The following is a 144,179-nucleotide window of genomic DNA, read 5'->3' on the forward strand; positions in this document are numbered from 1 at the left end:
GCATATTGGATTGAAGGAATATCCTCTGGGTGGGCCCCTGAGTTGACCCAATTGATGGTGGACTCCTTTCCTCCCTGTTCCTTTTTCCCAGATTTGGGCCTATGACTGGGCCACTAGTATTTGGATCAACACTTGGCCCACTCTCCTCCGAAATTGTCTTGTTAGGCCCTACATTCAATTTGTTATTTGGAATCTCCACGTGACCATTTACTGCCACATTAATTCCATCCCCATGCGCCACCTTTGTACCATCCCCATGCAACCTTCTGGGAACCTGAACATCACTATCTGACAATGACCCATGGACTTCCACTGGCTCCTGACTATCCAGAACCTGTTCGTTATCCACCGGAGGATTTTCCGGCCGGTCGACCATGTTGGCTTCATCATTCCGGTCTCCTGATCCGTTCCCATTTTGCCTAATCTCACCATCTTCCACTTCCTCCATATCCGTTAATTCATCTTCTGAGTCCGATTCCATCTCCGATTCCGACTCCTGGGAACCCAACATAGATGATGCGTCCACCTCCGGCACCCATTTTTGAACTACCTCCGTCACCCAAGCTACTATTGATTTATTATTCCACTTAACGACTACCGCCTCATCAATCTTGGACGGCACAGAGGTCACTACCGTCACTGAACCGTTAGAATTATCTTCTTCCTGCCATGAGAAATCCGAACCTTCTACAACTCTACCAAACAATCCACCAATGTTATCAAATAAAGAATTATCCCGGATAATAAAAGGAACTCCAGTAATGTTCAAATACGCCAGTCTGCTGTAAGGGACATCTTCGCCATTCCAGAGGTGAAACTTAGAGAAAACCGACTTGAAATAACCTTCATGCAGATCCATGCAGACCCTCGCGTACTCCTTATCTCTAAATGTCAACAGGAATGTTAAACCACCAATGAACGACAGACCAACTTCATTCATTCCCTCATCTTCAATAGATTGCCTCATTTTATTTATTGGCATAGCATTTCTGACCTCTCCTATCACAGACCTCCCGATACAATGGATAGGGTACATGGAACCTTTACCCTCAACAATGACAACCTTAGCTCCATTCTTGTTACCCCCTTCACCTCCTTTGAACAGGTCCGCGAACGACCTTCTGCCCTGAGAATCCACCCTGGATGACGGCCCCTGATTCGGAACTCGGTTCTTCGACGGATCATTACCGTTTCTCCCAATACCACCTCCTTGTTCCTCATTCTGTTGTTGTCTGTCTTTTGGTCTCCAAACGTTCCTACCCATCTTCTCTGGGGGATATATTATCTTCTTATGTTCCTTATCATATTTGGCTAAAGAAACCACAACTTTCATATTAAACATTATCACAGAATTCATTAAGGCTAACGTCTCTTTCATATTCTCCACACCGATAAATCGAACAAACCCAAAACACCTCCCCCTTGAATCTCTTTTTCTGGCAACATACGCATCCGAGACAAAACCAAACGGCTTAAAAGCCCTCCATAAAATACTCCTAGTTACCTTCTCCGAGATGTTTTGCACCAGGAAAGTCCATTCAATGCCATCCCCTCTGCCCTTGGAATTTTTCCGGTAGTTTACATCTTGCCACGGACCCCCGTTATCCGGCTCTCCTTCACCATCCATCGTTATAGTTCTTCCAGCGACCAACAGGAACTAGGCAGCGAATGTAAGTCCCCGGAACCCAGATGACACCAAGCTTCCACGAATATCAAGATATCCATATGCCCCTCCGAGAAAAACAAACGAAACAGCAGCCACCTGACCCTAAAGGTGTTAATGGGATTCGAATCAATCTAGCTGAACTATACTCAGATAGCCGCGATCAATATCAGACCCACTAAGCCCCGAAGGAATCAAGAAACCACTGCGGGAAAGGAGGGATGAAAGGGACGAGAAACCAGTCCACCGAAGAAGATGAACCGACCAAGAGAGGGAGCCGCAGGATCAAGATAGAAGGAGAGGTCAGACCGTTATTCCAGGAGAAGAACAGGACCTCTCGTGCTATTCCGACGTGGCAGGCTCCAGCAAGTCACTCCGGCGACGGTTCTATTAATTACTCTTCTAAGGATACTACTTCTTCTCAGAAGGTTGAGCCACGTAGCACTTTCACCTCACAGTGTTGTCTCCTTTTTCCGAATAAACTATTTCTACTTCATTAAAACACCTCCGACCTAACCGGGCAAAAGGCCAAACAAACAACAGCACCCCCGACCCAAACGGGCAAAGGGCAAACAAAAATTACAACATATACAAAGGGAATTTACACCACTCCGTCCATATGATATAATTACATGGATATCTACTTTTAAACCAAGCATAACCTCTAGATTTTATCTCCCCGAAGATATCATGCGGACTACCAACTTTCTGGTTAAACACCACCTCGTTCCTTTCTTTCCATATGCACCAGCAGGCGATAATAGCCAACCCATAAGTCACCATATCCGCCTTCTTACCGATCTTGATAAATTTGTTAATGTCTAGAATATCTTTGAACTCAAAAAAGAATAAAGGCGGGACGTTGCACCATACGCTGAACGCCGTCCATACTCGTAAAGCCACCGGGCAAGCCGTGAACAAATGCTCCACCGTTTCCTCAGAATCGCCGCATAATGGACACATGACCGAGGTAATGTCTACATTCCTTCTTCTTAAGTTGACTCTCGTAGGGAGTCTATCCATATTGCCTCTCCAAGCCATAATGTTGCACTTGATAGGCACCCATTTACACCAAGCAAAATTTGGAAGATGACTAGTACCTCTATCTGTAATCATAGCCTTTTTGACCGACTTCACCGAAAAAACCTTCTTACTATCAATAATCCAAAGCCAATCATCCTTGTCGTTGGAAAGTCTCACAGAGCTAAGAGTCTCGATACATTCCTTCCATTCCTTAATCTCCTCCTCAGACGCAGGCTGTCTAGACCACTGCCAAGATAAAATACTATTTCTTTGACCTGCAACTATTCTCTCTGCGACCCTGCACATTTTAAACATCTCCAAGCCAAATAGATGAGGCCATCTTTCCGAGAAAGGAAGATCACCCACCCAAGTGTCAATCCAAAAACGGATAACATTCCCATTGCCAACCTTACCCTTGATAATCCGGTTTAGCCCATTCCCATTTAATTTAAAATTGGAAATCAGTTTTACAATATTTTTCCAACACCCCACTGTGTTACCATTAAGCGGAAGGAAGTTCCTTTGATTGTTTTTACCATGACAGGCATCCACCACTTTACACCAAAGATTATGGTTTTCGGCCCTGTATCTCCAGCCCCATTTAATAAGAAGAGCCTCATTAACCTCTTTGAGTCTGTTAATACCCAACCCCCCTTGTGTCTTAGGCCAAGAGACCCCCTCCCAAGACACCCAGTTCATTTTAGAATTACTACTAGAACCCGCCCATAGGAATTTTCTCATTTTGGCTTCGAGATTCTTGATAACCCCTGTCGGAGCCTTATATAAAGAGAGATAGTAAATAGGCAGACTTTCTAAAACCGAGTTGATCAGCGTAAGCCTCCCCCCTATCGACAAAGTTTTAGCTTTCCAAACCGACAACCTTTTATCAAAAACCTCGATAATATGCGACCAGTTATTAATTCTGTTCATATTATTACCAACCGTAATCCCCAAGTAAGTAAGCGGGATAGAATCCGGATTACATCCAATCACTTTAGCCATATCGGACACGTCCCCACTATCGACCCCCAACCCGTAAATATTAGATTTTTTCATATTGATTTTTAAACCCGAACAGAGGTAAAATACTCTCAGACATCTCGCCACGTTTTTCAAATTATCCAAATCCCATTCCCCCAACAAAATAGCGTCATCCGCATAAAAAAGGTGTGAAATAACAGGACCGTTATTAGGAGTTTGGATACCTTTGAATAGCTCTTCATTCTTAGCTTTGCCTAGTAAGCAAGACAGGGCTTCCATGACCAGAAGGAACAAAAACGGAGATAAAGGATCTCCCTGTCTAACTCCTTTGGTGCATTTAAATTCAAAGGTGGGAGACCCATTAACAAGAACCGAAGACCTAGCCTAAACAAGGAACCCTTCGATCCATTTGCACCATAAATTTGGAAAACCCATTTGCCCCATGATATCCAAAAGAAAACTCCAACAAACGTTATCGTAAGCCTTTTCAAAATCGATTTTTAGGATAAAAGCCTTTTTATTATATTTTTTAATCCAAGCCAATAACTCATTTAACATTAACGGACTATCTAAAATGTACCTCCCTTTAAGAAACGCCGTTTGATTCTCCGATATTATGGACCCAATAACCTTTTTAAGACGATTAGCAAGAATCTTAGATATAGTTTTGCTAATGACACCAATCAGATTAATTGGTCTGTACTCTCTCAGTCCACCGGGTCTTTGTTCTTCGGGATAAGAGTAATGTATGATGAGTTGCATCCTACCGCAATAGATCCTTTGCTGTAAAAAGAAACCAACAAGTTATAGAAATCACTTTCGAATAAATTCCAATACCTTTTGATGAATTTGAAATTAAAACCATCCGGCCCGGGGGATTTGTCCGAACCACACTCGAACACCGCACTTTTGATCTCTTCTTTGCTAAACGGGACCGTCAGAGACGCCGCATCGACCTCTGACAAACGCTTCACGTTATGGCAACTAATTTTAGGTCTGTCTTTAATTTTCTCCTCAAAAGCCTTTTTGAAAAACCCCATTGTCTCTTTTTTGATCAAAGAAGGTTTTGTGGTCCAAACACCGTCAATTATGAGACCCGGAATATTGTTGAAGGCCCGCCTGCTTTTGATGTACCCATGAAAGAAAGCTGAGTTTTCATCACCTTCCAACTCCCATCTAAATCTAGCTCTTTGTTTGAGATCTTTAATTTTGAATCCTTCAAGCTCATTTAGATCTTTCAAACATTCCATTTTGGCCCACTTTTCCTCTTCAGATAACTCTCTTCCTTCTGATATCTCTTCCAGGGTTTCTAAGTCTTCCTTTAGAGTCATCTCCATTTCCCCTTCCTTAGATAAAACCTCTTTTTTCCACATTTTTATAGCCTCCCTGATCCCCTTTAATTTATGCATTAACGCCTCATCGGGCTCCCCATCCCCAAAAAACCTCGCAGCAGCCTTGTTGACCATCTCATCAAAATCCTTTCTCTCCAACCAAGAGTTGAAGAATCTAAATGGTTTTGGACCAAAGTTTTTATCCGCACAAGTTAAGACAAGAGGGCAATGGTCCTTTCTACTACTTATACCTTTCTAAATGATTTTTATGTTTAAATGATGGAAAATTCAACTTAAATCATTCAAACTTTACTTTTAGCAACACCCTTAGTTAGAATAACATATTGATTGTGAATTGGAGATATACTGAGTTGATAAGAAACATTTTGTCTCGATTACCCTAAACGTGTTTTAGACAGGGGCGGATGTACCTCTTAATAAGGGGTAACTTACTTTGTCCCTTGACGCTCCGATGGTAATGTAAATTTAGTGTAAAAATTAGAATTTAAAAAGATTTTACTTTCAACCACCCCAACCCTAGATCACGACATCTCTCGCCTAGATTCGTTGCTACAAAAGCCCGACATCCGTTGTCTAATTATTGTCGAAGACCACCTCTATCACTAAACATACATCGACCATGATTGCATATTCACAGTCAAAGTTCAAAAGTATTACCTATTGGTGAACGATAAGGACTCTTATTATAATTTTTTATTTTTTTGAAAAAGTTATAACAAAGACCGTAATATCACCTTATAAAAGGGGGCATTTATGTTACTTATTGTTTTAGATAAGATTGTTTTAATTTTTTTTTCATTAATTTAATAAGTTAAAAGCTTAAACCATATAAGAATAAAGTTCAACTACTTATTCAAATTCAAAGAAAGTTCGTAAAGCTCTTATCCTATCCGATTTAGTTAATAAAATAAAAGTAGCTTATAGGTCAAGATCATATAATATCCGATTGTTTTAACTAAAACACTTATACATAATTTTAAAATTTTGATGTCACTATAATAACTATCTTTAAAAAGCATATTAGAAAAAACCATAATATATATTATAGCCCACAATCCCATGTCTACCCTATAAAAGTAAGATGAGCTGGAGTCCTTTGTCTTTGTATTTTGAATTAGAATAAACTTATATATCCATACCCATATTAACAAAAATAAACTCCATAACTTATATGTATCTCAAATATAACATACACACCAATGTCAATAGATTTTTGAGACCAGACCTAATGGTTGATTATCATATACAAACTTTTCATAAAGTTAATCTTCTAAATGATTTTTTTAACGACCAACAAAGTCTGAACACCCTGATAAACACAATTGCAAAAGGTCACTCAAGCCCACAAACAAAGATATCGCTAGTGACCCGGTCCACCACTATTCCATAAGAAACCCATCTTGTTGTGGTAAAACTAGGGCTGTCCAAAAAGCTCGCGGCTCGGAGCTTGCTTGGATTTAACTCGGAAAAAGCTCGCTGGATATGGCTCGCTTGGTAGCTCGGCTCGACTTAGCTCGAATTATTTTACTTATAATATATTTTATTTTTATATAGATATAATATATTACAAAAAGTGATTATTATCTACATGTATTTAGACTTGTAGTTTGATATATATGACATTTTAAAGGTTGATTAACATGCTAATGAACAAATATTGTATTTACTTGAAATATAAAACTTATTTTGCGTTATTGAACGTGATTTTGATTGTAATGTATTAGATTGAACTTATTTTGAATATGTTCTTTTGAAGTATTAAATAATATTTTAGAATACTGAATTTTGAGAGCTATGCATTAATTTTTATTTTTAAAATCGAGCCAAACCAAGCCGAGCCCGAGCTTAGATTTTCAGCTCGGTTTCAAATCTGAGCCGAGCCGAGCCAGCTCGGTTTATAATCGAGCCGAGCCCGAGCTTGCCCTAGCTTGGTTCGACTCGGCTCATGAACAGCCCTAGGTAAAACCTCTAGCTCAACCTAGAGTATTTTGCTCAAGATGAACTCGAACCCATAACCTTTACTTTGAAAAAAAAAAAAGAACGCGATGGAGTCGTTTAGATATTTTTAAACTTTGGAATTAAAGGCAGGAAATTATTAGCATCCTATTGTCAATAATTAGTTAAATGATATTTTAGACATAAATATCGTATAGACAGTAGACAACACCATTGGATCTTGTTACTTGTATATTAAAATATCTTTTAATAATTAATTAATCATGTAACAACACCATTAAATAACGAAAAATTATGCAAAGCCAAAAGGGCCAAAAGAGACATAAGGTGGAAAGAATCTAGAAATCTGAATTGATAGGTGATACACACACACACACACGAGAGTGTGTACGTATAGGTTTCTCTCTCTATATCTAAAAATTCTTTGGTGGCCAAATGGCAAAGCAATTTATGATGGAATCAAAGCAATATATGTGCCTGGAGACCACAAGTTGACAAACCTAAACCTGTGACTTCATTTTATTTCATTTCTAGAGAGAGAAACAAACATAGGGATCTATATCTATCTATCTTATCTCAAATCACTCTCTCTCTCTCTCTCTATCTCTCTTTCTCGTATCTGTTGATCAGAAAAGTGGACCAGTAGATCGGAGATTTTCCTTTTTTTATTATTATATTTTATACCGATGATCCTTTAATTTCATAATTTGATTCAATTCAGTTATCGGATTTCTGTAATTCACTGGAGGTTATTTTGAAGAGGATTTGTGCGGTTTTGACGGTTAATTATCGGCATGAGGTAGATTTATTCGCTAATTTGTTGTTTATTACGTAATTAATCTGGATTTTGATGTTAATTTGAATCGATTTCTGTAATTCGTTTACGAAATTTGTAGTAAGTTGAGCTTAATTTGATGAGGATTATTGTGGTTTTAACGGAGAATTAACGGCGTGAAGTAGATTCTTCTGTAATTAGGCGTTTATTATGACTTTAATTAGTGTAGATTTTACTGTTAATTTGATTTGATTCGATTTAATTTTTCGATTTTGTAATTCGTTTACGAAATTTGTACTCGGTTGAGCTTAATTTGAAGAGGATTATTGTGTTTTTAACGGAGAATTATCAGCGTGAAGTAGATTTATTTGCTAATTTGTTGTTTATTAGTTTAATTAGTCTAGGTTTTGTTGTTAATTTGATTATCAGATTTCTGTAATTCGTTTACGAAATTTGTACTCAGTTGAGCTTAATTTGCAGAGGATTATCGGTGTGGAGTAGATTTGTTCGCTAATTTATTGTTTATTACTGTAATTAGTATAGATTTTGTTGTTAATTTGATTTAGGTTTTCGTTTGCAGGTAATCTCAATTTGTTTAAATGCTTGTTTTTGGAATTTTTATTTTGTGTCTGATGGTTATATGGTGCTAAATTATCTGTCAAAACTTACTGATTCTGTTCATGTTTGATTGATGATCGAACTTAGGTTAGCGATTAGATATCGATTCTTCTCTAATTTTATCGTTTATTACTTTAGTTACTCTAGATTTTGTTGTTAGAATTTAGGTTTTTGTTTAAGGCGATGCTTGTCATTAAAATTTCTATTTTATTGTGTGTTTGATGGTTATACGGTGCTAAATTATCTGTTGAAACTTACTGATTCTGCTCGTGTTAGATCGATGATAATCGGATTTAGGTTAATGATTGAATATCATTGTCTTCAATTCCATTTATGTGAAAATAGTTTGGTGGAGGAAGTGTGAAACCTGAAAAGCTACTTTATTATCTTCTATAAATGAGCGATTGTATCCTCATGTGATTGTTTGGTGAGATTTTATGATGTTTTGTTTTCACTGCTTTGTGGAGCAAGGTTGGTGGTTATGTATAACTTTCCAAACAAGTATCATTTATGTTTGATTAATATGCACCTCACATATTCAATATGTTGAAACCGTTAATGGCCAACTTTGAACCTTATGTAATTACTCTTTTTAACCGTCAGTAACTTTGAACCTTATGTAATTACTCTTTTTAACCGTCAGTCTGTTGATTTTAGTGCAGGAATGGCAGCCAAAGTACAAGCTAAGACATATTTTCACGGTTCCATGATGGATCTAAACAACGGTTTATGCAATGTTATGTGGGACCCATATCGTGATGACCGAAACCAGAGTTACAACTCCTTTTTGATGAGCCAAACCATGGATGGATACTCGGGATATCCGAAAGAACAAATGAGGCGAACTATTTTGAATCAAGAGTCAGTCTTCAAGCATCAGGTATATTTTACTTTGCAAATTGTGTCTTCTTTCAAAATATATTGTATAAATAATCGAGTTGTTTATACTTTGAGTAAAATGTCATTTTCGTCCCTAAGGTTTGCCCAGTTTTGCGACTTTCATCCAAAGGTTCGTTTTCCGCATTCGATCCAAAAGGTTTGAAATCTTGCCATTTCCATCCGGCTCATTAACTCCATCCATTTTTTTTCCGTTAAGTCAGAGGTATTTCCATCTTTTTTGCTAACTTAAAGGGCAATTCAGTCCTTTTCACTTTATGTAAAAAGACCGAATACCCCCGAAAAAGACCGAATTGCCCTTTAAGTTAACAAAAAAGACGGAAATACCCTTGATTCAACGGAAAAAATGGGATGGAGTTAATGAGCCAGATAAAAATGGCAAGATTTCAATCCTTTTGGATCCATATGCGGAAAAACAAACCTTTGGATGAAAGTCGCAAAACTACCCAAACCTCAGGGGCGAAAATGGCATTTTACTCTTATACTTTTGTTCGTTAAACTTTTCGTTTTACTGTTGTTTTTATTAATGTTCCAGCTTCAAGAACTTCATCGCCTGTATAAACGGCAAAGAGATTTGATGAATGAAGTTAGAATGAAAGACCATTACGGTTTTACAATACCAGCAAAAGCTCCAAATTCGGGTCATTTTTTAAGTCAAGTTTGTTCACAGAGAAGAGTGATTGATTTAGAACTGCCTGCTGATGTGGAAGAAGATAATCAAGGGGTGGAAAATGTTCATAATTTAATCACAAAAAAACCTTATAATTTGGCTGATCTTAACGAACCAATCCAGATGGAAGAAGCAAGAAACAGTGATTACGGTAGTACTGACAACATACAAAGGCAAGATTTATCTACAAATTCAAACTTTTGGTACTTGCAATCTGTACCGAAGCAATCTAATGACCATTTATCGAGGAAAAAAACGATATTTGGTGTTGAACTTTGTGAAAGCGGGCATAAGTCGCCTTTTGATTCTTCACAGTCTTCTTCACGAGATCAGAATACTTCATCGCTTAACCATAACCATTGGACCGAACGACATGAAGTTTTTAATGGGAAAAAGAATCTTGAAAAACAGCTGCCGCATTGGCTTATGAACACCAAAGGGAAAGAAACGATACTTTATCAGATGAACTTGGATTCTTTGCAGCAACATTCTCAGCAGTTTTTCAAGAAAGCCGAGAAACATCAAACCGAAAACGTCCATATTACAAAAATTCTAGGGGTCCCGATTCAAGATTCCGCCATCCATACTCAGGATACGAATGCGGAAACTGATAAAAATAACGGCATTTTGAAACCAAGGCATGGCATTGACTTGAATCTGTCATTTGACGAAGACGAGGATCTTTCTGCAACACCGCACGTTCCAGAAACCGTTGTCGGTATTGCTTCAACGGAGATCGACTTAGAGGCCCCTGCAACCGTTGAAGCTGAAACAGATGATCAGGAACTTGTTAAATCTGCAGCTGAGGCTATCATGTCCATTTCGTCATCTGACGCACCGCCAGATGATACTTTGCTGCAGTGGTTTGCAGAGGTGATTGCGTTGGAATGTGATGGTAACAAATCCGTAAATGTGAATAAAGATGAAGATTGTATTCCCGAAGGTATGGATTACTTCGAGTACATGACGTTAAAGCTGCAAGAAACTGAGGTAGATAACCGCTGCTATAAGGCAGCGACTGTGGTGGACGATAAAGAAGACGGCGGTTTATCGAGAAAAACGGTGACAAGAAAGGGACAAGGAAAGAGGGGTAGGCAGAAGAAAGATTTTCAGCGCGATGTTCTGCCGGGAATTGTTTCGTTATCAAGGCGAGAAGTGACGGAAGATCTTCAGACGTTTGAAGAGGCGTTTAACGGTATTGGTGTTTCGTGGCAGTCGAAGAGGAAAGCTGGCAGGGGCAGGCGGCAGTTGGCGGTTGTTAGTCCCACGCTGTCACCGCCTCCCGCTCCGCCACCAGAGATGGCGGTTGAGCAGAGTGTTTGTCGGGAGGTGGCGTTGGAGGAGAAAAGTCTTAGCGGGTGGGGAAAAAGGACGAGACGGTTGCCCAGACAGAGATGTCAAAATGGTGGTAATCATCAGTCTCTTGCTTTGAAGTGTTGAGTCAAAACGACGGTTGACTAGCGTCGGTGTTGTGACCATTGATGTAAATAGTTATACAGTAGAGTTCTTAAATCTGTCTCCTGCACAAGTGATGAAAGTTGCATTCAACAAAGTTAGTTACTTTGGTAAGAAGAACAACATTCTGGTTTATGAATTTGATAGGTTTTGGTTCAGTGCTTGCTTAATTAGTCATAATTACCATCTTTAACTGCTAACACTTGAGTGATTGGTCAGTTTTCATATGTATGAGACACCAAGTTGTTACTTATAGGATGAATCTTGATAAAATTCTGGGGCAATTATATATGAAGTATTTTGAATGTTTATATTATGTAATATCTTAAAGATTAATGCAAAGAGAAGGGTAAAATATCATAAACTTAAAGATAAGTATCTTAGATATTAATGCAAAGAGAAGAGTACGTTTGTTTGTAATAATACTAAATTATCTCTATAACTATTTTCAAGACTCAAATTTATCTTGATAAAATAGTTTTTAAAATAGTATCGACATAATTGATTCTTGACGCAAGAAGTTATTATCGGTTATATTAAAAATTATTCTGATATAGAGGTAAAGTTTGCCACCATCGCACTCTTCTCAGACCCTACGAATAACTTTTGGTATGAGTGAGATTCTACTGGGTACGTTTATTTGTTTTCTGAAAGAAATGTATGATTAAAATAAGTTCACAAATGGGAATTGGTTTAAGGCTATGATTTATAATTGTTTTTTATATAAATAATTAACTAATGTTGTTTTCTCCATCTTAGGTGCAGAAAGCATGAGCTCAGATTCATCATTTTTCGCAGAAAAATGGCTTTTTCAATGGAGAGGTGTTATATTGTTCATTCTTTGGAATAACTTCATGTTGGCGACCGATAAACTAATCGCTTTTGGGATGCAAGCTTCTAAGACCAAACCCAGTGCAATGTATTTGAAATGGATTTGTGATATGGATGATGAGTTGGAGGAAAGAAAGGGTATAAAAGTTCTTGACTAAGTAATTAGGTCTTAATAAAGAAAAAGGAAAGAGAGTGAATAGTGAAATGATGTGACAAAAAATTTTGCAAGAATTTTGAACTTGCATTAGTGATGGTCTAAATACTCTTGTATTTTATAGGAGGATGCCACTCATAATAAAACAAATACAACATACCCATGGCTTTATAGCCTAGTGGTATCTTGGTGGTGGGATAAGATTTTGGACTAATAGGTCTTGGGTTCGATTCCCACAAGGGGGGTTTTCCCATATTTATTGGGTTTCCTCCTGAATTGGTGTATATGCATTATGCCTAGTGGAGATGGATATGATCAGGTGGTTCCGCTGGTGGCACGATGATACTCCAGTGGTCCGTCAGTGATCCAAATTTGCCGTTCAAAAAAAAAAAAAAAACAAATATAAATAAACTAAATATAAATAAACTACTCTATTACACATGAAATAAGCAAAACAACGAAGAATAAAAGAGGAAGAGGGGTGGTTGAAGATTCATGTTAGATATGGGTCACTCAAAACATATTTTCCATCTTTTTTTAAGATTACATATTTGTTTCTTAGAGTATAACAATCGGAATTGTTTGTGATGCCCGAGATAAACACCTGATACTAAAATCACACATGAAACGTGTATGTTGTAGAATTCTTGACCTTTTTAGTATAAAAGTTAAATTGCATTAAACGTGTTTAATAACGATTAAAATAGTTTAATGAAGTATCATAAGTTGATTGAAATGATTTTGTCGTTATCAACAAACTTGGTAGTGGGTTACACTTTGTATAACAATAGACTTGTAACTTGTAAGGATAAAAAATGATGAAATAATTGATAGAAACAAATTCATATGGTATATGGCATTTGGAAAATAGCCAATAGAGATCTTCTTAACTCGACATATTTGATAAATGCATCTACTGAGCTCAAGCTATGCCTTTGACTAAAGAAAAGGTTAAATTTAAAAAAAAAGGAAAAAAGGTCCTACCGGAAGTCGAACCAGGTCAAGATGCCATACCAAAGTATAGATGATAAAGTTGTAGTAAGTTGTCGAGAAATAGAGTTGTCATTTTGACTAACAATTTCATTATTCTAGAATTCATAATTTTAATTTTATGGAATTCAGCATTTATAGTCATTTGTTGACTAAATTTTTTGATTAAAAGAACCATTTGTTTTCGATAGTGATTAATGGACCTTTTGTTTGTGTATGTTTAAAAAAAAAACAGATGTTTATAAAAATGCTTAAGGATAGAATATACCTTTCGCCTTTGACTAAAGAAAAGGTTAAATTGAAAAAAAAAAAAGAAAAGAGGTCCTACCGGGAGTCGAACCCAGGTCGCTGGATTCAAAGTCCAGAGTGCTAACCACTACACCATAGAACCTCATATGTCAACCAGCTTCAACTAAACCTATATAAACATGAAATGTTTGCGATCAATCTCGGAATTATAATACCGTATTCGCCTCAGACCTCTGGCTTTTGCTGTCGAAACTCTTCTAAATTCGCCACAACCATAAAATGAGCTTCCACATCTCACCAAATCCCCTCCTCGCAGCCGATACCTCTAACCCCATGGTAACCATCGTTACGTGTATCTATAACACGATGATTGTATCCCGAATATGACGTTTTCCTGAACCTTGTCAGTGGCATCTCTGAGAATTCATGTACCTTGTTCGAGCTCGAAAAAATGTGCCCTTATGCATTAACGATAAACAATGCAATTACGAAAATGACAAAACGTTTCAATACCCAGGATGATCAATTGCCGCCCAAGATTACAATTATTTTTTATTATTGTCAAGTGGTCTAAATTTTAAACCATAAGTTTATATTAAATTTTTACAAATTATTTTTGATGTGCTTTTAGTATACTCAATTTAAATTTTTAAAGTTCAATTACAATAATTGCAAATAGAGAGACAAGTACATGGAAGTGTGCTCAATAGTTGTAGTATGGGTAATGATAAGTTATACATGTTTGTCAACTAAAAAATGACGTAAAAGAATCATAATACTAAGTCAATGAAAACTAAGTCTTGTGATGTTTCTAACTCCTAAGGGCCATATGAATTAGATAATTTATTTACCCGTTAAACAATTAACACCAACCAACATGTCATCTATATGCAATAAAGATAAACTAAATTTAAAGCATCATTAAACCAAATACATGGAAGCATTGCCAAGATTAGAACATAATCGAATTAATACGAAAAATCTAAACTTTAAGCGAAAATGGTTATCCCTTGAAAGGGTTCATAACATCAAAGCAAGTACTCCACAATCTTGGGGTAGTACCAAGAAAGAAGTGAAATAGTAAGAATCTTGAGCATAGCATATATGTTATATGTTAGGGATTCGGAAACACAAACCAACTGCAAGAGAAAATGAAAACAAAGATGAACACACGATAATTATATGGTTCGGTCAATATGACCTACGTCCACACGCTACAACCAATATATTGTTTATTGTTTTCTGCTTTATTCGTGAGAAAATACAAGGACAACATATTATATTTATAATACAAGACTAGGGTTTACAACTTAATCCCCAACAAAACTAAGTATGGGCTAACTAAAACAAAACGGTTCGCTTCATTTCGGTTATGGAGGCTTAACCATAACCATAACAGATGGTCAGTTAAACATGGTTCGGTTAATTGTCGGTTATGGATTGGTATCGGTTATTTTTGGTTAATTTTCCACTGTTTTTTTTTTTTTTTTTTTTTGCTTTGTTCAAACTGAAAATGGTTCGATTATAGTGTTCTATGCTCAGTTAAGCATGAAAATATGTATGGTTCATGTCAAAAACATAATCAAAACATTTTGTTAAAAAATGAAGAACAAAGCTATGGATTTAAATAAATATGAAACGAACTACAAAACCCGGATGATCTCTATTTGTTTCTAGAAACACAAAATATAATTTATAGAAAACGCAATAGTAGTTAAGACTTCAAAACCTGATTAGCAAGTAACAACAGATATTTCAAGCTATTAAAAAATGAAAACATAATGTTTTCTAACGTGAACTTTATATTTTAAAAGTTCGATTCGGTTAATTTGCTTATAGAAGAATGCTTAACAATTATTGACTGATTTGATGATTGTTCGATTTTAGTTTTTTTTTTAAAGCTGGCTATTTCATTAAGAGAAAGCAATTTAAGCAAGCTGCTCAAACGTGGTGTTACAATCTAAGAAAAGAAAACAGTACCCTACACAATACAATATACCAGATCACACTAAATAAATATCAACTTAATTGGTAGAATCATAAAATAAATCATAGGGAATCTAGTTTCCATACACACTCATTCGGAGCAAACCCAATAGATCTGAAAAAACTTCTTTGTGAGAATCAAACCTGAAACCTAGTCGTCACTCAACCTTATCACACCTATCAACCTTATCACACCTGTAATGTGCCACTAAAAAGATATAAGGCCGTGAGGTATGGGGCGGGAGTTTGGGCGTGGGTTGGGGGAAAACGCCCAAGTCACCACCCCGGGTGGGCTTGGGTTGTGGCGTGACCCCTTGGGGCTTGGCTTTCAAGCCGGGCGTGGGGCGGTATGGCGAAGCGAGCTGGCTTATTCTCATTGGGTCACCCGCCACGTCAGGCCGCCACGTCAGGCCGCCACGTCAGGCGGTTGTTTTAAAATTTTGAAATTTAAAATTCAAACTGGTCCCCCCCCCATCCCCCCATCTTCTATAACCGTCACCCGGGTCCCCCAAAGGCCCTATATATATTGCAACCCCAACCCCACCGGTCCCCCATCCCACGAACCAAAAACCCCACCGGCTACACCCACTGTCTTGAACCCGCTACCCAGCTGGTCCCCCCATCCCACAAACCCAAGAAGAAATGGCATCCTAGACCCGTCAAGAAGAAATGGCACTCGTAACTAGCGTCGTCGACGCTATGAAGGGGCGGCCACCGAGCCAAACAAAATATTGCGCGGAAGCATTCGCGGCCTACCGACATAACGTCGGTAACGACCGCCATAACCTCAACGCGTGCCAACATAAATGGCGCGAGCTACGGCCCAAGCTCGAGCGTTTCAAGGCTTACTACGATGCGGTTCCCGGTGGCGAGTTAAGCCACGAGGACCGGGTGGCGGTGGCGAACATAGAGTTTCGAGGCAAGGAAAACAAGGCGTTCGACAAGATCGACCTTTTTGAAATTTTTTTTAACGCTCTAGGTTTTTTTATTTTGTGATTTTTAGAAATTATGTAATTTTTAGGATTATGTAATTTTTAAAATTTTAATGAAGTTGTAGGTTTTTTTATAAATGTTGTGTGATTTTTTATAAATTTTTTGTATTTTTTTTTTTAAATATTTATGCCACGCGGTGCACCCAACCCAAGCCCAACCCACGCCTCGTCATACCCCACAGACACGTAACCTGACAGTAGGCTGGCTCCGCGGACACGTGTCACCAAATGCCCAACCCAAGCCCTACCATACCCCACACTCTAATATTAAAAAGATATACATCTTTTTCTATGCCGCCGTTCCTAGAAAATAAATTCAAAAAACATCTCTTTTTTTTTTTTGTGTAAATTTTGGACGGTAACCTCGTCGAATCTGGAAAAGAAGTGACAAAGAATATCCATCCGGTCGTTAATATAATATTAATTTATTTAAACCAACCAAATAATATCCCTTCATTCTCCACTCCCCATTTAACACTAGCAGTGAAGACGGCAAATTACTCTCCATTTTCTCTCATACATACTCCGTAAGACCACCTGTAAGTAACTATCATCATCATCATCATCTTTTAGGCTTTATTACTATTGCTCTCTCTCTCTCTCTCTCTCTCTACACCTTTTACTAGGGTTTATGTTTCGCTGCAGTTACTGTTCATTCATATCAATCAAATGTTTGAGTTATAACATTTTTTTATAATAATCTTCATTTATTTAAAGATGATGATAGTAACATGCTATGCTTTCAACCTTTAGAAAGAAAGAAAGAAAGAAAGAAAGAAAGAAAGAAGACTTTAATTTTGACTTTGGATGGTCAGATTAGTGGTTTTAATTTTGACCTTTCGTTGCATATTTATGATAGAGTAAATTACTTTTTGAGTACTGGTTTTAACCATTTGACTCTAAAAATCAAAATGTTTAACGTTCTGTGTTCCTAAACACTTTTTTTTTTATAACATTTTGAGTCATTTTGAGTCCAAATTTTAAAAAAGTCCAATTTTTTTAATAAAACTGGTCTCAAAACGTTATAAAATGAACAAAATTGGACTCAAAACGTTATAAAATGAACCGTTAGGGACGCAGGACGTTAAAATTTTTGATTTTGGACTAAGGTGGTTAAAATCACTAAAACACGGGGACTCAAAAAGTAATTTACTCTATATCAGTTTTGAAGTTGAGAACCAATGTTTTAAAATCCGGTTTTTATACCGTATCAGATTTGGCTTAGAAACGGTTTAACCGGGTGTATCGAATGGTTCAACTGGGTGTATCAGGCGGTTTAACCGGTTCTACCCGAAGGTTCAACCGATACAACCGGCCGATTTGAACCGGTTTTTAAAACATTGTTGAGAACTACTTCTTTATTCGACATCCGAACTCTCATACTTAATGTTTCGGTTCCGTTCGGTTATTATCCTTAACCGAAACCAAAGTCATCCGTTAAATAGTTTTGTTAACCAAGCCGTTCGGTTTATTTGCTTAGTTTGTCGGTTTTCTATTCGGTTGATAGCCAAAACCAAACATGGGCTAAAATTTTTGCTTACAAATACATAAAAGGAAATGAAACGGAGGGATAAAAACTAGAAATATATGAAAATATGAATTGTTCAATTCGGTTCGGTTAATTTCGGTTTAACCGAGGGTAAAAAAAGATAACCGATTTTTAGTTAATTCAGTTTTCGGTTAATTTCGGTTTAACCGAGGGTATAGAAAAAAACGATAACCGATTTTTGGTTAATTCAATGTTCTGTTAATTTCGGTTCGGTTTCGTTAGTTTTCAGTTAACGGTTCGGTTATTGTTCGCCCCATTTGTTTATAATTATCTGACTGTAAGTTTTGTTTTCATTTTACACAGGATCATTCATATCTTAAAAACTGATATCCATATGTGGAATTTTGCATCCAAATGTCTAGCTGGCACATGTGGGCTACCATTTCGCAACCGCTTCAGAAAACTAACGCAAGGCGTTCAAGAATCATCAGACGACGAAACATCTTCCATAATCAGTAAAGACGACGGACTAGAGTGCCCTATATGTTGCGAATCCTTCAACATAGTCGAAAACGTACCTTACGTTTTATGGTGCGGCCACTCGCTATGCAAAAACTGCGTATTAGCTCTTCCCTGGGCCGTCGTCAAGGCCCATCCTGTACCCGTTCGGTTACCCCTTCTAATAACCTGCCCCTGGTGCAACCTTCTATCGCCCCGTGTTGTACTAAAAGGAACCTTAAAGTTTCCTAGAAAGAACTACTTTCTTTTGTGGATGGTTGAGAGAATGAGCAGTGGAACTGTTAAAGTGAATGATGCACCAAAGTTGACTTTAAGTGATGGTCAAACGGGTCGATCGTCTGGGCCCGTTGTGGGCTATAGTCGGGTTGTTGGGGTGCATTCGTCGATTCGGAAGGTGGTGTTTTTGTTGGTTGAAGTGAGCGCGAAGTTTCCGTTGGTGTTGGTGTTTTTGCTGATTGTGTTGTATGCAATTCCTGCAAGTGCAGTGATACTTGTTGTGTATGTGCTGCTAACTGTTTTGTTTGCTGTTCCTTCTTTTTTGGTTTTGTATTTTTCTTATCCTAGTTTGGATTGGTTGGTGAGGGAGATTGTGGGTTAGTTAAGTTGGCTGTTTTGTTCTTGGTTTTTGTGGTTGAATGAGTGAATTTGTGAAAATTGATTGTTTAAGAAATTAGAAATAGAAGAATTTCATCAAATTCTGTTTTTCTTTAAGGAATTCAATAATCCTTTCACCTACATATTTTATGCCCTGTTTGCGGTATGGGCATATAATGTATATATGTGTGGGTCATCGGGGGGTAAAAGTGAAAGCGCACTAATTTTAACGTTATTTTACTAATTTCGTGAAAATAACGTTAAAAGCCGAGGACGGTTAATCATGCATCATGTGGTGGTGTTGATAGCTGAAAGACAAAAGGGTACATGCACTAATCGGTCTGTCTCGATTGCTGAGTGTTATGTGTCGTTGGTCCAAGGCTTGATGCAAAACTACTATCGAGCCGGGGGTCTCACCGGAAGCAGTCTCTCTATTCCTACGGGGTAGAAGCAAGGCTGTCTACATCTTACCCTCCTCAGACCCTACCTTTGCTTTATTATTGGTGGAATTTACGGAGTATGGTGATGATGAGCAACATATGAAAAAGTTTTCAGTTCGGTGAAATGCTTGCCAAATTAATTAACTTTGTTTTCTAATATGAATTATCGAAACCTTCCATGAATAGTGTAGATGCTCCCCTGATTGGTTCAGGGACTGTACTAATAATATGTTTGCTTGGTGTGCCAATGAGGTCTAGCTCAATTGGGGAAATTGATGAAGCTAGAGCTGAGGAAGGGTGGAAATTGGGGGTTCGACTCTGGTTGAACGCATATTTACAATTTGTGGAGAGGTTTATCACATATGGGTTTGAACGGATTTGTTGGGCTTTGGCCTAGTCCCTAATAGGCCTGATAAATCGATGCCGTTCTAAAAAAATAATATGTTGATTGGTTATTAATAATTTGTTTAATTAATTTTATAATTATGTTGGGCTTTGTTGTTAATAATTTATTTAATAATTTTTTTCTTTATTTGACATGGAAACCTATACCGGCATTCTCTTTCAAAGGATTTTATATGTGTAAAACAGTTTTATCATTTTAATATTACAATAGATTATTATATTTATTTTTAACCGTATAAATATTTTTTTATTAGGCTTAGAAGCCTATACCAACATAGTTTTTCTATTTATGTAAAACATTTTTAATATTACAATAGATTATTATTATATTTACTTTAACTTTAGACGTCTTTTTTTTGGCTTTGCCTTCTACTGATTTCATTTTTCTTGCCCGTACCGAATAATATTACTTTAGTTATTCTTTTATATAAGACGGCGATTACCCTTTTCGTTTTCTATTATTATTACATAATGTTTTATAAAATTCTGTGAGAAAAGTTTCATTCAAACAGTTCATATATAGTTGATTTTATTATCGTCACAAGCTGAACACATATCGACCAAATATCGGTACCGATACCATATTCGTTTCCATAGTTTCCTCGACTTGGCGGTATAAAATTCTCTGAACATAGAATTATATTCTCATTAAAAGTCTTTTTTTTGTTATCGTAAGCTATATCGAATGTTTGTACCATAGTTGTCAAAGGCACAAGGCGCAAAGGGTGAGCCTTGGGCCTCAATGCAAGGCGATTATAAACTATCTTGTTAAAATCTTGAAACAAGCCAAGCTTAAATGACTGAGAGTCTAATTTAAAACTAGTGACGTGAATAAGCTCCGTAAGTCTATACAAGGTTGTGATTTTGATATACGAAACCTATATTATATTATGTTTGGATATTATATTATTGGGTAAATTACTTTTTGAGTCCATGTGTTTTAGGGGTTGTAACCACTTGAGTCCAAAATTAAAATGTTTAATGCCCCGAGTCCCTATAGCCACTTTTCTTAACCATTTGAGTTCAAATTTCTAACACAGTTAGAATTCTGTTGTTAAGTTTTGTTAAATGATCAAATTACCCCTATAATTAAAAAATAAAAAAAACTAACTTATTTAGATTTCTCTCTCCCCCCCCCCCTCTCGCTCTCTTATACATCTCCCTCTCCTTATCTCTATCTCTCTAAAATCATCAGATCTACATCAATGGCCACACTGCACAAATTCAAAATGTTAGCTACACAATGCGTGCATTCGAGAGAAATTCACGTCCATCCACAATTCCACACACAAAATCATTAACCAATTCAAGTTCTTCAACCAGTAAATGTGATCGATCGATTTTGTTAAGGTTAAAATTAAACTAGATCTGTAAAAATGGTTAACTAGGTTTATCAATGGAGGTTGGAGTGCATCATTCACCGGAGAACGTCTGTGTTGCGATGGAGTTTCCGGCGGGTGACGGTGAAGGTTTGTCGACGCTTCGCCGGAGACTCACGGGATCAAAGACGTCTCCGTCTAGTGTTAAAGAAATTGAATCTAAGCTTCGAGATGTAGATATTCGTCGTCAGGTTAGGGTTATTGGTTTGTTGTAGTTAGTTGCCCTAATTTCTTGATTAAGAACATGTATAACTGCCAGATTAGGGCTAGAATCTAAACCAAAACTTAATTAGTTCGAAATTATTGCTTAATAAACTATAGAGATGATAACTGCCAGATTAAGAACATGTATAAATTATTTCAGGCCATGAATTTGCGTTTTATTTGTTGTTGATGCCTGAGGGAATGGATGTATGTTGTTCAACCTCTTCATGAGATAGCCCTGCAACTTCTTTTTGTGTCAATTGAGTTAATATCTTTACTCACTCTTGGATCTGTTTTTTTGTAATAACCATATTCTGGATGGTGGTGTTGGGCTTTCAGTGGGATGGTGGTGTTGGCGGCAGTGGGATGGTGGTGGTGGGGATGATGCGGTGGTGGAGGTGGTGGTGGTGTGGTAGTAGAGGGTGGTGGTAGGATGTCTAGAGAGAGAGGGTGTGTGCAGTTTGTGAAATTGATTTTATATACTATTAAAATTATTATGCATCAAAGAGTTGTTCATTATACTCTTGTGCATATAAGAGTTGTACTTTGTGTCTAAATGACTAAATTGTCCTCGTAGTTAACAAATTTTTAGATGGAGTTAGAAATTTGAACTCAAATGATTAAGAAAAGTGGCTATGGGGACTCAGGGCGTTAAATATTTTGATTTTGGAGTCAAGTGATTAAAACCCCTAAAACACATGTACTCAAAAAATAATTTACCCTATATTATTATTATTTAATAAAAAAGTGTAACAATAATTTTATGATATCTTTAATGAATGAATTTATCGTACCCTACAAAAAAAAAAAAAAAAAAAAATTATTGTGGATAGTAGTTATACACTAGACAACTCTTCTCGTGTTCTCTTGAACCATCCTCTTCCTTCACCCCCTTGTTAATATAACTACTTTTCTCCATCTTCACTCAACATTTTCTTTTCTTTTCAGAAGCTACCAGAACAATTTCTAGAACCCTAACTTTTCCATATTCTCACTCCATCTCTCTCTACTTCAATCCTCTCTCTCTCTCTCTCTCTCTCTCTCTCTCTCTCTCTAGGTTTACACTTACACTTCTCCGGCATCCATGGCTACCACGGCGACCTTCTCCGGCGTCCGCATCTCATCCATCTGTACCAACAGATCATCATCAGCATCATTCGCTCAGCCGTCTGTTTCCGTCAATTCCTTCTCTAAACCTAGACGAATTGCTGTTCGCTCGCTGAAATTGAAGAGTAGGAGTAGTGAGGTTTTGTTGCGCAATCGCATTTCCGATAGATTTGGCGGTAAAAGTTCTAGTTCTCGGTCCTTTGTTGTTCGGTGTGATGCTTCGTCCAATGGAAGGGTGAGTTGTTCATGTGGTTATGTTGTTTTGATTAGTTGTGTGGTTATTGTTAGTTGTTATTTGGATTGATTATGATTGGAAGCATAAGGTGTGGTGGAGGTTTGATATAATTATGAGTTTTAAATTGGATCAGGAAGTAGTTAATTAGCTGTGGTTGAATGAATTACAGAAACTGAACATAGAAGGATTATGAGATTACTTGTGATTTTCGTTAGTTTACTGTGGTTATGTTAATCAATTGGATTGATTATGAGGAGTGATGCGTTGTTAGGGATGTGAATTTGAGAAAGATTGGATCAGGAACTGGTTAATTAGCTATGGTTGAATGAATTATAGAAACTTGACATATCAGGATTCTGAATTTGTCTTCCTTAGAATACAATGTGCTCACAGTCACAATCATATAGTTGCTATCGATTATGAGATTTAGATTGGATCAGGAACTGATTAATCATTTATGGTTGAATGAATTATAGAAACCGAACATATCAGTATCATGAATTTGACTTATGAGTACAATGTGTTTTGTAATGAGTAGATGGATAGATTATTTTTTAGCATGGTATTCATATAGACGATTTCGTTTTCAGATTACTCAACAAGAGTTCACAGAGATGGCATGGCAAGCAATTGTGTCGTCTCCCGAAGTTGCAAAGGAGAACAAGCATCAGATTGTGGAGACCGAGCATTTGATGAAAGCTTTGCTGGAGCAGAAAAACGGGCTGGCTCGCCGGATATTCTCCAAGGCTGGTGTGGACAATACTCGTCTTTTAGAAGCTACGGATAAGTTCATTCAACGCCAACCGAAGGTGACATAGTGTTCTAGATACGATGGACTTATACATGTAACTGTTAATTATGCGATGCTTATAACATTGCCTTTTCTCACTTGGTCCTTCTAAATGGCAGGTTATTAGTGAGTCAGCGGGTTCGATGTTGGGACGGGATTTGGAAAGCCTGATGCAGAGAGCTAGGGATTACAAGAAAGAGTATGGTGACTCATTTGTTTCTGTCGAACATCTGGTGCTTGGTTTTGTGCAAGATAATCGGTTTGGGAAACAATTGTTCAAGGAATTCCAAATTTCATTGAAAACCTTAAAGAGTGCAATAGAATCCATCAGAGGACGGCAAACAGTAATAGACCAGGGTATATACAGTTTAGTCATGTTAAGAGATCATGTTAAGAGGGAGAGATGATGAATTAACCCAAGTGGTCCTAATATGTTTTTTTCTCCTGTCTTTTTTGAACGTCAGATCCGGAAGGGAAGTACGAATCACTAGAGAAGTACGGTAAAGATTTGACTGCAATGGCCCGGGAAGGGAAGCTTGACCCTGTCATAGGAAGAGACGATGAAATACGCAGATGCATCCAGATTCTCTCTAGAAGAACCAAGAACAACCCTGTGCTCATCGGTGAACCAGGTGTTGGAAAGACTGCAATTTCCGAAGGGTAAGCTATAAACTAAGGTCTGTTAGTGCATATTTGTGTGTCCGTTACTGTGCAAATAGGCTAGATAGAGTGTGTGTTGTATATGTAGATGTTAACGCACGAGTCTTAGTCAGCGCATGAATGTTGCGTTTGACTTGTAGCCATACGTTGTGTGATGTATGAGCCATGCGTGTTAGTGTGCCAACGCATGAGTCATGCATGGAAGCTTCTAACGCGTGTCATACCCTATATATTGTGAGACATGTGTTGGACACCATAAGTTTTAGATTTTATTGAGATCGAACACACTTGTTCTAAACGATGTAAACTCTTTCGGTATGAAAGAATCTGTGTTGACTAAATGTTATGGTGCCAAAATTTCTACCGAATTTGTTTAATTATCTAAAACGTCCGTCTTGAACGTATTCTACACTAATAGTTAGGTTTATCGATCCGTTTTCACGTTTTTTCAAGGCCTTTTTGTATCCTACATATAATCTGAAATCGGATTTTATTTTCTATTGTTTACTGTCTTGAAATATCTTTATGTTGTATGCAATTTGATATTTTCTAATTTGCAGGCTTGCTCAGAGAATAGTGCAAGGTGACGTGCCTCAAGCGTTAATGAATCGAAAGGTGCATAATACTATACTCTAGACTTTTAACTTTCTAATCAATGTTGTTTGCATTGACTATTTGACTGACCTGTTATTTTCATCTCAGTTGATATCTCTTGACATGGGCGCGCTTATTGCTGGCGCAAAATATCGTGGAGAGTTCGAAGATCGACTCAAGGCAGTCTTGAAGGAGGTTACAGAATCAGACGGCCAGATTATTCTTTTCATTGATGAGATCCATACTGTCGTTGGAGCCGGTATATTAAAGTCCAGATAATCTTTTGTTATATGAAATATACTAAATATGATCTAAAGTCCGTATCTGTTTGTAGGGGCTACCAATGGTGCAATGGATGCTGGCAATCTGTTGAAGCCGATGCTTGGTCGTGGAGAGTTGAGATGCATCGGGGCAACAACATTAGACGAGTATCGTAAATATATCGAAAAAGATCCTGCACTGGAACGCCGTTTTCAACAAGTTTATGTTGACCAACCGACAGTTGAGGATACAGTTTCCATACTTCGTGGACTGCGTGAAAGATATGAACTGCATCATGGAGTACGTATTTCCGATAGTGCACTTGTTGAAGCTGCAATTCTCTCAGATCGTTACATCAGTGGACGCTTTTTACCAGATAAAGGTAATATAAATTTATATAAATCTAAAGATCAGCTGATTACCTCATGTTACATATATTAGCGTGATCGAACTTTATTGTGTGTATGTTGTGAATTGCAGCCATTGATCTGGTAGATGAAGCGGCTGCTAAATTGAAAATGGAGATTACGTCAAAACCTACTGCACTTGATGAGATCAATCGTGCGGTTTTGAAACTGGAGATGGAGAGGCTATCGCTCACTAGCGATACAGATAAAGCTTCAAAGGACCGGTTGAATCGGCTCGAGGCTGAGCTGGCGCTCTTGAAGGAAAGGCAAGCCGAGTTGACCGAACAATGGGAGCATGAAAAGAGCGTCATGACGAATATGCAATCCATTAAAGAAGAAGTGAGTCAACATCTGATTGATTTATTTATATAGTCTTAAAACAAAAGGTCGGTGGGGTTTCCCACCGACCATTCTAACCCCTGAACTTTTGACAAATGACAATTTAACCCTAGACTTCTAATTCATTTTAAAACTTCTGGTTTTTTCACTTCCCTAAACTTTTGACAAATGACAATTTCAACTCTAGAATCATATTAAAACTTTTGGTTTTTTCACTTCACATCCTTAAACTTTTGACATGAAACACTATTAACCCTCATCTTTAAGTAAGTTACACACTTGTAACTTTTGGTAATTGACAACTTTGACCCATCAACCTGTTAAACTTAATGACTTTTATGACTTTACACTGTAACGTGGGACCCATTATTATACTTTTTTATATCTATGCCTAACCATGTTAATGTCTAAATTACTTTTACGACCGCAATGATTGAGACATACTCTATTTTTTATCTATGTTTAATGACATTACAAAGTAAAAAACACATAATGTCACGCGCGGGCACCACACATTAATGTCATCATCGTACGCTGTAACCGCAATGCTTATATAGGTTACACTGAGTTAGATCGGATACGTCGAAACACACGTTTTCATATAGTTAACGCATCACATAATGTGCTGTCAGCTATAAACAACTAAGGCGTCGCCGCCACAACGCGCGGCTTGTGGCAGTAATCTAGTTTTACTTTTACTCCATTTTTCATGATAATATAACTAAACCGGCATAATTTTCAGATCGATCGGGTTAATCTGGAGATACAACAAGCAGAGCGTGAGTATGATCTGAACCGTGCAGCTGAGCTGAAATACGGGAGTCTGAACTCATTATTACGTCAACTTGAAACTGCTGAAAAGGAATTAGTCGAGTATATGAGTTCGGGAAAATCTATGCTTCGTGAAGAGGTTACCGGTGATGATATTGCTGAGATCGTGAGCAAATGGACCGGAATTCCGCTATCAAAGCTGAAACAATCCGAAAGGGAGAAACTCTTGTATTTGGAGGACGAGTTGCATAAACGGGTCGTGGGTCAGGATCCTGCGGTGACATCAGTAGCCGAAGCGATCCAACGGTCCAGAGCGGGCCTATCTGATCCTCATCGTCCAATAGCTAGCTTCATGTTCATGGGACCCACGGGAGTTGGAAAAACTGAGCTGGCAAAAGCACTTGCGTCTTACTTGTTCAACACTGAGGAGGCTCTCGTAAGGATCGACATGAGTGAATACATGGAGAAGCATGCAGTTTCTAGATTAATCGGGGCCCCACCCGGATACGTAGGGTACGAGGAAGGAGGACAGTTGACCGAGATAGTACGCAGGAGACCATATGCGGTCATCTTGTTTGACGAAATCGAAAAGGCTCATGCTGATGTGTTCAACGTGTTCCTCCAGATTTTGGATGACGGCAGGGTGACCGACTCGCAAGGTCGTACAGTCAGCTTCACCAACACCGTCATCATCATGACCTCAAACGTGGGCTCACAGTACATACTAGACACTGATGATGACTCTGCGCCAAAAGAACAAGCTTACGAGACCATAAAGCGGAGAGTAATGGATGCAGCCAGGTCAATCTTTCGACCTGAGTTCATGAACCGGGTTGATGAGTATATAGTGTTCCAACCCCTCGACCGCTCCCAAATCAACAGAATTGTTCGATTACAGGTAAGTTGCAGTGTTGCACAACATTTAGTACTTAAAAGTGTTTGATTTAATAAATTGTTATTAATGGGTTTTATACTTTTATGCTTGTGATCATCAGTTGGAAAGGGTACAGAAGAGGATAGCAGACCGGAAGCTAAAGATTGAGGTAAGTGAAGCTGCGGTTGAACTTCTCGGGAGTCTCGGGTATGATCCAAACTACGGTGCTCGACCTGTGAAACGGGTGATCCAACAGTATGTCGAAAACGAGCTTGCAAAGGGTATTTTAAGAGGAGAGTTTAAAGACGAGGACACCATATCCATTGACACAGAAGTCACGGCTTTCTCCAACGGTCAACTCCCCCAACAGAAGCTAGTCTTCAAGCGTGTTGACTCACCATCCGGTGATGCAGCCGAGGGTCAAGAAGCAGTGTCACAAAGTGTGTAGATTCCGAACCCAACCAACATGTAGATGATATATAAGATTGCAACGTTTACCATTAGCAATACATGTACAACTAGCATGCATAATAAACGCTTACGCTACGAGTCTTTTTGCTACTTTCGAAAATAAATCTACATTATAATACAGATTAGCTTCTTGGTAAAAATTGCAGCATCATTGCTCGTGTTTTATGATCAGACGAAAGCCCAAGTTCACGCATTTCCTGGTACAACTTGGTTGCCGACTCGGTCTTTTCTCTTAGACAAAAACCTTGAACCGCGGCGTTGTAAAGATGCGCATTCGGTGGAACCAGCTGCACATCGGTTCAAACCATAATAAACAGACTGAACAAAAAATTGCAAGTAATTTTAAACAGACTTACTTTGAGAATCTCATGCACTTCATCATAAAGAGAACCCCAGATGCAAGATCTAATCAATGACAACAGAGTTAATGTATCTGGAGTTTTCTTTTGATGAACCATATGTTGGTATACTTGCAACGCGACTTTCGGCTCGTTTCCAACTTCACAAGTTCCAATCACCCGACAGTACGATGTAACCGGAACCTCTAATCCCGAATCTTCCATTTCCCATAATATCTGCAAAGCTCTTCTCCACGCACCAACTTGCTTGCAAGCCGTTAACGCAGTGTTATACAAATGCAACCCGAGTGCAGACGGGGTCTCATGCTGGATCTTTTCGAAAAGCCGAAGCGCATCACCGTATTGCTCGGCTCTACACAATGCAACAAGCAGTGCATTCCATGTGTATGATGTGGGAACATGCCCTAAAGACTTCATGCAATCGAAGACTTTAAACGCGAGATTCACCTGACCGTTGTTCCCGAGCGAGTGAATCAATGCGTTGAATATGATAACGTTCGGATTCTCTTTTCTTTTCATCATACCGCGAAAAACAGTCAACGCGAAATCCCATCTTCCGTCTTTCGCAAACGCGATTATAACACTTTCCATGGTGCGCGAATCCGGTTCCACCCTGTGTTGAACCATTTCAAGATACGCTTCGATCGCTAATCCATACTGACTAGACGCAAGAAACGTGGTAACCAATAACCGATACGTCACTGCATTCCCAACACAGTGGTTATCCTTCATCTTTCTCCAAACAAACTCAGTTTTCGCCCAATCTTTATTACCCCTGCATAATGTCAGCATCATGTTAAACAAAACTTGATCAACCTTGTTCTTGTTAACTTCATCCGTTACGAGCACTTTAAACATTTCGAATGCAGCTTCAAAGCCTCTAGCTTTCACAACCCCTTGTAAGATCAAGTTGTAACTATGTGCGCTTGTCCGATCGTCTGATTTCATCGTTTCGAACACTTGTAACGCATCATCAAGCTCTCCATTCCTCAACAAACAAGATAGCAGGGCATTAAAGGCATGTGATTCAGGTCTCAGACCCATGAAATCCATTGAAGCGTAGAGCTCGATCGCGCTTCGAACCTTATCCGCCCTGCTAAGCTTTAACAGGCGCCTTGATAGATTCTTTTCATCTCTTTCCTCTAAAAACTGCAGCCTAACATCTTCATCCCCATCTTCCCACAAGGAATTTTCCTTAACAACTGAATCATATGCAATTGAAGCCTTGACTACAGATTTATCCGGTCTAGAAGCTCTGGAATTCCTGCAGGAACTTACTGTTTTTGGCTTTGCACACCAACTGTTCGATGAAATGTCTGAACGAAAAATTTCAGAAAATCTTGAATTGGGGAACTGGGTATTATAGTATTCAGAAAACCCAATATTTATTATATGAAATACAACCGGAGTAGTAAAAGACGTTGCCATAAATCGAGAGTAGAGTAGAGCTTGTTGGAACAGGTTTTGGGGACAATTTGACTACTATCTGAAAGAAAAAGAAATAACAATTTAAATATCCAAAAAATGTACAACCTTTTATGCACAACATACAAACCAAGATACATGTCATCGCGCCTAATTTTCCAAAACCCTTTTTCAGTTTTTGAGGCCCCCAATTTTCCAAAACCCTTTTCAGTTTTCTCTCAAGATTTTCGAGCAACGATTGAATGGAAGAAAAAGACGAGCTTACACAGATTGGTAAGTTTTGCTTTGTGTATGCAGTGGTTTTGTTCCAATCATACCAATCACCTTTAATTACAATTAGTTGTCTATTCTTGCATATATGACCTGTTCCGAAACGTTCATTACACCCAAAACACTCCCCTTTTGCTAGTTGATTTTAGGGCAGTAGGTTTGGGGGGGGGGGGTGGTAATTCAAAGTGGCTTACTTGGTTAGTTGAGCTACAATTACAAACCTACCCTCTATGAATATGGAAACTACAATTAAACCCCCTATCGTATCATGCCCGATTAGTTACAACTTTACGAACTTATGAATGTTTTGTCGTAATCCACAGATAAGGTTGAAGAGGATGAACAAGGTGTATGCGAAGCGGAAAACGTAACAACAGAGGGAGTGGAGGAGGAGCGGTCAAAGATGGAAGGAATGGCATCCATAGCATTGTTACCCGACGGGTCAATTTCGGGTCATTTTGTTCGTCTTCCTCATTCTGTTTGTTACGGCATTCATGGCACTGGTATCTTCTTATGTTGGTCTTGGTTAGAGTTGTATTCCCATTACCTTTGCAACCCCTTTGCGAGATCCTTATTGAAGATTTTTTTTTGAGTAAAATGCCATTTTCGTCTATGAGGTTTGGTCAGTTTTGCGACTTTCGGACAAAGGTTTGTTTTTCCGCATCTGCATCCAAAAGGTTTGAAATCTTGTCATTTTCATCCGACTCGTTAACTCCATCCATTTTTCTCTCTTAAGTCAGGGGTATTTTCATTTTTTTTCCGTTAAGGGTATTTTGAATACTTGTACATAGGGGTGCAAACGAGCCGAGCCCGAGCTCGTTTAACATATGAAAGCTCAAGCTCGAGATCGGCTCGATTCGAGATTTATTTCTAAAGCTCGAGCTCGGCTCGAAGGTAATTTTTCAAGCTCGAGCTCGGCTCGGGCTTGACTCGTTTAGTATTTATTAATTAATTTATATTAATTATAATTATTATTATACATATAATTAAGAGAAAAATGCCCGGATAGTCCCTGTGGTTTCACCTTTTTTCACCTATAGTCCCTATCTTTCTAAAACTACTTGAATAGTCCCCAAGGTTTCACGTTTTGTTCTCGGATAGTCCTTGGGTCTAACATCAGTTTGTTTTCTCTGTTAAAATGATGTGAAATGACAAAAATACCCTTTCCTTAAAAGGCCAAACCATAGGGACTATCCGGGCATCTTCTTCATTTTTATTTATAAAAACCCACCACCACACTTCATCTTCAACCTCCACCCACCATCACTCTCCTCCACCCGAATTCGACCCCAAACTAAGCATATCTCGAATCCGAAATCGCACCAAATCTGGAACTGAGCCACTCGTGTCTCCAAAACAAACCTGAACAAAGCTGAAGCCGTCATCACCATTATCTACTCGCAAATCAACACATCGTGAAACCCGTCGGACCAGCAGCCGTGCCGCCGCCGCCGTGAGCGGCGACGCCGCTCCGTCTCCGACTCTTCAGCTCTCTCTCTCGTCTCTCTGTTTCTGATCTCCGTCGTCGGCGATGAAGGAACCGAGGTGGTGTGGGTGCTGTCGTCTGGGAAGCAAGAAGGAAGCCGGTGAGGCTCCGGCTCCTCCATGAGTGTTCGCCGGAGAAGTGAATAGGAGGGAAAGAGGGTGTTGTCGGCTGGTAACACCATCGACAGCCGGCAGTTGACTGGCTCCGGTCGTCGTCGACCAGGAGCATCACGAGAGAGAGAGAGAGAGAGAGAGAGAGAGAGAGAGAGAGAGCACGGGGCAGAGGATCTTGTGAGTGAAATGTGTTTTGTGTGTGTTTGCAGTATATAGATCGAGAGAGGGAGAGTTGAAGATGAGGTCTTCATGTTTGTGTGTTAGGTTTTTAGTTGAAAGAGATGAAGGCATTGAAGGTTTTGAGAGGATAAGTTTGCAAACAAGAAATGAGAGGGAAAGATAGATGGATCACTGTGGCGGTGATGGATTCGGGTGGAGGAGAGTGATGGTGGGTGGAGGTTGAAGATGAAGTGTGGTGGTGGGGTTTTATAAATAAAAATGAAGAAGATGCCCGGATAGTCCCTATGGTTTGGCCTTTTAAGGAAAGGGTATTTTTGTCATTTCACATCATTTTAACAGAGAAAACAAACTGATGTTAGACCCAGGGACTATCCGAGAACAAAACGTGAAACCTTGGGGACTATTCAAGTAGTTTTAGAAAGATAGGGACTATAGGTGAAAAAAGGTGAAACCACAGGGACTATCCGAGCATTTTTCTCTATAATTAAGTTATTTTTTTTATATTTATATAAATGGTAATGATTATTATATAAATATATGTTTAATATATTAATAAAAAATATATAAACAGAAAGCTCGTTTAGGCTCGCGAGCCGGCTTGAGCTCGAAAAGCGAAGCTCAGGCTCAGGCTCGCTTACTAAACGAGCTTGTTTTTTAGGCTCGAGCTCGAGCTCGTTTAAGCTCGGCTCGTTCGAGCTTTTTTTCGAGCCGAGCTCGAGTAGCTTGACTCATTTGCACCCCTACTTGTACATTATGCTAAATGCTTGTACATAAAGTGAAAAAGACCGAACTGCCCTTTAAGTTAACAAAAAAGACGGAAATACCCTGAGTTAACAGAGAAAAATGGATGGAGACATGGAGTTAACAAGACGGATGAAAATGGCAAGATTTCAAACCTTTTGGATCCGGATGCGGAAAAACAAACCTTTGGACGAAAGTCGCAAAACTAGCCAAACCTCAGGGACGAAAATGGCAGTTCACTCTTTTTTTTTGCTGATGAATGTGTGCAATGAAAACAGAATTAGCATGTGAAAGGGAATGCAGCAGGGGTGAGGATTACCGGTTGGTCAAATTAACGATAATCGACTTCAACGTACGTCCTCCGATGTTTCTTTTTGACGTTTAGCTTTAAGAGTTGTTTCCGTTAAGTTCTTAAGTGTTGCAGTCTTGCAGAGCAAGAAAGAACAAGATGTAGTGGTTGAAAGACGCGGTCATGATGCAGCACGGTTATGTAACGTTGATCATGCTCATGGGTAACGAATCTTTCTAATTACGTGCATGATCTGATTTAGAATTTGAATATCTGAGGTTTTCGGTGTTCGTTTTTATAAAGATGGGAGAAGGATGTTGTCAATTTGGTTGACCAGAAGCACCAGAAGAACAAGATTGTGATTTCGTTCGAGTGTGAAACGCTTAAGGCAGATGAAGCAGCAGAAGAGCATGTTAGACGGTTTATGCCTAAATTAACCGGTCTGGATGCTGTCGGTGAGCATCTATTTTAACTGTTTAAAGTGAAATTTGCCGTTTTTTGGCTCTGAATCGGCATGTTAAATTTGCAGTTAATATTGGGAAGATGAGTATCACTGGCTTGGATTTCAACACAGTAGTGGGACCTACAGAGCAAAGTTCTTAAACTGAGGATCCAAATAACATTTTCAAGCTAACATCTGGTTGTAACTTTAATCATGTGAGATTGTTAATAAACTGAATTGCATGCTATTGGTTACTAGTGTCATGTCTTGGACTTGATGTGTTGGTTTGCTGTTCGTTTTGGAGCCGAGGGTCTCTTCTGGAAGCAGCCTCTCTATCCCTAGGGATAGAGGCAAGGTCTGTCTACATCCCACCCTCCCCAGACCCTATGAGTAGCTTTGCTATTTGTGGGATTTACTGGGTATGGTTGTTGGTGGTTGTTGGTTGGTTACTAGTGTCATGAATTTTTCACATATTGCAAATTCACCCTTTGAAGTTTGAACTATAATTGATGTACAAAAGTCAAAAACTTGTGAAAAGTGACTCATCTTGAAGAGAGGTGACTGTTTCAAAAGTAGTATTCTTATTATGTCCAGAGATCATTCAAATTACTAAACTAGGGGGTCCTAACCAAGGGGCTGTTTGGCAACTTCTGAATGGTTAAGTGCTGAACCAATAAGAGGTCTGAATCATTAAGTGCTTAACTAGTAAGAGGTCGGAACCATTGAGAGCCAGTATAATGCTTAACAGCTCGTCAGATGCAAATGTCTGACCAATTCAGAGTAGAGTTCTTAACCATTCAGACTCTGTATAATGCTTAACAGCTCAGAGGCAAATGTCTGAACAATTCAGACACCTGCTCCCGAAACAAACAGTCTGAACCATTAAGTGCTGAACCAGTAAGAGGTCTGAACCATTAAGAGCTAAACAAACAGCCTCCAAGACAGAAAGTATTGAGCATTGACCGTAGATTAATCATCTAACCTTCTGTAATTAGTGTGTTGAACATGATGATTGGAGGAAGAAGAAAAAGTTATGCAATTTGGCTGCCTTTTGATCCCATTGACATGAGAACATATCTTCGCGTTACGTGTTCTCTCATTCCCACTTAATTTGTTTGATAATTATCATTAACCTTCTTAACTTAATCACCAAGTGTTTGTAATTAACAATCACCAAGTGATTGTATTTGCAGAAACACATAATGATGATGTATAGTTAGTTAGCTGGCAATTAGAATAAGTAGAAAATAGCAGAAGTATCATAGAGCAATTTGAAATGTTGGTTGATCCCACATCGGGGGGAAGGTGTGAAAGGAAGTAGGGGTTGTGGTGTATAAATAAGGTGCTGGGGGTGAAGGTAAAAGCATCTTTGCGCTTGGGGCAATGACGCAGCTAATGAGGTAATAACCGAGGCGCGTCAATTGCTGGTTGAAAACTATTTCCAAACCCCCTCCTCGGCTTTGGGTCTCCCTTGGCCGTCGAGAATTTCTGGAAGGACTCCCTTTTAAGGGTAAAGTCCTACAATTTCTAGTCTTTATTTTTTTTTTTATTTTGCTTAATTACATGTGTATACATGTTTTTCTTTGTTTTTAAACATTTTGTTTTTATTTTGCTTAATTACATGTGTATACATGTTTTCCTTTGTTTTTAAACATTTTTTTTTATTTTGCTTAGTTACAAATGTATGTTTTCCTTTGTTTTTAAACATTTGGTGACATCTAAAAAGTTGATCATAATATAAACCATTTTACAAGGAAAACGGTTCGAGTACAAGTTTGCACACACTTGAACAACATGAACATGTATAGGCCATAAATCTCGTCTCAAGACACCATGATCGAAAACCATAATCCTCAATGCATAATCATATCCACTCAAGACACGAACGCAAGAAAACAAAGACCATCAGAGACTCAAACCGCGTAAAATTCACAAATACAATAAACAAAACACAAAACTAAAAAACAAACTAATTGTATAAATATGCCCCTGTAAATTGTATGGTATTTCCCTCCGTATTTATCCTTTATTTTCTTTGAGTTTTATTATTATTAATTCAAGATCTTCATTGTCCAGCCATTCATCAAATGCAGTATTATCACCAACAATCTTCATCTGCAATAAGTTAACAAAATATCTACTTTAATTCAAAATTCCAAAAAAAAAAAAAAGATTTCATAAGCCGTAATGACGGAATCAAAGACTAACCAACCTAAAAACATTTTGACCCGCGGTTGGTTATCGCTTCTCATAATATAACACACCCACATTTGTTTTGTTTCAGGTTATTCATCTCTTTATTTCCTGGTAAATAACCAAAAAACGTTGCGTGATGTCAGAATAAGAACATATTAAAAAAAAAAAAAAGAATAAACATTCCAAAAAAAAAAAAAAATTTAAGACACTATCATCAACTAACAATAGATTTGAAAATTTTAGTTGTACCTTTATCTTGGGGTGGTTGACTAACAACAACATGCATGGTTGTAATTCCATCGGGGACATCGCATAATCCATTCCTGCATTCTCCTACTGTTTTATTATTTTCCAGTATTTTTCCGGCACTAATTAATTTCAAATCTTTTATGTTCCTAGGAGCATTCGCCTTTTCTGTTACACAAACAAAAAAGACAACTTTCCAATTTAATAACAGAATCTTATAACGGTGTTAATAAAGCCACACCCCAAAATCTTATTTTCACACCCTATACGACCTGTATAGAATAATCTGACATGACTAGGGCTGCAAATGAACCAAACGAACGCAAACAAGACCTTGTTCGTGTTCGTTTGTTAAGAAATATATGTGTTCGTGAACCGTTCACGAACACTTATCGAACGAGATTTTATGTTCGTGTTTGTTTGTTAAGGAAATGAACTTGTTCGTGTTCGTTTGTGTTTGTTAATTTTAGGCGACGAACAAAATACGAACGTTGACGAACACAAACGAGCACAAACTAATGTTCATGAACATAAATAGAAACAAAAGAACACAAACAATCGTTTCATGAACAGAGTACATAATACCCTGACACTTATTAGATATTTAATTTGTCAGAATTTTGAATTATTTAAATAAATATAAAAACTAAAAACACTAATGAACTATCGAACACAAACGGACACGTTACCGAACGTTCACGAACATAAACGAACGAACACGACCTCTGTTCATGTTTGTTCATTTAACTAAACGAACGAAATTTCTTGTTTGTGTTCGTTTGTTTAATAAACGAACGAACACAAACAAACTTCCTGCCGAACGGTTCACGAACTGTTTGCCGAACGTTTGGTTCGTTTGCAGCCCTAGACATGACAAATATTGGGTCGTATAATGCTATACGGCTCGTATAAATGGAGAAAATATTAGGTCGTATAATATTCTATATGGGTCATATAACATATATGAGGTTTGGGTCGTCTAACATTATATGGGTCGTATAACATTCTATACGGGTCATATAACATTATACGGGTCGTATAACATATATGATGTTTGGGTCGTATAACATTATATGGGCCGTATAACATTCTATATGGACCGCATAATGTTATACAGTTCGTATACATGCAGACAAAAAACATTCTCCGACATTTTTTTTGTGCAACATACTCCTGTACGGCCCATATAACTCTATACGGGTCGTATAACATATATGAGGTCTGGGTCGTATAACATTATATGGGCCGTATAACATTCTATACGGATCGCATAAGGTTATACAGTTCATATACATGCAGACAAAAAAACATTCTTTGACATTTATTTTTGTGCAACATACTCCTGTACGGCCCATATAACTCTATACGGGTCGTATAGATGTAGGGGTGTGAAAATAAGATAATATGGGTGTGGGAATAGTGGGAGGCATCATATAATCGATACATCATATCTTATAATCCTATAAACATGAAGAACAATTAACAGACCTTTAGGCCATTGAGAAATGATGCTTTCTTTTAAGTTTGCAACACTTGCAGATGCCGGAAAGCTTTTCGGACCGATATCGGATCCGTCTATTAACCGGAATTTGATTTCTAGTGCATCTTGAACTCCAGACATCCTCCCTTTGCTCTAGAACAGAAACCCAGTATCCAAACACCCCTAATCTCAATTTTCTGGCTTTAATCCCAGAAAAATACAATCTTTATAAACTCAAATTAATAACCCTAGAAGCTGTTACAAATATGGTGTTAATTCTGGTCAACAACCATCAATTGTCATGCCCACTTTGCACCCTAAACAATCCCCTAACAAAAAAAAAAAAAAAAAAAAAAAATTAAACATGAATCAATCAAATCTACAATTAAAGAACCAAGATAATCAAATACCCACAAATTTTTATTATTATTATTATTTTTCTGATAAAAATTATTTCAAGAAATAAACAATACAAACACTAAACCTGCAACTAGATCAAGAAACTGATCCCAATAAAGTCTAAAACCACTAAAGAACATATGATCTACTCAAATCTTCAACTGGGTATCAATCAAAATCAATATTAAAATATGTTACACATGTATGATGATTGAAAGATTAAGAAAAATCCTTACTTTGCTCAAGAACTGACCTGGGTTGTGTTTGTTAACTTTAATCCACCAAATTAAAGAAGTAAAAATCTTGGTGGGATGCTTAATTAAACAATTGATGTGAAGAAATGAAGAAGAAAGAGGGGAAAATGGAAGAATAAAAATTGGGGTGTTTAATTGGTTCGGTGGGAGTTATCGAAATTCTTGAAATGTGTGGCCAAATATGCCGAATTTTCTTCATCTTTTCTCTTCGTTTACTCCTCCCAAAAGATCATAGGATGGTCAATTGGTCCTCCCAAAAGATCATAGGATGGTCAATTTGTCCATGGCTTAATTCTTTACGACCAATAGGTCGTGGGTTCGATTTCTACAAGAAGTTTTTTTTTTTTTTTTTATTTATTGAGTTTTCTTCTGAATTAGTGTATAGGCATTATGCCTAGTGGAGATAGATATGATCGGGTGGTTTCGCTGGTGGCACGATGATACTCCAGTGGTCCGTCGGTGATCCAAATTTGCAGTTCAAAAAAAAAAAAAAAAGCCAAGTAGACAACTAGTTGTTTGTACCCGGGCGTTGGGGTGGAACATGTATATTTTATGTGAAAGAAAACCCACAGGTTATGATGGCGATGCAATAGGATATCGGTCGTTATGGATTTGGTCAGTGGTGGATCTAAGAACATTTTTCATTTGGTAAAGAAAACCCGCAGGTTATGATGGCGATGCAATAGGATATCGGTCGTTATGGATTTGGTAAGTGGTGGATCTAAGAACATTTTTCATTGTGTTCCTTTTGGTAGATTTTCACTAATTATCACTATTTATTTTTCCAAATCATACAAGGTTATCACTAATTTTTTTCCGTTTTTCCAAACCGAATGGATTCCTGGGAATCCACAAAAGTGGCCTAGATCCGCTCTTGGATTTGGTATTGTGTTAAAAACTTGGGTACTATATTAAAAACTTTTGTGTTGTTTGTGTAATTTAATGGAACTTGAGGGTTACAGACTTATACTTATAGTGTAAAGTGTTGTGCCTTAATTGTGTAATTAAGGGAACTTAAGGGTTACAACATGTAAATCGGTGGTGAGTATGGTATTCAACGTGGTATTTTGCTGTGTAATATAATCTATGTGTTAATATCTCGGTATATCATCGACATATCAGCGATATATCGGTTTCATGTCGATGTATTGGTGCAAAAAATCAGTATCGATAATATCAGCAATATTGATCGATATTGAACCAATATTTGATCGGATATATCATCGATTTCCCGATATCAATACATTTCTTCATATTTCTATCATTTGGCTTTCCTCTTGTTGCTGCTATTAGTGTTTTAAGTCTTAGTTGTTAGTTGTTACTATTATATATTAGTGTTTAAGTCTTAGTGAGTTCCTACTTGCTACAATTGTTAGTGTTTTGCAAGTTGCAAAAGGTTAATTTATTTATGGTAGGAGAGTATACTGAATTGTTAGTGTTAAATTGCTATATATATAAATTTAGCATTATATTAAAATTACCGACATCCCACCACGATAACCAATATCTCAAATATCGGTCCTTGACTTATATTCAATATTTTACCGCATTAACTACTTATTGCATCCCGAACACGCCAAATTAGTTGTCATATCATATTTTCATTTATCCCCAAAACACAATCATTTGCTTTCAATGTTTCTTCAGTTTCGAACGCCTTTTTATATTAAAAAAAAAATACAATATACATATGTGTAAGAGAGTAGCCAATGAGCTAGTGGTGGAGTGGTAAGGGAGAGACCTTGTGTTCCAAGTGACTCAAGTTCAATTCCTGCCCATAGCATTTAGTTTCTGCGGCACCTGGTGATGATGGGAGACTAGGCGAGTAGGCGGCGATCGCTAGTTCGATCCTTGAACTGAGCGGGTTTTACCTCACCGCACTGTCGTGCCTTCGGGTGAGTGTTCACGGGCTTCGGCCCTAGGTGGGGGTTTTCCCCGGTTCGGAAGGCGAGTGTATCCCGATGTGGTGAATTTCGCCAGTAGCCCATTTGGAGGATTCGTTGGCCGTTCAAAAAAAAATATGTGTAAGAGAGTAATCTGTCTGTTGATGGTTTAAAGGGCATTAACCATTACCTATGGTCTAACGTTAACATTAATACAATGAACAAGATATGAATGGTTAAGTTATGTATAAATGTCAAATAGTTAAGATCTATTTAATGCACCAACCGTAAAGTCAATGGTTCAACAACTCTTAATTACATTGAATGTATTATAATTACAACTGCTAACTTTAAATCATGGGGTTAGTTTAATTTATTTATTATTATTTTTTTTAACAACAAATTTAGATCACTGACGGACCACTCGAGTATCATTGTGCCATCAATGGAACCACTCGATCATATCCATCTCCACCAGACAATAATAATAATGTCTATATACCAATTCAAGAGAAAACCCAATAAATCTGGGAAAAACCCCTTATGAGAATCGAACTCAAGACCTAATTATCCTTAAGCCTTATCTCACCCCTAAGATGTCACTAGGCTATAATGCCATGGAGTCTAGGACCTTAAATCGTTAACAACATATCAAGGAGTCTAGGACCTTAAATCGTTCACAACATATCAATCATCATAAATAAACAAGAATCAGAAATAAAAAGGCAAAGTAAGACGATAACCAAAGGGCTTGTAAATTAGCGGTATCTAAAGCTGTTATGTTTGAGCGAACAGCGAGAACTAAATATGTAATTTCTCAAACCTAGAGACCAAAACATACCAAGAGATCTACCCTTAACAGCTAAACTAAATTAATCCTGGATTTAAGAATTAAAAAAAAAAAAAAAAAAAAAAAAAAAAAAACCCTCTAAGAAGGAGTATATCAACAAGTAGATGAAATCTCGGATCAAAAAGAATTTACTGCACATTATAAATGTTTCCTCATGAATACAAATACTTGCCATATGTGATCTAAAAATAAAAATTCTCTACCCAAAGCACTTCCGACCTATCGTCGGACACAAATATGTAAAACTTTATAAAAAAATAAAAATAAAAAAAAGAAAACAAAATAATGATCTTTAATGACTTATCAAATTCAAAAACTGAAAGAATCATTGATTTCTTCACCTAATTAGGCTAAAGTTTGAACCTTTAAGGGGTAGCGGTAGCCACTTTCTTCTCTGGTGCATACTCGTTACATCCGACAGCTGGCATTCTTCAATCTTCATCCCCCGAATGATTCCTAATGTCTAAAAATATACTCACCCCCCCCCCCCCCCCGAAAAGCCGAAAATTGTCCAAATAAAGAAATTGTTATGTTACATACCAAAAGAATGAATCTTCATACACTTGTGCTGCCTGCCAATGACGCGTTAATCAGCAGATTAACCAATCAAAGAATCGTATTGAGATACCGGCTTCTTATATCATTGTCACTACTCCAAGATGTGGCAATTCTTGACAAACTCGTTGGAGTAGTTGACGTATTTTGACCAAAAAGGGCGGAGATGGTCGTAGCCTATTTGTAACCATGGTTTTGATTGGCCGTTGTAATGTATTACGGCAGCCTTTTGTACGCTCTCGATGCTTGTGTTTTTCTGGTACCCTAACCCTAGCATGTGCCATGATGGGTCAATCGGTTGAACATGGCCCCTAAATGCGATCAAAGCTGGTGGGAGAGTTCCAAGTTTCCATAGTGTCAAATTTGATTTCAAGTTCTGCAATAACATCCCATATGCACATTGTTAATTATAATTATTACTAATACTAATTAATAACTATAATTAAGGTTTAGTTGTGTTTAGCCCACGGGCCCAAGATTGGTTTATCTATGGTTTCTAGGGTTTATATGGATGGTTTTAAAAAAAAAACGCTTGAGGTGTGCGCCTCGAGGCGAACGGCCAAAAAACGAGTCTGAGGCGCGCCTCATGGGGTTTTTATTGTATATGCGCCTTAGAGGGGATGAGGCGCCTCAGGGGATTTTGATAGTTGTTTTTGACTTTTTGTGTCCATTTCATGCCTTTTTATGTGTGTTTTCGATGAATCTGATGATGAAATTAGTTAGTATTATTATTTTTAGAGTAAATTGCCAAAATTGTCTCCGAGGTTTGGGCATGTTTGCCATTTTCATCCAAAACAACTTTTTTGTACAATATAGTCCTTCACTTTTGGGATTTTTTTGCCATTTTCATCCAAACATCTAATTTGCTTTATTTTTTCTATCAAACATTTGGATGAAAATGGCAAAAACTCCCAAATCTCAGGGACGGTTTTGGCAAAAAAAAAAAGTAAGACGTTTGGATGAAAATGGCAAAAAATCCCAAAAGTGAAGGACTACATGGTACAAAAAAGTTGTTTTGGATGAAAATGGCAAACATGCCCAAGCCTCAGGGACAATTTTGGCAATTTGCTCTTATTTTTATACTATATAATTTTTATATTTATTTATAAATACCGCCTCGGCTTTAAGCCTCGTTTCGCCTTGAGGCTTCTTAGGCCTCGTGAGGCGGAGGGAAAACGCCTTGAAACTCGTTTCCGTTCTTTTAAACCTTGTTTATATGTTTCTCACTTGTATATTATGCAGTTAATATCGTTGATATATCCATGATATATCACCGATATATCGGTTATTGGTCCCCATGTAATATACCGGTGTCAAATATCGATCAAAATATCGGTACCAATCTTATCGGCAATATTGACCGACATATGACCGATATTTGACCAATATATCACCGATTTTCCCGATATCAGTACCTTTCTTCTTAGTTCTACCACTCGTCTTTCTTCTTATTGCCGCTATTAGTGTTTTAAGTCTTAATTATTAATCGTCGTAAATGTTCATGTTTCAAGTCTTAATCAGTTCCTACTTGCTACAATTGTTAGTGTTTAGCAAGTTGCAAAAGGTTAATTTGTTAATGGTAGGAGAGCACACTGAATTGTTAGTGTTATATTGTTGTATACATATATACTAGGTTAAAACCCCGTGTATTACACGAGTTGCATAATAAAAATAAACGTTTATATTCTTATCTATTTTCTGTTTAAAATTATTATTATTATTATTATTATTATTATTATTATTATTATTATTATTATTTAATATGATCATAATAAAAACAAATGTTTATCCTTATCTAAATATTTATTCTTATATAATATTTTTGTTTAAAATTATTATTATTATTATTTAATATGAAAGATAAATAGGAAATAAGGTGAGAAAGCATCAGAAAGTGACACGTGTCCAAAAAAAGATTTTTATTTATTAGTATAGGAAGATAAATTCTGCATGATATTAAAATTACCGATATCCCACCACGATAACCCATATATCAAATATCGGTCCTTGACCGATATCCGATTTTTAACCGCATTAATTGCATAAATGGCACCAACTACCAAGTATAAATAACGTAAAACAAACATGAACATAACATGGTTATTTTGTGTGTGTACCTCTTTGAACCACTCATGATATGTTTCTCTAATGTTGGTTTTTCTCCATGCACGCAAGTCGAAAACATTCATCCCATAAGCCCAAGCACACTCGTTAGGGTCCAAACTTTTAGCCACTAGTGGGTGAGAAAAGTTGAAGTAATTTCTGAACCGTTTAGACATGACCCACAAATCTTCCCCTTTACAAGTTTCAACCGCTCCGTTGACTTTTCCATTGAGGTCAATTTCCCAGAGGGGAGATAAATCACGTTGAATTACAATATCATCATCTAAGAAAACCACCTTATCAAGATTCGGAAAAAGCTGCGTACGATAAGCATCGAAGGTTAATACATCAGCAATGCATCATGTAAAATCACCAAAAGGAAGGAGATATATACATACATATACATATATATATATATATATATATATATAGGGTTAGGGATAAATGAAAACTCATATGAGTTGTGAGAACTTAGAAAACATGGCCAAAACGAAGGCTTTTTCAAAAGAAGTTTTTACCAAAAATCATAAAAAATCAACTTTTCCAAAAAAAAAAAAAATAGTTTTGTTGATTTACACCACCGTAAAAAACCCTTGCCGTGGGTGTAAATGCTAATGTCAGCAACTTTTTACAGTGCCGCTCGGAAAAAAAAATGTTTTTTACAACTTTTCATCTACGCGTGTGCAAAAAATGGTGGCAAAACTCGCACGGGAAGTCGGAGTTCTTACAACTCGCGCGGGGGGGGGGGGGGGGGGGGGGGGGTTTCTCTTGATCCGAAGCCTCTATATATATGTGTGTGTGTTATATATGTGTAATGTTACCTCTGGGAGATATATGCGGAGATGATTAAGCAACGATATGTACTTGGGGCTTCTCGCCTGCAATTTGGACGCGAATAATCTTGGAGTAGTACCGTCACCAAGGTTAGCCCCGGATACATGATTTCCATGATAATAATCTCGAATTCCGTTATGATTCTCCATAGCTTCAAGAACCGGAACATTGTCTCGGGTCAACCAGTCAAACTGATGAACACCTTTGACTTCAACAATGGCAGGGGAGATGGGATTCAAGGCAAACCATGAGTGCATGCCCGCGTAAGTTTTCTTATCGGTTATCACATGAAAGACGATTTTCTCCGGTTTTAGAGATGACCGGACTGCGGAAGTGACTACAACGGATGCCGCCAGAATATTGTCGGTTGCAAGGATAAAATGATAATATGAGTTGTCGGAAAGAAGCGGGAGTAGTTCCGGCGACGGCAACTGCCGCCGTGCATGAGCGTTAGATGAGTACTCATCGGTCAATCTTAAAGAGAGACAATGAATGCCTTTTGGGACCGAACTTGCGGCAAAGTGTTTGTTCATTAGTTCTTGGAGTTTCGATTCTCTAATCTCCTTCTCCGACCTCTCCATCTGTCAATTTTAGTAGCAAAAACATTAACCAACGAAATGAAAAGGTATTCTAGGTTCAAACATGTAGACAACGTAAATATTAGAGTAAAATGTCATTTGCGTCCCTAAGGTTTGGCCAGTTTTGCGACTTTCGTCTAAAGGTTTGTTTTTCCGCACCTGGATCCAAAAGGTTTGAAATCTTGCCATTTTCATCTGGCTCGTCAACTCCATCCATTTTTCTCCGCTAAGTCAAGGGTATTTCTGTCTTTTTTGTTAACTTAATAGGCAAGTTGGCCTTTTTCACTATATGTAAAAAGACCAAATACCCCTAAAAAGACCGAATTGCCCTTTAAGTTAACAAAAAGGACAAAAACCTTGACTTAACGAAGAAAAATGGATGGAGTTAACGAGCCGGATGAAAATGGCAGGATCTCAAACCTTTTGGATCCAGATGCGAAAAACAAACCTTTGGACGGAAGTCGCAAACTGGCCAAACCTTAGAGACTAAAATGGCACTTTACTCTAAATATTAGTGAACCGACGTACCATGCCTTTCAATACAATAGCGAAATCTTTGGCGCTGTATGTGTTGCTGTTGATTTCGGAGACGAGATGTGTGAAGTTATCGGGGATTTTTAGGTCGGCTGGAACTTGTTCGGTGTTTACTTGATTAAGGATGTTGTATAAGTCTTTAACAAGCCTCTGTTAGACCAAACGGCAAGGTTTAAGTTTCTTGAAATAAATGTAAAAAGTAAAAAAGTGAAAGTAACTATGCGGTGGTATTTTTTTTACCCCTGAATCATCACCCCTTCCAAGAAGCTTTGGACCCAAACGTCTGCCTAAACAATCTGAAGCATGGAAATATCAATTAATAAGCGTCTTACCACATGCAATACGAACATTATAAAAGGGTATAACCGTATAACTCGAACCGAAAAACCTAAAAAAGAAATGGATCACAAACAAATAAAGTATGATAGTAGGTACATGGAATTAATATTCACCAGCCGAAAAGGTACATAAGAACCAAGAGAAACATGTGTAGGATAGAAGACCGTAGATGCAAAGGTACAAAATAACCTTTTTAAGGGAAAACAAGGTTTCGTAATGGAGATTTGTGAGCGTAAACAATTACTGTGTTACCGATACGATACCTATGTTTTTTTTACCGACTAACTCACACACCGACACACGCTTCTAATCCTACTCCTAAATCTACACCTTTGTCCACCACCATGGGACTTGAACCCTCAACATCATGGGAAACAGGGACATCTTTCCTCCACACCTTGATACCAGTAGGTAGGGGTGTCAATCGTGTCAGGTTGGCGGGTTGAAACGTGCAACACGAACCCAACCCATATTATTATTCACGTCAGAAAAACTCAACCATAACCCGCACACACATAAATTCGGGTCAACCCGAACACGGCATGTTTAAACCATTTTTTTTAAATGAGTCTTATATGTTGACGAGTTATAAGCGGGTTGTTGGGTTGTAAAATGAGTAATATGAATAGTTTTTTTTTTTTTTTGAAAAAAAAATGATAATCTTGAAAATTGATTGGAAATTGCAAGTGTATCTTCGGAAAAATGGAAAATGGAATAAAAGAATTATAAAAGTATTTTTTTTAATACTTAAACAGGTTAACGGGTCAACCTGAACCTGACCCGTATAAAAAACAAGACGTGTTAACCGACCCAAAACCTGGTTTTTCGTGTCAATTCAGGTTGGGTTTCGGGTTGTGTCAGGAATTGCCGCCCCTAACTAAGCTACAAGCCTTTTCATACCTATACCTATGAACACTTTGCAATGTTGAAAAAACTGATTTTTCTAAACATTTAGGATCAATTCAACTACCAACGAGAAGGTGTATGAAGGTGTATTCTGAGAAAACTTGGATAATAAGAACCGAAAGATGAAAAGAGTTTTATATATTAAATAGGAAGATAACTTTATTTGGGATTGGAACTACAATAAGTCAGTGATCACACTTTAATCACCATTCTATCCAGACGGTGATCCAACAAATCAAAAACCTCAAGCATCCGTTAAGTTCATGGGCGAAGCTTTTAAGGGGCGGGAGGGGGCGGCCGACCCCCCGAACTTTTCGCACAGTAGTGGAGAGTATGTAGTTTTCGTATAGAAATTTTTGGGTATATACGTTTTCAACCCCCCGGTTTTATAGAAATTTTTAGGTCCAGTGACTTCCGCCCCCGGGTCGGAAATCTCAAGCTTCGCCACTGGTTAAGTTCATCAAAAGCAACAATGTTACAAGATTTACGATTCTATATACTCAAAACTAGAAAGATCAAAACCAAATCAAATTGCTTGTTAAACTAATAAACCGAAATACCACATAACAATCCTCATCAAGTCAACATTTGACTTAAAAAGAATCCAAAATCTAGCACTTGTTGCCAGAATTTTGACAATGTCAATAACCCAAATCAAGATCTAGAAACACCAAACTGATGAAATCAAGAAACAACCACCACAACTTTTCAAGATCTAGAAACCAATCCCAATATCACAATAATCACACACAATTTTAAAAAAAAAAAAAAAAAAAAAAAAAAAAAAAAAAAAAAAAAAACAGATCAAGACAACATACCTATAGATGAGCACTTGTTGACACCTTCAAGGGTAACCAAAGCAGTAAGAATAAACACAAACGGCAACAAGAAAGCAAGAAACAAAATAGTATGAAACAAAGTCCTGTAAGAAATATGACGAGCTGCAACCTTGATCTTCATCAAATCAATAAGCCCATTACTGCTCGATATCGTTACACTTCTCATGCTAGGTGAGAAGTGTAGCTGCATAATGAATCAACAATCCCCTAATTCCTCAACAACCATAAACAACAAACCCTAACCCTAATTCTAATTCTAACCAATCCCCCCAATTTCATCATACCCAGATCACAAGATCCGCCAAGATTCAGACTTTCCAACAATTCAACCACTTTAATCAACACCCAATTGCTCGATTTCAATCAATTGATCCGATTTCAAGAATGTTGAAAAATTAGGGTTTTGAAAACCCAATTGGGGATAATAACAGAATCAAAGGGGGTTGATGATTGATCGGTTGATTAACTGGATTTGTATACAAGGGGTGGATTTGGATTTATATAGTATGCTGATTTTGCGTAGGCTTGTTCGTGAAAATTGCTTCAAACGGTCCGGATCCAAAATTAATTGTTGTTTGCTTTTTTTTTTCTTTTTTTTTTGGGTATGGAAAAGTATAAATTAAATCATTATCATAAGTTTGTTTATTAGTCAAAATCGTGTTCACACCCATGAGGCGCCATCACTACAAAATACGTACGGCCTAAAAATCTTAGGAAGTAATCAGGAAAGTAACGTGTCTAATCGACGAAAGAAACGTAAGAAACGTATACGTTTGAAAGTATTGTTATAGACTTATAGTGTTAGATTTACTGGGCATGAACTTGTTAAACGTTTTTAAAAACAATGGGATTTGTGATTTTACGATGCAACGTTTTTAACTAATGAAATACAAAAGTTATTGTGTTAAAAAAATTAAAAAAACTAGATTTAAACTTTAAAATGTCTATATAACATTTATTTTATTGTTTAGTTTGACTTGATCAATTATTCAGATTATACTTTTCTTGAATTTTGGGTCTTTTATTTGATTTTCGCTCATGTATATATGCATGTGCTTTTACTTGTATATGCTATGTTTTGTTAAAGAAATTTACTTGAATGTCTACTTGAATGTCTAAAGTCAATAATAGATGGCATTAAAATTGAATTTTAACATATTAAATATAGAAACAGGAGTACTAATTTGCTAATGTTATTGAAATGGTATAATGAGATCTCCTTCTTTTTATATTGAATAATGTTTTACATAATTTCCTATTAATTCATTGTGTACGACCAACTTTAACTAACAAATTACGTTTGGATTCACTTTTGGAAAAGTTTTTATAAGATTTAATTAATTCACCAACTTTACGTCTTTAACTAACAAATTATGTTTGGATTCAATTTTGGAAAAGTTTTTATAAGGCTATAGAGTGTGGTCATTATCCTCATGACCACCATGACTTTTCACTTCACTGTCATTTTACTCACCTTTTATCCGCCATCCAAAACCAATACTATAAGGGTATGGTCATGACCCAAACCATTATCCTCTTATTTATTTTAATTTATCTTTGTGTAAAGAAAAAGGAAATGATTTCTTGAAAAATGGAAATGAGGACCATGGTTGTCATGGTTTAATCCATGCAAATCATGGTGGATCATGTAAGGGGGTGGCGTAGCCTTCCATTCATGTTCCTACGTGACGAATCATATCTCAACCATGACCTTCACACCCTTTAGCCTAAGATTTAATTAATTCACTAGTAAACATTAAACAGACATGCATTTTGTTTTAATACGATTTACACTATAAAAGGATATATTACATATTTTTTGCATTTTGTTTTGATACGATTTACACTATAAAAGGATATATCTATATATATATATATATAAATGAGATGGATTTGGGCTATGTGTCATTTGTCTTTGGCCATCTAGGCTGATGTGGCAATTTGGTTTAGGAGGGAAATCCCAATTTGCTTTGTATAATCACGATTCCAAGGAAAAAAGGCGGGATCCGAATTGAGTTGGGTCGGGTTTTTCGAATTCGGGTCATAGTATATATTTCCTTTTTTTTCTCATTCTTCTTGCACACACTTTACAAACCCTAAAAAACTAAGTTGCATCCTCTCTCCTATCACCACCACCAAGATCCTCAATTCTAAACCATAGCCAAATCTCTGCAACATCATCTTCTTCACACAAATCAATCCTATTAACCAATCAAAGGTATGTTTCTATGTTTTTGATTTTATTGTTTCTGATTTCTTTGTTTTACGATTGTAATCTACACAATCGATCCTAAATCTACTTTATTTATGTTATTCAATTCTATAGAAACTTGATTTTATAAAGATTGTGTCGAATGCTATTAACTTCTTCTTTGTCCTAAACTTTGTAGATCCGATCATAAAAATTGAAGGTATGTTGTTTTAATTTGTTGTTTATCTATTGTGTGTCTTTAATCTAGCGATTGAACATTTATCTTTCTGTTTTTTTTTTTTTTTTTGCAAACAAAATCAAGATCAGAGTTTTATTATCATCATCTACATATATCAAAGTTACTGATTTTTGTTGATTTTGTTTTTCATGTGGAACCCTAAATCTTGGATAAAATCGGACTCCGATCATTCGTGAAACAACAGAGGTTAGTTAAATGTTATAGTTGTTTTCTTTTTTTTAAGTTTGTGTAGGTTTGATTTTATCCTTTCTGTTCGGTATTTATTTTTTTTCGTTGTTTGTTGATGATGATTTTGCATTATCCGATTCCAATCATATGAAATGATATTTTGTTGATGTTTTGATTTTGTTCTCATGTTACTCATATTTTTATTTACAGTCTTTTAGTTTGTTGTTGATGATGATATGTTTTGATTGTGTCCGCTGTTTTTTGATTGTGTTGATGAAGATTTACAGTGGTCTGATATTTTTTCATCCGGTATAATGTTTTTGTCTTCGGAATATTGATTTTCGTTCTAAAAAATAAATATTTTTTATTTTTTTTAAACCGTTTCTTTTTATTTTTGAATTTGGAAGTTTCTCAATTGATTAAATTATCTTTTAAAGCTTATTGATTGTTGATTTAGGAATATTGATTGTTTTTCTATAAATACTTTACCGTTTTATTTTTTTAAAAACCTTCATATATATTTTTCAGATATACATCCCTTGCACAACAGTCCTTCATTTTTAAAGCTTATTGATGAAGATAACCCGATATTTTTGGTACGTTTATGTGTATTCTAATTACTAATCATATTTTAAGTAAACTGATATTTATCTTTTTTTATTTTGTTTTAAACTTATAGCAAATAAATGGTGATTTATATTTAGTATGATAATTTATGGCATTGGATGTTAGTGATATAATTTTCAGAATTCAAATTTTAAATTTTAAATTTTGAGGTTTCTAATTTAAATTTTAAATTTAAAATTTTGAGCAATTTTAAATTTCGTCAGTGATTTATTTTTAGTATGATAATTTTGCGGAATTAAGGTTTCTGTTTCTATAAATAAATGGTGTTACGTTTTTTGAAACCTCAAATTTAAAATTTTAAGGTTTCTATTTATATTTCCGGAATTTAAATTTTAAATTTAAAATTTTGATCAATTTTAAATTTCGTTAGTGAATTATTTTTAGTATGATTATTTTCCGGAATTAGGGTTTCTATTTCCGGAATTCAAATTTTAAATTTATATTTTTGAGCAATTTTAAATTTTGTTAATGATTTTTTTTTTTGAAACCTTAAATTTAAATTTTAGTGATTTATTTTTAGTATGATAATTTTTCCGGAATTAAGGTTTCTATTTAAATTTTAAATTTAAAAGTTTTCCATTAATGTGTTTCATTTTAAATTTCAAATATGTAAATTGAATTTAAATTTGAAAGGTTAGATTTTCCTAATAAGTTTGCTTGATTTACGGGATTGGATATTAGTGATTTGATTTTCAGATTTTAAATTTTATATTTTGAAGTCAATCATTATTTTAAATTTAAATTTTGAAGTAAACCATTATTGTGTTTGATTTTAAATTTTGTATGCTTTAAAATCTTGATGTTTTTTTATGAGATGCTTTGACTATATTATTTGTAATTTTAGGGATGCTTCGAGTCTTTGACTATTGTTTTTGTACTCGAGTTGCATATCTCACAAACTTTTTGTGTTTTGTAATTTTAGGTGAAGAGCTTCTTTCAGACTCTTTCCCCTACAAGGAACTATTGAATGGGTTCCTATGAGAAGTTGAAGAAAAGGTATATCTTGCACTGTTTTGTGAGTTATAATTTTTTGTATTTTAGTTATAATTTTTGTATTTAATTAGTTTTTAATTCTTTAAAGATGTCTTTAATTTCTTTTTAAATCTGTTTTTGTTTCTATAAATAGATTAGTGTTGTTAAAGATGATTTTTGTATTCGAAATTATGATTCGGTTTCTGTAAATAGACTTTGTTTCTATAAATAGATTACCGTTATATTTTTTTTAAACAATGGTTACTTCCTTTGCAGTTATGAATAATGAAAACAATGCTCCTTCGTTATTAAAGTCGATTGAGGACTATGATCCTATATTTTTCGAATTGTTCGTCGACCAAAAACAGGTTAGTTCAGTTTTGTTGGTGTTGTTTGTTTTTTGATATGTATAGTCTTTCTTTTTTATTTTTGTCTTTAGGTGTTAATTTGAAATTTTATGTGATTATCTTTTGAAGTTCTTATGGTTTGTTTTGTGAGTTATAATTTTTTGTATTTAGTTATGATTTTTGTACTTAGTTAATTGTTAATTCTTTAAAGATGCCTTTAATTTATTTTTAAAGTTGTTTTTGTTTCTATAAATAGATTAGTGTTGTTAAAGATGATTTTTGTATTCGAAATTATGATTCGGTTTATGTAAATAGACTTTGTTTCTATAAGTAGATTACCGTTATATTTTTTAAACAGTGGTTACTTCCATTGCAGTTATGGATCATGAAAACAACGCTCCTTCGTTGTTAAAGTTGATTGAGAACTATGATCCTATATTTTTGGTATGTTTCTTAAGTTTTCAGTTTTGTGCACACAATAAGTTATTGCAACTTATATGTTTTTTTTTGTTTCGATTGATAGGAAATACAATATGATTTTGCAACCTTATTGTGGGGAGAACAACTTCCATATGTCAATGTCTTAAAATTAGTGATGATGATTTATCGTGAGTCATTGAGTTATAATTTTTGTATTTAGTTAGTTGTTAATTCTTTAAAGATGCCTTTGATTTCAATTTTAAAGTTGTTTTTGTTTCTATGAACTAATTACTGTTGTTAAAGATTATTTTTGTATTCGGAATTATGATTCAGTTTCTGTAAATAGACTTTGTTTCTATAAATATATTACCATTATATATTTTTTAAAACAATGGTTACTTCCTTTGCAGTTATGGATCCTAAAAACAACTCTTATTCATTGTTAAAGTTGATTGAGGAATATGATCCTATATTTTTGGTATGTTTCCTTAGTGATTTGATTTTTAAATTTTAAATTTTGAAATCAATCATTATTTTAAATTTAAATTTGAAAGTTTTCCATTAATGTGTTTGATTTTAAATTTTGAATCTGTAAATTGAATTTAAATTTGAAAGGTTAGACTTTCCTAATAAGTTTGCTTGATTTACGGGATTGGATATTAGTGATTTGATTTTCAGATTTTAAATTTTAAATTTTGAAGTCAATCATTATTTTAAATTTAAATTTTGAAGTAAACCATTATTGTGTTTGATTTTAAATTTTGAATGCTTTGAAATCCTGATGTTTTTTATGAGATGATTTAACTATATTATTTGTAATTTTAGGGATGTGTTTTTATTTTGATTCATTAGGTGTTTATTTTGGATGGTCCGGAGTTTTTGGCTACAACTATGTTGGACAGAGATATGCTTGCTATTGCTGTAAATTGGTACCATGTCGGTTGGTTTTGCTTGGTAAGGTTAGACTTTCCTAATAAGTTCGCTTGATTTACGGGATTAGATATTAATGATTTGATTTTCAGATTTTAAATTTTAAATTTTGAAGTTAATCATTATTCTAAATTTAAATTTTGGAATAAACCATTATTGTGTTTGATTTTAAATTTTCAATTTCGAAGTCAATTATTATGTTAAATTTAAATTTTAAAGTTTGCCATTAATGTGTTTGATTTTAAATTTCGAATCTGTAAATTGAATTTAAATTTGAAAAGTTAGTCTTTCCTAATAAGTTTGCTTGATTTACGGGATTGGATATTAGTATACTTTGTTTATTGGGTTTTAACTAATAATTTGATTGACTCAGATTTGTGACGATGCGTCGGACAAACAACATTGGGAAAATATACAGCCTTGAGCCTTGGTAAGTTAACACATTAGTTAAGGTTATGATGTTTTTTCATGGCACCGACACATTATTGAGTAGTAGCGCATTAGGTTAGTGATATTAAAATTTGTGCCTTGGGAAAATATACAACCTTGAGCCTTGGTAAGTTAACACATTAGTTAAGGTTATGATGTTTTTTCATGGCACCGACACATTATTGAGTAGTAGCGCATTAGGTTAGTGATATTAAAATTTGTGCCTTGAGAAATTTTGTATATTGATTGATGTTTGAAATTGATTGTGAGGTCTTTGAATGTGCATTGTATTGCTGATTGATGTATGAGATTTTGTTGATTGGCATAAGGTATTATATAAGATGTGTTTGAAGTTGTGAAGATGAATAAGTGAGACATGTGTAGCAGATATTAGTGAGTGCACAACACATCAGTTAGGGTTTTGAATTATTGCTACAGGTTAGTGATGTTAGAGATTGTGTTATGAGAAATGTGTAGATTGAATTATGTCTGTGTTTGATTGTGACACCTTTGATTGTGCATGAAATTGTTGGTTATATGAGATTTTGTTGATTGTAGACAAATAAGTTTGAACAGAACTTATTAGATTTGAAAGTTTGCCATTAATGTGTTTGATTTTAAATTTCGAATCTGTATATTGAATTTAAATTTGAAAGGTTAGATTTTTCTAATAAGTTTGCTTGATTTACGGGATTGGATATTAGTGATTTGATTTTCAGATTTTAAATTTTAAATTTTGAATTCAATCATTATTTTAAATTTAAATTTTGAAGTAATGGAAATCTGAGTCTGATTTTTTTCGTGATTAATATCCGCTTGAGTAACCCAATCTGAGTCTGATTTTTTTCGTTAATGATTCTGGTAAACTTTCCCGATTTGGGTTTTCTGCAAGGCTAATCATCTAAATTAATTTGTTATTTTTATGGTTTACCATTGCATAAGTTAGTATAATTTGTTGACAAAGTTTTGTTTTGTGGGATAGTAGTCATAAATTGAGTAATATTCAAGGTTTATGTGTTTTTATTTTGATTCATTAAATAAGATGTGTTTGAGTAATATTCAAGGTTTATGTATATATGAGATTTTGTTGATAGGCATAAGGTGTTAGATAAGATGTGTTTGAAGTTGTGAAGATGAATAAGTGAGACATGTGTAGCAGATATTAGTGAGTGCACAACACATTAGTTAGGGTTTTGAATAATTGCTACAGGTTAGTGATGTTAGAGATTGTGTTTTGAGAAATGTGTAGATTGAATTATGTTTGTGTTTGATTGTGACACCTTTGATTGTGCATGAAATTGCTGGTTATATGAGATTTTGTTGATTGTAGACAAATAAGTTTGAACAATTAGATTTACATTTAAGTATAAAAAATGAGAGGTTGTTATAATTTGAATTATATTCTGAACGAAAAACTGAAAGGAAAAGGAAAAAAAGAATAATTTAATACAGAGAAAAGAGGATAGAGAGAGAGAGTTGCCACATTTTTAAAACCAAAAATATAAGGTAACCATGCTTCTAAAATCTAGTATACTTTCTAATAATATTTTTTGGAAAATGGACTATATTGGGTAGGTAGTCAAACATGGTTTTTAGGGTCAAAACGGCTGTGTTTGGTTGACTCGGGACACTTTTATGAAAAACTTGATGTTTCTGACCTTAATAAACCATTTTTGTAGATGACCAATGTATATCTCTATTTGAGGAATTCTCCAAAGATCCAGAGCCGATTGTTTCATAGAGCTGTGAAGTTGCGTTAAACATACTGGATTTTGAATGATCCGACAAACCATTCGAGGTACTTGGAAGATTAAGTCTCTTATCTGGGTGGTTGTTACAGGTTTAGGATGTTAAATGATTTTGGATGTACTCTGCGATGTCGATGATGCAGAGATGTTGGTGAAGCTCAGGTTAACAACTTCATGTGTATATTTTAATGAATAAAGTTTTTGTTGTTTATATTTTCTAATTTAAACTTTTAATTAACTTCTAAATTTAATTAAATGAGTTTGTTTTGCAGGTTCGAACAACTTCATGTGTATATTTTATTATAAAAAAGAAAAGTTTTTTTTTTGTTTCATGGGTCGTTCAGAGAGGCAAGTTTCTGCCTCCGGTTCTTGCCCGAAGTTTCTGACCTTACTCGCAACCCATTGACTACAACTTTCAATTCAAAACAATTATAAAAAAATTAAGTTTGAAAACATGTATTTTTATTTTATTTAATGACATAACTCGATTAATATAAAGTAAATTTTTCTACCCGCAAAGTTCGCGGGTGATAACCTAGTTACATATATATATATATATATATATATATATATATATATATATATATATATCTATACTACTTTATAAAGCATATAGGAAGGATAGAATGGTCTTTTGCCACTTTACAACTCTTTAAAGCCCATTGTACAAACCTCTTAAGCACAAGTGTTGAAAACTTGTTTTCAACACCTGATGATACCACGCGGATCTTAGCGGATCAACTTGACCCGGTTTTTGTTTGATGGATCCAATATATTCTTATTATCACAGATCTAAACCACAATTTCATCCGCCGCTTCACAATTCTTTCACTCTCTAAACCCTAGATCCTCCACCGCATAACTGAAGCACCTCCACCGCACCTCCATCGCACCTCCACCGCTCATCCATGGAACCTGTCTTTGCCATCACCGTCTTCTCCCCTTTCATCCATGGAACAGGTCATGTTTTTAACCCTATTTTGTACGTTTTTTTTTAATCTTTGTCAGATCTGTGATAATACTTTTAGATCTGTTTTAATACTTTTAGATCTGTGATAATACTTTTAGATCTGTGAATCTGTGATAATACTTTTAGATCTGTGATAATACTTTTAGATCTGTGTTGGTTTTGTGATTATTTTAATGTTCTGTGAATGGATCAACATTAGGGCTTTTTGTTTGATAATTAGGGCTTTGTCAGATCTGTGAATGGACCAATTTTAATTTCTTGCATTAGGGCTTTGTCAGATTTGTGATAATACTTTTAGATCTGTTTTAATACTTTTAGATCTGTGATAATACTTTTAGATCTGTGAATCTGTGATAATTCTTTTAGATCTGTGATAATACTTTTAGATCTGTGTTGGTTTTGTGATTATTTTAATGTTCTGTGAGATTTATAGAGAAAACGTAATTTCTGTTTCATAATTAGGGCTTTTTGTTTGATCTAATCGGTTACTGAATTATGGTTTTGTTTGTAAGGAGAATCCGATTGCAAGCTCACCGGCGAAGGAAGCATACAGGAATCGGCTGGCGGACAGCCTCAACATGGACAGAACTAACATTCTAGCTTTCAGGAATAAGCCTCCGACACCAACAGATGCGGTTCCAAACGAGTGGTTTTGCTTCACTACAAAGCAACAATTTTCAAATTCAAAGTAAAATACCTAATTATCTGTTCAAATTTTGCATGAAGAATATATGTACTTTACTCTGGTTGAAAAGGGCTAACCTCTGAATCTTTGTGGGTGTTTCTGTTATAGATTTGTGTGGCCACGTGACCTTTGTTATGTGCGGTATTGGCGCCGAAATGATGATGGGAGTTATGGTGAGTGCATGCACATACCAAATAGTCATCGCTTAATATGATTTAATTTTGAATCTCTCTAATTAAAAGTAGTTTTGCTGTTACTTTGTTTTTTTAGGATTGGTTTGATCCAATTGCTGATTCGACTACTAGCCATCTCGATCTGATTCCCCACATGGTTTAGGGGTAATTGATTTTGTTTTTGACGTTTAAAGGTTTTAAAAATCATTGAATTTTGTATTAAATGGGAATTTCGACATCATTTCAGGAGAAGTTTAAAACAACAGGACTATGGAAGGATATACGGTGCTACATTGACAGTCAAGTGAGACCCCATCTCTTTGTTTAAAGTTCAAACACATAATTTGTTTTCAGTTTTTAATTTTCAATGAATTATACTAATTGTGATACTCTTATTGTGCAGCTCTACGGTTTGTAGGTTGAAGTTTGCTTAACACGCTTCAACCGTCGAACTTGGTGCGGCTCAATTGAATAAGGAAAGCAGGGAGGTCATGGACCTTAAAGACTTGTGCAGACTAAAACTGTGATTGAGATATCTGCAGCAGTAGCTAGCAGCAGCTGAAGGGAATGTTGATCGAAAGATGTGAACAGAGGCAAGGTGGCAAGGTTTTAGTAATAGTTGTTATATGGTACATTTACATAACATGAACTTTTACTTCCAGTTGATTTCGACATAACTATAGTCTGTACAGTGTACATATTTCAGTATTAAAATCACAAGTTTACACATTCTTAGAGTGGTTTAATCCATGTCTTTGACCGGTATAATTATCGTTTGAAGCAAAGTTGGGTAATCGGAGATGATACCATAAATGAAACTGCATCTCCATAAGCTAATGAGGTGATGTTATTGGATCTTGGTTCATTGGCCGCCTTGGTTTTAAAATGCGCGCATAATGCGTGATGCGTCCGATGCGCTGATGAGAGCGCATCACTACAACTGATGCGTTGTGTTTACGTGATGCGAGTATATTGCGCGCATTTCGCATGATGCGCTCATCGCATAATGCGCTCTGATGCACGCAACATTGTTTCTTATGTTTTTGGCCCACAAGCACTGATTTGGTGAAGGTTGTTAATCAAGTGAGCAGCAACGCACGACAGATGGGGATTTTGGCGAGGAGACTAGGGTTCCGGTGAAACCTTTTCACTACATGTTGTCATCTCTGTCGACAATGGTAAGTAATCTGCCTGTATTTTTTTTTGGTCGTACACTTTCTTTATATCGTTTGGTTGCTATTTTTTGTGTTATAGAACAAATTGAAGACGTGCAGTGGTGAAAGTTCTTAGACCGGAAGGTTTGTATATGATTTACAGATCTATGTGGAATGCAGAAAATGGGAGTTGTCACCAGGTACGATCAGCATATGGGCCTTAGTCTATATAACCTTCATTTACTTATTTATTTATAATTTTGTAGGAGAGGATAAAAAAGTTCTATGGCTGATGCATTTGTGAGTTTTAAGGTGCTTATATAATCCAAAAGTTCCAAGGTGTGTGTGTTTTTTTTTGTTGCTAAAATTCAAACATTTACAATCCTATTAATTCAAACAGGTCCAATTTAAACACAAAAAAATGAACCATTGTGGATTCCATTAGAAGAACACCTTTTGCATCATCCTGTGAAGAGATGAGGAGCTCTGCTTCAGTGAAGGAAAGGGCAATCTACTTGTGAAGGTACCTGTGAAGGAAAGTATGTATGCCTTCCAAACCAAGGTATAGATTGTAAGGTAGATATTAAGTAGTTGTTGACATCAATTATTGAAAATTAATCAAATTTATCTAGCATGTAAAAAGCATTCATCTTATAAATGTTTGAGCACCACTGAATACACCAACTTGATTCCTTTTTTCACATGTCTTTCAGATGCAGGCTTGATGGGGATGAATTTCATGATTGGAAGAAAATAAACCTTTCCTATTTAATACCTTGGTCTCACAAGTTCTAAATAAATCATAATTTTTTTGGTATTCTCGTACGTGTGATGCCTTTTTGCTAAATGAAGACAGCTAGAGCATGGCGTGGAAGCTTAAAAGATATATAATGATGTCTGGTGTTCGACAACGACGAAATTTTAAAGGGCCAAACTGGGTTATTATATTAGTGTGCTTAGTCAGCATATTTTTAGTTGGATTATATATCTACCAGCCCAGGAATACTGCTGCCTGCTATATCTTTCTGTCCCGTGGCTGTTCCGATCTTGAAAACACTCCAGCAGTTCCTTCCAGAGAATTAACAGATGAAGAAAACACAGCTCGGGTGGTCATCACGGAAATTTTGAAATCATCTCCTGCTGCTCCAAAGAACGCGAAAGTCGCTTTCATGTTTTTGACTCCTGGCCCATTACCGTTTAAAATGCTATGGGACAAGTTCTTTCAAGTAAAAGAACCTGTTTTGATCCAAACAGACCTAACCCGTCATAAGACCCACACGTATTTCATTTTTCACACAAAGGTATTTCGGGTGCTTTTATTCGCCTGAGTAAACTGGTGACAATGAACGGGCGTCAGGTGCTTCTATTCGCCTCATAACTGATTAACTGACCATGTGAGATAAAAGAAGACGCCTTTGTTTGGATTAAGTATAGATCGAGTAAAGCTTCCCTTGAGTGGGATAGCTGGGTTTCGTTTAATGTTGGGGCTCTGTTGTAATTTGCTTTTCCTCCTTGTATTCCAGCCAGTGGCTGGTTGCTTTATATTTATATATAAAGTTTGTTGCAGTTCAAAAAAATATATATATAACATTCTTCTGTTGTTTTGAGACCGAAACACAATTAATAAGATTTTTTTTAAATGACAGATGCAGACATGGGATACTATTGCTGGAGGCGATTCAGAGGTACATTTTAGTTTTAAACTGGTTTCGTTTATACTTTATAGTGGTTATAATATGGAACATTTTAATAGAACCAGGTAACAAAATTTCTGCATAAGCGAGCACAACCCCAGCGAGCCCAACGCAACGGCGCAGTGAGCGCAGCCGCATCGACGTCTAATATCAATTTCTATTGGTTCAATTTAGTATCTCAATGAGTATATATCAATTTCTATGTCGTCTAATATCAGATGCTTTCAATTATTGTATATGAGATAAGTTTGTTTTTGGTCTATCACAGGACTACCAGAATGCCCAGGTCAATGAAAGATCTTTTAATGCCATCAAGTGATATAAGAGAGTTTTGTATATGTAATGCCCAAACGAGTTGAATTGGTCATTGTTGCGAGAGAAGCTACCTTGGGCTTGTTCAAAGATTGTAAAGGTAAATCTGTCACTTTTTTGTTTTTCTATCAAGCTAAGAGTGGCTAACACTGTATATTTATTTGACTATAAAATGACTACATAGAGTTGGATATACTAATGTCTATTGTAGGATTACATGTTTAGATGTGAAATCTATGACCTTATCCACTATAACGGATGGAATAGCGTGTAAATGAACTTGATATTTATAAATGAGTCTGAAGTTGATAGTTTTTTTATTTAAATTTGACATTAATACATGCGCTATTGTTATTGAGCCTGTAGTCATTAATATGTAATTTTAGATAAATAATGTTGTAGGAATAACGGAACAGGGTTCTGCTGAGCGTGACAAGCATCAAATGATGCAGCTGGGCTTCAATCAGCTACAGCATGGGCTCAAATGTTGTCTCAATAGGCGATTTTCAGCTTCAACATCAACTATAGCTTATGCAACCTACAAATCCCAGTTTGACAACTTAGCATAATCTCCAAGATTGCAGGTATCTAAATTTTAGATTTATAAACCCAGCTTGTTATATACTTATATGCCATTTACACATTTTAAGCATGTTTATGAGACTTTTTTTTTGTTTTTCATTAGTCTACATGGGCCGGTAGCATATCACAAACATCAGGCCCTTTGGTGATCTAACTGCAAAACAATGGATTCGCTTCCTATTGCTTCGGTTGCTCGAGTCATGCTTCCAAGTGGAGGTCCTGTGAAATGTAATTGGACAGGGCACATATGCATATGATACTGAACTAATGTTATTTCTCCCTTTCTTTTATTGTGGTAAAGTTTTTATGACATTTTATTTTCTATATGTACATACTATGCAACGGTTTTTGGGACTTGTATTTATCATCGTCTTTTTTCTTTGTAACTCAAGCCTTTTATCATTCAACTTTGGGTTAGATGAATTAATGTCAAATTATAATTATAACTACAGTTTAAAACGTAGCTTCCGATCTTAGATGCAACCCTAGAACATAGAACTAAACCAAAAAAATTACATGTGTAATAACTTGCACTGTATATTCCAAAAATGAAAAGTGAGCCGATGTTTTACACCGATGCTACAATTAAGAAAACTAAGAGACGTACAATGTAATATATCACAAAACGACTGATAAACTAACGGTAAACCAGTATCCTATTGTAAATCGCACTCCCGCCGCATCGCGCGGGTAAACGACTAGTATATATATATATATATGGTAATGCTAGACAGAAACCCTTATATTCTTAGGAAACTCTGGAAACTCAAAGCTCCCGACTTTTTTTTTTGAAAAAAATAACACATGTAATATACATGTTTTTAAGAGTTTTGGGCCAAAAAAAAAAAAACAAAAAAGCGCCGAGTACTTTTTTTTAAAAAAAATAAACAAGTTTCAAAAACTTCGTTGACTAACATGTGTTAGACAAAAAATGCTGAAAGTTGCTGAAATTTGTTTTTTTTAAAAAAAAAACCTTCGGCGCTTTTTTGATTTTTTTGGCCCAAAACTCTTAAAAACATGTATATTACATGTGTTATTTTTTTCAAAAAAAAAAAAAGTCGGGAGCTTTGAGTTTCCCGGGTTTCCTAAATATTTAGGGTTTTCCAATATAGCCCAACCCTATATATATATATATATTTTTTTTGGGGGGGGGGATAGTGCACGGTCCTTCCAACCGCCGGAGTGATCCCACTCCGAGAGCCGCTACCCGACCAAGCCAGCTCCGCTGTGAAATCCCTTTGTCGAGTTCTTACCCTGGGCGACATATGTCACTCCCAAGACTCGAACCTGGTACTTCTGGGAAGAGGTGGGTGTCGATGGCCAACTGGGCTACCCCAGTTTGTTATATTACATATTTTTTAAAAAGAACACAAGAATATTTGTTTTGCGTGTATACCATTAAGTAAACAATGTGTCTTAACCCTTTTTGCGGACGGGGGTGGATTGGTCGGATCAAGAACACACCATGTCTCCAGTTATGTTCGCATATCGCCTCCAAAGGTTGAATTATCTTGTTTATGTTTTTCGGTTGAAGCAACCGGTCGGGCTGGTTAAAAGAAAAAACCATATTTAATGCTTGGATGACTGTGTGTTAAAGTAGTGTTATATTAGAATAATTAAGAGTTAAATGTCATTTTATTTCTTGTGATTTGGGCAATTTTGTCAATTTAGTCTAAATGTTTCATTTTTTGCCTGTGGATCCAAAAATATTTCACCGTTGCCATTTTAGTCTACTGACTTTATCCATTTTTTATGTCAACGAGAAGGGCAATTCGGTCATTTTATATGACCGAATTCCCCTTCTACTTAATAGAATCTCATATAAAATGACCGAATTGTCCTTCTCATTAACAGAAAAAATGGATGGAGTTAACCTACTTGGACTAAAATGGCAACAGTGAAACCTTTTTGGACCCACAGGCGAAAAATAAAACCTTTTGACTAGAATGGAAAATGGCCCAAACCACAGGGACTAAAATGGCATTTAACTCAATAATTAATGTTTAGAATGTAGGTCCCTTTAATCCTATGAATCTTTCACAGAATCGTCTATCTAACCTAGAGTGCGGAATTCTCTAGATCAGATTGTTACAGAAAATAGTAGAAACAGAATTCACAATTAAACCGGTATTCTATTGATTATCCAACTTACAGTTTACAATCAACTCAATACCTCACAGCCTATCTCTGTGATCTTGCCTCTCTCACTCTCTACGAAATTCCTCCCTCTCTAGTCTTTTTGTTCAGTTTTCTCTAGTTGATTTAGTTGTTACAAACCCTAATCACAAAACATGTTTATATATCACATGTCTGTGAACTGGGCTTCTAACTGGGTTAGGTCGTTGATGAAACAATGGTAACCGGGCAGGGTTAACACACTGGTCTCGTCAAAAAGGGTTAATCCCTTCCTCTCGAGGATCGCTGGCTGGATCGCCTGTTGGTTGATCTCCTGCACAAGGAAACAAACCGTGACTCGTAACAAGGAGGATGGGGTGGGGGGGTGCTCCTTGTTACCACTCTCTGGTGTGAGAATCAGTAGTCTGCTTGGGAAGCAAAGTATGATAGTAGTAGCAGTGAGAGAGTTGTGAAGAAATACCTCAAACCTGGTTTGGGGTTGGTATTTATAGCCGAGGAGTGAAGGAGGAGGTGGATGGATAGACTGACGGCATGCTGCACCTTTGCAGGTGTGTCAGGCATGTCGGCCATGGAGGTGACGCCACGTCAGTCTATCGCTTACGTAGACCTGACAGGCGGCTGCCATTGGTGCTACTTGCTCTGTGGTGTCAGTCCCACTTGCTGAGTGCATAGGATGCGGTGCGGGCCGCATCACTGTTTGCGGTAACTGTAGACGTTCCGGCGTCTCACTCTTTGATCAAGAAATACACGAGATGCGGTACCAAGCCGCATCGTCGTCCGTGGTGACTGTTGCTGTTATCCAGCTCCCTTGTATTGATAGAACTGTTCACCGGATGCAGTGCTAGGCCGCATCGCTGTCAACGCTTCTGTTTTCATACACCAGATGCGGTGCCATGCCGCATCACTATACCGTTCTTCATATTCCAGGTGAGTCCTCCTCCATCATTGGGCAGATTGGATTCAACCACTATGTCGGCGCGTTCCCGCACGGACACAGGTAGGTTGTTAGCTAGTGGGGGTTTTGATAAGGGTAATGGTAACTCGCGGTCGATGCTGACGCGAGATCTGGGACCATACCCCTTCAAGTCCCCCCCAGTCTAGTGTTGCTGCCATATGCAAGTTGCATGTGGGAGGAGTACTGGACTATGGGGTCTAGAAGGTAGTTTGGAGTCTGGAGAAGATCCTAGGCCATGTAGATGGTCTTTTCTCTTTGTAAATCAAGCTGGAGATCTGGAAGGGTCATGTGATGCCTCTTCTGTACCGGTGAGAATGTTTCGTCTGATGCGAAATTCTCAGCCTCGGGTTGGGTGCAACCTGTTGGTGTGTCGAACCAACCTTGAGACCTTGCTAGGGGTGTGCACAAACTTCGAACCAACCTCTGAGATGGTGGTTGAAGATGTGCACAAACTTCGAACCAACCTTTGAGGTGGTGAATGAAGAAGAGAGTGGTCTTCAGTAGTGATTGGACATGTAATGATGATCCCTTTTGTGGGGTGTTCATGTTCTTCCAATTTAGCTCTCAAGTAACTGCACGTCCTTTGCGGTTACCTCGTTGCTTGACATTGTTGGCCACGGATGGCTGAGCAATGTTGGATACTTGCGTCATTGTTGGCCATCTTTGGTCGAACAATGTGAATCTGGATAATGGTCAAATAAACATGGTCATAGGCATGGTAATACCCACCATTGTTTATTCTATCCGTCTTACAAGTAGGGTAACAAAGTCATAAGCAGACTTGTTACCGCTGTTCGGCCGCTTGTTGTTCGACGAGATCTCTTATGATCATTGGGGATCTCGTCCGCATCTCTTCCTTAGCCACTCTCCTTCACGCTCCAATACCGAGGAGTTTTCCTTGAAGTAGCTTCGTTCATCTATGTGATGACTTAGTTGTGGCTCTTTCGTAGCAACCATTTGCGGAGCTATGGGTGTGTCCGCAGCGACTCATGAGTGTCTGCGGTTTTGTCACTCCATACTCGCTTGAAACGAGTGTGTTGCTGGATGCGGCTCTTGAAGGATCAGGAGTCAGGGTTGCTGATGTGCGTGCACGTACATTCCCCTCCTTCTTTTTGTTGAAGAAGTTGTTTATGCACCCTCTGTGGTTATGAACCGGACAGGAGGGATTTGAAGCTTGAAGAGAATGAAGGCAATGCGGTTTACCTGTTTCTGAGATGCGGTTCAGTCCAAAGAACAACGCTGGTTCTGAGTATCTGACACACCTGTACGGGCTCGTGTGTGTCATTTCCGCATATTCCACGTGTGCTCGTGGGTATGTGCGGACATGTTTATACCCCCTTAACCATGGAAGGATATAATTTTTAGCTATTTTGAGGGGTATGTAAAAAAACGACATGCGGTATGGGTTATGGTGCGGTATACCAGAGAAACCGCATGCCGCTTGTGTTTGGATAATGTTGTCGCTTTTTTTTGTATACGTGGCTGAGCGCACGTGTGAGTTGGTGGAAGTTGGTGAGATATCCTGGCATTTGCTGAAATGAAAGGACATTTGCACTGCCCGAGGTCATTAGATGCACTGTAGCAGGAGTGTAAACATCTCCTATGTCAGGCGCGTGTGCGGCCACGCGCGCGTGGTAACCGTCAGCGGAAGCGTCGCTTGACACGTGGTGCCACATAATTCGCTCTTTTTGAACGTGATGATTCAGTTTCTGTGTTGCATTAATTGTGATCAGTATATAAGGGGAAACCGTTCGTGGTTTCCCCTCACTTGTTCAAAATTTCAAAATTTCCGGTTTAGAGAAAAAGATTCCTCTGTCTTCTCCGATAAGGTTTTCTGAAATTCCGGTGAGGTTGTTTGAGTTGGAGTACTCAGTTCTTTTTCTTCTATATTTCTATGGCTGAACCATCAAGTCCACACAATGTGGAGGGTGAAAACCCTGAGCAACGGCCGGTGGCGGCGGCCGATGAAGATGAAGAGGATGATGGTGGAGCAATCGGAGGTGGTTTACCGGTATTGAAGTGGTCAAAAAGTTATTTTGACAACCTGATGACGAGCATTCAAATGCCCAAAGAGTATGGGGCTATCTATCCCCAAGAGGGAGATACTGGTGCCGATGCTCCAGCGGGATATATTACCCTGTGGGCGGAGTTTTTTTATGATGGCAATCTCCGACTGCCGTTGACGGTGTTTGTTGCCGAAATTCTGGAGTTCTATCAGATACACATCTCCCAGCTGCGTCCGTTTGGGATGTTCCGGATCAGGAATTTTGAATACACCTTCCGTGCTCATGGTTTAGAGGTGTCTGTTGAAAACTTTCGGCGGTTCTACCACCTGATGGTGAACACCGGTTTCTTTTCGTTTAATCAGCGACACGGAAGCAAGAAGCTGATGACCCCTCCCAAGGGTGTCACAAAGTGGAAGACGAAGTTTTTCTACATTAGGGCTGCTGCGGTAGCCGCAAAAATGACTTTGCGGAATGTGAATGCGGACCACCCTGTGGAGGATATTGTTGTAGCTACCGATAAGATAGTTGATTGATTTCCAAGGCTGAAACCTATTGAACTTAAAAGACTGGACAATAACCAGTTGTGGGTGCTGCGGATGATGCTGACCAGGCCTGATAGGAGGGCTAGGCCCGTTTTGCGGGAAAAGAGTGGTGGTAAGCATGTTCATTCTTTTGTGCTTTTCCTGCTTCCTTATACTCATGAATTTTCATGTGTTTTCACAGAGAATGCGGTCGGCTTGTGGAGGATGTTTGATCCAACCTTTGAAGGCAAGGTTGAGTTGCTTCAGTGCGGGGAACGTGAAGGCTTTAACCTGGAGATTGTTGGAAACTTCCGCGTGTCTGACCGCGCGGAACTGAGGGCACCACTGCCGCAAGGCAAAGGTATAATCGAAGACTTTTTTATGTCAAGTATACCATTGTAATTTGCTTGCTTGTTTATATGTAGGTGATCTTGGGGTCTTGGGGAAGTTTGAGGTAAAAACTATCCCTAAGAAGCATGCGGAGAAAAAGCATGCAGAGAAAACCGCGCGGGGGCGCGGTAAGAAAAATCCTGAGGGTTCTGTTGCCCCTCCTTTAGTGTCCCAAGCCGCAGGTACCTATCGTTCTTGTTACCGTAGATATACCGATTACGTGGTAGTATCTGATACCCTTGAGGGTTTGGGTGTTCCAGGTGGTGGTGCGGCTGTAGGTGGGACTGCTGCGGGTTCCACCCTTGCTGGTGAGAAGAGGAAACCGGAGCAGACAGCTGCTGGTGCCGGTGAAATGAAACGTCGGAAGTTGCAGTCCAAGAGGGCTGGTCCGACACAAAAGAAACATGCGGTTACTCCTGGTAAGTGTATAACTTTCGCAAGTGTTTTGTATGCACAACTTGTTTTCTGATAGTTGTTGCTTTATTTGCTTTGCAGAACCGCAAGGTAAAGATTTTTCTATCTTTGATGCTCCCTCGTCTCCCCTGCATACCACGGCTACGGATGCGAGTGTTACGAAGGAAACTGCGGCACCTTTTGCCAAGGTGGTGCCCGATCCGACCGTGCGGGCGGAGGAGACTGTGGAGAAGGTTGCGGCCCAGATCTTTGATACCGTTGATTCTTCTAACAACTTGATCTCTCCAAATGATGCTGATAATTTGGATCTACGGTTTTCTGATGCTGGGAAATAAAAATCTGGTGCTGAGCCGCAAAAATCTCATGCTGGTGAGAAGGTTACTGGTTCTTCTTCTGGTGGTGCGGGTTATGATGGGCCTCCGATTCAGCCTAGGGAGTCTGAACTGGAGTATTATTACCGCACTTACACACAGGATCGAAGTACAAGTTATCACCGACCCCCCCGGACTGTTATGCAGGGGATGATATTTCCAACGATCCTTCCGCTTGTAGGGAAATTTTGGGTGGCATGGGCACCCCGTTTGAACTTGATCGCGCTCGTGCCGCATCCCATGAACTTCGCATCAACCAACTTTCCACCATGCTTGTGGGAAGTTTCATAATGGCGAACGCCATTATGGAGGACTATAAGTTGTTGAGTCGGAGGGACGAAGAAGCTGCACGGATGCGGGCTGAGGCGGAGAAGTTGGTTAGAGCTGCTCGCGCAGGTGCGGAGCAGCTTGAAAAAGATAAGGCTGCTTTTGAGAAGCATAAGCAGACTGAGGAGTGGGCTGCAACCGCCGAGCTTAAACAGGTGCGTACCCTTGCCAAGTTACTTTCTGAGGAGTGTAAGAATTGGAAAGAAACACTTTCCAATGAGCGCAAGACATGGAAAGAATCTTGGGCTAAACAGAATGAAAATCTGTTTCGTGCTCGCCAGGAGTTGACCAATCTGAAGGCAGCAAACGCTGCTTTGGTCAAAGAGAAGGCTGCGGTCGAGGCAGCTGCAGGCAGGGCTAAGGAGGATGAGGCCCGGACCGCGAAGGCTCTTGAAGAGGCCAAGAAGGCGGGGGCTCGTTTTGCCAATGCCCTTGATGAAGCGAATGCTGACCGCACTTGCTTAAACCAGACCGTTGTGAGCCTCCAGGTATAGTTTGCTTTTCCTGTTTTATTCTTCCTTCTGCCTTTCGAGAATGTTTACTAATTTTGTGCAAACTGCTTCTTGCTTTTGAAAGGCTGGGGTTCAGACTCGCGAGGCCAAGCTTGCAGACATTACTGCCCGCGTGACTGTAGCGGAAGAGCGGGCTAACGAGGCTGTCGAGGCTAGGGACGCCCTGACCTCGTCGTTTAACCAGCTTGAGGCTGACTGTGAGTGGATGCGGTGTCACGGTATTGCACATGTAAGTATCTGGTGCCTTTGTATTTATTTGGATTAGCATGTGATAATCTTATCGTTCTTTTGTTGCAGATTGTTCAAGCTATCATGGATGCGCCTGAGACCGCAACTGGCATAGACTTGATCAAGCAGCGTGCCCGTGATGCTGGTTTTAAAGCTGGTTATAACCGCTGCATCGGCCATATAAACATTTTGTCTAAAGGCGGCTATACAGATGAACGGTCCGAGTTTCGTGATGTGGACACCGAAGCGCTTCTTAAGGCGGCCGTTGCATCCTTTTATGACATGTCTCTCTCTTCTGTGGAGAAGCTTGATGAATGTTTAGAGGCAGCGGATCATGTAGACCGGTTGCGGATGCTATATGCCGACGCGGAGGAGGAAAATACTGCTGGTGGCGGCCAAGATGGTGCGGGTACCAGTGGTACAAAATAGGACTAGGTTGGGCTGCGTGCCCTTTCTTGTTTTCCTCTTTGTACGTTAGAACTTTATGTAAATCCATTGTGCACCGCGTGGGTGCATGAATTTTTTGAATATAAAGTTTAACTGTTGCTCAATTTGTACAAGTGCTTTTACTTCTTGCATGTTTGAACGTGTGTATGTGGAACTCTACCCATTGTGAATGGGGTTGAGTATACTCTATACCTTTGTCGTATGAGTATGCGTCAATTCCATTGTTTGCCCTGTTAGGGTTTAGGAATTGTTGTCACACCCCGATTTCCACGTGTCTGACTGGTGGGCCCGGTGGGGGATTACCGTGACGTAGTTGGCAACAATATAGTCAAACCACACAATTATATGAATGCACAGCGGAAGCATAAAGATAAATATATTTCAACGTTAAATGTAATATCAAAGTATCACCATTGTTGAAATAAAATCCACTGGGGATCAATAATAATAATAAAGTATTGTTCAACAGACTTCAGGCATCTTAAGCTTGCGAGACTTCTAATGATGCTAAGGAGAAATCCCAGCCAATTACGCATAGTACCTGCATTTAGTCTTTTTGGGAAAATACGTCAGTTTACACTGGTAAATACATTCAACTGACACTTTTGTAAAATGTTTAATAAAATTGGTTTAAATGCACAAGGCACAAACTCTTTAAAACTTGGGATAATTTATAATTAAATCTTGTAAAGAATCACATGTTTGCTATGCGTTCGGTCGCCCGGGTCGTGCTGGGTTAAAGGTTAATAGACACGCCACAAAGCATAAAGCCGTGGCGGGAAAACCAACGGTTATACCTCTAATTAATATAGACACAATGGCGGGTGTACGCCTACACCCGGATGTCAAGGTAGTGGCCATTTCGTAAAATGATGCCAAGGATATCCGGGACATGATCATTAAGCTCCCAAAGGCGTAAAGCCAACAAAACAAGTTTTTAAACGGGTCACATTGATAATACCCAACTACTAATGAGTTGGGGTCAATTGTCCGACCAAGCGGTATTTTAGATACCGTAACCCAAGTCCGTATAACGGAAAATAAGTTAAAAGTATTTACCTTTGCAAGTATAATTCCTTAATTGAAATAAATTGCAGATAGCTTTTACTGGTCCCCTAATCTGGAACGAAGGTTTAAATTAACCTATTAGAATCCTAACGGGTCTTTAATCTAGCCGTAGCTTAGACCAGTCAGTTTCAAAGGATAAATACGGTTTAATCGCGTGAAAGGCGAAAACCGGGAATGGAATGTGATTTTGACCCAACAAGTTTGAAGACTTGTTTTATAGGGGTATAATAATCACACTCTGTATTTTGGGGTCAAAACAATATGGTTTGACCCGTTTCGGCTAGTTTATGTAAACTAGTTACATAAGCCGAACCGTGCGCGCAAAAGGCGTAACGGGTAACCGTAAGAGTCCTACACTGGTTTCCTAAGTCAATATGCTTTAAAGAGGTTGTGGTATCAGTAGGATACCTTCCATAATGCCCGTAACGAGTTTAAGTTCATATTATGCCCCGTAGGGGTATTTTGGTCTTTTTAAAGATTATAAAAGAGGTTTCTGAGTTCTACAGGAAATCTGAGTTTCCCGAACAGTTTATAAAGTCTAAAATACTCTATTTATCATTTAAAATCAGTAGCAACTGGAATCGGGTCAAAAGACCTTGTAGAACTCAAGTTATGGCCGAACAGGGTATATTCGATATTTACCGAACCGTTGCCATAACCGCAGGTTATGAGCAGGTTAAAATTAATTAAAAATCTTTAAAAATCCCAAAATATTATTTTACATCAGTGTGTAAAAGGTTTGGTGTCGAAATCTGGGTTAGATAGGCGTTATGCTAATCGCGCTATTAAATTACTAAAGTTTCCGTAATTTGCGCTATTTAGCATAACTCCTACTCTGGACCTCGGATTGACGTGAAATTTTAGGGACATGCTTAGAAATCAGTAACTAAGGTTATGGTTCTTTCACATGTCCGAAATTCTCGTTTTAAATTAAAAAGGGCGTTACGGTCAACTTTTAAGCATTTAACGGAAATGTGTAAAAGACTCGGACAAACAACGAACCGGTCACAGAGGGTTATACCATCATGTAACCTGGTCCTAAGAGAGTCCTAAGGCATATCTATGTCGAACTTTAATGGGTCAGAACTGAAGTCAAAGCAAAAGCAAAAGTCAAAGCTTTTGCGACTTTCGGCTCCGAACCGGGTCAAAACAGTAAATGGTCGGATCAAACAAGCTTAGACTAGCTAATATACTTATTATCATGTTTTATGAGTGTTCAAACAGGTCACATATCATCTACATTACAGATTATGCATGAAATCGCAAAATAGCACTTCTGTTGACTTTTTCTAAGCATGTTTGACTCGACATTTGGACTAGTTAGAGTGAGAATCAGAGGGAGCCCTTTTAGGGGTTTAAAGCCCACATGATTACCATCATATAACTATCTTTGATTCGAAAAACCACTGGACCATTTGTGATTTATCGCAAAGTCAATCGTTAATTACGACGGATTGACTTTTAAGCTAAACTAAGCAAAAACAAAGCCACCAAAGGGTAGACACACTTACAGAAGCTTGGTGCACGACTAAGGATGATAGAAGAGTGCTTTAGAGCTCCAGAGATGGACTAGAATGCAGATTTGAGGTGTGTTTTATTTGTGCACAATGCCTTGCCTTTTATAGTGAAAAATTTGGCATAGGATCATTACAACTCAACCTACAAGGGATCATGGATGTTCAGCAGGTGGCCCTGGGTGCTAGGGGGCATGTAGAGGGTGCCCATGCTTCAATTAATGCTCACAAGTTCGTTTACAAGCTTAATCATTGAATCTGTCCAAAGTTTCTGCATCTGGGACTCGTACGCGGCCCGCATTAGGATCATGCAACATGGACGCGGGCCGCCTGGATCTTCATGTCAGTAAACGAATCAACAGGTGGCTTGCGGCCCGCATTAACTTGCTTGTTTCACTCAGGCGGGCCGCCTGAGGCCTGAATTTCAAGATTTTCAAATCTTTTGTAATGATTACTTGACCTTTCGGTTTCGAAGGGGTAACTTTGCGATTTGGCCCTCGATTATTTACCATTAAGGGCCTCGTGACCTTTACCCGCATTGTTAAGTCCCCGGTTAGTTTAATTACTATCCGAAAAGCCTTAACTTTTATTGTTGACGCTTTTAACCCCTCTCGTACGAATTTGATCATAACTTTCTCGTTTTAAATCGAAACTTCGCGAAATTTATATAGTATATTCTAGTGAGTGTATTTTACTGTTACAAAGCCTCGGGTTCGTCAAAGGGTCACTCAGAGGTATAAATTAAACATGTTGACACAATTAACCCCTGTAGCTTGTAATCTCTCACTTTCTCCCGCACGTACGATCCATGATTTATTCGCTTGAAGGTACGAGCATCATTTAGGGTTACTATACAGTATATTTACCCTTCGTTGACATTTATAACCCTCGAATTTACATACTTTCAAGGTTTGTCAACTTTAGTCCTTTATTTAATATTTTATGCCACGTGTAAACTCATGACACGTGTTAACACATTATTGGACACAAAATTTCGAGGTGTTACATCCTCACCCCCTTAAAATAAATCTCGACCCGAGATTTATGGAAATAAATAAGGGTATTTCTCTTTCATGGTGGATTCAACCTCCCACGTGAATTCGGGACCTCTACGGGCATCCCATTTGACCTTAACGATAGGTACATGCTTCCTTCGAAGCTTCTTTACCTGTCGATCTTCAATCGACAAAGGTTTCTCCACAAATTTCAAGCTCTCATCTATATGCACATCTGTATGGGGTATTACCAGTGATTCGTCAGTGAAGCACTTTTTCAGATTGCAGATGTGGAACACATTGTGAATTCCATTGAGCTCCTCCGGTAAGTTTAATTTATAGGCAACTGACCCGACACGTTCGATAACCTCGAAAGGTCCTATGTATCTCGGGCTTAGTTTGCCTTTCTTACCGAAGTGCATCACCCCCTTCCAGGGTGATACTTTAAGTAACACTTTTTCACCTACTTCGAAGTGAAAATCTTTACGCTTCGGATCCGCGTAACTCTTCTGCCTATCTCGGGCAGCTTTGAGACGGTCTCGAATCTGGACAATCTTGTCCGTCGTCTCGAAGACTATCTCTGGTCCTGATAATTGGACATCTCCAACTTCCGCCCAACAAACAGGCGATCTACACTTTCTACCGTATAATGCCTCGAAAGGCGCAACCTTAATGCTGGTATGGTAGCTATTGTTGTAGGAGAATTCGATTAGTGGTAGGTTCTTATCCCAACTACCACCCAAGTCGATAGCACATGCACGTAGCATGTCTTCCAACGTTTGGATAGTACGCTCACTCTGACCGTCTGTCTGAGGATGGTAAGCCGTACTAAAATTCAAACGTGTGCCCAAAGATTGCTGGAAGCTTTTCCAGAAATGAGACGTGTATCTAGTATCTCTGTCGGAGATAATAGACACAGGTATGCCATGTAAGGCTACAATCTTATCAACGTATAACTGGGCTAACATGTCGGAGCTATAAGTCTCCTTGATGGGTAAGAAATGAGCTGACTTAGTCAGTCTATCGACTATAACCCATATTGTGTCATTTCCTTTCCTTGTCTTGGGTAACTTGGTAATAAAATCCATATTTACACATTCCCACTTCCATTCAGGAAGTTCAGGCTGTTGTAGCAGGCCTGATGGCTTTTGATGCTCAGCTTTGACTTGCGCACAAGTCAAGCATTTGGCTACATAAGCGGCTACAGACTTTTTCAAGCCTATCCACCAATAATTTGCCTTTAGATCCTGATACATCTTATCTGCTCCAGGATGGACGGAGTTGTAACACCTCGAATTTTTGTGTCCAATTATGTGTTAACACGTGTCATTTGATTACACGTGGCATTGATATTAAATAAAGGACTAATTTTGACAAACCTTGAATGTATGTAAATTCGAGGGTTATAGATGTCAAGCAAGGGTAAATATACTGTATGGTAACCCTAAATGGTGCTTGTACCTTCAAACGAATGAATCATGGATCGTACGGAAGCGAAACGCGGAAGAAAGTGAGAGATTACAAGCTACAGGGGTTAACCGTGTCAACATGTTTAATTATACCTCTGAGTGACCCTTTAACGCTCCCGAGGCTTTGTAACAATATTATACGCTCACTAGAATATACTGTATAAATTCCGCGAAGCTCCGTTTTAAAACGAGAAAGTTATGATCGAATTCGTATGAGAAGGGTTAAAAGCGTCAACAGTGAAAGTTAAGGCTTTCTGAATAATTAATAAACTAACCGGGGACTTAACAACGCGGGTAAATAACACGAGGTCCTTAGTTGTAATTAACCGAGGGCCAAACCGCAAAGTTACCCCTTCAAACCCGAAAGGTCAGGTTAATAATTACGAAAGATTTCGTTATTAATTACCAGATTCTGTTCATCATTTCAAAAGATTTTAAAAACCTGAAAAACAGGCCTCTCGCGACCCGCATTAGAGTTTGGGTTAAGTGAAAGCGGGCCGCGAGCCACCTAATATACGCGCCTGAAGTTTGAGTCTCAGGCGGCCCGCATTAAAACATGCATGGATCCCCCATGCGGGCCGCATTGGACGCCCAGATGCAGAAAGTTTGTAATTGCATGCCTTTTGAGCTTGTGAACGATCAAACATCAATAAATGAGGCATGGGCACCCTATACTCGACCCATAGCTCTATGGGACACCTGCCCATCATCCATGATCAGTATAGACCAATGTGGAATGATCTTGGAGCTCATTTTTCACTATAAATAGCCATGTTGTGTTCATAACAATCACACAACTCAAAACACACTTCACTGATCATTCTAAGAGCTTTCAAGCATTCTTCTCTGCTCTCTAAGCAAGACACAACTTCTGTAAGTCGTTCACATCCATTGTGGTCTTGTATTTCCATAAATTTAGCTTATAAACCCAACCGTCGTAACTAACGGTAGTCATAGCGATAATTCACAAATGGTCCAGTGAATTGTCGGATCAAAAGTAGTTATGAGTTGGTATTTATGTGGGTAATAAACCCCTAAAAGGGTTCCCTCTGATCACCGCTCTAACTATGTCAAATGTCGAGTCAAACGTGCACTTAAAAAGTCAACAGAAAGCTATTTTGCCGTTTTATACATAATCTGTAATGTATATGCTATGAAATCTGTTTTGACACTCATAAAACATGATATTAAGTATATAAACTTGTTTACGCTCATTTGAATCGACCATTTGCTATATTGACCCGGTTCGGAGCCGAATGTCGCAAAAGTTTGACTTTTGCTTTGACTTCAGTTCTGACCCGTTTTAGTGAGGTATAGATATGCCTTAGGACTCTCTTAGGACCAGGTTACATGATGGTATAGACCTCTGTGATCGGTTCATGAATTGTCCGAGTCTTTTACGCATTTCCGTTAATCGCCTAAAAGTTGACCGTAACGGCCTTTTTAAAATAAAACGAGTATTTCGGACACGTGAATGGACCATAAGCTTGCTTACTAAATTATAAGCATGTCCTTAAAGTTTCACGTCAATCCGAGGTCTAGAATAAGAGTTATGCTAAATAGCGCATTTATAAGAAACTTTTGTAATAAACGGCGCAACTAGCATAACGCCTATCTAAACCAAGATTTCGTCACCAAAACATTTACCCACTGTTATAAAATAATATTTTTGGAATTTTAAAGATTTTTAATAATTTTTACCTTGCTCATAACCTGCGGTTATGGCTACGGTTCGGTAAATACCGAATATGCCCTTTTCGGCCAAAACGTGAGTTCTACAAGGTCTTTTGACCCGATTCCAGTTGCCACTGATTTTAAATAATAAATAAAGTATTTTAGACTTTATAAACTGTTCGGGAAACTCAGATTTCCTGTAGAACTCGAAAAGCTCTTTAAAAGTCTTTAAAATGACCGAAAAGCCCCTACGGGGCGTAATATTAACTTAAACTCGTTACGGGCATCACGGAAGGTATCCTACTGATACCACAACCTCTTTAAGGCATATTGACTTAGGAAATAAACGTAAGACTCTCATGGTTAACCGTTTCGCCTATTGAGCGCACGGTTCGGCTTATGAAACTAGTTTTCATAAATTAGCCGATACGAGTCAAATTATATTATTTGGACCCCAAAATACAGAGTGTGAACATTGAACCCATATAAAACAAGTCTCTGAACTTGTTTGGGGCGGAATCACATTCCATTCTCGGTTTTCGCCTTTCACGCGATTAAACCATATTTATATTCCGGAACCAACCGGTCTAGGCTACGGCCAATATAAAGACCCGTTAGGATTCTAAGAGGTTAATTAAAACCTTCGTTCCAGATTAGGAGCCCAGTAAAAGCTATCGGTGATTTAATCAAATTAAGGAATAATACTTGCAAAGGTAAATACTTTTAACTTATTTCCCCTATATGGGCTTGGGATACGGTATAATATTTACCGCTTGATTGAGCATCATATCTTCCATCGCTTAGGTGGTTAATTAAATATTATGATCGGCTCATTTAAACAGTTTTGTTTCTTAAAAGCCTTTGGGGGGTTAATGACCGTTGTCCCGGATATCCTTGGCATCATTTTACTAAATGGCCACGACCTCGACATCCCAGTGTAGGCGTACACCCGGTATATATTGTCGACATTTAATTAAAAGACGTAGCCGTTGGTTTCTATACTACGGTTTTACGCAATGTGGTGTGTCTATTAATCTTTAACCCGGCACGATCCGGGCTACTGAATGCATAAAAGAACATGTAATACGTTCACAAGATTTTAATAATTTTCCCAAGTTATAAAAGAGTTTGTGCCTTGTGCATTCAAATCAATTTTAATAAACATTTTCAAATGTGTCAGTTGAACGTATTTACCAGTGTAAACTGACGTATTTTTCCCCAAAAGATTAAGTGCAGGTACTATACGAAATTAGCTGGTAATAGCTTCCTAAGCATCACGAATAGTCTCGCAAACTCGATGCCGTATCTGATTGAACAATATTTTATTATTATTTTGATCCGCTGTGGATACATTCGACTTCTGTAATACATTTGATATTACAACCAGAGGTTGAAGTATATATTTATCTTTAAGCTTCCGCTGTGCATTTATATAATTGTGTGGTTTGACTATATTGTTGCCAACTACGTCACGGTAATCCCCCACCGGGCCCACCGGTGATACACGTGGAAATCGGGGTGTGACAGGTTGGTATCAGAGCCAACATTGAGTGAATTAAACACTATCCTATTGTGTTTAATCTCAATGACACAATTGCACATACTTGACTCTAGACAAGAACTGAGGACAAATTCGAATTGTTATTCCAATTTTGTCTTTTTCTTTTATTATTGGTATTTAAAGTTTAATAAAGCAGGAAAAATGCCGCCAGTGATATTCCGAGGAAGAGGAAGGGGAAGAAGAGGCAGAGGAGAGATCGTTACTCATCACGATCACGAAGCCGGACCTTCTGGTACAAGACCTCCTTCAATGACAAGGAGCGAAGAACCACAACGACGAAGAGACCTTTACGAACCTGCGAGGCATTCCACCTCGCACAGCTCGACGCCGTCATACCGGCACTCATTTGGGCCAAACTCAGAGAATGATCCCAACAACCCACAACCTTCCTTCATACCTCTACAACGTTCGGTATCGCACCGAAATTACGACGACCCTACTCCATACTTCATAGGTCAGTTTAATCCAGCTGACTACATACAGGAACCTTTAGGCTTTGTTCCATTAGGGCCACAAGATCACTTCTCCGAAGACCATATGGATGAAGATACTGATCCAACAGAACCTGCTCGTGGTACGCCCACGCATCCGATAGAAGTCTCTGATGGGTCATCCTTCCATGGCACACCCTATCAGGGACCAGATAGTTTCCAAGCGTTGTTCGACCGACATGAGTGGTACTACACACCACCTCAACAGACATCACAACAACCGCGACATCCACAGGATCCCTCTGAGGATTCACGCCTTGTGGCAGTTACGCCACCACCTCCGCCACCGGCGCAACCAGTAATGCCTGATCCGCCAAGGCGTAGGAGGACAAATGCTCGTATGTCCACACGAGGAGGAGGGGGTATCCACTTCAGCACCCCTCGACACTCTAGTAGTAGCCACTATCCGCCACTACAAGAAGAAGGACCTTCAAGTCCTATACAGGAGGCGAACTCCGCACCAGCTGCACCAAATTCGCCACCATTTGGGTACGACCAACCCATACCTGCTTACACGGGTCCAACGGCTTACAACCCGTTCGAACCGTCGCAAGCACATTACAACTACAATTATGAGCGCGACCCATATGTGGTGTCGGCTAGATATAATGCACGCTACCCTGACGGAGCTCATGGGAACATGGGAGCTCCGGACTACTCAGCTCATGGGTATCCAATACCTCCCAGACCTCCAGTTCCGCAACAAGCGCCACAACCACGTTTCTCTCCTCCTGAACAGGAAGAGATACTCCATCGACTAGATCGTGTGGAGAGAGAGTTCGAGGAAGAGAAAAAGAGCCACCGAGGATTTCTCAAAGGCTTGGCGAACCTACTAAAGGGCAAAAAGAAGAAACGTGACCACTAGCCCTTAATAGTTGTACTAATTTCTATTTTGAAATAAGTCCCTGCGTGGACACTTATCGTACTTCAGTCCCTACGTGGACTTATCTTTTAGTCCTTACATGGACACTTATTTTATGTTAGTCCCTGCGTGGACTTGTCACTTATTTTAAACCTCTATGGAGGTATGTACTATTTAAAAGACCCATTTAGGGCAATATGTGATTGTATTTAAGATGAAGGAATTTTGTTTTAATATGTATGAAATAAATCAAAACCATTCCTTTTAAATTGATCCGCCTAAATAAAGAATCTTACGAGTGAAACCTAGCCTGGTGTCTTTTAAGATCCGGCCAAGATGGTACGACCAAATTAAAAGATTCAGATTCCCTGTTAACCTCTGCAAGCATGTTGACATTCATGGCAGATGTGATTCGTTAAAATCACACACGTCATTCTTATACGATAATCCTTTAAAGGATTTTAAAAAGACCCAACTAAATGATGTATAAATCATGGGTTAAATCATCAATAGAGATGATCACTGATTAAAACATCCATTAGTGATGTAGTGCCTACGGGCCAATCTTTTTAAAACATCCATTTGTGATGTAGTGCCTACGGGCCAACCTTATTAAAACATCCATTAGTGATGTAGTGCCTACGGGCCAACCTTATTAAAACATCCATTAGTGATGTAGTGCCTACGGGCCAACTTTATTTAAACATCCATTTGTGATGTAGTGCCTACGGGCCAACCTTATTAAAACATCCATTAGTGATGTAGTGCCTACGGGCCAACCTTATTAAAACATCCATTAGTGGTGTAGTGCCTATGGGCCGTAATAATCGTCTTATAAAGACAAAAGACAGTGGTGGTCTATGACTCCCTGTCAGAAAGAGATAAAAGAACTACGGTTCAAATCTCTATGCCTTTAATTCTCTGAAATCTCGGCTAATAGTATAAAACATCCTCGTGATTAGGCTTTATGCCGCCAATATTATTGATATAGCTAAAATAGGATATATTCAAATCCTAAGATTTAATGACTAATAAGTTAACCAAATATGGTCTCTGTTACCATGGTTGACAAATTGTCATGAAAGACAATTATATGATAATCTCCTGAATAAAATTTTGTTATCTTCTGTAACAGATTCAAGTTACAATGGCGGATCCCAATAGAGAGAATAGCCATACAAATGAAGATGACTACGACAATGCGCCAGTGCATTTGACAGGCGCACAGTTAAAGGCTCTGATTGACAACGCTGTTCAGGCAGCTCTGGATCGTCAATATACTGAGTCCCAAGGCAGAACCGTATCAAAACCACCCTCCAAACCAAAGTCACAATCCAAACCACTCTCCAAACCCAAGAAAGATGACGATAATCACCCGTCCGCTGAGAATAGTATTCGTCGTGAACGAGAATATACTGATGCGTCCGGTGCCAAGGGTTGCACCTACAAGTATTTTGTATCCTGTAAGCCCCGGGAATTTACAGGGGAGAAGGGTGCTGTTGACTGCATCACCTGGCTGGATGAGGATGGACACTATTGTGGACATCAGTGGGTGCGCAGAGAAGGATGTGGTGAAGTTTGTGTCCCAGTCATTTAAGGGCGAGGCCCTGGCATGGTGGAGAGCGTTGGTGCAGGCATCAGGAAAGTCTGCTTTATACAAAATGACATGGGAGGAATTTATTGCTCTCATTAAGGAAAACTACTGTCCTCAGCATGAGGTAGAGAAGATCGAGTCTGACTTTGTGTCACTGGTGATGACGAACCTGGACTGCCAGGCATATTTGACGAGCTTCAATACGATGTCTCGCCTGGTCCCATACCTTGTGACACCAGAGTCTAGAAGAATCGCCCGTTTCATTGGGGGCTTGGAGCCTGCGATAAAGGCTAGCGTGAAGGCCTCTCGGCCGACGACCTTCAGGTCAGTTACTGACTTCTCCTTGTCTCTCACTTTAGATGCTGTCCGTCTGAGGACGCTAAGGAGCAAGGAGGCTGAGAAGAGGAAACGTGAGGATGATGCCTCACGAAGGTCAGGAAAGAAGCACCGTGGAAACGGTGATGGCAAAAGAGGGTCGGAGACGAAGAAAGATGGGCAAACTGGTGAAAGACCCAATTGCAAAATCTGCAAGAAACCCCACTCTGGGAAATGTAGGTTTGGGTCGAATTCACAGTCTCAGCCAAAGACTTTTTCCTGTGGACTATGCAAGTCCAAGGATCATAAGACCGTAGATTGTAAGAAAATCAAGGACGCAACCTGCTACGGTTGCAATGAAAAGGGGCATATCAAGAGCAACTGCCCTAAGAATGCCAGGAAGGCGGAGGAGACCAAGAAGACAAATGCTAGAGTCTTCCGCATGGACGCAAAGGAGGCTGTGCTGAACGACAATGTGCTTACAGGTACTTTTCTCGTAAATAATATATTTGCAAGAGTACTTTTCGATTCAGGCGCCGATAAATCCTTTGTAGACCAAAAATTTTGCCAACTATTAAATATGCCTATCAAAACCCTAGATGTGAAATGCGAGGTAGAGTTAGCAGACGGCACGATAGAAACCGTCTCCACTGTTCTAGAGGGATGTGAAATGTCCATTAAGAACCATTCTTTTCCTCTATCTCTACTTCCCTTCAATCTAGCGGGTTTCGACGTAGTCCTAGGCATGGACTGGTTATCCCGTAATCAGGCCCAAATCATTTGCGGCAAAAGGCATATAGTATTAAAGACTCCGAGTGGTGAATCGCTTACCATTCGAGGAGATACGCAGTACGGATTGCCCGAGGACGTATCTATGCTCAAAGCTTCTAGGTGTTTGAACAGAGGCTGTGTCATTTACATGGCTCAGGTGATAATTGAAGAGTCTAAGCCGAAGATAGAGGATCTTCCTGTCATTTCTGAATATCCTGAGGTTTTCCCCAAAGAACTACCTGGTTTACCACCAGATAGACAAGTGGAATTTAGAATAGATATCATTCCTGGAGCAGCTCCTATAGCTAGAGCGCCCTACAGGCTAGCTCCGACGGAAATGAAGGAATTAAGGACCCAGTTGGATGAACTATTGGCAAAAGGTTTTATCAGACCTAGTTCGTCTCCCTGGGGAGCACCTGTCCTGTTTGTAAAAAAGAAGGACGGATCGATGCGTTTGTGCATCGATTACCGAGAGCTAAACAAAGTTACCATAAAGAATAGATATCCTTTGCCAAGGATCGACGATCTGTTCGATCAGCTGCAAGGAGCAAGCTATTTCTCGAAGATCGACTTGAGGTCGGGCTATCATCAGCTAAGGGTCAGAGATGAAGATGTACATAAGACAGCATTTAGGACTCGCTATGGTCATTACGAGTTCCTAGTGATGCCTTTTGGGCTCACAAATGCACCGGCTGCGTTCATGGATCTCATGAATCGCGTCTGCAAGCCGTACTTGGACAAATTTGTCATCGTCTTCATCGACGATATTCTTATATATTCCAAAAGCCAAGCTGACCACGAGAAGCACCTCCGTTGCATTCTCGAATTACTACAGCGTGAGAAACTCTACGCCAAATTCTCGAAATGTGAATTCTAGCTACGAGAGGTTCAGTTTTTAGGTCACGTTGTAAGTGAGCGTGGTATCCAAGTGGATCCCGCTAAGGTAGAGGCAGTCATGAACTGGCAAGAGCCGAAGACTCCTACCGAAATTCGTAGCTTCCTGGGATTAGCAGGATACTACAGGAGATTTATTGAGAATTTTTTAAGGATTGCTGCGCCCCTGACTTCCTTAACCAAGAACAAAGAAAAATTTATTTGGGGCCCAAAGCAGCAAGAGTCCTTCGAAGTTCTGAAGCAGAAGCTAAGCAACGCACCTGTGTTGACACTACCTGAAGGTACAGATGAATTCGTAGTTTACTGCGATGCATCACACACAGGCATGGGGTGTGTGCTTATGCAGAAGGGCAAGGTGATTGCCTATGCTTCAAGGCAATTAAAGGTGCACGAAAAGAATTACACCACCCATGACTTGGAGTTGGGTGCCGTTGTATTTGCACTAAAATTGTGGAGGCATTATCTTTATGGTATTAAATTTGTGATTTATTCTGATCACAAAAGCCTCCAGCACCTGTTCAATCAGAAAGAGTTGAACATGAGGCAACGCCGTTGGATGGAGACCTTGAATGATTATGATTGTGAGATCAGGTACCATCCCGGCAAAGCGAATGTAGTCGCTGATGCCTTGAGCAGGAAAGAAAGGGTAAAACCTATTCGAATCAATGCCAAGAGCATTGAAGTCAAGAACAATTTGATTGAGAGGATATTAGCTGCACAGCGAGAGGCTGTGTTGGAAACTAATTATCCTAAGGAAAAGTTAGGAGTAACTGAAGAACAGTTGACTCTTAGCAAGGATGGAATCCTTAGATTAAACGGACGAATATGGGTTCCGATTTATGGAGGACTACGAGATGTTATCCTCCAGGAAGCCCATAGTTCCAAATATTCTGTCCATCCTGGTGCAGACAAGATGTATCAAGATTTAAAGGCAAACTATTGGTGGATAGGCTTGAAAAAGTCTGTGGCCGCCCATGTAGCAAGGTGCTTGACTTGTGCTCAAGTCAAAGCCGAGCACCAAAAGCCGTCTGGCTTGCTACAACAGCCTGAGCTTCCCGAGTGGAAGTGGGAATGTGTAACTATGGATTTTATTACCAAGTTACCAAAAACCAGGAAGGGAAACGACACGATATGGGTCATAGTCGATAGGCTGACTAAATCAGCTCACTTCTTACCCATTAAGGAGACGTATAGCTCCGATATGTTAGCCCAACTTTATGTTGATAAGATTGTAGCCTTACACGGCATACCTGTGTCTATTATCTCCGACAGGGATACTAGATACACGTCACATTTCTGGAAGAGTTTCCAGCAATCTTTGGGCACGCGTTTGAACTTCAGTACGGCTTACCATCCACAGACGGACGGTCAGAGTGAGCGTACTATCCAAACGCTAGAAGACATGCTTCGTGCATGTGCGATCGATTTAGGTGGTAACTGGGATAAGAATCTACCCCTAATCGAATTCTCCTACAATAATAGCTACCATACCTGTAACACCTCGAATTTTTGTGTCCAATGATGTGTTAACACGTGTCATTTGTTTACACGTGGCATCTATAATAAATAAAGGACTAATTTTGACAAACCTTGAAAGTATATAAATTCGAGGGTTATAAAATGTCAACAAGGGTAAATATACTGTATAGTATCCCTAAATAATGCTTAAACCTTCAAACGAATAAATTTTAGATCGTACAAAAACAAAACGCGAAAGAAAGTGAGAGATTACAAACTACAGGGGTTAACTGTGTCAACATGTTTAATAATACCTCTGAGTGACCCTTTAACGTTCCAAAGACTTTGTAACGGTATTATACCCTCACTAAAATAATATATATGAATTTCGCGAAGTTTCGATATGAAACGAGAAAGTTACGATCGAATTCGTAGAAGAAGGGTTAAAAGCGTCAACAGTGAAAGTTAAGGCTTTCCAATATAATTAATAAATAAACCGGGGACTTAATAATGCGGGTAAATAACACGAGGCCCTATCGGTAAATAACCGAGGGCCAAACCGCAAAGTTACCCCTTCAAAACCGAAAGGTCAGGTAAATCATTACGAAAGATTTCGTTATTAATTACCGGATTCTGATAATCATGACAAAAGATTTTAAAAATCTGAAAAACAGACTTCTCGCGACCCGCGTGAAGGTTAGGCTTAAGTGTAAGCGGGCCGCGAGCCTCCTAAATAACACGCCTAATATTTAAACTTTAGGCGACCCGCGTTAAAGTGCATGGGAACTCCCATGCGGGTCGCGTAAAGTGCCCAGATGCAGAATTGTTGTAACTACTTGGCTTTTGGAGCTTTTGAACGATCATGAGCCAATAAATGAGGCATGGGCACCCTACATTTGACCCATACACCTAAGGGGACATATGCCCATCATCCATGATCAGTATAGGCTGAGTTGTGATGATCTTGGACCTTAACATTGGCTATAAATAGCAAGGTTGTGAACATAAGTTCATCACACTCAAAACTCACCCATCTGATCATTCCAAGAGCTCTAAAGCATTCCCCTGTGTTCTTAAGTCTTCTCTTAAGCTTCTGTAAGTAATTCAACCTTTGTGGTTCCACATTTGCTTAGTATTTAGCTAAAAACCAAACCGTCGTAACTACGGTTTGACTTTACAATAAATCAGTAATGGTTCAGTCTTATGACGAATCAAAAGTGGTTATGAGTTGGTATTTATGTGGGTAATAAACCTCTAAAATGGTTCCCCCTGATCACCACTCTAACTATGTCAAATGTCGAGTCAAACGTGCGGTTAAAAAGTCAACAGAAAGCTATTTTAGCGATTTATGCATAATCTGTAATGTATATGTTATGGAACATGTTTTGATAATCATAAAACATGATAATAAGTATATAAACATGTTTGCGCTCGTTTGAATCGATCATTTGCTATATTGAACCGGTTCGGAGCCGAAAGTCGCAAAAGTTTGACTTTTGCTTTGACTTCAGTTCTGACCCGTTTTAGTGAGGTATAAATATACCTTAGGACTCTCTTGGACCAGGTCACATGTTGGTATAAACCTCTGTGGTCGGTTCATGAGTTACCCGAGTCTTTTGCGCAATTCCGTCATTCGCCTAAAAGTTGACCGTAACGGCCTTTTAAAATTAAAACGAGTATTTCGGACACGTGAACGGACCAAAACCTTGCTTGTTAAATTATAAGCATGTCCTTAAAGTTTCACGTCAATCCGAGGCCTAGAATGAGAGTTATGCTAAAAGGCGCACTTTTAAGAAAGTTTTGTAATTAACGGCGCAATTAGCATAACGCCCATCTAACCCAAGTTTTCGTCACCAAAACTTTTACCCACTGTGGTAAAATAATATTTTGGGAATTTTAAAGATTTTTAATAATTTTTACCTTGCTCATAACCTGCGGTTATGGCTACGGTTCGGTAAATACCGAATATGCCCTTTTTGGCCAAAACGGGAGTTCTACAAGGTCTTTTGACCCGATTCCAGTTGCCACTGGTTTTAAATAATAAATAAAGTATTTTAAGATTTATAAGCTGTTCGGGAAACTCAGATTTCCTATAGAACTCGAAAAGCCCTTTTTAAAGTCTTTAAAATGACCGAAAAGCCCCTACGGGGCATAATATTAACTTAAACTCGTTACGGGCATTACGGAAGGTATCCTACTGATACCAAAATACTTTTAAGGCATATTGACTTAGGAAATAAGCGTACAACTCTCATAGTTAACCGTTTCGCCTATTTTGCGCACGCGGTACGGCTCATGGAACTAGTTTTCGTGCAATAGCCGATATGGGTCAAATTATATTATTTGAACCCCAAAATCCAGAGTATAAACTATAAACCCATATAAAACAAGTCACTGAACTTGTTGGGTCCAAATCATACTCCATTCTCGGTTTTCGCCTTTTCGTGCGAATTAACCATATCTATATATCGGAATCAACCGGTTTAAGCTACGGCTAATACAAGGACCGTTAGGATTCTAAGAGGTTAATTAAAACCTTCGTTCCAGATTAGGAGCCCCAGTAAAAGCTATCGGTGACTTGATCTAAATTAAGGATTTATACTTGCAAAGGTAAATACTTTAACTTATTTCCCCTATATGGGCTTGGGTTACGGTATATTAATACCGCTTGATTGAGCATTATATAATTCCATCGCTTAGGTGGTTAATTGATTAAATATGATCAGCTCATTTACACAGTTTTGTTGCTTATAAGCCTTTGGGGGGTTTAATGACCGTTGTCCCGGATATCCTTGGCATCATTTTACGAAATGGCCACGACCATCGACATCCCGGTGTAGGCGTATACCCGGTATAAAGTGTCGACATTAAAATTAAAAGACGTAGCCGTTGGTTTTTATACTACGGTTTTACGCAAACGTGGTGTGTCTATAAATCTTTAACCCGGCACGACCCGAGCTACTGAACGCATAAAAGAACATGTAAAACGTTCACAAGATCATTATGAATTTTCCCAAGTTATAAAAGAGTTTGTGCCTTGTGCATTCAAATCAATTTTAATAAACATTTTCAAATGTGTCAGTTGAATGTATTTACCAGTGTAAACTGACGTATTTTCCCAAAAAGATTAAGTGCAGGTACCTAAACATAATTGGCTGGTATTAGCTCCCTAGCGTCGGGATAAGTCTCGCAAGCTTGATTGCAGTATCTGATGGAACAATACTTTATATCTATTTACGATCCACTGTGGATATATCCAACCCCTGTAATACATTTTGATATTACGATCAGAGGTTGAAATTTATATATTTATCTTATGCTTCCGCTGTGCATTATATAATTGTGTGGTTTGACTATATTGTTGCCAACATCGTCACGGTAATCCCCCACCGGGCCCACCGGTGAGACACGTGGAAATCGGGGTGTGACAATACCAGCATAAAGGCTGCGCCTTTCGAGGCATTATACGGTAGGAAATGTAGATCGCCTGTTTGTTGGGCGGAAGTAGGAGAGGTCCAATTATCAGGACCAGAGATTGTTTTCCAGACAACGGACAAGATTGTCCAGATTCGGGAACGTCTCAAGGCTGCCAGAGATAGGCAGAAAAGTTACGCTGATCCAAAGCGTAAGGATTTTCACTTCGAAGTAGGTGAAAAAGTGTTGCTTAAAGTATCACCCTGGAAGGGGGTGATGCGCTTCGGCAAGAAAGGCAAACTGAGCCCGAGATACATAGGACCTTTTGAGGTCATTGAACGTGTCGGGTCAGTTGCCTATAAATTGAACTTGCCTGAAGAGCTCAATGGAATTCACAATGTGTTCCACATCTGCAATCTCAAAAAGTGCTTCGCCGACGAATCATTGGTGATTCCACACACAGATGTGCATATAGATGAGAGCTTAAAGTTTGTAGAAAAACCTTTGTCGATTGAAGATCGACATGTGAAGAAGCTTCGAAGAAAGCACGTACCGATTGTAAAGGTTAAATGGGATGCTCGTAGAGGTCCCGAATATACGTGGGAAGTCGAAGCCACAATGAAAGAAAAGTACCCCTATTTATTTGAGTAAATCTCGGGTCGAGATTTATTTTAAGGGGGTGAGGATGTAACACCTCGAATTTTTGTGTCCAATTATGTGTTAACACGTGTCATTTGATTACACGTGGCATTGATATTAAATAAAGGACTAATTTTGACAAACCTTGAATGTATGTAAATTCGAGGGTTATAGATGTCAAGCAAGGGTAAATATACTGTATGGTAACCCTAAATGGTGCTTGTACCTTCAAACGAATGAATCATGGATCGTACGGAAGCGAAACGCGGAAGAAAGTGAGAGATTACAAGCTACAGGGGTTAACCGTGTCAACATGTTTAATTATACCTCTGAGTGACCCTTTAACGCTCCCGAGGCTTTGTAACAATATTATACGCTCACTAGAATATACTGTATAAATTCCGCGAAGCTCCGTTTTAAAACGAGAAAGTTATGATCGAATTCGTATGAGAAGGGTTAAAAGCGTCAACAGTGAAAGTTAAGGCTTTCTGAATAATTAATAAACTAACCGGGGACTTAACAACGCGGGTAAATAACACGAGGTCCTTAGTTGTAATTAACCGAGGGCCAAACCGCAAAGTTACCCCTTCAAACCCGAAAGGTCAGGTTAATAATTACGAAAGATTTCGTTATTAATTACCAGATTCTGTTCATCATTTCAAAAGATTTTAAAAACCTGAAAAACAGGCCTCTCGCGACCCGCATTAGAGTTTGGGTTAAGTGAAAGCGGGCCGCGAGCCACCTAATACACGCGCCTGAAGTTTGAGTCTCAGGCGGCCCGCATTAAAACATGCATGGATCCCCCATGCGGGCCGCATTGGACGCCCAGATGCAGAAAGTTTGTAATTGCATGCCTTTTGAGCTTGTGAACGATCAAACATCAATAAATGAGGCATGGGCACCCTATACTCGACCCATAGCTCTATGGGACACCTGCCCATCATCCATGATCAGTATAGACCAATGTGGAATGATCTTGGAGCTCATTTTTCACTATAAATAGCCATGTTGTGTTCATAACAATCACACAACTCAAAACACACTTCACTGATCATTCTAAGAGCTTTCAAGCATTCTTCTCTGCTCTCTAAGCAAGACACAACTTCTGTAAGTCGTTCACATCCACTGTGGTCTTGTATTTCCATAGATTTAGCTTATAAACCCAACCGTCGTAACTAACGGTAGTCATAGCAATAATTCACAAATGGTCCAGTGAATTGTCGGATCAAAAGTAGTTATGAGTTGGTATTTATGTGGGTAATAAACCCCTAAAAGGGTTCCCTCTGATCACCGCTCTAACTATGTCAAATGTCGAGTCAAACGTGCACTTAAAAAGTCAACAGAAAGCTATTTTGCCGTTTTATACATAATCTGTAATGTATATGCTATGAAATCTATTTTAAAACTCATAAAACATGATATTAAGTATATAAACTTGTTTACGCTCATTTGAATCGACCATTTGCTATATTGACCCGGTTCGGAGCCGAATGTCGCAAAAGTTTGACTTTTGCTTTGACTTCAGTTCTGACCCGTTTTAGTGAGGTATAGATATGCCTTAGGACTCTCTTAAGACTAGGTTACATGATGGTATAGACCTCTGTGATCGGTTCATGAATTGTCCGAGTCTTTTACGCATTTCCGTTAATCGCCTAAAAGTTGACCGTAACGGCCTTTTTAAAATAAAACGAGTATTTCGGACACGTGAATGGACCATAACCTTGCTTACTAAATTATAAGCATGTCCTTAAAGTTCCACGTCAATCCGAGGTCTAGAATAAGAGTTATGCTAAATAGCGCATTTATAAGAAACTTTTGTAATAAACGGCGCAACTAGCATAACGCCTATCTAAACCAAGATTTCGTCACCAAAACTTTTACCCACTGTTATAAAATAATATTTTTGGAATTTAAAAGATTTTTAATAATTTTTACCTTGCTCATAACCTGCGGTTATGGCTACGGTTCGGTAAATACCGAATATGCCCTTTTCGGCCAAAACGTGAGTTCTACAAGGTCTTTTGACCCGATTCCAGTTGCCACTGATTTTAAATAATAAATAAAGTATTTTAGACTTTATAAACTATTTGGGAAACTCAGATTTTCTGTAGAACTCGAAGAGCTCTTTAAAAGTCTTTAAAATGACCGAAAAGCCCCTACGGGGCGTAATATTAACTTAAACTCGTTACGGGCATCACGGAAGGTATCCTACTGATACCACAACCTCTTTAAGGCATATTGACTTAGGAAATAAACGTAAGACTCTCATGGTTAACCGTTTCGCCTATTGAGCGCACGGTTCGGCTTATGAAATTAGTTTTCATAAATTAGCCGATACGGGTCAAATTATATTATTTGGACCCCAAAATACAGAGTGTGAACATTGAACCCATATAAAACAAGTCTCTGAACTTGTTTGGGGCAGAATCACATTCCATTCTCGGTTTTCGCCTTTCACGCGATTAAACCATATTTATATTCCGGAACCAACCGGTCTAGGCTACGGCCAATATAAAGACCCGTTAGGATTCTAAGAGGTTAATTAAAACCTTCGTTCCAGATTAGGAGCCCAGTAAAAGCTATCGGTGATTTAATCAAATTAAGGAATAATACTTGCAAAGGTAAATACTTTTAACTTATTTCCCCTATATGGACTTGGGATACGGTATAATATTTACCGCTTGATTGAGCATCATATCTTCCATCGCTTAGGTGGTTAATTAAATATTATGATCGGCTCATTTAAACAGTTTTGTTTCTTAAAAGCCTTTGGGGGGTTAATGACCGTTGTCCCGGATATCATTGGCATCATTTTACGAAATGGCCACGACCTCGACATCCCGGTGTAGGCGTACACCCGGTATATATTGTCGACATTTAATTAAAAGACGTAGCCGTTGGTTTCTATACTACGGTTTTACGCAATGTGGTGTGTCTATTAATCTTTAACCCGGCACGATCCGGGCTACTGAACGCATAAAAGAACATGTAATACGTTCACAAGATTTTAATAATTTTCCAAAGTTATAAAAGAGTTTGTGCCTTGTGCATTCAAATCAATTTTAATAAACATTTTCAAATGTGTCAGTTGAACGTATTTACCAGTGTAAACTGACGTATTTTTCCCCAAAAGATTAAGTGCAGGTACTATACGAAATTGGCTGGTAATAGCTTCCTAAGCATCACGAATAGTCTCGCAAACTCGATGCCGTATCTGATTGAACAATATTTTATTATTATTTTGATCCGCTGTGGATACATTCGACTTCTGTAATACATTTGATATTACAACCAGAGGTTGAAGTATATATTTATCTTTAAGCTTCCGCTGTGCATTTATATAATTGTGTGGTTTGACTATAGTGTTGCCAACTACGTCACGGTAATCCCCCACCGGGCCCACCGGTGATACACGTGGAAATCGGGGTGTGACAGGAGTATTTAGAACTATGGGCTTCCTGGAGAATGACATCTCTAAGTCCTCCGTAAATCGGAACCCATATTCGTCCATTTAATCGTAAAATTCCGTCTTTTCTAAGAGTTAACTGCTCCTCAGTTACTCCTAACTTTTCTTTAGGATAGTTAGTTTCCAACACAGCTTCTCGCTGTGCAGCTAACAACCTTTCAATCAAATTATTCTTCACTTCAATGCTCTTGGCATTGATTCGGATGGGTTTCACCCTTTCCTTTCTACTTAAGGCATCAGCAACTACATTCGCCTTGCCGGGATGATATCTGATTTCGCAATCATAATCATTTAAAGTCTCCATCCAACGGCGTTGCCTCATGTTCAATTCCTTCTGATTAAATAGATGTTGAAGGCTCTTATGATCAGAATAGATCACAAACTTGATACCATACAGATAATGCCTCAATAGTTTTAGTGCGAACACAACGGCACCCAGCTCCAAGTCATGGGTGGTGTAATTCTTCTTGTGCACCTTTAACTGTCTTGAAGCATAGGCAATAACCTTGCCTTTCTGCATGAGCACACATCCCATGCCAGTGTGTGATGCGTCGCAGTAAACTACGAACTCTTCTGTACCTTCAGGTAATGTCAGCACAGGAGCGTTGCTCAACCTTTGCTTCAGAATATCAAAGGACTCTTGCTGCTTAGGGCCCCAAACGAACTTTACTTTCTTCTTGGTCAAGGAAGTTAAAGGCGCAACAATCCTTGAAAAATTTTCAATGAAACGCCTGTAATATCCTGCTAACCCCAGGAAACTACGAATCTCTGTAGGCGTCTTTGGCTCTTGCCAATTCATTACGGCTTCTACTTTAGCGGGATCCACCTGGATACCACGCTTGCTGACAACGTGTCCTAGAAATTGGACTTCTCGTAGCCAGAATTCGCACTTGGAGAATTTGGCATAGAGTTTCTCATGATGTAGGAGTTTGAGAATACAGTGAAGGTGTTTCTCATGGTCAGCTCGGTTCTTAGAGTAGATAAGAATGTCGTCGATGAAAACGATGACGAATTTGTCTAAGTACGGCTTGCAGACGCGATTCATGAGATCCATGAATGCAGCCGGTGCATTAGTGAGCCCAAAAGGCATCACTAGGAACTCGTAGTGACCGTATCGAGTCCTAAATGCGGTTTTATGTACGTCTTCATCTCTGACTTTCAGTTGATGGTAGCCTGACCTCAAATCAATCTTCGAGAAATAACTTGCCCCTTGTAACTGATCGAACAAATCGTCGATCCTCGGCAAGGGATATCTATTCTTTATCGTGACTTTATTAAGCTCGTGATAATTGATGCACAGACGCATCGATCCTTCCTTCTTCTTTACAAACAGGACAGGTGCTCCCCAGGGAGACGAACTAGGTTTGATGAAACCTTTAGCTAGCAGTTCATCCAGTTGGGTCCTCAACTCCTTCATTTCGGTTGGTGCTAGCCTGTAAGGTGCTCTAGCAATAGGTGCTGCTCCAGGGATGATATCAATCCTGAATTCCACTTGCCTATCTGGTGGCAGACCAGGTAGATCTTCAGGAAAAACTTCTGGATATTCCGAAATGACGGGAATGTCTTCTATCTTCGGTTTAGGCTCTTCAATAATCACCTGTGCCATGTAGATGACACAACCCTTCTTTAGACATTTTGAAGCCTTGAGCATAGTCACTTGCTCACGCAATCCGTACTGGGTACCTCCCCGAATGGTAAGCGATTCACCAGACGGAGTTTTTATCACTACTTGTTTTCTGTTGCAGACGATTTGGGCCTGGTTGTGAGATAACCAGTCCATACCCAATACTAGGTCAAAACCGGCCAATTTAAAGGGAAGTAGAGATAGAGGAAAAGAGTGGTTCTTAATGGATATCACACATCCATCTAACACAGTGGAGACGGTTTCTATGGTGCCATATGCTAGCTCTACCTCGTAGTTCACATTTAAGGTTTTGACAGACATATTTAGCAATTTGCAAAATTTATGATCTACGAAAGACTTATCAGCGCCCGAATCAAAAAGTACTCTTGCAAAGATATCATTTACGAGAAAAGTACATGTGATCACGTTATCATCTAGCACTGCTTCTTTTGCCTCCATCCTGAAGACTCTTGCATTAGTCTTCTTGGCCTCTTCAGGCTTCTTGGCATATTTAGGGCAGTTGGTTTCAATGTGCCCCTTCTCGTTGCAGTTATAGCAAGTTGCATCTTTTATCTTTTTGCAATCCACGGTCTTGTGATCCTTGGACTTGCATAACCCGCAAGCAGATGACTTCGATTGAGTCTGCGAGTTTGATTCGAGTCTGCACTTCCCATAGTGGTGTCTCTTGCAATTCTTGCACTTGGGTTTCTCACCAGACTGTTGCCCATCCTTCCTTGACTCAGACCCTCTCTTGTTATCACCGTTTCCACGGTGCTTCTTGCCCGACCTCCGTGAAGTATCATCTTCACGCTTTCTCTTCTCAGCTTCTTTGTTCCTCAGCGATCTTTGTCGGACCGCATCCAGAGTGAGGGACAAAGAAATGTCAGCTACAGATCTAAAGGTCGCTGGCCGAGAGGCCTTCACGCTTGCCTTTATTTCGGGGGCTAAACCACCGATAAAAAGAGCGATTCTTTTTGGCTCCGGGGTTACCAGATACGGAACCAACCGGGACATCGTGTTGAAGCTCGTGAGGTAAGCTTGACAGTCAAGGTTCGTCATAACCAACGATAGAAAGTCGGTCTCGATCTTTTCAACCTCATGTTGAGGGCAGTAATTCTCCTTGATGAGAGAAATGAATTCCTCCCACGTCATGCTGTATAGAACAGCCTTTCCCGAGGCCTGAACCAAAGACCTCCACCAAGCCAGGGCCTCGCCCTTGAATGATTGTGAAACAAACTTTACCACATCTTTCTCTGCGCATCCACTGATGTCCACCACGGTGTCCATCTCATCTAGCCACGTCATACAATCAACCGCGCCCTTCTCCCCGGTGAAATCTCGGGGTTTACAAGATACAAAATACTTGTAGGTACAGCCCCTGGTGCGAGACGCATCAGTATACACTCTCTCTTGACGGACACTGTTTTCATTGGACGAGTGATTATCATCGTCCTTTTTAGGCTTGGACAGTGGTTTGCTGTGAGATTTCGAATGGGTTTTCGGCTTTGAGTGTGGCTTAGATATGGTTCTGCTCCGGGATTCCGTATATTCCTCGTATTGTCGATCCAGGGCTGCCTTAACAACATTGTCGACAAGAGCTTTCAATTCTGCGCCCGTCAGATAGACCTGGGCGTTATCGTATTCGTCTTCTTTCGAATGACTATTCTCCCCACTAGGATCAGCCATGGTAACTTGAATCTGTTACAGAAGATAATGAAAAAATTTTATTTAGGAGTTTATTATGGAATTGTCTTTTATGGCAATTCATTAACCATGGTAAACAGAGACCATATCTGGTTAATTTGTTACTCACTTTTATTTAGGATTTGAACATACTTATCCTAATTACAACAATATTGTTATTGGCATGAAAGCCTTGTCACGAGGACATTTTTATAATATTAGCCGGGATTACAGAGAATCAAGGCATGAAGGTTTGAACCGTAGTCCTTTTACCTTTTCTGACAGGGAGTCATAGACTACCACTGCCTTTTGTCTTATATGACAATAATTATGGCCCGTAGGCACGACATCACTAATGGATGTTTTATAATTTGGCCCGTAGGCACTACATCACTAATGGATGTTTAATAACTTTGGCCCATAGGCATTACACCACTAATGGATGTTTAATAAGTGATCATCTTTATTGATGATTTAACCCATGATTTATAAATCATTAATTTGGGCTTTGGAATTCTTAGAAGGATTTTTAAAAGAATGACGCGTGCGATTTTTAACGAATCACATCTGCCATGAATGTTAACATGATTACAGAGGTTAACAGGGAATCTGAATCTTTTAATCAGGTCTTACCATCTTAGCCGGGTCTTATAAAGACACCTGGCTAGGTTTCACTCTTAAGATTCTTTATTTAGGCAGATTTAAATTTAAAAGGAACGATTTTTGATTTAATTCATATATAATAATAACAAAAAATGAAATTTATAACATAACATTCCATAAACTTCAAATATGATTACATGCTGCCCTAAACGGGACTTTTTAAATAAACAAGTACCTACGCAGAGGTTTACACAAGATAGATAGGTGTCCACACAGGGACTAAAAAGATAAGTCCACGCAGGGACTGAAATGCCATTGTCCACGCAGGGACCAAATACAAGATAGATGTCCGCGCAGGGACTAAAAGATAAGTCCACGTAGGGACTGAAATACGATAAATGTCCACGCAGGGACTAAATTGTAATAGTAATACAACAATACATAAGGAGACTAATGATCTCGTTTCTTCCTCCCTTTTAGCAGGTTTGCTAGGCCCTTGAGAAATCCACGATTACTCTTTCGTTCTTGTTCGAAGTCTCGTTCCACACGGTTTAAATGGTGGAGTATTTCTTCTTGCTCCGGTGGAGAAAAACGTGGCTGCTGCGACGGTTGCTGAACCGGAGGTCTAGGAGGTATTGGATACCCATGAGCTGAGTAATCTGGTCTCCAAGAGGTTCCATGGAGGGCATTGTAATTAGCCGCTACCACATATGGATCGGCATCATAGTTATAGTTGTAGTGCGTGTGAGTCGGCTGCTCAAACGGATTGTACGCCGTGGAAGCGCCGTACGCTGGTATCGGATTGTCATATCCGAATGGTGGCGGAGGTGGTGCAACTGGTGCAGAATTCACCTCTGCAGGGTGACCAGAAGGTTCCCCTAATTGTGGTTCTTCTTCAGGCACTGACGGAAAGTGACTAGCACTCGAGTGGCGAGGAGTGCTGAAATGGAATTCCCCTCCTCGAATAGACATCCGTGCGCCTGATCTTCTACGCCTTGGTGGATCTGGAATTACTGGTTGAACCGGTGGCGGTGGTGGTGGCGTAACGGCCACAAACCGCGAATCCTCAGAAGGATCATGTTGTTGCTGTTGGTCGTGAGGCGAGAAATGATGTGAAGGTGTAAAGTACCAATTACATTGGTCAAACCTCGCCTGGTAGCTGTCGGGACCTTGATAGGGCGTTCCATGGAAGGATGACCCATCCGAGATCTCGATTGGATGATTGGGAGTACCCCGTGCAGGCTCGACGGGATCTGTATCCTCGTCCATATCCACTGCATTGTCTTCAGAAAAGTGATCCTCTGGTCCTAAAGGGTTATACCCTATCGGCTCCTGGACATAATCCGCCGGGTTAAATTGTCCTATGAAGAAAGGTGAAGGATCGCCATAAGAGCGGTGCGAAGCAGATCGCTGGAGAGGTATAAAGGATGGTTGAGGGTTGTTGGGATTATTTTCCGAATCTGGTCCAAACGAATGACGGTATGAGGGTGTTGAGCTATGCGAGGTAGAATGTCTCGCAGGTTCAAAGAGGTTTCTTCTTCGTCTCTGTGGTTCTTCACTCCTTGTACTGGAAGGAGCTCGCATGTTCGAAGGTCCAGCCTCGTGATCATTGTGAGTAATGATCGTTCCTCTGCCTCTTCCTCCTCTTCCTCGTCTGATTGCAGGTGGCATATTCCTGCTTTCAAAACTTTAAATAACAATAAAACAATAAAAAGACAAACTGGAATAACAATTCGAATTTGTCCTATGTTCTTGTCTAGACTCAAGTATGTGCAATTGTGTCATTGAGATTAAACACTTAAGGATAGTGTTTAATTCACTCAACGTTGGCTCTGATACCAACCTGTCACACCCCGCTTTCCACGTGTCTCACCGGTGGGCCCGGTGGGGGATTACCGTGACGTAGTTGGCAACAATATAGTCAAACCACACAATTATATGAATGCACAGCGGAAGCATAAAGATAAATATATTTCAACGTTAAATGTAATATCAAAGTATCACCATTGTTGAAATAAAATCCACAGGGGATCAATAATAATAATAATAAAGTATTTGTAACACCTCGGAAATTTACGTCCAATAATGCGTTGACACGTGGCATAGGCTTTGGATATGTGTAAACATACTTTAGAGGGACTAAAGTTGACAAACAGTGAAACTATGGAAATATAAGGGTCCAAAGTGTCAACAATGGAAAGATAGGCTCTACAATAACCCTACTTGATGTTTATAATCTCAAACGGATAAATCATGGATCATACGAAGCGGAAAATGTAAGAAAGTGAGGAATTACAAACTACAGGGGCTAAACGTGTCGACATGTTGAATCTATACCTCTGAGTGATCTTTTGGCAAACCCGAAGCTTTGTAATGATAAGATATACTCACTAGAATATGTTGTAAAAATTTCATGAAGTTTCGTTATCGTATGAGAAAGTTATGATCAAAACCGTGCACGATGGGTTAAATGCGTCAACGTTGAATTTCGTGACTTTTCGGGTGAGCGCAAAGTTAACCGAGGACTTTACCATGTTTGTAAATGTCCCAAGGTCCTTAAAAATCATATTTGAAGGGCTAATGTGCAAGATAAATAGCCAAAACCACGTAACAAAGGACCAAGGACCAAAACGCAAACATTAAAAAGGTTTTTGGTGGATCAGAAGGCCCAGGCGGCCCGCCTGGCACCCTTAAGCGGGCCGCATGACCTGCCCAGCGACAGAAAACTCACAGCTGCCAGTTTCAGGTCTGAATTCGGGTGGTAACCAGCTGTATCCGACTCTAGAGCCTCACTAATGGTATTACATGCATTTAGGGACACTTGGACACTTCTTACAACACCCCTAGACTTTTGTGGCATTCTTTAATGAGATCAAATTCTGCATATAAGGGTCTTGTAGTTGTAAACATTCATCTCTTACATTTTCATAACCCACAAGAACCACTCCTGGAGCTCTCTGGACATCAAGGCATCTTCCTAGTGATCTCTAAGCTTATTTAGGACTATTGTAAGTGTTCATAACTCTTTCAAATTCGTTCTAGCTTAGTTTATTAACCGAAAGTCAATCCGTCGTAAATTTAGTTTGACTTTATGATTAAACGAAAATGGCTCAGTCATTTCTCAAATTGAAAGTACCTACAAGTTGGTATTTATGTGGGAAACAAACCCTCAAAAGGGTATTTTCAGATTCCCACTCTAAGCATGATGATTGTCGAGTCAAAGCTTTTCTTAAAAAGTCAACAGAAGGTGTTTTTACAAAAATTAGCATAATTAGCAATGTAGGTCACATGCAACCTGTTTGATCATCAAAATAACTTTGTAACTTTGTAAGAACATGTTTCATCATGATCAATTCGACAATTTTCAGTTTAAACCCGGATCGGAACCGAAAGTCTCATAAAATGACTTTTTCTTTGACTCTCAATTCGGATCCGTGCATGCATGTTTGAGATCTGCCTTAGAGCTTATTTTGGACCATTTTTATGTATGTACAACTCTCTGAGATTTTACAAACTTGGTTCAACACTTATCCGATTCATATGCATGTTACCGGTTTATGCTTAAATAGGACTATTTTGCCCTTTTTACTATAAAACGTGATTTTTGAAAAAGTGAAAGAGTAGAAACGTTTGTTACTGATTTATAAGCATGCACTTAAAATTTGACATCAGTTTGAGGTCTAGATTAAGAGTTATGCTCAATATCGTAATTTGAAAGCTTTATGTTAAGTAAACGGCGTAATTAGCGTATAGCCTATTTAAACCCACTTTTTGATATGAAACTTTTTACCCACTGATGTAATATAATATTTTGGGATTTTTGATGATTTTTATTTAATTTTTGGCTGAGCATAACATAGGTCTCTAAGTTTAATTCGGTTAATACCGAATTTACCCTTTTAAGCCATAAAATGAGTTTTATAAATCTTTTTGACCCCAAACCTTTTTCCACTGATTTCATTTGTTAAATAAATTATTTTGAGCATTCTGGAAATATAAAAATATCAGCTTTCTTTTGAAAATCCGGAAACGGCTCTAAATCGCCTATTTAAGCGTTTTTAACGCCTAGTATGCACTATAACCATATTGAATATATAAGGTTGATACCTACTGATATTCTTAGTATATTTTTATAAAATAACAGTAAGTATAAGTTTTTGAACTCAGGTTTCCAGTTTTGACACTTTTAGCCCTTGTGAAATTACCAAAATACCCCTAAGGTGCATAGTTTGATTTTAAATGATAAGTTTCATATATGGTTCATACCCTACTGTTATAATATGTTAAATTAAGTATTTTTACTGTATGAATCAGACCTACAACTCAGATTACAAATGTAACTCTTTTATAATCTTTTAAATGACCAAAATGCCCTTATAAGGCATAAGTTGAGTTTAAATTCATTCGGGGCATAATAGAACATAACTTACTGATATTATGACATATTTAGAGCATATTATCTCAGGGAACTTGCATATGACTCTTATGGTTACCCGTAACGCTCTTTTAGCGTTCGGTTCGGTTTATGTAACTAGTTTGCATAAATTGACCGAAACGGGTCAAACATTATCATTTTTGTCTCAAAATCCAGAATGTATTTAGCATACCCATATTATAAAAGTATCCAAACTTGTCGGGTCTAAATCACGTTCTATCCGGTCTTCGCTTAATCGTGCGTCTGAACCGTATCGTCCTTTAAACTAACCGGTCTAAGCTTAGGCTTAAATAAAGATCCGTTAGGAATCTAATAGGTTATATAAACCTTTGTTCCAGAATAGAAGAACCAGTAAAAGCTACCTTCACTTGCTAGTTGTGATTTATACTTATCAAGGTAAATATTTTTAACTTATTTTCCCTATACGGGCTTGGGTTACGGTATATAGAATACCGCTTGATCGAGCATCAAATCTTACATCCTTGGGTGGTTAATTGAATAATTTGATCGGCTCGTTTAAACAGTCTTGTTTACTTTAAGCCTTTGGGGGATTAATGACCATGTCCCGGATATCCTTGGCATCATCTTACGAGATGGCCACGACCAGAGCACGAGGTGTAGGCGTACACCTGTCAGTGAATAACTCATTATTGTGGTGTGTCTATTGATCTTTAACCCGGACAAGATCCGGGCTACTGAACGCACAAGTAACATGTAATTCGTTCACAAGATTATAATAAATAATTATCCCAAGTTATAAAAATGTTTTGTGCCTTGAGCATTCAAATCAATTTTCAACCTTTTCAAAATGAGTCAGTTAAATTGTATTTACCAGTGTAAACTGACGTATTTTCCCAAAAGGTTAAGTGCAGGTACTACACGTAATAGGCTGGCTGTCTTCTAGAGCGTCCACAATAAGTCTCGCAAGCTTGGATGACAATAATTCTGTTGAACAATATCTTATTTTTATTTTGATCCGCCTGTCGATCCATTTCAACTATTAGTGATATTTGATACTACACTTTATTAAAGTTGAAATGAATCTATCTTTGCTTCCGCTGTGCATTTATGTATTGTGTTGTTTGTCTATGATGATGCCAACTACGTCACTATACTCCCCACCGGGCCCACCGGTGACACGTGGAAATTAGGGGTGTGACAGGTTTGTATCAGAGCCAACGCTGAGTGAATTAAACACTAGCCTTTTGTGTTTAATCTCAGTTACACAATTGCACATTCCTCGATTCTCGAGTCTAGACAAAGAACTTAGGAAATATCCAAAATTTGTTTTATTTTCTAACTTTGTCTTATATATATTTTGTTGTGTCACTTGTTTGATCTTTGACAGGTTCACAAAATGCCGCCACGTATGAGAGGAAGAGGAAGGGGACAAGGAGCATATGCAGCCCCAAATGACCATGAAGCCGGACCTTCGCACAGGCGAACACCTTCAGGCTCCCATAACACAGATACTCAAAATCTGTGGAGGTCTTTTACTGAACCCGCAAGGCACTCGGTTTCACTGAGTACCTCACCTTCTATCCCACACTCCTTTGGGCCTCAATCAGAAAATGAGCCTCACAACTCTCACCAGTCCTATATTCCTCTCCAAGGACACCAATCACCCTTTGACCACCCATCACCTGTTTTCCAAGGCCTGTACAACCCTGCTGACTACCTTGATGTGCCTATGGGTTTTAACCCACTCGGACCAGAAGACCATTTTTCTGGTGACAATGCGATGGACGTCGATGAAGATACCGACCCCTCAATGCCACCATCTGGAACTCCGAACCACCCTATCGAGATTTCTGATGGGTCACCTTTTGTGGGATCACCATACAATGGTCCCGACAGCTTTGAGGAGAGATTCAAGCAGCATGACTGGGTATTTACCCCTAGTTACCATAACTCTCCTCTGCACCAGCCACAACACAGCTCTCCCTTGCACCTCCAGCAGCAGCAACAGCAGCAGCAGAATCCTTCTGAGGATTCCCGACTTGTCGCGGTCACTCCACCGCCGCCACCACCTCCGGTTTTGCCTCCTCCGCCTCCAAGGTGAAGACGAACGAATGCACGGATCTCCACACGAGGGGGAGTACGCATCAGCACACCTCCACATTCAGGTGGCAGCCGGTACTCGCCACTTCACGAAGAACCAGAGATGGGAGAATCTTCACATCCCGTCTCAGAAGTAACTTCTGCACCAATCGCGCCACCACCACCACAGGACTTCGGGAACCCAATCCCTGCTTATACTAGCGCGGCAGCATATAATCCCTTCGAGCAGACATTTCCCCCAGGTTATAACTTTATAGAGGATCCCTACCGGGTAGCTGCGAACTACAACTTTCTCAATCTGGAAGGTACCTTTGGAGGTCCCTGGGCTACGGGACAGTCGACCTATGGATACCCATCATATGGATATCAGCAGCCGCAGCCTCCTCAACCACCGCCTTATCCGCTACCACCGCCGGCACCGATGATGTCGCCGCCACAAGTTCAAGAAATCCTTCAAGGGATAAATGATGTGCGACGAGAGATGCGGCATGAATTACGGGAAGATCGTCGGCACAATCGTGGGATGTTTAAGAAGATGGTGGATTTAATCAAGGGAAAAAGCAAGAAGGACTACTAAATCCTTTGTTTGCTAGTTTATTTAATCATGTCCCTGCGAGGACATTTATTTCTGTACTCTGCCCCTGCGTGGGCATATTTTTCCTTTCTGTTCTACCCCTGCGTGGGTTTGTTGTTTCTGTTTGACCCCTGCGTGGGTTTGTTTGTTAGTTTAGCCCCTGCGTGGGTATGTTATTTGTGTAAAAGTCCCGTTTAGGGCAAACTCGTGTTAGTTAAATTTTATTTGAAATGGTTAATTTAAGTTCTCATTTTTAAATTATATGCATAAATATAATACACGAATAAATGAAAAATAGCAATTATTATTTTACCATTTTAATAATAAGAATCTTAAAAAGGTAAAACCTAGCTTGAATGTCATATTAAAGACCTGGCCAATATGGTAGAACCTGTTTAAAAAGATTCAAATCTCTGTTAACATCTGTAAACATGTTAACGTTCTTGGCTAGTGTGATCCGCAAAATCACACATGTCACCCTTTTAATAAATTATCCCAAATTATATTCTATATACATATATATCTGATTGTGACATAATGCCTAAGGGTTATAACTAATGTCATATAAAACAAAAAGACAGCCGTGGTTTATAGACCCCCTGCCAAGAAAAGGATGGATTGTTTTAATTATTCAAATTTTAATCCTATAGAATCTAAATTCAAATTTAGAAATTTGTCCAAGTGACTAGGCCTATTGTGCCAATATATGTTTTTCATTCTCAGGTAAAGTAGCTAATAAAAAGTCCTGAATGAAACTAATTAACTAATATGGCTCTTATTTACCATGGTTAATAAATCGTCAAGAACGATAATACTGTTTAGGCTTCTAAATAGACCTTGTCCTTACTTTTATGTAGCACCTAAAGCTACATGGCTAAGTCCGAGGAAATAAACAGTCATCCAGAGGAAGGCCCAGATAACACTAAAATACATATAACTGGTGCGGAGCTGCAAGCATTAGTGGAGAATGCTGTTACCAAAGCCATTGAAAGGCAATATAGTGAATCAAATAGGACCCGAAGTAGGACCCGGTCCGCGCCACATTCCAAGACCAAGGTTCATTCGGAGGCTCATAGCAAACCGCCCTCTAAGAAAGATGTATCTAAGAAAGATGAGCTCAAGAAGGATGATGAGCGACATTCATCCAACCAAAACAGTATCCCGTCAAGGAAGGTCGAGCATAAGCCAGAACCACGTGATAAGTCATGTACATACAAATACTTCGTCTCATGTAAACCCCGGGACTTTACTGGGGAGAAGGGAGCGGTTGACTGCATGACCTGGTTGGACGAAATGGATACAGTGGTAGATATCAGCGGGTGTGCTGATCGGGATGTAGTGAAGTACGTATCCCAATCGTTCAAATGGGACGCACTAGCGTGGTGGAAATCTCTCCTACAAGCTGCCGGAAAGGCCACACTTTACAGTATGTCATGGGATCAGTTCGTAACCCTTATTAAAGAGAATTTTTGCCCACAACATGAAGTTGAAAGGATCGAGTCAGACTTCGTATCTTTGGTGATGAAAAATCTAGACTGCCAGGCATACCTCACCACTTTCAATACTCTATCTCGATTGGTTCCATACTTGGTAACCCCAGAGCCGAGAAGGATTGCCCGTTTCATTGGGGGTTTGGCCCCTGAGATTAAGGCAAGTGTTAAGGCATCGAGGCCTACAACTTTCAGATCAGTAGCTGATCTATCCCTCTCTCTCACCCAGGACGTAGTCAGGTTGAGAGCTCTTAGGAACTCAGAAGAAAGTAAGAGAAAGCGTGCGGACGATACCTCACGAAGATCAGAGAAGAGACACCGAGGAAATGACGACCACAAGAAAGGGTCGGGATCTAAAAAGGATAGGCAACAATCGGGGGATAAGCCCAAATGTAAAACTTGCAAGAAGAACCATTTTGGGAAGTGTCGATTTGAGTCGAAATCTCAGTCTCACGCGAGACCCTGTGGAATCTGCAAATCCACAGATCATAAGACCTTGGAATGTAAGAAGATGAAGGATGCAACATGTTATGGTTGCAATGAGAAGGGGCACATTAAGTCTAATTGCCCAAAGAACACCAAGAAAACCGAAGAAGGGAAAAAGACCAACGCAAGGGTCTTCAAGATGGACGCTAAGGAAGCTGTTCAAGATGACAACGTGATTACAGGTACCTTTCTTGTAAACGATATTTTTGCTGGAGCAGATAAGTCTTTTGTAGATAATAAGTTCTGTGAGTTGTTAAAATTACCTGTAAAAGCCTTAAGTGTGAAGTATGAGGTGGAATTAGCTGATGGAACCATAGAAACCGCCTCAACTGTTTTAGATGGATGTGTTATATCCATTAGGAATCACTCTTTTCCATTATCCTTACTTCCCTTTAAGCTAGCCGGTTTTGATATAGTGATAGGTATGGATTGGTTATCGCATAACCAAGCCCAGATTCTATGCAACAGAAAGCAAGTGGTAGTTAAAACTCCGTCTGGTGAGTCACTCACTATCCAAGGAGATACCCAGCATGGATTGCCTGAGCATTTCGGAATACCCTGAAGTGTTTCCGGAAGAACTACCTGGGTTACCACCGGATAGGCAAGTGGAGTTTCGAATTGACATCATTCCGGGTGCGACGCCAGTAGCGAGAGCACCATATAGGTTGGCACCAACGGAGATGAAGGAGTTAAGGACGCAGTTAGATGATCTATTAGCTAAAGGTTTTATTAGACCTAGCTCGTCTCCTTGGGGAGCGCCAATTTTGTTTGTCAAAAAGAAGGATGGATCGATGCGTCTGTGCATCGATTACCGCGAGCTTAATAAAGTCACCATCAAGAATAGGTATCCTTTGCCTAGGATCGACGATCTGTTCGATCAGTTACAAGGGGCAAGCTACTTTTCCAAGATCGACTTGAGGTCAGGCTATCACCAGTTGAAGGTCAAGGATGAAGATGTACACAAGACAGCGTTTAGGACTCGTTATGGACATTACGAGTTCCTAGTGATGCCTTTTGGGCTCACTAACGCACCAGCCGCATTCATGGATCTCATGAATCGCGTCTGCAAGCCTTATCTGGATAAATTCGTCATCGTCTTTATTGACGACATCCTTATCTACTCAAAGAACCAAGCTGACCACGAGAAACACCTTCGTTGTATTCTCAAACTTCTACATCATGAGAAACTCTATGCCAAATTTTCAAAGTGCGAATTTTGTCTTCGACAAGTCCAATTCCTTGGACATGTGGTAAGTGAGCGTGGTATCCAAGTAGATCCCGCTAAGGTAGAAGCAGTTATGAATTGGCAAGAGCCAAAGACACCTACCGAGATTCGCAGTTTTCTAGGATTAGCAGGATACTATAGGCGATTCATCGAAAATTTTTCAAGGATTGCTGCGCCCCTAACTTCGTTGATACGTAAGAAGATCAAGTTTGATTGGGGCCCTAAGCAGTAGGAATCCTTTGACATTCTGAAGAAGAAGTTGAGCAATGCACCAGTGTTAACATTGCCCGATGGTATAGAAGATTTCGTGGTGTATTGCGATGCGTCACACACTGGTATGGGCTGTGTACTCATGCAGAGAGGCAAGGTCATTGCCTACGCTTCACGACAACTAAAGGTGCACGAGAAAAACTACACCACCCACGACTTGGAACTGGGTGCCGTTGTATTTGCACTGAAACTTTGGAGACACTACTTGTATGGAACAAAGTGTGTAATCTATTCGGATCACAAGAGCCTTCAACATTTATTCAATCAGAAGGAATTGAATATGCGACAAAGACGATGGATGGAAACTTTAAATGATTACGACTGTGAGATAAGATACCATCCAGGCAAGGCAAATGTAGTTGCTGACGCCTTAAGCAGAAAAGAAAGAGTGAAGCCGATAAGAATCAATGCCAAGCGCATAGAAATAAGGAATAATTTGAACGAAAGGGTGTTAGCTGCACAGAAGGAAGTTGTGTTGGAAGCTAACTATCCTGAAGAAAAACTAGGAGTAACTGAGGAGCAGTTATCCTATGACAAGGATGGAATGCTAAGACTGAATGGGCGAATATGGGTTCCAGTTTATGGAGGACTTCGAGATGTTATCCTCCAGGAAGCCCACAGCTCCAAATATTCCGTTCATCCTGGTGCTGATAAGATGTACCAGGATCTAAAGGCAAACTACTGGTGGATTGGTTTGAAAAAGTCTGTAGCTGCGTATGTAGCTAAATGTCTGACTTGTGCGCAAGTCAAAGCTGAGCACCAGAAGCCGTCAGGTTTGCTTCAACAACCTGAAATTCCCACGTGGAAGTGGGAGATGGTGACAATGGATTTCATCACCAAGTTACCCAAGACAAGGAAGGGAAACGATACTATATGGGTTATAGCAGATAGGCTAACCAAGTCAGCACATTTTCTTCCCATTAAGGAAACTTACAGCTCTGACATGTTAGCTCAATTGTATGTGGATAAGATCGTAGCTCTACATGGTGTACCAGTGTCGATTATCTCTGACCGAGATACGAGATACACCTCTCATTTTTGGAAGAGTTTCCAACAGTCTTTGGGTACGCGCTTAAACTTTAGTACGGCTTACCATCCGCAGACAGACGGACAGAGTGAGCGTACCATCCAAACATTGGAAGACATGCTTCGAGCATGTGTGATTGATTTAGGTGGCAGTTGGGATAACCACCTACCATTGATAGAGTTCTCCTATAGCAATAGCTACCATACTAGTATTAAGGCTGCGCCTTTCGGGGCATTATATGGTAGAAAATGCAGAACACCCACCTGTTGGGCAGAAGTAGGAGAGGTTCAATTGTCAGGACCAGATTTGGTTTTTGAAACAACGGACAAGATCGTCCAGATTCGCGATCGCTTGAAAGCTGCCCAAGATAGGCAGAAAAGCTACGCTGATCCAAAGCGTAAGCCTTTTCACTTCGAAGTAGGTGACAAAGTATTACTTAAGGTATCACCCTGGAAGGGGGTGATGCGATTTGGTAAGAAAGGTAAGCTGAGCCCGAGATACATAGGACCTTTTGAGGTTATCGAACGCGTCGGATCAGTTGCCTATAAGCTAAACTTACCTGAAGAACTTAGTAGTATACATAATGTGTTCAACATCTGTAATCTAAAGAAGTGTTTCGCTGACGAATCACTGGTCATACCGCATACAGATATACACATTGATGAAAGCTTGAAGTTTGTGGAAAAACCATTGTCGATTGAGGATCGACAGGTGAAGAAGCCCCGAAGGAAGTATATACCTATAGTTAAGGTCAAGTGGGATGCCCGTAGAGGTCCCGAATACACATGGGAGGTAGAATCCACGATGAAAGAAAAATACCCTCATTTGTTCCAGTAAATCTCGAGGTCGAGATTTCTTTTAAGGGGGTGAGGATGTAACACCTCGGAAATTTACGTCCAATAATGCGTTGACACATGGCATAGGCTTTGGATATGTGAAAACATACTTTAGAGGGACTAAAGTTGACAAACAGTGAAACTATGGAAATATAAGGGTCCAAAGTGTCAACAATGGAAAGATAGGCTCTACAATAACCCTACTTGATGTTTATAATCTCAAACGGATAAATCATGGATCATACGAAGCGGAAAATGTAAGAAAGTGAGGAATTACAAACTACAGGGGCTAAACGTGTCGACATGTTGAATCTATACCTCTGAGTGATATTTTGGCAAACCCAAAGCTTCGTAATGATAAGATATACTCACTAGAATATGTGGTAAAAATTTCATGAAGTTTCGTTATCGTATGAGAAAGTTATGATCAAAACCGTGCACGATGGGTTAAATGCGTCAACGTTGAATTTCGTGACTTTTCGGGTGAGCGCAAAGTTAACCGAGGACTTTACCATGTTTGTAAATGTCCCAAGGTCCTTAAAAATCATATTTGAAGGGCTAATGTGCAAGATAAATAGCCAAAACCACGTAACAAAGGACCAAGGACCAAAACGCAAACATTAAAAAGGTTTTTGGTGGATCAGAAGGCCCAGGCGGCCCGCCTGGCACCCTTAAGCGGGCCGCATGACCTGCCCAGCGACAGAAAACTCACAGCTGCCAGTTTCAGGTCTGAATTCGGGTGGTAACCAGCTGTATCCGACTCTAGAGCCTCACCAATGGTATTACATGCATTTAGGGACACTTGGACACTTCTTACAACACCCATAGACTTTTGTGGCATCCTTTAATGAGATCAAATTCTGCATATAAGGGTCTTGTAGTTGTAAACATTCATCTCTTACATTTTCATAACCCACAAGAACCACTCCTGGAGCTCTCTGGACATCAAGGCATCTTCCTAGTGATCTCTAAGCTTATTTAGGACTATTGTAAGTGTTCATAACTCTTTCAAATTCGTTCTAGCTTAGTTTATTAACCGAAAGTCAATCCGTCGTAAATTTAGTTTGACTTTATGATTAAACGAAAATGGTCAGTCATTTCTCAAATTGAAAGTACCTACAAGTTGGTATTTATGTGGGAAACAAACCCTCAAAAGGGTATTTTCAGATTCCCACTCTAAGCATGATGATTGTCGAGTCAAAGCTTTTCTTAAAAAGTCAACAGAAGGTGTTTTTACAAAAATTAGCATAATTAGCAATGTAGGTCACATGAAACCTGTTTGATCATCAAAATAACTTTGTAACTTTGTAAGAACATGTTTCATCATGATCAACTCGACAATTTTCAGTTTAAACCCGGATCGGAACCGAAAGTCTCATAAAATGACTTTTTCTTTGACTCTCAATTCGGATCCGTGCATGAATGTTTGAGATCTGCCTTAGAGCTTATTTTGGACCATTTTTATATATGTACAACTCTCTGAGATTTTACAAACTTGGTTCAACACTTATCCGATTCATATGCATGTTACCGGTTTATGCTTAAATAGGACTATTTTGCCCTTTTTACTATAAAACGTGATTTTTGAAAAAGTGAAAGAGTAGAAACGTTTGTTACTGATTTATAAGCATGCACTTAAAATTTGACATCAGTTTGAGGTCTAGATTAAGAGTTATGCTCAATATCGTAATTTGAAAGCTTTATGTCAAGTAAACGGCGTAATTAGCGTATAGCCTATTTAAACCCACTTTTTGATATGAAACTTTTTACCCACTGATGTAATATAATATTTTGGGATTTTTGATGATTTTTATTTAATTTTTGGCTGAGCATAACATAGGTCTCTAAGTTTAATTCGGTTAATACCGAATTTACCCTTTTAAGCCATAAAATGAGTTTTATAAATCTTTTTGACCCCAAACCTTTTTCCACTGATTTCATTTGTTAAATAAATTATTTTGAGCATTCTGGAAATATAAAAATATCAGCTTTCTTTTGAAAATCCGGAAACGGCTCTAAATCGCCTATTTAAGCGTTTTTAACGCCTAGTATGCACTATAACCATATTGAATATATAAGGTTGATACCTACTGATATTCTTAGTATATTTTTATAAAATAACAGTAAGTATTAGTTTTTGAACTCAGGTTTCCAGTTTTGACACTTTTAGCCCTTGTGAAATTACCAAAATACCCCTAAGGTGCATAGTTTGATTTTAAATGATAAGTTTCATATATGGGTCATACCCTACTGTTATAATATGTTAAATTAAGTATTTTTACTGTATGAATCAGACCTACAACTCAGATTACAAATGTAACTCTTTTATAATCTTTTAAATGACCAAAATGCCCTTATAAGGCATAAGTTGAGTTTAAATTCATTCGGGGCATAATAGAACATAACTTACTGATATTATGACATATTTAGAGCATATTATCTCAGGGAACTTGCATATGACTCTTATGGTTACCCGTAACGCTCTTTTAGCGTTCGGTTTATGTAACTAGTTTGCATAAATTGACCGAAACGGGTCAAACATTATCATTTTTGTCTCAAAATCCAGAATGTATTTAGCATACCCATATTATACAAGTATCCAAACTTGTCGGGTCTAAATCACGTTCTATCCGGTCTTCGCTTAATCATGCGTCTGAACCGTATCGTCCTTTAAACTAACCGGTCTAAGCTTAGGCTTAAATAAAGATACGTTTGGAATCTAATAGGTTATATAAACCTTTGTTCCAGAATAGAAGAACCATTAAAAGCTACCTTCACTTTCTAGTTGTGATTTATACTTACCAAGGTAAATACTTTTAACTTATTTTCCCTATACGGGCTTGGGTTACGGTATATAGAATACCGCTTGATCGAGCATCAAATCTTACATCCTTGGGTGGTTAATTGAATAATTTGATCGGCTCGTTTAAACAGTCTTGTTTACTTTAAGCCTTTGGGGGTTAATGACCATGTTGTAACAACTCGAATTTCCAAGACTTCTGTTACGCATTTATTGCACGTTCATTATTGTTTAGTTGTTTATTTGCACAATTAGTTGCTATGGAATTGTATACGCTTTGATGCAATGAATTGTATTGTGTGATTGTGCATGATTGTTTGTTAAGTATTGAAAGACTTGACAAATATACAAACTTGGTGGTGAAACTGTGAAATTATTATGAGATGGTGTGCATGTGTAAAGTATGATACTTAGGGAGGTAGAGGGTAATTAGTGAAATTCTAGAGATACTTAACCCTAATCCCTTTCACTAATCATTTTCACAAGAAACAAAAGCACGTAGTTCACATTCTATTCTCTGGCAATCATCACCAAATCATTGGCACAAGACATTCATCACTTTTGATTCCTCTCTTTCTCTAGAATCATTCAAGGTAATTGTTTAATACTTGTAAACCCTAATTGATAGTCTGATTGCATCAATTCTTGATTATTGCGAGACTTGTAAACCCTAGCGTTCATATGATGGATTTGTGCTTTGATTGATGCTTGATTATTGTGTTATGATGATAATTGGCCGTGAAATAGTCTGTTTGCATGATGATGTTGATAGTTGAATATATTTCTGACATGTAGTATGCGAACTAGGGTTTCCAGATCGTATGAGTTATAAGACGTAACTGATGAAGGTGTTAAGTGTAACCGATACAATCACGTCGAACTTGAATGATCGTATGTATTACTGATAGTTTGTCTGAGTTTTAAGCATGCTATAGTCCGATTTTCTTTGAATGTTTAGTATATGTCCGACTTTTATAAATAATCAAGGGGTCCGACCTTTAATGTTAAGGGAGGTCCGAGTTTCTTGACCCTCCCCCGTGTCCGAGTTTCATTATGAAGAAGCTAGGTCCGAGTTTTGTGAGCTTTCCCTTGAGTCCGACTTTGTGTAAGGAATTCCCCCAGGTCCGAGCTTTTAACTAGGGCAGCCCCCTCTCTTGTCCGACCTTTAAAGGTCCGAATTTCATGCCCACCTTACCTGGTCCGAGTTTTTGCATGTTTGTTAGAGTCCGAGGTTTTAATGAATAAGTGGTCCGAATGTTTAGTGATGCATATTAAAGGTCCACTTAAAATCCCCTCAACATTCGATCTGCATATAAAGTTTCAAAAGGGTATTGGCATTTAATTCCCAAGGTATGATCACATAAGTGTGGTCCAATAGAAATTAAGTAAGCTATGATTAATAGCCAACAGTCATCGATCTAATACAATTGTTTCATTCAAGCTTGCATGTGATGGTGCATGTTGTTATGATGGTTGTTGACTCTCTTGGCTGCCGTGATGATGATAATATTGTTGATTGTTGCAAATTACATGTGGTATATCATAATTGTGGCATAATTATTAGAGAACGTTATGGAATTAAACGATAAATACTAAGGTTGCACGATGGTTTGGAATATACAATATTTGTTGGCCATACAATATCTGTTTGCAACGGTTAATGAATGAGTTCATGTGAAATAGGAATCGGTGATGTAAATGTGTATACAACATGAATACCAGTTATGCGATAACAATAAATAACCAATATACATGGGAAATTGTTACGACTAGTCATATGTTATGTGTTTTTGGTACACCACTGGATGGATGGTGTATGTAATACTTGTGTGCTACATGTGTAATATGTATAAGGAATTTGTGATTAAGTGTTACGAAACTGACAGTTATGAGTAACTATGCTAGGATTTGGTTGACAACTGTAAACGTAAACAAGTAACTAATCTATACCGAGCAAACCAAGGTGAGTTCACACCCTTACTAAGGCATGGGATTCCCGGGGCTTGGGAATGGGTTTTAAAGGAATAAGGTTGAATAGATTCGTACTGACACTATTACTAGACTACCATACCATCGTCCTCGGTTGTGCAGGACACATACGTGCAATCTACGTACACATATACTTACTACTATCCTCGGTTGTGAAGGATACTTTTACATACTACTATCCTCGGTTGTGAAGGATACTTATACATATTACTATCCTCGGTTGTGAAGGATACTTATACACACTACTATCCTCGGTTGTGAAGGATACTTATACATATTACTATCCTCGGTTGTGAAGGATACTTATACACACTACTATCCTCGGTTGTGAAGGATACTTATACATATTACTATCCTCGGTTGTGAAGGATACTTATACACACTACTATCCTCGGTTGTGAAGGATACTTATACATATTACTATCCTCGGTTGTGAAGGATACTTATACTTAATTACTATCCTCGGATGTGAAGGATACTCACGTAAGACCTACGTGAATTTATACTTACTACTGTTCTCGGATTGTGAAGAACACATATGGTTACGAATAGTCTAGTGGATATACAACATGGGAAGCCCCCACCAATAGAACGTACTATCGGCCCAGTAGAGCCACATGTTACAAACGAACTTACTATTACGCATTTACTTTCTGTGAACTCGCTCAACTAGTTGTTGATCCTCTGTTACATGCCTTGCAGGTCGTTAGATACATGGAGCTTGCACATGGAGGAGCTGGTCGTTGTGGGCTTGGATCGTGATTACCTTATTAAACACTTATGACATTTCGTACTTAATTATGTTGGGTTTTTATTATACGCTTCCACTAAACAATGATAACTTGCTTATGATTTGGAACACCTTTCATATGGATTTGGTTTGGTTTAAATGACAATTACTTTTACTATATGTATCGTTCTATATGATTGGTGGCTTGATCCTGGTCAGTCACGCTCCCAAGCGGTGATACTCCGCAGGTGGATTTTGGGGGTGTGACAGATTGGTATCAGAGCCATTGGTTATAGAGAACTTGGTTTTAATATGGGGAAAACGTTTTTATTAAAACCAGACTATAACCAGAACAGTGCTCTCAACGATCCACAACGACGCTTCGCTCCACGTGCAAGACTCAACATCCTAGGTAATAAGGTTTATGTTTATTGCCTACCTGCTAGAATTGCGTAGAACTTTGCTCGTAGTATGCTTAGATTTCATTGCTCACTATTTGTTATTGCTTGAGAACACCTGTGTGCTTACACTCTTCTGTCATTGCACTACTCGCGAACCATTCATACTTATGCTACCTTTACTGCTCGATCATATCTGGACGTGTTAACATGACTCAAGCCCAGTTGACGGCTCTCATTAACGAACAAGTTGCTGCGGCGTTTGCAGCCGCACAAGCAGGAGGTATAGCCTGCTATTTCAGACCTATCCTAGGATGTTAGATCCTACTCTCGTGACCCAACTCTCGCGCTTAACCTTGACCTATTTTTCTCGCGCAACGGGTCAGAACGCACAGCAACCTGTCTGCACATTCAAGAACTTCATGGACTGTCGTCCAAGCACATTCAGTGGCACAGAAGGAGCAGTGGGACTACTCCATTGATTTGGGAAGCTCGAGTCAGTATTCAAGATGTGTGAATGCCCTGAGGCTCGCAGGGTCAAGTCCGCCACTAGTACTTTGGAAGGAATCGCGCTAACCTGGTGGAACGCGCAGGTACAGATACTAGGGTTGGCAGCTGCTAACGCCACCCCTGAAACGAATTCAAAGAACGCATTAAAAGGGAATACTGCACGCGGATGACATCCATAAGTTGGAAGTGGAGCTTTACCATTTGAAAATGACGGGGTCAGAAATTGAAGCTCATACGAATCGGTCGTACAAACTGGCCATTATGTGTCCAACCATGGTGGACTCTCCAAGCAAGCGTATCGAATTGTACCTCAAAGGTCTAGCCTCAGAGATTCAGAGCCATGCTGCATCGGCTAACCTCGACAATAACCAAGACATTCAGCGTCTTGCTCATCGCCTCACGGATCAGGCAGTGGAACAGAACAGGTTGCCTAGTTGTATCAGCGCTATTACTACCGCTATCACTTCTGCTACTCTCGCTACTCCTAGTGACAACAAGCGGAAATGGGATGGGTATTCCAGCAAGGGTTCCGCTACCGTTCAGTCTCAAGCACAGCAGCAGCGCAAGAATAATGATCACCGGAGCCGAGTCAGCCAACTTCTGGTGGTCAGGGGCAGGGTGGATATCGGGGAATTCACCCAATGTGTAACTAATGCAACAGACACCACGGTGGTTAGTGCAACGAGGGACGTTGCCAGAGGTGTCTCAAGATGGGCCATGAAGCTAAGGATTCAGGAGCCCACGGCCTGCAAATCAGAATCGCCAGCAACAACAGCAAGCAGAAATCCTATGCAAAGAAAAGGTTGTTCGCATTTCTCGTTCTGGCCAAGAACCTCTCGAAGTCAAGGCGACAAGAGTGGTGCTGTGGTTGGCATCACCTCTTTCTTGAAGGCTCAGGAATGTTTGCGGAAGGGTCACACCGCAATTTTGGCTCTCGTTATTGACGCATCAACGAAAGAAAAGAAGTTGGAAGACCATCCAGTTGTACGCGACTTTCCTCAGGTGTTTTCTGAAGATTTACCTGGTCTACCGCCTCATCGTCAAGTCGAGTTTTAAGTCGAGCTAGCTCCAGGAGCAGCACCTATAGCCCGCGCACCGTATCGTTTAGCTCCAACTGAACTGGAGGAACTGTCTAAGCAACTACAAGAGCTCTTGGATAAGGGTTTCATTCGTCCAAGCTCTTCGCCTTGAGGAGCTCCAGTACTATTTGTGAAGAAGAAAGATGGAACTTCCAGGATGTGCATTGATTACCGCGAACTGAACAAGGTCACAGTGAAGAACCGCTATCCTCTTCCTCGTATAGACGACTTATTCGACCAGTTGCAAGGGTCGAGTTACTATTCCAAGATTGATCTAAGGTCAGGGTATCATCAGCTGAGAGTCCGGGATGAGGACGTGTCCAAGACAACATTCAGAACCCGCTACGGCCATTACGAGTTTCTAGTCATGCCTTTCGGGCTTACGAACGCGCCTGCAGTTTTCATGGATCTTATGAACAGGGTGTGCAAACCCTATCTAGACAAGTTCGTCATCGTTTTCATCGACGACATTCTGATCTACTCCAAGAGTCAGGAGGAACACGAGCAGCACTTACGTCTTATCTTGGAACTTCTTCGAAAGGAGCAACTGTACGCCAAGTTTTCTAAATGCGACTCCTGGCTTCGTGAAGTCCACTTCTTAGGCCATGTGGTGATCAGGGATGGGATTCATGTCGATCCATCCAAGGTAGATTCGATCAGAAACTGGCCTGCACCGCGTACACCAACGAAAATACGCCAATTCTTGGGTTTGGCGGGGTATTACAGGCGATTCATTAAAGACTTCTCCAAGATCGCACAGCCGCTTACTATGTTGACACAGAAAGGTGTTACCTATCGTTGGGGTAATACACAAGAAACGGCTTTTCAGTACCTGAAGGACAGACTATGCAGCGCACCTATCCTCTCATTGCCAGAGGACATAGATGATTTTGTGGTCTATTGTGACGCATCGATATAGGGGCTTGGTTGTGTATTGATGCAGCGGGATAAAGTTATTGCCTACGCCTCTCGTCAACTCAAGGTTCATGAACGGAACTACACGACGCACGATTTAGAGCTGGGAGCTGTTGTTTTCGCACTTAAGATATGGCGACACTACCTGTACGGTACCAAGTGCACTATTTACACCGATCACAGGAGTCTCGAGCATATCTTCAGGCAGAAGGAATTGAATATGCGTCAACGACGATGGGTCGAGTTACTTAATGATTACGAATGCGCCATCAAGTACCATCCAGGCAAGGCCAATGTTGTGGCTGACGCTCTCAGCCGGAAAGACACTCTACCTAGACGCGTACGAGCCTTGCAGCTCACTATTCAGTCCAGTCTTCCCGCACAGATACGAACTGCTCAGATGGAAGCATTAAAGCCTGAAAACGTCAAACCTGAAGCCTTACGCGGTTCAAGGCAACGAATGGAACAAAAGGAAGACGGCGTCTACTATGTAACGGGGCGTATTTGGGTCCCACTGTATGGCGGTTTACGAGAACTTGTGATGGATGAAGCTCATAAGTCTCGCTATTCGGTACATCCAGGTTCGGATAAGATGTACCACGATCTCAAAACAACATATTGGTGGCCTAGCATGAAGGCCCACATCGCTACTTACGTTGGCAAGTGCTTGACCTGTGCGAGAGTCAAGGTGGAATACCAGAAACCAGCGGGCCTACTTCAGCAACCCACGATACCGCAATGGAAATGGGAAGAAATTTCCATGGATTTCGTTACAGGCCTACCTAGATCTCAGCGTGGAAATGATACCATATGGGTGATCGTGGATCGACTCACCAAGTCTGCACACTTCCTGGCTATAAAGGAAACGGATAAGTTCTCCACTCTCGCAGACGTTTATCTTAAAGAAGTTGTTTCGAGGCACGGGGTGCCCACCTCCATCATTTCGGATCGGGATGCACGATTCACGTCAGAGCTATGGCAAGCGATGCTCAAAGCGTTTGGCTCTCGTTTAGACATGAGCACAGCTTATCACCCTCAGACGGATGGGCAGTCTGAGCGCACGATTCAAACTCTAGAAGACATGCTTCGAGCGTGTGTTATCGATTTCGGCAACGGCTGGGAAAAGCATCTCCCTTTAGTGGAGTTTTCATACAATAACAGTTACCACACCAGCATCCAAGCCGCTCCATTCGAGGCATTGTACGGACGTAAATGCCGGTCACCTCTCTGTTGGGCAGAGGTGGGGGATAGTCAGATTACAGGACCAGAAATGGTAGTTGACGCTACGAAAAAGATTGCACAGATATGACAACGCATGGCTGCGGCTCGTGACCGTCAGAAAGCTTACGCAAACAAACGCAGAAAACCGCTCGAATTCCAAGTTGGGGATCGAGTGCTACTCAAAGTCTCACCCTGGAAGGGTGTGGTTCGTTTTGGTAAACGAGGCAAGCTCAATCCACGGTATGTTGGACCGTTTGAAATCACTGAAAGAATAGGCAAAGTAGCCTACAGACTAAACCTACCAGTCGAACTCGGTGCAGTTCACAATGTATTTCACGTGTCGAATCTGAAGAAGTGCCTGTCAGATGAGACCCTCATAGTTCCTTTTAAGGAACTCACTATCGACGAGCGGTTGCAGTTCGTCGAGGAGCCAGTTGAAATCACGGACCAGGATGTTAAGGTCCTCAAAAGCAAGAGAATCCCTCTTGTTCGAGTTCGTTGGAACTCCCGACGTGGCCCAGAGTACACCTGGGAACGCGAAGACCAAATGAAAGAAAAGTACCCCCAGTTATTCGGAACCAATGCATCCACTACTGAGACTGAAGCTACTACTGCGGAATTTCGGGACGAAATTCCAAATCAACGGGGGGATGATGTGACACCCCAGGAAAACCAGTGAACAATACAGCTTACCTAGCTTCCTCAGTGAGTGCGTACCAAATTTCGGGACGAAATTTCTTTCAAGTTGGGGATAATGTAACAACTCGAATTTCCAAGTCTTCTGTTACGCATTTATTGCACGTTCATTATTGTTTAGTTGTTTATTTGCACAATTAGTTGCTATGGAATTGTATACGCTTTGATGCAATGAATTGTATTGTGTGATTGTGCATGATTGTTTGTTAAGTATTGAAAGACTTGACAAATATACAAACTTGGTGGTGAAACTGTGAAATTATTATGAGATGGTGTGCATGTGTAAAGTATGATACTTAGGGAGGTAGAGGGTAATTAGTGAAATTCTAGAGATACTTAACCCTAATCCCTTTCACTAATCATTTTCACAAGAAACAAAAGCACGTAGTTCACATTCTATTCTCTGGCAATCATCACCAAATCATTGGCACAAGACATTCATCACTTTTGATTCCTCTCTTTCTCTAGAATCATTCAAGGTAATTGTTTAATACTTGTAAACCCTAATTGATAGTCTGATTGCATCAATTCTTGATTATTGCGAGACTTGTAAACCCTAGCGTTCATATGATGGATTTGTGCTTTGATTGATGCTTGATTATTGTGTTATGATGATAATTGGCCGTGAAATAGTCTGTTTGCATGATGATGTTGATAGTTGAATAGATTTCTGACATGTAGTATGCGAACTAGGGTTTCCAGATCGTATGAGTTATAAGACGTAACTGATGAAGGTGTTAAGTGTAACCGATACAATCACGTCGAACTTGAATGATCGTATGTATTACTGATAGTTTGTCTGAGTTTTAAGCATGCTATAGTCCGATTTTCTTTGAATGTTTAGTATATGTCCGACTTTTATAAATAATCAAGGGGTCCGACCTTTAATGTTAAGGGAGGTCCGAGTTTCTTGACCCTCCCCCGTGTCCGAGTTTCATTATGAAGAAGCTAGGTCCGAGTTTTGTGAGCTTTCCCTTGAGTCCGACTTTGTGTAAGGAATTCCCCCAGGTCCGAGCTTTTAACTAGGGCAGCCCCCTCTCTTGTCCGACCTTTAAAGGTCCGAATTTCATGCCCACCTTACCTGGTCCGAGTTTTTGCATGTTTGTTAGAGTCCGAGGTTTTAATGAATAAGTGGTCCGAATGTTTAGTGATGCATATTAAAGGTCCACTTAAAATCCCCTCAACATTCGATCTGCATATAAAGTTTCAAAAGGGTATTGGCATTTAATTCCCAAGGTATGATCACATAAGTGTGGTCCAATAGAAATTAAGTAAGCTATGATTAATAGCCAACAGTCATCGATCTAATACAATTGTTTCATTCAAGCTTGCATGTGATGGTGCATGTTGTTATGATGGTTGTTGACTCTCTTGGCTGCCGTGATGATGATAATATTGTTGATTGTTGCAAATTACATGTGGTATATCATAATTGTGGCATAATTATTAGAGAACGTTATGGAATTAAACGATAAATACTAAGGTTGCACGATGGTTTGGAATATACAATATTTGTTGGCCATACAATATCTGTTTGCAACGGTTAATGAATGAGTTCATATGAAATAGGAATCGGTGATGTAAATGTGTATACAACATGAATACCAGTTATGCGATAACAATAAATAACCAATATACATGGGAAATTGTTACGACTAGTCATATGTTATGTGTTTTTGGTACACCACTGGATGGATGGTGTATGTAATACTTGTGTGCTACATGTGTAATATGTATAAGGAATTTGTGATTAAGTGTTACGAAACTGACAGTTATGAGTAACTATGCTAGGATTTGGTTGACAACTGTAAACGTAAACAAGTAACTAATCTATACCGAGCAAACCAAGGTGAGTTCACACCCTTACTAAGGCATGGGATTCCCGGGGCTTGGGAATGGGTTTTAAAGGAATAAGGTTGAATAGATTCGTACTGACACTATTACTAGACTACCATACCATCGTCCTCGGTTGTGCAGGACACATACGTGCAATCTACGTACACATATACTTACTACTATCCTCGGTTGTGAAGGATACTTTTACATACTACTATCCTCGGTTGTGAAGGATACTTATACATATTACTATCCTCGGTTGTGAAGGATACTTATACACACTACTATCCTCGGTTGTGAAGGATACTTATACATATTACTATCCTCGGTTATGAAGGATACTTATACACACTACTATCCTCGGTTGTGAAGGATACTTATACATATTACTATCCTCGGTTGTGAAGGATACTTATACACACTACTATCCTCGGTTGTGAAGGATACTTATACATATTACTATCCTCGGTTGTGAAGGATACTTATACTTAATTACTATCCTCGGATGTGAAGGATACTCACGTAAGACCTACGTGAATTTATACTTACTACTGTTCTCGGATTGTGAAGAACACATATGGTTACGAATAGTCTAGTGGATATACAACATGGGAAGCCCCCACCAATAGAACGTACTATCGGCCCAGTAGAGCCACATGTTACAAACGAACTTACTATTACGCATTTACTTTCTGTGAACTCGCTCAACTAGTTGTTGATCCTCTGTTACATGCCTTGCAGGTCGTTAGATACATGGAGCTTGCACATGGAGGAGCTGGTCGTTGTGGGCTTGGATCGTGATTACCTTATTAAACACTTATGACATTTCGTACTTAATTATGTTGGGTTTTTATTATACGCTTCCACTAAACAATGATAACTTGCTTATGATTTGGAACACCTTTCATATGGATTTGGTTTGGTTTAAATGACAATTACTTTTACTATATGTATCGTTCTATATGATTGGTGGCTTGATCCTGGTCAGTCACGCTCCCAAGCGGTGATACTCCGCAGGTGGATTTTGGGGGTGTGACAGATTGGTATCAGAGCCATTGGTTATAGAGAACTTGGTTTTAATATGGGGAAAACGTTTTTATTAAAACCAGACTATAACCAGAACAGTGCTCTCAACGATCCACAACGACGCTTCGCTCCACGTGCAAGACTCAACATCCTAGGTAATAAGGTTTATGTTTATTGCCTACCTGCTAGAATTGCGTAGAACTTTGCTCGTAGTATGCTTAGATTTCATTGCTCACTATTTGTTATTGCTTGAGAACACCTGTGTGCTTACACTCTTCTGTCATCGCACTACTCGCGAACCATTCATACTTATGCTACCTTTACTGCTCGATCATATCTGGACGTGTTAACATGACTCAAGCCCAGTTGACGGCTCTCATTAACGAACAAGTTGCTGCGGCGTTTGCAGCCGCACAAGCAGGAGGTATAGCCTGCTATTTCAGACCTATCCTAGGATGTTAGATCCTACTCTCGTGACCCAACTCTCGCGCTTAACCTTGACCTATTTTTCTCGCGCAACGGGTCAGAACGCACAGCAACCTGTCTGCACATTCAAGAACTTCATGGACTGTCGTCCAAGCACATTCAGTGGCACAGAAGGAGCAGTGGGACTACTCCATTGGTTTGGGAAGCTCGAGTCAGTATTCGAGATGTGTGAATGCCCTGAGGCTCGCAGGGTCAAGTCCGCCACTGGTACTTTGGAAGGAATCGTGCTAACCTGGTGGAACGCGCAGGTACAGATACTAGGGTTGGCAGTTGCTAACGCCACCCCTGAAACGAATTCAAAGAACGCATTAAAAGGGAATACTGCACGCGGGATGACATCCATAAGTTGGAAGTGGAGCTTTACCATTTGAAAATGACGGGGTCAGAAATTGAAGCTCATACGAATCGGTCGTACGAACTGGCCATTATGTGTCCAACCATGGTGGACTCTCCAAGCAAGCGTATCGAATTGTACCTCAAAGGTCTAGCCTCAGAGATTCAGAGCCATGCTGCATCGGCTAACCTCGACAATAACCAAGACATTCAGCGTCTTGCTCATCGCCTCACGGATCAGGCAGTGGAACAGAACAGGCTGCCTAGTTGTATCAGCGCTATTACTACCGCTATCACTTCTGCTACTCTCGCTACTCCTAGTGACAACAAGCAGAAATAGGATGGGTATTCCAGCAAGGGTTCCGCTACCGTTCAGTCTCAAGCACAGCAGCAGCGCAAGAATAGTGATCACCGGAGCCGAGTCAGCCAACTTCTGGTGGTCAGGGGCAGGGTGGATATCGGGGAATTCACCCAATGTGTAACTAATGCAACAGACACCACGGTGGTTAGTGCAACGAGGGACGTTGCCAGAGGTGTCTCAAGATGGGCCATGAAGCTAAGGATTCAGGAGCCCACGGCCTGCAAATCAGAATCGCCAGCAACAACAGCAAGCAGAAATCCTATGCAAAGAAAAGGTTGTTCGCATTTCTCGTTCTGGCCAAGAACCTCTCGAAGTCAAGGCGACAAGAGTGGTGCTGTGGTTGGCATCACCTCTTTCTTGAAGGCTCAGGAATGTTTGCGGAAGGGTCACACCGCAATTTTGGCTCTCGTTATTGACGCATCAACGAAAGAAAAGAAGTTGGAAGACCATCCAGTTGTACGCGACTTTCCTCAGGTGTTTTCTGAAGATTTACCTGGTCTACCGCCTCATCGTCAAGTCGAGTTTTAAGTCGAGCTAGCTCCAGGAGCAGCACCTATAGCCCGCGCACCGTATCGTTTAGCTCCAACTGAACTGGAGGAACTGTCTAAGCAACTACAAGAGCTCTTGGATAAGGGTTTCATTCGTCCAAGCTCTTCGCCTTGGGGAGCTCCAGTACTATTTGTGAAGAAGAAAGATGGAACTTCCAGGATGTGCATTGATTACCGCGAACTGAACAAGGTCACAGTGAAGAACCGCTATCCTCTTCCTCGTATAGACGACTTATTCGACCAGTTGCAAGGGTCGAGTTACTATTCCAAGATTGATCTAAGGTCAGGGTATCATCAGCTGAGAGTCCGGGATGAGGACGTGTCCAAGACAGCATTCAGAACCCGCTACGGCCATTACGAGTTTCTAGTCATGCCTTTCGGGCTTACGAACGCGCCTGCAGTTTTCATGGATCTTATGAACAGGGTGTGCAAACCCTATCTAGACAAGTTCGTCATCGTTTTCATCGACGAAATTCTGATCTACTCCAAGAGTCAGGAGGAACACGAGCAGCACTTACGTCTTATCTTGGAACTTCTTCGAAAGGAGCAACTGTACGCCAAGTTTTCTAAATGCGACTCCTGGCTTCGTGAAGTCCACTTCTTAGGCCATGTGGTGAACAGGGATGGGATTCATGTCGATCCATCCAAGGTAGATTCGATCAGAAACTGGCCTGCACCGCGTACACCAACGAAAATACGCCAATTCTTGGGTTTGGCGGGGTATTACAGGCGATTCATTAAAGACTTCTCCAAGATCGCACAGCCGCTTACTATGTTAACACAGAAAGGTGTTACCTATCGTTGGGGTAATACACAAGAAACGGCTTTTCAGTACCTGAAGGACAGACTATGCAGCGCACCTATCCTCTCATTGCCAGAGGGCACAGATGATTTTGTGGTCTATTGTGACGCATCGATACAGGGGCTTGGTTGTGTATTGATGCAGCGGGATAAAGTTATTGCCTACGCCTCTCGTCAACTCAAGGTTCATGAACGGAACTACACGACGCACGATTTAGAGCTGGGAGCTGTTGTTTTCGCACTTAAGATATGGCGACACTACCTGTACGGTACCAAGTGCACTATTTACACCGATCACAGGAGTCTCGAGCATATCTTCAGGCAGAAGGAATTGAATATGCGTCAACGACGATGGGTCGAGTTACTTAATGATTACGAATGCGCCATCAAGTACCATCCAGGCAAGGCCAATGTTGTGGCTGACGCTCTCAGCCGGAAAGACACTCTACCTAGACGCGTACGAGCCTTGCAGCTCACTATTCAGTCCAGTCTTCCCGCACAGATACGAACTGCTCAGATGGAAGCATTAAAGCCTGAAAACGTCAAACCTGAAGCCTTACGCGGTTCAAGGCAACGAATGGAACAAAAGGAAGACGGCGTCTACTATGTAACGGGGCGTATTTGGGTCCCACTGTATGGCGGTTTACGAGAACTTGTGATGGATGAAGCTCATAAGTCTCGCTATTCGGTACATCCAGGTTCGGATAAGATGTACCACGATCTCAAAACAACATATTGGTGGCCTAGCATGAAGGCCCACATCGCTACTTACGTTGGCAAGTGCTTGACCTGTGCGAGAGTCAAGGTGGAATACCAGAAACCAGCGGGCCTACTTCAGCAACCCACGATACCGCAATGGAAATGGGAAGAAATTTCCATGGATTTTGTTACAGGCCTACCTAGATCTCAGCGTGGAAATGATACCATATGGGTGATCGTGGATCGACTCACCAAGTCTGCACACTTCCTGGCTATAAAGGAAACGGATAAGTTCTCCACTCTCGCAGACGTTTATCTTAAAGAAGTTGTTTCGAGGCACGGGGTGCCCACCTCCATCATTTCGGATCGGGATGCACGATTCACGTCAGAGCTATGGCAAGCGATGCTCAAAGCGTTTGGCTCTCGTTTAGACATGAGCACAGCTTATCACCCTCAGACGGATGGGCAGTCTGAGCGCACGATTCAAACTCTAGAAGACATGCTTCGAGCGTGTGTTATCGATTTCGGCAACGGCTGGGAAAAGCATCTCCCTTTAGTGGAGTTTTCATACAATAACAGTTACCACACCAGCATCCAAGCCGCTCCATTCGAGGCATTGTACGGACGTAAATGCCGGTCACCTCTCTGTTGGGCAGAGGTGGGGGATAGTCAGATTACAGGACCAGAAATGGTAGTTGACGCTACGAAAAAGATTGCACAGATACGACAACGCATGGCGGCGGCTCGTGACCGTCAGAAAGCTTACGCAAACAAACGCAGAAAACCGCTCGAATTCCAAGTTGGGGATCGAGTGCTACTCAAAGTCTCACCCTGGAAGGGTGTGGTTCGTTTTGGTAAACGAGGCAAGCTCAATCCACGGTATGTTGGACCTTTCGAAATCACTGAAAGAATAGGCAAAGTAGCCTACAGACTAAACCTACCAGTCGAACTCGGTGCAGTTCACAATGTATTTCACGTGTCGAATCTGAAGAAGTGCCTGTCAGATGAGACCCTCATAGTTCCTTTTAAGGAACTCACTATCGACGAGCGGTTGCAGTTCGTCGAGGAGCCAGTTGAAATCACGGACCAGGATGTTAAGGTCCTCAAAAGCAAGAGAATCCCTCTTGTTCGAGTTCGTTGGAACTCTCGACGTGGCCCAGAGTACACCTGGGAACGCGAAGACCAAATGAAAGAAAAGTACCCCCAGTTATTCGGAACCAATGCATCCACTACTGAGACTGAAGCTACTACTGCGGAATTTCGAGACGAAATTCCAAATCAACGGGGGGATGATGTGACACCCCAGGAAAACCAGTGAACAATACAGCTTACCTAGCTTCCTCAGTGAGTGCGTACCAAATTTCGGGATGAAATTTCTTTCAAGTTGGGGATAATGTAACAACTCGAATTTCCAAGACTTCTGTTACGCATTTATTGCATGTTCATTATTGTTTAGTTGTTTATTTGCACAATTAGTTGCTATGGAATTGTATACGCTTTGATGCAATGAATTGTATTGTGTGATTGTGCATGATTGTTTGTTAAGTATTGAAAGACTTGACAAATATACAAACTTGGTGGTGAAACTGTGAAATTATTATGAGATGGTGTGCATGTGTAAAGTATGATACTTAGGGAGGTAGAGGGTAATTAGTGAAATTCTAGAGATACTTAACCCTAATCCCTTTCACTAATCATTTTCACAAGAAACAAAAGCACGTAGTTCACATTCTATTCTCTGGCAATCATCACCAAATCATTGGCACAAGACATTCATCACTTTTGATTCCTCTCTTTCTCTAGAATCATTCAAGGTAATTGTTTAATACTTGTAAACCCTAATTGATAGTCTGATTGCATCAATTCTTGATTATTGCGAGACTTGTAAACCCTAGCGTTCATATGATGGATTTGTGCTTTGATTGATGCTTGATTATTGTGTTATGATGATAACTGGCCGTGAAATAGTCTGTTTGCATGATGATGTTGATAGTTGAATAGATTTCTGACATGTAGTATGCGAACTAGGGTTTCCAGATCGTATGAGTTATAAGACGTAACTGATGAAGGTGTTAAGTGTAACCGATACAATCACGTCGAACTTGAATGATCGTATGTATTACTGATAGTTTGTCTGAGTTTTAAGCATGCTATAGTCCGATTTTCTTTGAATGTTTAGTATATGTCCGACTTTTATAAATAATCAAGGGGTCCGACCTTTAATGTTAAGGGAGGTCCGAGTTTCTTGACCCTCCCCCGTGTCCGAGTTTCATTATGAAGAAGCTAGGTCCGAGTTTTGTGAGCTTTCCCTTGAGTCCGACTTTGTGTAAGGAATTCCCCCAGGTCCGAGCTTTTAACTAGGGCAGCCCCCTCTCTTGTCCGACCTTTAAAGGTCCGAATTTCATGCCCACCTTACCTGGTCCGAGTTTTTGCATGTTTGTTAGAGTCCGAGATTTTAATGAATAAGTGGTCCGAATGTTTAGTGATGCATATTAAAGGTCCACTTAAAATCCCCTCAACATTCGATCTGCATATAAAGTTTCAAAAGGGTATTGGCATTTAATTCCCAACGTATGATCACATAAGTGTGGTCCAATAGAAATTAAGTAAGCCATGATTAATAGCCAACAGTCATCGATCTAATACAATTGTTTCATTCAAGCTTGCATGTGATGGTGCATGTTGTTATGATGGTTGTTGACTCTCTTGGCTGCCGTGATGATGATAATATTGTTGATTGTTGCAAATTACATGTGGTATATCATAATTGTGGCATAATTATTAGAGAACGTTATGGAATTAAACGATAAATACTAAGGTTGCACGATGGTTTGGAATATACAATATTTGTTGGCCATACAATATCTGTTTGCAACGGTTAATGAATGAGTTCATGTGAAATAGGAAACGGTGATGTAAATGTGTATACAACATGAATACCAGTTATGCGATAACAATAAATAACCAATATACATGGGAAATTGTTACGACTAGTCATATGTTATGTGTTTTTGGTACACCACTGGATGGATGGTGTATGTAATACTTGTGTGCTACATGTGTAATATGTATAAGGAATTTGTGATTAAGTGTTACGAAACTGACAGTTATGAGTAACTATGCTAGGATTTGGTTGACAACTGTAAACGTAAACAAGTAACTAATCTATACCGAGCAAACCAAGGTGAGTTCACACCCTTACTAAGGCATGGGATTCCCGGGGCTTGGGAATGGGTTTTAAAGGAATAAGGTTGAATAGATTCGTACTGACACTATTACTAGACTACCATACCATCGTCCTCGGTTGTGCAGGACACATACGTGCAATCTACGTACACATATACTTACTACTATCCTCGGTTGTGAAGGATACTTTTACATACTACTATCCTCGGTTGTGAAGGATACTTATACATATTACTATCCTCGGTTGTGAAGGATACTTATACATACTACTATCCTCGGTTGTGAAGGATACTTATACATACTACTATCCTCGGTTGTGAAGGATACTTATACATACTACTATCCTCGGTTGTGAAGGATACTTATACATATTACTATCCTCGGTTGTGAAGGATACTTATACACACTACTATCCTCGGTTGTGAAGGATACTTATACATATTACTATCCTCGGTTGTGAAGGATACTTATACTTAATTACTATCCTCGGATGTGAAGGATACTCACGTAAGACCTACGTGAATTTATACTTACTACTGTTCTCGGATTGTGAAGAACACATATGGTTACGAATAGTCTAGTGGATATACAACATGGGAAGCCCCCACCAATAGAACGTACTATCGGCCCAGTAGAGCCACATGTTACAAACGAACTTACTATTACGCATTTACTTTCTGTGAACTCGCTCAACTAGTTGTTGATCCTCTGTTACATGCCTTGCAGGTCGTTAGATACATGGAGCTTGCACATGGAGGAGCTGGTCGTTGTGGGCTTGGATCGTGATTACCTTATTAAACACTTATGACATTTCGTACTTAATTATGTTGGGTTTTGATTATACGCTTCCGCTAAACAATGATAACTTACTTATGATTTGGAACACCTTTCATATGGATTTGGTTTGGTTTAAATGACAATTACTTTTACTATATGTATCGTTCTATATGATTGGTGGCTTGATCCTGGTCAGTCACGCTCCCAAGCGGTGATACTCCGCAGGTGGATTTTGGGGGTGTGACACATGTCCCGGATATCCTTGGCATCATCTTACGAGATGGCCACTACCAGAGCACGAGGTGTAGGCGTACACCTGTCAGTGAATAACTCATTATTGTGGTGTGTCTATTAATCTTTAACCCGGACAAGATCCGGGCTACTGAACGCACAAGTAACATGTAATTCGTTCACAAGATTATAATAAATAATTATCCCAAGTTATAAAAATGTTTTGTGCCTTGAGCATTCAAATCAATTTTCAACCTTTTCAAAATGAGTCAGTTAAATTGTATTTACCAGTGTAAACTGACGTATTTTCCCAAAAGGTTAAGTGCAGGTACTACACGTAATAGGCTGGCTGTCTTCTAGAGCGTCCACAATAAGTCTCGCAAGCTTGGATGACAATAATTCTGTTGAACAATATCTTATTTTTATTTTGATCCGCCTGTGGATCCGTTTCAACTATTAGTGATATTTGATATTACACTTTATTAAAGTTGAAATGAATCTATCTTTGCTTCCGCTGTGCATTTATGTATTGTGTTGTTTGTCTATGATGATGCCAACTACGTCACTATACTCCCCACCGGGCCCACCGGTGACACGTGGAAATTAGGGGTGTGACAGTATTGTTCAACAGACTTCAGGCATCTTAAGCTTGCGAGACTTCTAATGATGCTAAGGAGAAATCCCAGCCAATTACGCATAGTACCTGCATTTAGTCTTTTTGGGAAAATACGTCAGTTTACACTGGTAAATACATTCAACTGACACTTTTGTAAAATGTTTAATAAAATTGGTTTAAATGCACAAGGCACAAACTCTTTATAACTTGGGATAATTTATAATTAAATCTTGTAAAGAATCACATGTTTGCTATACGTTCGGTCGTCCGGGTCGTGCCGGGTTAAAGGTTAATAGACACGCCACAAAGCATAAATTCGTGGCGGGAAAACCAACGGTTCTACCTCTAATTAATATAGACACAATGCCGGGTGTACGCCTACACCCGGATGTCGAGGTAGTGGCCATTTCGTAAAATGATGTCCCGGATATCCTTGGCATCATTTTACGAAATGGCCACTACCTCGACATCCGGGTGTAGGCGTACACCCGGCATTGTGTCTATATTAATTAAAGGTATAACCGTTGGTTTTCCCGCCACGGCTTTATGCTTTGTGGCGTGTCTATTAACCTTTAACCCGGCACGACCCAGGCGACCGAACGCATAGCAAACATGTAATTCTTTACAAGATTTAATTATAAATTATCCCAAGTTATAAAGAGTTTGTGCCTTGTGCATTTAAACCAATTTTATTAAACATTTTACAAAAGTGTCAGTTGAATGTATTTACCAGTGTAAACTGACGTATTTTCCGAAAAAGACTAAATGCAGGTACTATGCGTAATTGGCTGGGATTTCTCCTTAGCATCATTAGAAGTCTCGCAAGCTTAAGATGCCTGAAGTCTGTTGAACAATACTTTTGTTATTATTATTGATCCCCTGTGGATTTTATTTCAACAATGGTGATACTTTGATATGACACTTAACGTTGAAATATATTTATCTTTATGCTTCTGCTGTGCATTCATATAATTGTGTGGTTTGACTATATTGTTGCCAACTACGTCACGGTAAACCCCCACCGGGCCCACCGGTGAGACACGTGGAAATCGGGGTGTGACAGGTTGCCCGGGCCGAACGCATAGCAAACATGTGATTCTTTACAAGATTTAATTATAAATTATCCCAAGTTATAAAGAGTTTGTGCCTTGTGCATTTAAACCAATTTTATTAAACATTTTACAAAAGTGTCAGTTGAATGTATTTACCAGTGTAAACTGACGTATTTTCCCAAAAAGACTAAATGCAGGTACTATGCGTAATTGGCTGGGATTTCTCCTTAGCATCATTAGAAGTCTCGCAAGCTTAAGATGACTGAAGTCTGTTGAACAATACTTTATTATTATTATTGATCCCCTTATTATTTTATTTCAACAATGGTGATACTTTGATATTACATTTAACGTTGAAATATATTTATCTTTATGCTTCCGCTGTGCATTCATATAATTGTGTGGTTTGACTATATTGTTGCCAACTACGTCACGGTAATCTCCCACCGGGCCCACTGGTGAGACACGTGGAAATCGGGGTGTGACAGGTTAAAGGTTAATAGACACGCCACAAAGCATAAAGCCGTGGCGGGAAAACCAACGGTTATACCTCTAATTAATATAGACACAATGTCGGGTGTACGCCTACACCCGGATGTCGAGGTAGTGGCCATTTCGTAAAATGATGCCAAGGATATCCGGGACATGGTCATTAAGCTCCCAAAGGCGTAAAGCCAACAAAACAAGTTTTTAAACGGTTCACATTGATAATACCCAACTACTAATGAGTTGGGGTCAATTGCCCGACCAAGCGGTATTTTAGATACCGTAACCCAAGCCCGTATAACGGAAAATAAGTTAAAAGTATTTACCTTTGCAAGTATAATTCCTTAATTGAAATAAATTGCAGATAGCTTTTACTGGTCCCCTAATCTGGAACGAAGGTTTAAATTAACCTATTAGAATCCTAACGGGTCTTTAATCTAGCCGTAGCTTAGACCGGTCAGTTTCAAAGGATAGATACGGTTTAATCGCGTGAAAGGCGAAAACCGGGAATGGAATGTGATTTTGACCCAACAAGTTTGAAGACTTGTTTTATAGGGGTATAATAATCACACTCTGTATTTTGGGGTCAAAACAATATGGTTTGACCCGTTTCGGCTAGTTTATGTAAACTAGTTACATAAGCCGAACCGTGCGCGCAAAAGGCGTAACGGGTAACCGTAAGAGTCCTACACTGGTTTCCTAAGTCAATATGCTTTAAAGAGGTTGTGGTATCAGTAGGATACCTTCCATAATGCCCGTAACGAGTTTAAGTTCATATTATGCCCCGTAGGGGTATTTTGGTCTTTTTAAAGATTATAAAAGAGGTTTCTGAGTTCTACAGGAAATCTGAGTTTACCGAACATTTTATAAAGTCTAAAATACTCTATTTATCATTTAAAATTAGTAGCAACTGGAATCGGGTCAAAAGACCTTGTAGAACTCAAGTTATGGCCGAAAAGGGTATATTCGGTATTTACCGAACCGTTGCCATAACCGCAGGTTATGAGCAGGTTAAAATTAATTAAAAATCTTTAAAAATCCCAAAATATTATTTTACATCAGTGTGTAAAAGGTTTGGTGTCGAAATCTGGGTTTAGATAGGCGTTATGCTAATCGCGCTATTAAATTACTAAAGTTTCCGTAATTTGCGCTATTTAGCATAACTCCTACTCTGGACCTCGGATTGACGTGAAATTTTAGGGACATGCTTAGAAATCAGTAACTAAGATTATGGTTCTTTCACATGTCCGAAATTCTCGTTTTAAATTAAAAAGGGTGTTACGGTCAACTTTTAAGCATTTAACGGAAATGTGTAAAAGACTCGGACAAACAACGAACCGGTCACAGAGGGTTATACCATCATGTAACCTGGTCCTAAGAGAGTCCTAAGGCATATCTATGTCGAACTTTAACGGGTCAGAACTGAAGTCAAAGCAAAAGTCAAAGCTTTTGCGACTTTCGGCTCCGAACCGGGTCAAAACAGTAAATGGTCGGATCAAACAAGCTTAGACTAGCTAATATACTTATTATCATGTTTTATGAGTGTTCAAATAGGTTACATATCATCTACATTACAGATTATGCATGAAATCGCAAAATAGCACTTCTGTTGACTTTTTCTAAGCACGTTTGACTCGACATTTGGACTAGTTAGAGTGGGAATCAGAGGGAGCCCTTTTAGGGGTTTAAAGCCCACATGATTACCATCATATAACTATCTTTGATTCGACAAACCACTGGACCATTTGTGATTTATCGCAAAGTCAATCGTTAATTACGACGGATTGACTTTTAAGCTAAACTAAGCAAAAACAAAGCCACCAAAGGGTAGACACACTTACAGAAGCTTGGTGCACGACTACGGATGATAGAAGAGTGCTTTAGAGCTCCAGAGATGGACTAGAATGCAGATTTGAGGTGTGTTTTATTTGTGCACAATGCCTTGCCTTTTATAGTGAAAAATTTGACATAGGATCATTACAACTCAACCTACAAGGGATCATGGATGTTCAGCAGGTGGACCTGGGTGCTAGGGGGCATGTAGAGGGCGCCCATGCTTCAATTAATGCTCACAAGTTCGTTTACAAGCTTAATCGTTGAATCTGTCCAAAGTTTCTGCATCTGGGACTCGTAAGCGGCCCGCATTAGGATCATGCAACATGGACGCGGGCCGCCTGGATCTTCATGTCAGTAAACGAATCAACAGGTGGCTCGCGGCCCGCATTAACTTGCTTGTTTCACTCAGGCGGGCCGCCTGAGGCCTGAATTTCAAGATTTTCAAATCTTTTGTAATGATTAATTGACCTTTCGGTTTCGAAGGGGTAACTTTGCGATTTGGCCCTCGATTATATACCATTAAGGGCCTCGTGACCTTTACCCGCATTGTTAAGTCCCCGGTTAGTTTAATTACTATCCGAAAAGCCTTAACTTTTATTGTTGACGCTTTTAACCCCTCTCGTACGAATTTGATCATAACTTTCTCGTTTTAAAACGGAACTTCGCGAAATTTATATAGTATATTCTAGTGAGTGTATTTTACTGTTACAAAGCCTCGGGTTCGTCAAAGGGTCACTCAGAGGTATAAATTAAACATGTTGACACAATTAACCCCTGTAGCTTGTAATCTCTCACTTTCTCCCGCGTTTCGCTCCGTACGATCCATGATTTATTCGCTTGAAGGTACGAGCATCATTTAGGGTTACTATACAGTATATTTACCCTTCGTTGACATTTATAACCCTCGAATTTACATACTTTCAACGTTTGTCAACTTTAGTCCTTTATTTAATATTTTATGCCACGTGTAAACTCATGACACGTGTTAACACATTATTGGACACAAAATTTCGAGGTGTTACAATTGTGTAAGTTTTGTAAAAACTTGTGTATCCGGGACTCTACTCATTGTGAATGGGGTTGAGTATACTCTATACCTTTGTCGTATGAGTATGAGTCAATTCCATCGTTTGCCCTGTTAGGGTTTAGGAATTGGATAAGTTTTGTAAAAACTTTTGTATCTGGGGCTCTACCCATTGTGAATGGGGTTGAGTATACTCTATACGTTTGTCGTATGAGTATGAGTCAATTCCATCGTTCGCCCTGTTAGGGTTTAGGAATTGTGTAAGTTTTGTAAAAACTTGTGTATCTGGCCGGATAAACACTTAATGTTTTGCCTTTGCTGGCCTATTACAATATTTGTGTGTGGTTAGCACTTTGTGTGGGTATCGCGAATGAAGATTTTGCCGATCTGTTTTTGCGGATACCGCAAAGTGGAACACGCATTTGTAATAGTAGTAACAAACAATATTGCATTGAATTGCTCGTTTATTTATTTGCAAAATGGCCTGCGGCCCGATAGGTTACATGGAAATGTAAAAAACATGGCTTACATGTAGCAGCGTCTAAGCTGTTGTGCATTCCATGTGCGTGCGATAGTTTCGCCTTCTAACGTTTGTAGTTTATACGCGCCTTTGCCCAAGACCTCTTTGATGAGGTAAGGTCCTTCCCACTTGTGGGCAAGTTTTCCTGGGTGCTCAGCGTTAGAAGCTTCGTTATCGCGAAGGATGTAGTCTCCCGGGTTAAATGTACAAACCCGCACGCGTGAATTGTAGTATTTTTCAACCTTGGTTTTGTACTTGGCCTCATTGATGGCAGCGTTTTCGCGCCTTTCTTCTAGGAGGTCCAAGTCAAGTCTGCGTGCTTCATCGTTGGCTATTCTGTTGATAGCCAACATTCGAGGTGAAGGAAGCCCTACTTCCGCGGGGATTACCGCTTCTGAGCCGTAGACCAGGCTGAAGGGTGTCTCCCCGTTGCTTGTTTTTGGGCTTGTTCGGTGAGCCCATAAGATACTTGGGAGTTCATCGACCTAGCCACGCCTGGCTGTTCCCAACCTTGCTTTGATGCCTTCGACTAAACTTTTGTTGATACTCTCAACTTGGCCATTCCCTTGTGGGTGTGCCACGGAGGAGAATATGTGTTCAATATGTAGTTCTTTAAGCCATTTTTGAAATTCGTCGGCAGCAAAGTTGGTGCCGTTATCGGTAACGATGCACATTGGTAGATCGAAACGGCAGATGATGTGTTCCCAAATGAATTTCCTCGTTATCATAGCAGTGGTTGAGGCAAGTGGTTTTGCTTCTACCCATTTTGTGAAATAATCGACAGCTACTATGATAAATTTAACCGCACCTGGTGCGTCTGGGAATGGTCCGACCACGTCGATTGCCCATTTTTGAAAGGGCCATGCGGTGGTGACCGGGATCAAGTTGTTCTTGGGGCGCAAGGTCTTGGGGGCATGTCGTTGGCAATTAATACACTTGCGCAATTCTTTGACGGCATCCAGGTGCATGCCGGGCCAGTAATACCCAGCATTCATGATTTTAGCCACTACCATGTGTGGTCCTGCGTGTATGCCGCACATTCCCTCATGTATCTCTCTGATGAGGTATGTGGCATCTTGGGGGTCGACGCAGCGTAGGAGTGGGCCCAGGTATGATTTACGGTATAGGATACCATCTCCCATTTGATAATGGCACGCTTTGTATTGCAACTTGCGTGCCTCTGACTTGCTTTCGGAGTCACACCTGATTACAAGTATGCAATGATTGGTGTCATCCAGGATGTTGTACCGTATTGGATGACATTGACTTGGCGCAGGGGTACTGAGGGATTCTGCAGGATTTCAATGCGTATCTCCTTTGCCAAGTGTTGGAAGCTGGTGGACGCGAGTTTTGACAGTGCGTCCGCGGATTTGTTTTCACTTCTGTTGATATGACGGATATTGAAGGAAGTGAATTTTGATTTGAGTTGCAAGGCTTGCTCGAGGTAGAGGATCATGATATCCCCTTTTGCGGTATAGTCACCGCGCACCTGACCTGCAACTAACAAGGAGTCGACATGTGCTTCTAGATGTTGTACGCCGAGCTTAACTGCTAGGCGTAGCCCTGCCAATAGAGCCTCATACTCTGCCTCGTTATTTGTGCTTTTGAAATCAAGGCGGATTGCATAGGTAAGCTCCTGGCCATCGGGGCTGACGAGTCGCAAACCTGCGCCCGCACCTTTTTCGTTGGACGCACTATCGATAAAAAGTGCCCATATTTCTCAAGAAGGTGGCGGTGGTGCAGGGTTTTGTTCTTGTTCGCATTCTTGGATGCGATTTGCCGGTACCTCGGTGACGAAATCTGCCAGGACCTGGCCATTGATTGCGGGGCGCGACTTGTAGTTTAGCGTGAGTACGCCCAGCTCGATTGCCCATTTTGCTAACCTTCCAGAGATGTCAGGTTTGGATAGGATCGGGCCGATCCTGTAGTTGGTTAACACCGTGATGACGTGATTTGCGAAGTAGCGTCGCAACCGCCTTGATGCGTGTACCAGTGCTAGTACCAACTTTTCCATTATTGAATATCTTGTTTCTGGGTCGTTGAGCATCTTGCTGATGTAGTAGATGGGTGTTTGAACTCCCCCCCCCCCGTTCCACTATTAGTACCGCACCCACCGCATTGTCTGCGTCGGATAAGTATAATATAAGTGGTTCGTCTTTGCGTGGTGCGGTTAGGGTTGGGAGTTGTATCAAACACTCCTTCATTTCCCGGAAGGCATCTTCAGCCTCTGCGGTCCATTGGAATTGTTCTTTCTTAAGACAGTTCCGCATGGTCTTGATGAAAGGATATGATTTAGCTGCATGGTTGGCTAAGAATCTATTTAGTGCGGCTAGCCTGCCGGCTAGTCGTTGCATCCCTTTCATCGTTGAAGGCGATGGCATGCGGTCGATCGCCTGAACTTTTTCCGGGTTTACCTTGAATCCATCTTTGGTTACGATGAACCCAAGGAATTTGCCTTCTTCCATTCCAAACGAGCATTTCCCTGGATTGAGCTTCATATTGACGCTTCGCAGAGTTTGGAATGTTCTTTCGATATCAGTGAGCATGGTATCTTCTTCCATGCTCATGACGACCAGGTCGTTCATGTAGATTTCGACACTTTTGCTGATTTGCCCGCGGAAAGTGTCGTTCATCAGTTTTTGATAGGTTGCGCCCGCGTTGCGCAACCCGAACGGCATTTTTGTATAGCAGTAATTTCCGATAGGGGTGCGGAATGCTGTTTTGTCTTCGTCCTCGATTGCCATCTGTACCTGGTGGTAGCCTTTGTAACAATTGAGGAAGCACTTCCATCGGAATGGTGCTAGGTTATCGACCTTTTCGTCGATTTCCGGAAGTGCGTAACAATCCTTGGGACAGGCTTTGTTGAGGTCTTTGTAATCGACACACATGCGCCAGCCCCCGGATGGTTTTTCTACCATGACCGGGTTGGACAACCAAGTCTGGTACTTGACTTCCCGCAGGATGCCTGCGGAGAGCAGTTCTTCGACCTGCTCACGCATCGCCTGGTTCTTTGCGGATCCAAGGTGGCGTTGGCCTTGGATCACCGGCTTGATACCTGGTAAGGTATTCAAGAAATGTTGCGCAATGTCGCGTGGGACCCCGGTCATGTCTGCAGGTGCCCACGCAAAAATATCTTGGTTCCTGAAGAGCAACTGCTTCAGGTGCGCTTTGGTGTTGGGGGACAAGGCGTGGCCCAACGTGACCTTTTGTTCTGGGTATTTTGCGATGAGGACCCATTTTTCTGGTTGGTTGTTGGGGGTTGGCCTTGCTATCTTGGTCGAACGCAGTTCGTCCGACGTCATAACTTCCCTGCGTGCATAGATTATCGCGACCCCTGTTTCGGTTGGGAAACCGATTGCAGAGTGGGATACGGACGTAATCATGTTGAAATCACCTTGGGATTCTCTCCCAAGTAGCACGTCATATTTGGAAGTATGAGGTAAAACCATGAAGTTTACCTCTTCTGTTCGTGTGTGCCTTCCGCTGGTGAGGCGCACAGGAAACATAATTTGGCCAAGGGGAAAGACAGTTTTCCCTGCGAACCCGACCAACGGGTAATCCACTGCTTGCAACCGATCTTTGTCTTCCTGATCGAACTGGTTGAAGCACTGCTCATATATGATGTTAGAGGTACTGCCCGGGTCGATGAATAATCGCTCGGTGCAGTAATGAGCTAGTTGGCCTGTAATAACGACGGCGCGCCTGTCGCGCGGACCGACTCGGACTTTTGGGAAAACGACTTGCTCGTCTTTCCAGTCATTGTCCGGTCTTCTCGCCGCCTTGCGCGGCCTTCCCTTGCCTCCGTTGATCATATGGGTTGAGGCCACATACATGGTCCTCTTCCTTGAGGAGGTGCCCTCGCCGTGGGGGGTGATGCGTTTGGTGGCTTTGTGCCCACCGGGCAACAAGTGTTGCAGCTTCCCCTCCTTTAGGGCTCGCTCAATCTCCAGCCGGAGACTGATGCAGTTATTTGTTGTGTGGCCCGAGTCCTTATGATACTCACAGTAGAGAGTGAGATCTTGATTTTTCTTGGACTTCATTGGTTGGGCCGATCGCAGGGTCTGCGCGTCCGTAAAGAGGACTTCACTCGGCGACTTGGTGATCTCGGTCCAGTTGCGGTCCCGAGATTCTTTCTTTGACGCCCGGTTATCCCGTTGGGCGTTAATTGTTGCCCTTGCGTCAAACTGGTTGGTACGCGGGAAGTATGGTTTGGAATCGCTGCCGCGATTCACTGCGTCCCGGTTGTGCTTAGGCTCGTAGTGGGAGGTCTGACCTTCCGCTTGGGGCGGTGCCTTTGTGAGGTGCGGTTTAAGGGACCGCTGAGTCTGGGCGTATGTCTTGACCGCAGTCATGACATCCTCCCATTTCTTTGGCACGCCGTCTTTGCCGGAGATAGTAATAACCATCTGTTCATCTCTGACGGCTTTGATGAAGTGGTTACGTGCCATTTGCTCGGCAACGTCGCCTATCTCCAGGCATTCTTTATTGTATCGGACGACGAATGCTTCGAGAGATTCGTCGTCCCTTCGCCAGATATTCATGACGTCCATCATATCACGTACGTGACGTCGCTGCTGGCTGAAATGTGCGAGGAACTTTACATGTAGTTCCTCAAAGGAGGCCTGTGATCCCACTGGCAAAGAATCGAACCAAGCCCTGGCCAGACCCGTTAGGGTCTGGGGGAAAAAATGACACCAGGTGGGCTCGTCCCACCTGCCGTTGCACCCTGCGCCCATGAAAATGTTCATGTGATCGTCCGGGTCGGACGAACCGTTGTATTTCCCAATGTTGAATGGGAATTTTGTGGTGGTGACATGGGCGTGTGCGATTCTTCGGGCGAATTTAGAGTTTTCGGCCGCGGCTCTTGGCCTGTAGAGTTGGTTCTCGGGGCGCTTTGAAGCGCGGAGATATGTGTTACGGGGGTGAGTGGGAGGAGAATAGTTGCGTCCTCCCGGTCTGCTGCAAGTGTCATGAGAATCCTCGCAATATGTATGGTCGTCCGGGTCGGTGCGGCCATACCCTTCGTGTTGGTGCAGCGGTCCTAGCCGGCTTTAAATGCCGGAACTGCGGTGGACTGTGGATTGCCGCCTGTTATCGCCTTGGAGGCCCAGGCGGCTTTGTATTGGGCCTCTGGCGCGAGACCCATATGAGGAATCGTCCTCATTTATTGTGCGGACCTCACAGTAAGAGGATCCGCGGTCTTCACGCCTGCTTCTGGAGGCTGGACGTGAGGGTGCCCTGCCGTCATATTGTAAAATACGAACTGCAGGTGTATGTGGTGCCGGGGTAGGCCCGGCTTGTATTTGCGCTTCAGCGCAAGCCCGGTTGTATGTTGCGGCCAGCAGGGCTGCCTGCTGGTCATACCAGGTGTGAGGGTCCATGTCCGGAGGGATCACAGATGCGTACTGTGATAGGTCGTGTCCGAACGTTAGGGATGGACCCCTTTGCGTTGATGTGCCAATGTGGCCAGGATTTAGGTCTGGGGGAGCGGTCCCCGCATTCGTGGGTTGGTGGGGTTTAGGTTATCCCCGGTAGTGTTATGTATGCGATCTGACATGATCTTTTGAGAGGGAGAGGGATGGTACAAAAAAGTGCTTAAGAGTAGCGGTGGGCGCCAATGATGAAACAATGGTAACCGGGCAGGGTTAACACACTGGTCTCGTCAAGAAGGGTTAATCCCTTCCTCTCGAGGATCGCTGGCTGGATCGCCTATTGGTTGATCTCCTGCACAAGGAAACAAACCGTGACTCGTAACAAGGAGGATGGGGTGGGGGGTGCTCCTTGTTACCACTCTCCGGCGTAAGAATCAGTAGTCTGCCTGGGAAGCAAAGTATGATAGTAGTAGTAGTGAGAGAGTTGTGAAGAGATACCTCAAACCTGGTTTGGGGTTGGTATTTATAGCCGAGGAGTGAAGGAGGAGGTGGATGGATAGACTGACGGCATGCTGCACCTTTGCAGGTGTGTCAGGCATGTCGGCCGTGGAGGTGACGCCACGTCAGTCTGTCGCTTACGTAGACCTGACATGCGGCTGCCATTGGTGCTACTTGCTCTGTGGTGTCAGTCCCACTTGCTGAGTGCACAGGATGCGGTGCGGGCCGCATCGCTGTTTGCGGTAACTGTAGACGTTCCGGCGTCTCACTCTTTGATCAAGAAATACGCGAGATGCGGTGCCAAGCCGCATCGTCGTCCGTGGTGACTGTTGCTGTTATCCAGCTCCCTTGTATTGATAGAAGTGTTCACCGGATGCAGTGCTAGGTCGCATCGCTGTGAACGCTTCCGTTTTCATACACCAGATGCGGTGCCATGCCGCATCACTATACCGTTCTTCATATTCCAGGTGAGTCCTCCTCCATCATTGGGCAGATTGGATTCAACCACTATGTCGGCGCGTTCCCGCACGGACACATGTAGGTTGTTAGCTAGTGGGGGTTTTGATAAGGGTAATGGTCACTCGCGGTCGATGCTAACGCGAGATCTGGGACCATACCTCTTTAGTCGTTCTCCAAGCCCATTACACCAATTAACTCTATAACCAATAATGCTAAAACCAATACAAAATATTCAAAGACTAAATAATTAAACTATTAAGCTGTTGTTACAGAATATGCACCAACATATAATTTATTTTCTAAGTCAAACATTATTTAATTTTACTACTAAACTATATTTTTTTATTCACCACAAGAATTGAACTCTTACTTTTGAAAAGACAAAACATTATCCAACATTTTAATACCACTAGAACAAATCCCCCCCCCCCCCCCTTTTTTTCTTTTTTTAATGTTTGGATGTTTAATCTTTGGTGTGATGAGGTAAGTAATAGTGACAAACTAGCGTGTCCTTGATGAGGGACACTTGTGGGTTATTGGTGAGTTGTTTGAACTTATATTACATATGCTCGATGCATTTTTTTCATATCTAAAATACAAAATCACATTCATAAGAAGCCATAGGGGTGAATGATAATTTTAGTTAACTTCAAGAAAACTTATAAGACTGAGTGGTGTGGTATAAAGCTCTTAAGGATTTTATAATACCATGTCAGCGTCACGTAGGATCCATGTCATGGGTGGTGTTCGGCTACAAAGTCCATTTTTCCTACGAAGTGTATAAAGTCATAAAACACCACAATTTTAGCCATAAAAACACAATCAAAACCCAAAAAAAAAAAGAAAAAAAAAAGAAAACAAAGTGGAGATCACTAAAACACAATATCCAAACCCTGACAGTCTATAAAAACTCCAAACACACAATCGTAGAACTATGAGTATAAAACACAACATGATAATCAACATAAAACACACTAATGTTAGTCATTCGATAATCAAAGCCTTATCATCCAAAACACAACAAAAAACCCACAAATATGGCGTTTTAGTAATCGTCACTTTGTTATTTGTGAGTTTTTAGTGTGTTTTTATGGTTGACATTATGTGTTTTATGACTTTTTACACTTTGTAGGAAAAATGGACTTTGTAGCCAACTCTTACCCTCTATGTCATATAGGAGGCTTTCAAACTCATTCTCTGAACTTGCATGCAATGGTTTAAAGCGTCTATGATGATTATCTAATTATTTGTTGTTTTTTTAATTTATATACCTTTTTTATTTAACACAAAATTAATAAAATATAACAAGCATAGTTTCAATAAAATTAATCAAAAATTACAACCTACTTAAGCCGGGACTGGTGGTGATGGTGAAGGACGAGGGGATGTTGGCGTAGAAGGAGGTATCGGCCAATACTCGATCTCACCCGTTCGCGAGTCTTTTCGATATCGACCTTGTTGCTCGTTGATTGCAAAATTAGCCTAAACCGGATTGTTGGGGTTCCACACGTTTTGGTTGTTGTTGGAAAACATGGTGTGAGATTGTGTAAAAGTGGAAGAGAAAATATTGTGTAAAATGGTGTGGTTTTGTTAAAAAAAAGGATATATAATTATTACCGTTTTCCAATGGTTGCTTTTTCAAAGGGCCCACAAAAAGATTCGTTAGCGCTCGCGAAGCAGACAACAAATTGATCCATTGTGCCTCTTCATGGCGCCTAGGAAATGGTGGAAAGGACGTTATGAGACACTATCGAGGGTGAGGCGACAGGGTCGTGAAATCACACTGAATGGCCTAATCAATATTTTACTTGATTGTTCAATGTTTAATGTGCAACTAAATAAATTATAAATAAAAGTATAAATCACCATGTAAATAAAAGACATATATAGTAGATGGATATTAACAAATATACTTCATCTGAAAGGTAGGTACAATTGCTAATACAAGTTTCGATAGTGAACTAGTGATCACCATTTTACTCTCATTAAATTCTCACTCTGAATTCTTTATCCCCTATCAATATAATATTTTTTATACTTTTTTCATTATATTTTTTCTCTCCTTCATTGTCCACTCATAAGCATTTTCAAAAATATTAAAAAATTTATAATGGCTGACAGTGTTCCCGTGCATTCAAAAATGAACATTAACATGTTGTCTCTTCTTCACCCACAACCATTCTTTATAACATAACTAACTCACTCACATGACGTTGGCGTACGGTGATTGGAGCCACGTAACCTGACGGTTGGCCTTGTTGTCGAGTCTGTCACCAACTGTAAGTGGAGATCATGGAGCAGTAAACGGCGCGACCTGATTGGTTACACGTCACATCCTTTTGTACTTCTTGTCTCCTGCACGATTGATCATCGTGGGAGTTGTCTGGGCAGGGTTTGACGCACGTTGATTGCTACAACACCTGCCATTTATACTATTTGTACTGTATTAGCTGTCACCGTATTACGTGCGCCGATAAGAGCTTGCGCGCATACTCTAGTGATAGTTGATTGTTGTTTTGTTAAGTCTGGGTACGACCATCGGCACACACATCTCGTAATGCCCTGCACAGGATTTTGGACCATACGTCCCCTTCAGATTTGTATAAATATATGACGTTATTGAATGTTGATTTGAAATCTTAAGCTTCATTTAATCATTTGAATTTTTGCCAATTGATCATAACATCACTCTAGGGGTTTTGTTTTCTTGTTGAATTCGTCTTAAAGTTTTGTTTAAGGAAAACTTAGTATTAACCATGAATTCTTTCTTTTCAATGAACAAGATTTTGAGGCACTGGCATAGTGGTCGATCCAAGGTCATTTGTCTTATGTACAAGATTGAAATTTGTAACCCTTAAGACAAATATTTTTATGATTTAATCGAAGTTTACAAGAGTCAGAAGGGGTTTGTTAATCATCCAGTTGGCAAAGTTGGCAAAGTTTTATACTAATACAAGTATCCGACATCTTTATTTTTTTTATAGTTTAACCCTTAGCTTACTGTAAGTAAAATACTTAATATAAATATTAAAAAAATAATTATCTTACCTTAGATTTGATAAAATTATAAAAAGAAAATTATAAGCTCAGTTATATTTATAGTTGAAAATTTATTCTATTTTATTAATTATTAACAAAACTGAATGTTACAAAATAGCTTCTCCACTTAAATAATTTGATCTCACGCTTAATTTATTACTAGTTTTTTTTTACGTCGCGCGTTGCGGCGAAACCTAAAAGAAAAATATTTAAAAATAAAGGATGTTGTTTAAAAAATCAAACCATTAGAACGGTTTAGTTTACCACTATACTGTTTTACGATACCAAATAAATACTTTATTTTGAGTACAACTTCGTTTTTAACAAAACTTAATTCGGAATGTCGAGGGAAAAAAATCAAGTATAACTACGTACTTAAGTTTTTAGAAAATAGTTATAAACGTAAATTATTAAAGAAGTATCAAATTCTTTGATAAATTAATATATGTTCTAAAAAAGAAAAAAAAATAATTATTAAAAAATGAGTGAATTGCAAGTTTTGTCCTTTATCTTTAGGCCACTTTGCAGGCGTTGTCCTTTATGTTTAAAGTTGACGAGTTTTGTCCTTTATGTATAAAAATCAAGCACGTTTTACCCTTTGGGCCTAACCCAGTCAGTTTTCCCAGTTAAAGTTGATCACGTGCATGTCATGTGAGGGGTAGTTGTGTCATTTAATGTGCACCCTGAGCATTTACCCCCAATTTAAATAACCGCAAACCCTAATTCTTCCTATTCCTCCAAATCGTTCATCATCAA

The 144,179-nt window shown here is 39.7% G+C and overlaps 7 protein-coding genes, 3 long non-coding RNA genes and 2 other non-coding genes across 29 annotated transcripts; 8 read left to right on the forward strand and 4 right to left on the reverse strand.

The window, feature by feature from the left end:
- The first annotated feature begins 7,294 nt into the window (after positions 1-7,294).
- On the forward strand, positions 7,295-11,706 carry LOC110868705. Of its 2 annotated transcripts, none has more exons than XM_022117943.2 (3): positions 7,295-7,774; positions 9,026-9,248; positions 9,801-11,706. In XM_022117943.2, exons 1-3 carry the CDS (start codon positions 7,770-7,772, stop codon positions 11,373-11,375), a joined length of 1,803 nt encoding a protein of 600 aa, XP_021973635.1. In that variant the 5' UTR covers positions 7,295-7,769; the 3' UTR covers positions 11,376-11,706. The 2 variants fall into 2 exon arrangements, with proteins under 2 accessions (XP_021973635.1, XP_021973636.1); XM_022117944.2 differs by having other exon boundaries at positions 7,338-7,774; positions 9,031-9,248; positions 9,801-11,699.
- Positions 11,707-13,684: 1,978 nt separating this feature from the next.
- On the reverse strand, positions 13,685-13,756 carry TRNAQ-UUG. The gene has a single exon. It is a non-coding gene; the product is annotated as a tRNA-Gln (tRNA).
- A 3,272-nt stretch (positions 13,757-17,028) lies between these two features.
- On the forward strand, positions 17,029-19,304 carry LOC110868704 (E3 ubiquitin-protein ligase KEG). The gene is made up of 2 exons (XM_022117942.2): positions 17,029-17,131; positions 18,445-19,304. Exon 2 carries the CDS (start codon positions 18,476-18,478, stop codon positions 19,196-19,198), a length of 723 nt encoding a protein of 240 aa, XP_021973634.1. The 5' UTR covers positions 17,029-17,131; positions 18,445-18,475; the 3' UTR covers positions 19,199-19,304.
- Positions 19,305-22,431: 3,127 nt separating this feature from the next.
- Positions 22,432-28,251, forward strand: LOC110868700 (chaperone protein ClpB3, chloroplastic). Its single transcript, XM_022117939.2, has 10 exons — positions 22,432-22,964; positions 23,555-23,773; positions 23,874-24,111; positions 24,219-24,414; positions 24,975-25,029; positions 25,117-25,267; positions 25,343-25,651; positions 25,750-26,015; positions 26,758-27,684; positions 27,782-28,251. Exons 1-10 carry the CDS (start codon positions 22,707-22,709, stop codon positions 28,106-28,108), a joined length of 2,946 nt encoding a protein of 981 aa, XP_021973631.1. The 5' UTR covers positions 22,432-22,706; the 3' UTR covers positions 28,109-28,251.
- Positions 28,108-30,341, reverse strand: LOC110868701 (pentatricopeptide repeat-containing protein At3g29290). 2 transcript variants are annotated; one of them, XM_035975321.1, is made up of 3 exons: positions 28,587-30,231; positions 28,488-28,522; positions 28,108-28,418 (listed from the first exon to the last, which is right to left on the reverse strand). In XM_035975321.1, exons 1-3 carry the CDS (start codon positions 29,916-29,918, stop codon positions 28,364-28,366), a joined length of 1,422 nt encoding a protein of 473 aa, XP_035831214.1. In that variant the 5' UTR covers positions 29,919-30,231; the 3' UTR covers positions 28,108-28,363. The 2 variants fall into 2 exon arrangements, with proteins under 2 accessions (XP_035831214.1, XP_021973632.1); XM_022117940.2 differs by having other exon boundaries at positions 28,134-28,418; positions 28,488-30,341.
- On the forward strand, positions 30,075-33,713 carry LOC110868703. 2 transcript variants are annotated; one of them, XM_035975322.1, is made up of 6 exons: positions 30,075-30,188; positions 30,521-30,688; positions 32,984-33,057; positions 33,138-33,217; positions 33,298-33,449; positions 33,524-33,713. In XM_035975322.1, the coding sequence occupies exons 1-6, from the start codon at positions 30,158-30,160 to the stop codon at positions 33,595-33,597; spliced, it is 579 nt and encodes a 192-aa protein (XP_035831215.1). In that variant the 5' UTR covers positions 30,075-30,157; the 3' UTR covers positions 33,598-33,713. The 2 variants fall into 2 exon arrangements, with proteins under 2 accessions (XP_035831215.1, XP_021973633.1); XM_022117941.1 differs by having other exon boundaries at positions 30,081-30,188; positions 30,509-30,688.
- A 1,088-nt stretch (positions 33,714-34,801) lies between these two features.
- LOC118480841 lies at positions 34,802-34,954 on the forward strand. Its single transcript, XR_004863822.1, has one exon. It is a non-coding gene; the product is annotated as a U4 spliceosomal RNA (small nuclear RNA).
- Positions 34,955-35,221: 267 nt separating this feature from the next.
- Positions 35,222-38,247, reverse strand: LOC110868699. 2 transcript variants are annotated; one of them, XR_004862823.1, is made up of 5 exons: positions 38,011-38,247; positions 37,367-37,687; positions 35,882-36,046; positions 35,649-35,740; positions 35,222-35,551 (listed from the first exon to the last, which is right to left on the reverse strand). It is a non-coding gene; the product is annotated as an uncharacterized LOC110868699 (long non-coding RNA). The 2 variants fall into 2 exon arrangements; XR_004862822.1 differs by having other exon boundaries at positions 37,994-38,247.
- Positions 38,248-40,851: 2,604 nt separating this feature from the next.
- On the reverse strand, positions 40,852-48,031 carry LOC110868698 (probable galacturonosyltransferase 13). The gene is made up of 6 exons (XM_022117938.2): positions 47,412-48,031; positions 45,589-45,644; positions 45,343-45,498; positions 44,224-44,817; positions 43,417-43,719; positions 40,852-41,675 (listed from the first exon to the last, which is right to left on the reverse strand). The coding sequence occupies exons 1-6, from the start codon at positions 47,620-47,622 to the stop codon at positions 41,394-41,396; spliced, it is 1,602 nt and encodes a 533-aa protein (XP_021973630.1). The 5' UTR covers positions 47,623-48,031; the 3' UTR covers positions 40,852-41,393.
- A 3,900-nt stretch (positions 48,032-51,931) lies between these two features.
- LOC110867359 lies at positions 51,932-55,959 on the forward strand. Of its 2 annotated transcripts, XR_002551544.1 has the most exons (5): positions 51,932-52,017; positions 53,269-53,375; positions 53,720-53,776; positions 55,455-55,685; positions 55,796-55,959. It is a non-coding gene; the product is annotated as an uncharacterized LOC110867359 (long non-coding RNA). The 2 variants fall into 2 exon arrangements; XR_002551543.2 differs by lacking the exon at positions 55,796-55,959 and having other exon boundaries at positions 55,455-55,741.
- Positions 55,960-56,395: 436 nt separating this feature from the next.
- Positions 56,396-61,472, forward strand: LOC110868697. 13 transcript variants are annotated; one of them, XR_002552664.2, is made up of 15 exons: positions 56,396-57,181; positions 57,287-57,351; positions 57,449-57,516; positions 57,599-57,655; positions 57,755-57,980; positions 58,133-58,192; positions 58,436-58,529; positions 58,606-58,705; positions 58,772-58,817; positions 58,906-59,067; positions 59,219-60,190; positions 60,259-60,384; positions 60,468-60,611; positions 60,914-61,095; positions 61,197-61,472. It is a non-coding gene; the product is annotated as an uncharacterized LOC110868697 (long non-coding RNA). The 13 variants fall into 13 exon arrangements; XR_004862824.1 differs by having other exon boundaries at positions 58,443-58,529; XR_002552667.2 differs by having other exon boundaries at positions 58,138-58,192.
- Positions 61,473-101,287: 39,815 nt separating this feature from the next.
- On the forward strand, positions 101,288-101,992 carry LOC110901184 (WAS/WASL-interacting protein family member 1-like). Its single transcript, XM_022148030.1, has 2 exons — positions 101,288-101,758; positions 101,858-101,992. Exons 1-2 carry the CDS (start codon positions 101,288-101,290, stop codon positions 101,990-101,992), a joined length of 606 nt encoding a protein of 201 aa, XP_022003722.1.
- The last annotated feature ends 42,187 nt before the right edge of the window (positions 101,993-144,179 follow it).

The sequence above is a fragment of the Helianthus annuus genome, chromosome 7 (assembly GCF_002127325.2).
Source record: "Helianthus annuus cultivar XRQ/B chromosome 7, HanXRQr2.0-SUNRISE, whole genome shotgun sequence".
Taxonomy (NCBI): Eukaryota; Viridiplantae; Streptophyta; class Magnoliopsida; order Asterales; family Asteraceae; genus Helianthus; species Helianthus annuus.

Bases quoted from the DNA above. Each gene is read 5' to 3' on its own strand.
- LOC110868705 (XM_022117943.2), top strand. The intron at 9,249-9,800 runs GTATATTTTACT...TTAATGTTCCAG, and splicing joins AGTCAGTCTTCAAGCATCAG to CTTCAAGAACTTCATCGCCT.
- LOC110868704 (XM_022117942.2), top strand. From the start codon at position 18,476: ATGTGGAATTTTGCATCCAAATGTCTAGCTGGCACATGTGGGCTACCA.
- LOC110868700 (XM_022117939.2), top strand. From the start codon at position 22,707: ATGGCTACCACGGCGACCTTCTCCGGCGTCCGCATCTCATCCATCTGT. The intron at 24,112-24,218 runs GTATATACAGTT...TTTGAACGTCAG, and splicing joins GCAAACAGTAATAGACCAGG to ATCCGGAAGGGAAGTACGAA. The intron at 25,268-25,342 runs GTATATTAAAGT...ATCTGTTTGTAG, and splicing joins CCATACTGTCGTTGGAGCCG to GGGCTACCAATGGTGCAATG.
- LOC110868701 (XM_022117940.2), bottom strand. From the start codon at position 29,918: ATGGCAACGTCTTTTACTACTCCGGTTGTATTTCATATAATAAATATT. The intron at 28,419-28,487 runs GTAAGTCTGTTT...ACCGATGTGCAG, and splicing joins AAGTGCATGAGATTCTCAAA to CTGGTTCCACCGAATGCGCA.
- LOC110868703 (XM_022117941.1), top strand. From the start codon at position 30,158: ATGGAAGAAAAAGACGAGCTTACACAGATTG. The intron at 33,218-33,297 runs GTAACGAATCTT...GTTTTTATAAAG, and splicing joins AACGTTGATCATGCTCATGG to ATGGGAGAAGGATGTTGTCA. The intron at 33,450-33,523 runs GTGAGCATCTAT...TTAAATTTGCAG, and splicing joins AACCGGTCTGGATGCTGTCG to TTAATATTGGGAAGATGAGT.
- LOC110868698 (XM_022117938.2), bottom strand. From the start codon at position 47,622: ATGCAGCTACACTTCTCACCTAGCATGAGAAGTGTAACGATATCGAGC. The intron at 43,720-44,223 runs GTAACATTACAC...TATCGTACGCAG, and splicing joins TCCGCATATATCTCCCAGAG to CTTTTTCCGAATCTTGATAA. The intron at 41,676-43,416 runs GTACACACACAA...ATGTTATTGCAG, and splicing joins ATCATGAGTGGTTCAAAGAG to AACTTGAAATCAAATTTGAC.
- LOC110901184 (XM_022148030.1), top strand. From the start codon at position 101,288: ATGCCGCCACGTATGAGAGGAAGAGGAAGGGGACAAGGAGCATATGCA. The intron at 101,759-101,857 runs GTGGGATCACCA...CCTCTGCACCAG, and splicing joins TTTCTGATGGGTCACCTTTT to CCACAACACAGCTCTCCCTT.